The sequence below is a fragment of the Dunckerocampus dactyliophorus genome, chromosome 8 (genome assembly GCF_027744805.1).
Source record: "Dunckerocampus dactyliophorus isolate RoL2022-P2 chromosome 8, RoL_Ddac_1.1, whole genome shotgun sequence".
Classification (NCBI taxonomy): Eukaryota; Metazoa; Chordata; class Actinopteri; order Syngnathiformes; family Syngnathidae; genus Dunckerocampus; species Dunckerocampus dactyliophorus.
The window spans coordinates 711369-825819 of record NC_072826.1 but is presented as its reverse complement, the minus strand read 5'-3'; the positions used below and the strand labels follow the sequence as shown (position 1 = coordinate 825819).

The 114451-nt window shown below is 42.9% G+C and overlaps 4 protein-coding genes across 9 annotated transcripts; 1 reads left to right on the top strand and 3 right to left on the bottom strand.

The window, feature by feature from the left end:
• Positions 1-15416: 15416 nt before the first annotated feature.
• On the bottom strand, positions 15417-22563 carry ppp4r2b (protein phosphatase 4, regulatory subunit 2b). 2 transcript variants are annotated; one of them, XM_054785695.1, is made up of 9 exons: positions 22345-22563; positions 21702-21783; positions 21430-21600; positions 19617-19710; positions 18243-18280; positions 18081-18155; positions 17842-17991; positions 17435-17757; positions 15417-16822 (listed from the first exon to the last, which is right to left on the bottom strand). In XM_054785695.1, the coding sequence occupies exons 1-9, from the start codon at positions 22376-22378 to the stop codon at positions 16440-16442; spliced, it is 1350 nt and encodes a 449-aa protein (XP_054641670.1). In that variant the 5' UTR covers positions 22379-22563; the 3' UTR covers positions 15417-16439. The 2 variants fall into 2 exon arrangements, with proteins under 2 accessions (XP_054641670.1, XP_054641671.1); XM_054785696.1 differs by having other exon boundaries at positions 17450-17757; positions 22345-22549.
• Positions 22564-23059: 496 nt separating this feature from the next.
• On the bottom strand, positions 23060-49203 carry LOC129186507 (glucoside xylosyltransferase 2-like). Of its 2 annotated transcripts, none has more exons than XM_054784833.1 (7): positions 48803-49203; positions 34663-34861; positions 30464-30595; positions 27975-28226; positions 27581-27704; positions 25794-25966; positions 23060-24670 (listed from the first exon to the last, which is right to left on the bottom strand). In XM_054784833.1, the coding sequence occupies exons 1-7, from the start codon at positions 49057-49059 to the stop codon at positions 24494-24496; spliced, it is 1314 nt and encodes a 437-aa protein (XP_054640808.1). In that variant the 5' UTR covers positions 49060-49203; the 3' UTR covers positions 23060-24493. The 2 variants fall into 2 exon arrangements, with proteins under 2 accessions (XP_054640808.1, XP_054640809.1); XM_054784834.1 differs by lacking the exon at positions 48803-49203 and adding an exon at positions 42660-45635.
• An 802-nt stretch (positions 49204-50005) lies between these two features.
• Positions 50006-64880, bottom strand: LOC129186501 (glucoside xylosyltransferase 2-like). Of its 2 annotated transcripts, none has more exons than XM_054784819.1 (7): positions 64848-64880; positions 58787-58964; positions 54426-54557; positions 53621-53869; positions 53244-53367; positions 51294-51466; positions 50006-50804 (listed from the first exon to the last, which is right to left on the bottom strand). In XM_054784819.1, the coding sequence occupies exons 2-7, from the start codon at positions 58925-58927 to the stop codon at positions 50610-50612; spliced, it is 1014 nt and encodes a 337-aa protein (XP_054640794.1). In that variant the 5' UTR covers positions 58928-58964; positions 64848-64880; the 3' UTR covers positions 50006-50609. The 2 variants fall into 2 exon arrangements, with proteins under 2 accessions (XP_054640794.1, XP_054640793.1); XM_054784818.1 differs by lacking the exon at positions 64848-64880 and adding an exon at positions 61454-61630.
• Positions 64881-65553: 673 nt separating this feature from the next.
• Positions 65554-109620, top strand: shq1 (SHQ1, H/ACA ribonucleoprotein assembly factor). 3 transcript variants are annotated; one of them, XM_054784926.1, is made up of 13 exons: positions 65721-65863; positions 66155-66322; positions 66498-66562; positions 69951-70079; positions 70202-70362; positions 70480-70592; positions 70660-70757; positions 78791-78948; positions 82626-82679; positions 86575-86698; positions 94692-94812; positions 108095-108296; positions 108373-109620. In XM_054784926.1, exons 1-13 carry the CDS (start codon positions 65853-65855, stop codon positions 108481-108483), a joined length of 1515 nt encoding a protein of 504 aa, XP_054640901.1. In that variant the 5' UTR covers positions 65721-65852; the 3' UTR covers positions 108484-109620. The 3 variants fall into 3 exon arrangements, with proteins under 3 accessions (XP_054640900.1, XP_054640901.1, XP_054640898.1); XM_054784925.1 differs by lacking the exons at positions 65721-65863; positions 108095-108296; positions 108373-109620 and adding exons at positions 65554-65697; positions 105226-107000; XM_054784923.1 differs by lacking the exons at positions 108095-108296; positions 108373-109620 and adding an exon at positions 105226-107000.
• Positions 109621-114451: the final 4831 nt, after the last annotated feature.

The window sequence follows — 114451 nt, the reverse complement described above, 5'->3', positions numbered from 1 at the left end:
TTCTGTTGTGTGCTGTGTTGGTCTGGACCCCAGATGCAGAGACCTGACGCGACAACCAGTTCTAGTCTCTTCAATGAGTCCCACAAAGTACAACCAAGTCAACAAAGGAGGGCACAGCAGCCACGAGCTGAGATTTGGCTTGAGCTGGCAAAAGCCACCATGAAGGCTTACTGTTGTAAAAGTAAGAAAAGCTGGCCAAGCTGAATGCCAGGGAAACAACTCGGCAAACTACGAGAACCGTGATTCTCAACTGGTGGCTCGCGAAAATAACCCAATGTCCGTGAATGCACCTCACGTTCTTGTGCGTGCTATTGGCTTGCTGCTGCACAATGAGGTGTGTGCCATGTTTATGGGCAACATTGTCAAGCCTGGGCGGGAGGGGATGGAGTGGGGACTTAAAGTCTGTTGCTCAGGAAATGAGGAGAGGGACGCCAAGAGCGTGCTGAATAGAGTGTTACACCGCCGCAGCTCGCGTTGTGTCGCATGGGGTAATTCTGGTATGATGGTAGAGCTGACTGGGAGGCGTTTCATGCCCAATTCGAACTATTGGCCCAGGCAGGAAGGGTGATGGTGGGCCCCGAACCACTGCACTAGAAGACTACTGCATGTTCAAAAAGTACAATGAGCATGTCCTACAAGCATGGAAGAAAGAACCGGCATCTCCCAGCTACAAACAATCGTTTTTTAGTATCCAGACAGCCAATCAGCAGCAGGGATGCCCACTTTTCCCGCCTGATGATCTGATCAAGTCAACTTAGATGTGCACTGTTTGCATTTTCAAAAGCAGTGGCATTTGGAGCCTTGAAGGCTTCAATTTGATGATCAACTGAAAAAATGGAACCTCATTAATAGTAAAGACTGACAAGCCAAGTCTTGTTTAGGGCCACAAAAACCCTAAAGTCACTCTGTGTGATTCCATGCTCTAAATTAGTCAGCTTGCTGAAATAATCTAGTTTCTCCATTTTTCAAACCTCAGCATCACTTCCCTGTTGATCTCCATGTGCCCCCCAAAATGCTAACTGGCGCTCATCCTCATTCAGCGCAGGTAAATGTTTGTCCTGTCCTGTTTGACCTGTTACAGTACGTACGTCACATATAAACAAAGCAGTTCCAGTGTTGCTAGCCTTGTTTTTTTGTAACAATGCTTGCAAATTCCCAAGTTTCTTGTTGTTTTGGGCTTGTGTTTGCAAAGTCGCTCGCAAATTCCCAAGTTCCCTGGTGTTTGACCTGGCAACGGTGTCTCGGTTGCAAATGTGCCTGGGAAGGAATTCTACGAGCTGTATTGCGCTATCAACCATGTCTCCGTTGAAGTGATTAGGCCAAACAATTACCTGCCAGACACAAGTGCTGCCCTCTATTTAATTCAGGACGAGCATTGTGACCTGGATGGCTAGCAATTTCCACAGAAACAATACACGGTGCACTGAAACAACACATGCGATGGCTACTTTAAGCATCACAAGGTACGACCGCTCGGCCAGACCCAGACGCAGACGCAGATATCAGTTTTTCTCCGCATTCATGAGCTACCTGGCAACAATTTCAAGTTACATCCACTGAACATGGACACATACGGTCATCCCTCGTCTATTGGGGTTAATTGGTTCCAGACCTGACTGCGATAAGTGAATTTCAATATTAATACCTTCAGCATAGAAAACCTGTTTATGACTTTGTAAAAACGACTTTGAACATTATTAGAGCCCTGTAGACATGAAATAACAGCCCTTTAATCACCATTGCGCTCGTACTATTCATTGTTTACATCGAATTGCACAACTATTATGCTACAGGCATTCTAGACGACCTAACCGGTTAGTCTCAAATTTATTCCTTGTAAACTTAAAAAAGTGCTTCAAACAGAGTGGGAAAGAGGGACGCAGTAAAAAGCCACAAACATACCACTTCCACACGGAATGGAAGTAGAACCTTTTTTGACTCTGCATCCATGGCTGGCTACATCGAGTGCAAGGTAGGGTAATGTAATAAGGATGTCTCCTCCATGTAACATTACTGCTGCCTAGTGGCCAGAATACTACATACCACTTGTATTTCAATATGTTTTTACTAATAATACACTACAGTCTACCACTAAACAGTGATCATTAATTAATTACTGCGATATTGCGATAATCAAAAGTATTTAGACATTTTTTTAAACAAAAAAAAGGGCAACAAAGAACAATGAGCGTACTAATAATACGCTTTTTCACCTCTATCACAAAGCTGACATGCAGGATTTTTTTTTACCGTAATTTCCGATGTATAAGATGCACCGGTGTTTAAGTCGCACCCACTAAATTTAGAGAGAAAAGCAGATTTGTACATACATAAGCCGCAGTAGACTATAGGCCGCACATGTCCACAAGGCAGCTCTTTATTTGACAGGAGCCAATCATGAGCTTTGAGAAAACTCCCAACGAGCTTGTCATTACTCAAGATAACAGTCTGACTCACGGTGTCATCTTACGAAGAATGCTAAAATCATCACACAGCAACTTAACACTCAAAAGGTAGCAAGTATATACACAAGACAAGTACCAGTACGAGTTTAAAACAGCAAACAACAGATATTAGAACTTCTACCCATAATGCATTACTACCAGCAGTGCAGTTCATTAGCCAATGGCTGCCATGGGTGCTGCCGGGCCACCAGAGGACGCTCTAAAATGTCAAAAAGGTTCCCAGCCCCTGCCCTATATCTTGCCTCACATACGTATTCAATTGTAAAATGTGTAGGTACTCACCACTAACGAATTATCATGAAAGACGATCCTTGGACGGATGGAATCTGTCGGAGTCACGGAGCCTTGAGCGTGGTCTTCACTCGTCACGCCGTCTCCTGTGGTGCCGCCTCAATCTCCCTCTGTCTTATTATTCTGTTCATTGTATGCTATGTGATCACATATTTATACACTATTATCGTTGTAGGTTGAATGAGGTGTTTTTTAATGATTATTGTTGATGTCAGGCCGCAAATGCTGAATGGCGACTAGCTGGGATCCACTCTAACATCTCATCAATAATGAAGTTTATTTTTAGAATATGCCTAGAGCCAAGAAAAAAACAACTGCGGGACGGAAATAAACGTGGAAAGACAAAGGCTCCATCAGATGTTTGGGAAGGAGCAATAAAGAGAAACTACTCCAACACGTTTATGACATTCTGAATTATTCCTGACACATTTTTCGTCTCGCTCTTGGCCGCACCTCCACTCCTACGTCTGCAGGAGGCGTGTGTGACACATTGTCTTGTTAACTTCAAAGATCCCATCGCTTTGCAGAACACTAACTCACAGCAGTGCATCCTCCCACAGCTTGTCACTTGTTTGCGACCGTTCTCACCAAGCAGTTTCCCCGGTTAGATGACACGAGCATCCACTGATTTACCGCTTGACAGCTCGTTAATGCGTTGGAGCGGTTAGCACACATTCCAAGTCACACACGTTGCCAACAGCAAGGAATGGAACAAAAAGAGCATCCGTTCACATGTATTTGAGGACAGTTGTTTTGGTTAATACTAGGGTGGCCAATCGTAAAGGCAGGAATTGTGGGCCCCATGCAAAAAAATCACCATGGGCCCCTGTCAGTCATGGGCCCTTGGATTTGTCCTAACTTTCTCCCCCTTGACAGCGCCCCTGAGTGAAGGTTCTAATCACGATTAATCGCACATCTTCATAGTAAACTCCATGTGCATCTGGAGTGTATTCATAGCCAAAATGGAATAAATGCATTTTTCTCTAAAAATTCTACACACATCACCATAAGGACAACATGAAGAATGTTTTTTAATGTTTATAAATGTATAAAAATGGAAAACTAAGAAATCACACCCTTCACCGTTGTTAGATATGATTATTAGACCATAGATTCACTATAATAGCTTCTTATAGAAGGCATTCTTGACACACACACTCACATAGCACAATCATACTGTACTTGCCATTGTTACATATTATTTTTACACATTTTTTTCAGTCTAAGAGCTCAGCACATTGTCAGTCTAACAGCGTCTCATAGAGGGCCTTCCTGACACACTCTCACGTAGCATAATCAGATTGAAGCAACACTGGGAGACATGATAGTTGTATTGTTCTTACTCACACAAGCTTAACTCTCACTACTACACAAACTTAACTTTTACTTTCTAGAGGAGCGGGGCAACTGCTATTTTGTGTTATTTTGTGTTTAACAAGTTTTCTTGTTAAACTGTATTTTTCCAATGTGCCGCAGGCCACATTTTGGACTTAGAGGATAAATGGACAGTACCTTGACCAAGGATACTTTGACATAATCACGGTAGTACAAAGGATCCAACCAGCAACCACTCGACCACCTGAGCCATGCCACCTCCCTTAGCACATACGGTATTGACTTTAGCAGGTTCAATGTACATGATGTGCCAAAGTGACGACCCCCCCCAAAAAGACCCTCTTTCAATAAAGGAAAAAGTTGCGTAAGTCGCAGCTCCAGCGGAGCCAACTCTTCGGTGCGCCTCTCCGGCGTGGCCTGGCAAGCCATCATCATCATCATCATTATGAAGCATTCAAGCCACCCTCCTCATCAGCTGCAGGATGCACGCATACGATAGCACTCCACAGTGATATCACACATACACACCCAGTTGGGGTAATTGCACCTTTATTAGTCTCAGTTCACACTTTTTACAGCCGGGTGCAAAGACCAGGTCACATCTCTCCTAATGGCCTCTAAATGCATCAGGCGGTTCCAAACAAGCCCCTTCAGTGCCATTAGCCTGAGTGGATGTGGGGAGGCATGCAGGCCCAACGCTGGCAACATGTTGCGTACAGTCAATAATTGCACTTCATTAGAGAAGTGGTAAACCTTCCAGAAGATAAAACACCACCGGGCTCTTTCAGTGGTTGAGCATCTGCAGGAAATCAGATATCACCGTGATGTGATGTCACGTGAATGGCAAAAAAATGCGAATGGACACACGCTGACATTTTTGACACTCTTTGACACACTTTTTCTAACGAGAGCCACATCATGAAAAATGAAAAGGTGCAAGGGCCACTTTGATATATTGATATATGAAGCAACACATGTAGATATGATAACAAGTTATACATCCTGTATCTCAAGAAAAAACTGCACCTCAGCCTTGTGATGTAGCTGAAAAAGTGCATTATTAGTATGAATTTTGATCCCATTTCCCATTTTCGCTTTTTTTAAAATCATTTTTCAAATATTTTAACTTTGTTCTCAAATAATCTTTTTACATTTTCTTTACCTAATATTATGACTTTATGTTCATAATATTTTGACTTTATTCCCATAATATAACTTTTTCCACAACCTAATTTTCCAAAATGTACAACTTTATTTTTTTTCTCTTCTATAATATGAATTAAAAAAGAAAAAGAGATTTTTATTTCATATTTCAACTCCATGCTACTAAAATTACATTTTTTTCCTCATGATATTACAAGTTTATTCTCGGAAAAAAATTCTCCTGAGAATAGACTTTTTTGGCTTAATTTTGTTTACTTTTCTTGCGTAAAATTACAGCTGTTTTTTTTTCATCTCTGCTATTGTTGTTTTAAAAATGTGACTTTATTCCCATAATATTTTGAATTTATTCTCGTAACAATGACATTTTTTTCCGGAGAGCAAAGGCTACAAGACTTGAACCCGATGCGTCCCTCGGCAGACGTTTTATTCCCGAGCGCGATCACCACCACTTTCTGTCATGCTCTCTCTCTGTCATGCTTCTCTCGTGTCCTTGTCTGCTTCAAGCCGAGCTGGAAGAGAAACCGACGGCGCCACAAATAGAGTAGCCTTCCATCACTGTCTCTTGTCTCTTGTCAGACGTGGACGATTCAAACAGCAGCCACTTGAAGTCTGCGCTTGCTGGGAGAGAGAGCGAGAGAGAGAAAGAGAGAGAGAGAGAGAGAGGGAGAGAGAGAGAGGGAGAGAGAGAGAGAGGGAGAGAGAGAGAGAAAGAGAGAGAGAGAGAGAGAGGGAGAGAGAGAGAGGGAGAGAGAGAGAGAGGGAGAGAGAGAGAGAGAGAGAGAGAGAGAGAGAGAGTCGCCTGTGCGTTGAGCTGCCCAGAAATCCATCACTTAAATGCTCTGCAGTCTGGACGCAAAGATAATTGAATTCCTATTCTTTTTTTCAGTAAACATTTCAAAAGAGTACATAGCGTTTCTCACAAGCAGAGCTTCAAAAGTCTGTCATTCTTGGAAAAGAAGTGAACCACTGGACCACGAAAGTAGGACAAATAATGTGCCTCTGCAAAAACACATCATCAGTATGCCAACGACACACCTTGGAAATGATCACAAGACCACAGTCTGGTGCTATTTTTCATCTGACGTGTCCCAAAGTGCAGCCCGGGGGCCATTTGCAGCCCACGTCTGTGTTTTTATTGCCCCACGGCACATCTTAAAGGTACAATTTAACACAAAGCTGAAAAAAATAAAATGTAAAACTCATCTGTAATTTTACATGTCAAAATATTAAGAGAAAAAAGTTGTCATCTAAGGGGAAAAAAACTTAATTTTACAAGAATGACGTCGTTATTGTGAGGAAAAATAACGTCATTTTAGCATAAAGTTGAAAAATGGAAGTCGTAATATGATGAGAAACAAACAAAACAATGAGCAAGGTTGGAAGTTTTTGAAAATCAGGTTGCAGATAAAGTATACTGTTATCAGAAATAAAATAGCTGGACTTTTTCAAATAAACACCCCAAACGGGGCAAAAAAGCAGCTGTCATTTTACGAGAATAGGGTCCAAATACGGTTGCCCCTCGTTTATAGGGGTTGATTAGTTCCAGACCCAACCGTGATCAATGAATTTGCTCAATAAATGGAATATTTTTGTAGTTAAGAGCATAGAAAACATTGTTATGACTTTTTTAAATATGGTTTTTAACATTATTAGAGCTGTGTAGACATGAAATAACCCACCTATGGTCACCTTTACGCTCCTATTATTCATTGTTTACAACACATAGTGCAACTCTTATGACAGCCACTAGCAAGCAAGCTAGTGAGCTCACTTAGCCTCGAATTTGTTTCTTCTCCACTTCAGAAGCCAAAAAAGTACAACTTCCACGCAGAATGGAAGGAGAACATTTTTTCATTCTGTCGTGTCGGACATGCCATGCATCCTTGTGCTGCATTAGAGTGATCTATCGGTGCTCTGTTGCTTGTGTCTGTTACTGTATTTACTACTGCTAGCAGTAGCGGGTGTTGTATACTCGTAAGATTTGAAGACGTGTCCAGACGTGTGCAGCTTGTCTCAGTAAATATACTGTAGAGCCACAAGAGTCCTGATTGGCTGTGTAAACCGTCGTCAATCACTCTCCTTCGCGCAGGACTTCCTGTTTCCTGTTGTATGCTATCTAATTGCTAGCTGCGAGTGGTCATACATGCTGAATGAAGGCAGAAGTTACGTGGCTGTAGGGCGCCTGGAATACTGTAAATGAATCTTGGGTTCATGAAGGACAAGGAGGAGGAATACGTTTTAACAAGGATACCAAAACGCTACAGCCTAACACCGCCAGGACAAGTCACATGAGAGGAGTGAATTATGCGTGAGTCACTTAATTTCTTGTGTCCAAAATTTTTGTATGAAATTTGAACTTTGAGTGTTTAAACAAGAGAGAAATATTAGAAAATGTTATTGCCTGTCTGAGAAAAGTGTAAAGAGTGTGTGGTGAGCCTTAAAACATACAGTATATAATAATTGTGCAAAAATTGACTAGTTGACTACTTGGTGGATTTCACTTATTGTGGGCTATTTTGGGAACCTATCCCCCGCTATAAACGATGGAACATTGTATCCGTTTTTATCATCTTGAATGCCCGATCCCAATACAGTAGTACCTCGCATAACATAAAGCTCCTTTCACGCAAATTCCACTGAACGTAAAGAACTCATGTAAAGTTTTTGCATTACAGAAGAAATTCCATATAACGTAAAGCGTCAAGTCAGTGCAAGGTTGTTGTTTTTTTTCAATCAACTTTATTAATGCCTCAAGTCGGTGCAAGTTCAGACTAACACTTGGTGACGCCTTCTGACGCATCATGCTCTCATTGGCTGATTATCAGGGCACCGCCTACACTCTCATCTCATTGGCTGACTTATCCAGCATGTACGTGAGTTTGTGTGAGAGACAGGCTTCTCCCTTCAACCTCCTTCCTCTTCGTAGTCCCCCTGAAACTAACTTAAACAATTAAGTTAAGTTACAAATTAACATTTTGCACACAGCATTATCGTGTAGTGCGTGTGCGTTTGTCTGTGAGACCAGATGACTCTTAGACTCTTTGAGTCACATTTCGACTCAGGCTAGTCCTCCTCCTCCTTCGGTAGTTCCTCCTTCTGGCTCCACTTGCGCTCCTGATCAAGACATCTCGTGAACGGTAGGATTGTTTTTGTTTTTCAGTTTTATTCATTTACAGTAATCTTATTTATTACCTTATTTTATATTGGAATGTTACTCTACTATGTTTATGCTAACGTTTTCTTATATTTTCCCACCATATTTGGTGGACTTTGAATATTCTGAAGGGCCAAAGGGGTGAGTTTGGGAAGATCTTGGAACGGATTAGGCTATTTACATGTATTTTACGCTTCGTATAACATAAAAACCCTATAACATAAAGGTTCTCAGAACGGATTATTTACATTGTAGGGGCATCTACTGTACCATCTTATACTTCTTACGTTTTTTTGCGCAAGCAATAGGCAAAAAGAGGAGATGACACACCTCTCCATTTCACTTCAGAGCAATTTTAAGCCATAAAAACGGCCACAAGGTGGCAGAAGTGCATTTCATAAGAGCTTGGCAGAGATCATCTGGATGGAAAAAACACACATGACAGGAAGGAGGAAGTGAGAGTGCGTGGAGGAGTGTAGCGAGCAGAAGGTGACGCATTGTTGGGAAATTTTAACGTGCACATGCGTGCACGTGTGAGTTCAGTTCCAAATGTGAAAACTGTAAATAGTTGATGGTGTTACATTTGTCCGTTGTTATTTTGATGTAAAACAAGCCTTTTTGTGTTCTTTACGTTGGTATAGTTGTTTAGATATTTGAGCTGTCACAAAAACAACAAATATTTGTGTCAAAGTGAAAGTTATGCTTGAAATGTATCTTTTCACAAAAAAATGTTTTTCTAAAATATTTAGTTGGGAACTGATATTTTCCTGAAACGTACCTATGTTGCTGATGACTAAAGAACGCAGAAAGGTACAAACAAACTTTTTTTTCTGATGAAAGACGGGGGTCTAATGTTTCTTTGGGTAGGTTCCATGTTCATATAAGCATAGAACACAATATTCTGTGTGCCTTGAAAGATCAGTCAAAATGGTGTAAAATGGCTGCTACTGGAGGGGATGTCTTTTGAAAAATGGCTGGGATTGGATGAGTTACGAGGAAAAAAGCAAGAAAAAAGTCGCCATGTTATGATTTTTCTTTAATATTTAAACTCTATAGTTGAAAAAAATGTTATCTTGCTAAAGTTGTAGTATGAGAATCAAAACAAAACAAAGATGTACATTTTTAATGAGGTTCAGCCATAATATACAAAAAGAAAATGTATGAAGATTATTGCAGAAGAAAGTTTAAATATTCTGATTTTTTTAACTGCAAAAATGAGGGAAAAAGACGGAAGTTCATATTAATGATACACTTCTTCACTTTTTCACTATCACAAAGCTCAGTTGCAGGTTTTTTTTTAAAACAAAACGTCAAAGTGGCCCCTTGCATCTTGTCATTTTTCAGTACGTGGCCCCCGCTGGAAAGCGTAGGAGTAGAACTGATGTTTGTGGCTTCCGGAGAGGAGAGCTGAATGCCACCCCTCCCAAACACAAGCCCACAGTCGCCTCCTCTTCATTGACAGGCTGCGTGCTTTTGAAGGGTTCTCCGTCAGCCTCGCGCAGGAGTGGGCTAGCGGAGGGTTCATCCTGCGGACAGAGCTGGATGAAGCTTAAAAAGGGGGCGCCGTGTCTTGCTTGCGCTTTTTCGGGTCGTACGAAGCATGTTGAACATGTCAGCACTCACACAAGCCGCGCAACAACTCCGTTTGCATTCTGAGGACAGACCAGATCAGCCTTGGAAACTACACAGTGCCCTCTATTGGCGGACACAGACACTGCAACGTCTGACCCCAGTTAGACAACCTTTAAACTTGATTCACCTCATCAGTGATGCGCGCCAAGGAAGGACGTACTCTCTGTTCGGTATTCTGCTATATTACTGCAATTTCCTTGACTTTGTAAAATATTTCCAGTCTTATTTAGAGTTATTCTGATTATTTTGTGCAAATGCAAGTGTGCTGTAGCTTTGACTTTTGGATTATTTGGAACCTTGTTTAGCATGCCTTTCGGTTAATGTTGACAATTTGTGCCAAAGTTTCACCCCGGTTTGCGTACATTTTCCTGTTGGCACACAACACGACGCTCGTCTTGTCTTGTTATTGATACACTGCGTGAGTCCAACTGTTTTCATGATCTATTTTCATCACAAAAAGCATCCTTGTTAGCTTCCTTGGCTTGCTAACAAAATGGCAACCCCGACCGGAAGTCAGCGATGTTGCCCGTCTACGATGTCATCATCGGTTGACTCTCAAAATGTTAACACAAAACATGTTTTTATAGTTTTATAATGATAGTTTTACATGCATAAAACAATTCTAAATGCATATAAATAGTGAATGAAAGCAATAAATGAACATTTAAGGTTACTTTTACCTTCTTTGACGACGCGACTGCTCCCAAAGACACGATGTGGCTCAGCGAGTACACCATCTTCCTCTTGTTCATTCCTGTTCTCCTGTTTAGCTGGCGCTAGAAGCTTTCTTGGCTCTATTTTGGTTTACTGAGTTGAGAAACACTATTGAATTCAAGAAATAACTCATGGCAAAACAGGAAGGTGGTGTGGAAGAGGAAGGTGTTCGCTTTAGGAACAGTCACGTCAAGAATCAAGTCTTCCACGACGGTAAAAGTAACCTTACATGTTCATTTATCCCTTTCATTCATCATTGATATGTTTTTCGAATTAATTTCTGCTTGTCACTCTATCATTGTAAAACTATAAAAACATGTTTCGTGTTAATGTTTTTGGCTTTCTGGAAAGGATTAATTGGATTTACATGATTTCGCCACACGCCTGGACAAACTGGTGAGGAGGACAGGCTCTGTCACTGAGCTGGACAGCCTGACATCCAGTCTGTGGCAGAGCAAAGGACCCAGAGGAGGCCTCTTTCCATCATAGACAGCCAGCATCATCCACTGCACAGCGTCACCTCCCCACAGAAGAGCAGTTCCAGTGGCAGATTACTATCACTGCCCTGCTCCACTGATAGAATGAGCAGATCATTCCTCCCCCATGCCCAACAAAACTTGTCACTGGTTGTATCAAAGTGGCACCGTGCATCCTTCAACTTTTCCGTACGTGACCCCTCGGTGGAAAAAGTTTGGGTAACCCCGTCTGAGTGTGAGTACGCCCTCGGAGAGTGACTCCCAGTATGCTCTTAAACTGAATTCTAAATTCTCTTAATCCTGTCAGTGTGTCCAATGCTCAAGTTCACTCCCGAGACAGTCAGTGTGATTTGTTATGCTCTAATGGGTGTCTGCCAGATACGGTGTTACGTTTTTCTCTTGAGGAAGGTAAAGCGTGAAACATCCACTGGGGGCGCTAAAGGTCAAATGAAGGCGTTTTCATTTCATACTCATTTTATCAACGACTTATTCTGCTCACGCATATTCAGCACCACTTTGAAGTGAAACATGCCGTTTTTAAGATAGAAGTTGATATGCCTGACATATCAAGTGGCATACAGCAGCAACCGCACCAGTCAACTTGGGATTTTTGATGGCACCGCCGCTCTCATCGAGCCGTAACGCTCCTAATATCGGAAGCCTGAGGTTAGATTGAAATAATTTGGTGCCAATATGATCTTTGCATTCTGATTTTCCACAGTCTGGTTTGCGAGACAACTCAAAAGTTGTACTTGGAACCATTAAGCAAATAAGCATCTCCTGGAAACAGACATCAGGTACACTCGGTCCCCAACTTACGAACATCCGACTTGCGAACATTTGGAGATACGAACGCAAGCTGACTTGTCTATATTTTCATGTATTTTGCCTTTTGGAACTGCATGCAGTCAAACCTCTCTTAGCGGCCACCTTTATAGAACGGCCACCTGCCTATAGCAGCCACTGAAAAATCCCCCGCAGCAAATTTACATGTTATAGACCCTGTGTATAGCAGTCACCTGTCCAACGCGGCCAGCAGCCACCCATTTTGTCTCCCTTGGTCAATATCTGACCGCATATAGCGGCCAAATTACCGACTCAAGTAGAAGCTTCATTCACGAAAAAGTTTTGTTTTTCAATTAATGAAGCCGTCGTGTGTAGACTTTAATTACTGAGTCCGAGCTCAGTCACAATCATTCACAAGATCCACACAAACTGTCAGTTGTTCCACATAAAAAAGCTGTCTTCTTTTGAGCTTGTTATTTCCTGGTCAAACATGTAACTTTAAGAGCATTTGCATCAAAACATTACCGCAAAGTAGGCTGGGAACAGGACGTGCTCCCAGCGACGCTACAATAAAAAAAAAAAAAAAACATACGCTAGCATGCATGCGGCAGCGGGAGCAAAACTGAGTTGGGTTGTACTTAATTGAAGTATTTTAGAATGTACTCACGTTATTTTTCATCAATCCTCATCCACAAATCCATCAAAGTCCTCATCTTCTGTATTCGACACAAACAAAGCCGTCTTCTTTTCCGTTCGCTACTAGTCTGTTAACTTGTCAGTGTTATTCAGCTCCGAAGCAAAGAAGGAAACTTCTCCTGTTGCTTCTGCCAACTTTATTTATTGAACGCGGCCACCAGACAGCAGCTCAGAACACACACACATCTCTCAGCATCGTCTCTCCTTCCTGCTTGCCCACAAGGCAAAGGTTAAACAAGCCCCACTACATAGCTGTCCAGCCAATGCCTGTAACAAGTGAGACCGTTTATTTCCTGGTGTGCACTGGTCAATACTGTAATGCCGCTTGTTGTGGGGAAGGAGAGACTCACGTCGCCGATGCACTTTAATGGCTTTATTAACAGCGGAGAACACTGCAGGACTTTACATCCACGCCAACATAAACACACTTCCCAACTCTCTCCAAACTCACAGCCAGCACTGAGCCTAGCTCTCCTGCTCGGGACGCCCACCGTCACTTCCCGTCACTTCCTGATGAACTAAAGCTGTAATGACACTCTGCCGTACAAAAAATTAAATATTAAAAACAAGCGTAAGACATTACTAGCACAGCTTTGTTCTGTGGGTGGTGGATATATTCTATCAGTTATTATTAAGCCTCTAGCTTCCTTTTAGTAAGTAAAAACCTTGGCTATGATTGCACTACATTGTCATGTAGACCTACAAAGTACACTTGGAAGAACAAGAGGTAAATAAATGTATTGCAACTGATGTGAAACTGATGAGGGGTAGGATTAAATAAGCTTTGCTTCTTCCTACTCCTTTTTGGACATGCAAAACTGTGAATTGTACTATGTGATGTGCTACTGTTTGACTCATATGCATGTTCAGGATGAATTCAAACCATGAACCATGAACCATGATAATAACAAGCCTAGTAGCGCTGTACAACTTTTATCCGCAGTCCGCAGTGCCCTCTACTGGTCAACATTATTATTATCATTATTATTTTCCCTTTTTTTTCCTCTACTGGTCAACATTCAAACTGGACGCCAACCTGTCTATAGAGGCCACCTGTCTATAGCGGCCACTTTTGCAGACTCCCTCTAATGGCCGCTATAGACAAGTTTGACTGTATTTATACTGCTACATGCTTGACCAGTAGAGGGCACTGTGACACTGCTAATGGGACCAACAGGTAGAGGAAGCCGGTGGGGAGAGAGTGTAAAGGACAAATGGAAAGCTAAGTTGTAGCTGTATGATACAAGTCGGACAGAGCGTGTGATTAAGGTTTATGAAGAGTTAATAGGCCTGCTTAATTCTACACCACCCACAGAACACTACCTCTTTTAGAAGAGTCTAACCACCACCACCATTTGTCCTTTTTTTCAATAACTCCTCCTCCTCCAACTCCTCCACAACGACGTATGCTCGACCACTCCTCTTCAAAGGTAAATAACATTTATCATTACGTATTATTATATCACTTTTATTATTGTTTTTTTCCACTAATTATCATTTAATATTACTACTGCATCCAAACTCATATTTACATACATAGAGTGTATGCATATATGTATGTATGTATATCAGGGGTCACCAACGTTTTTCCTTGTGAGAGCTACTTTTACAAAATGAAAATGACCAAGAGCTACTCATTTTTGTAACATTTATTTTCAGAGCTTATTTTAAACCCAAACAAAGCGAATATGCTTGTTTTACCAGAACATGAACAAAATGCTGGTGTCCACAACTCACATTTTGTATTTCACAATGCATTTCTTTCTACTGTTCTTTCATTATTAACTGGAAACCTGAATGAAAAGCAGGCTTGCGGGCACCTCATGTGGTCGTGGGGGCTACCTGGTGCCCGCGGGCACCACGTTGGTGACCCCTGGTTTACACTTACATGTAGTACCTATATAATTGGTTTTGTTGGACTTACGAACAAATCGACTTGCGATCGGTCGTCTGGAACCAATTGTGTTCGTAAGTTGGGGACTTAGTGTATTTCTTCTACAAACTATCATCAATAATCCATTTTCTTTAGATCATTTTTTTCATTAAATGTGTATTTCACATTTTAACCACTAGATGGTAGTCAAGTATAGTGCACGGTGTACCTGCGTGGGACATTATCTTGGCACAGAAGTTGCCTGTATGTTTTTGCAATGTAGCCAGCGAGTCTGTGAGCACCATTTTGCTTATATTTGCCGACCAAAGGCCTCAGTAAGCGTAGACTGACGGGACGAAGGCTCTGCTGCCCGAGGCACCTCCGTCGGTCGTTTTTTTTCCCCCAGTTCATAAAACCGCCCGCGATGGTCGCTGGTGTTCATGCGTTCACCGTATTCACTCTGTTTAAAACTGAAATATATTTATATACTGCCTCATGAAGCTAACTGCTAAACCCTGCATATCCACTCACTAGTAGCCCCGCCTCCACAGAGGATGAATGACATGAGGGCCCACTCTCTGCGTTCATTCCACTATAGAACCAATGCACACAGAGATGCAGTGTGAACCCTCCTGTCATCCAGCCTGTATCACACAGACTAGCAGATGAAATAATAATATATAACACGTGCACATGTCCATTTATCCAGGGCGTCATACGGATCCACCTGTTTTAATCGTTTGATGAATGGATTATCGTGATTGGATAGCACAATTATTTCAGGATTTGAAGTGCCTACAAACATAAAGCAAAGGAAATTTTGACACATAAAAACTTGAACATTTATTGCCGTTTCTGAATACCCCATTTGAAAGCAATAGCATTCAGAGTATACACAGAAATGATAATTACATATTGTTTCACAGAGGCAGTGAACACATACTGTATTACAATCTACAAAAATCTACTTTACATAAATTTAAAATCCTAAATATCAAAAAGTACAGCTGCAGAAACGGGTGGAGAGCTGCAACCGAAGACTGCTTGGAAATCAGTCGGTGAAACAAACGTGACATCACAATACATAGAAAGCGGACGTCATCTTTGTACTTACAGCTGGTTTTAGAAAGAACAACCGGCGGACAAAACAAAAAAAAGTTTCAAAATAACCAAGAGATGTGAAATGATCATATAAATTACGGTGGCTTCATGCATCTACAATATGTCGTTTTCCAGAGGACACCTATGCCATGTTAGGGTCAGTGGGAGTGGGGGTGGTCGTGTGTTGATGAACACACTGGAAATCTCTTTCACAGGGGTGGGGAGGTGAACCATTCTCTACATCCCAGTGGACAAACAGGGCAGCTGTGTTGGCAGATGGGCTCAGGTCAATGCACAACTCCAGCACCTTCAAAGGGTGCTTCAGAAAGAAAAACATGGATGGTAAAAGCTCCACTCTGACCCCTGCGGTCTGGTGCTTGTACCCACTCGGCTTCAAGGAGACCCAACAAACCAATCCTGTCGTAAATCATCCAAAAAGTCCCAACTAACACAAAAGACAAAATTCCAGCTGTGAAAGAATGCAGCTGAAACCAACTCCTCCTAAAAAAAAACCCAAAATAAACTTCAAAAGACAAGATAAGATCAATAAGATATTCCAGTTAAAAAGAAAACTAAATTAATTTTTTACTGTTTGCTCACATCAATGCCAGGTAGCTATTCTGGAGGGGCGTCCAAAAGCTCGACGAGGTGTTTGTGTACGAGGTGATGTTATCCTCATTCCCAGCGACAGTCAGGCTGGATTCAAGGACAAGCTGGTTTGTGGTGTCACATGGCTGAGGAGGCGCTTCAGTCTAGTCCTGCTCCATGGGCTCCTCAGTGGTCTCCATGTCTATAATGGCACTTTCCATGGCACTCTCTGTAGGGGGCTCGTTCGTACTGCTGGAAGGGGTGGGAGCAACATTTTCTCGGGCCACGTCGACACTTTCGTCTATGCTACAACTGCTACTACTGCTGCTGCTGCTGCTGCTGCTGCTGCTGCTGACTGGGTCGCTGTTACTCTCCTCACCGTCTCCACTGGTCTCCGGACTTTTGGCCATGCACGCAGGCGCCTGCTGCTCCGTCTGATCCATGTCATTGCCCTCATGCAAGGAGCCACGCGCCACCTCCCGCTCTGTCTTCTCTGTACTCTGGTCTGAGACAGGACAAGCTTCGTGCTGAGTGCTGCTTGTTGGCTCTGAAACACCAGTGGGACAATATCAAGCTGTGTACTGCCTCTAAAGATGGCCAAACATTCAAACTGGCTTTTGCTTACTAGATGGACAATAAAAAAAGCAGGCATCAAGTTTTATACTAACCCTGACAATTTGGACTTGACCAGACTTGTTCTGGTCAGTCAATCCTGAGCCAAACAATGAATGCAGCATGTTCTATTACACTGTCTACTGTGTAGTAAGCACTGAATGTACTTCATCCAAACAAAACAATAAAGGCACCTACGAAACAGGGAATCAAGTATTTCAAGATGGCCTGGAGGATGACTCACTGACCAGGGTTGATTGCAAAACACAGGATAAATATCTGCTTGGGTTCACAGTCAAGATGAGTCTTATATTTATATTTTAGTCCATTTTGCCATTTTTTTGTTTGAAAATGATCAATTTAGGCAAAAATATCTAACTTTTGCTTAAATACGTACAATTGTACTAATAGGCCGTGTTCAACTAAACTTTGTTTTTAAAAAACTGCGATGTGGCGACGATGTGCAACGAACGCGCCTGCTCCCATTTCACAAATAAAAAGCTAGGGGTTTTTTCCCCAGTCGAATCACAACATCACATATGTTCACCTTTAAAACACACACCTTGGTCTTCGACCGCTGTGGCACTGCTGGAGGCTTCCTCGTTCTTGGAACAGTCTCGCTCTTCATCCTCCTGGACCATGGCTTCTGCCTCCTTCGAGAGGCAAGCTGCATTTGCAGGCTTTGTCGTTTCCACTTCCTGCTCGTCCTCCTCATCCTCTTCCTCCTCCTCCTCATCTTCCTCCTCGTCGTCCTCCTTACCGAATTTAAGTCTCTTCACCTCCTGCTGCTCCGATTCCATGTCCTCTTCTATGTCGGAGTGTTTGTTCTTTACTGAGCTCCCCAGTGCATCTCCCGAGGCGGAAACCTCACTGAGGGAAGACAGTCCCGGGGGGGGGTGACGCCTGTGGATTTATTCATTCCAATCAAGTGGAATTGTAAACATTCAGACATACCTTCCGGACACATCCTTAGCACTGTCTTGCTCTGTTCTGTGGTCTTTGTTTTCTGTGCTGTCAGGCAGGCCGTTAGCTGCAAGGGAGTTGCTGGCTAGCGATAACTTGGGTCTGTTGAGCGGCCGCGGAGTTCCTGGACCGTTCACTTTTCTAATAAACGTCAAAATGACAAGACGCCGCCACCCAATTACAAACGGTATGTTAAAACAATGTACATAAGGATGGATGCAAGCATGAACCTCTCTGTAAAGGAAGACGTGTTCCCAGGCAGCATGACTCCGTTCATTCTATTCACAGCACCGCATCCGTTTTTCCTGCAAGCAAAAACGTAATTCTAAATTAGTAACAAAATGAGGTTACTCAACAAACTGGATTCACTTTGTTTAGATGTCAATTCTTACTCTGATGTTGGATGAACACAGCTGACCACCATTACGTTCTAGATTTAAAACAACAAAAGCGCAATTAGTTAGCGCCACTTTACAGATAGCCTCTTAAGCGCAAAATTGCAACAAGCAACACTGCTGAATTAAAAAAGCCATTTGTGCAAATGCGGTGCCTCATGTGGTTAATATTTTATACCAGGAGATGGCGCACATCTGTAACTTCAATCTGAGCCACATCTGTGGGCGTCTCTATGCAAAGTTTGTCAATTTAGACTTTGCCAGACCGTCCACACGCGGCGTACTTGAGCCCATGCTTTGCCAAACGCGGAAATAGCAGCATGTGTGGTACGATCCACGGGACACTCCTCGGCAAAAAACACACTGCTGATGGTAGATGGGCCCAGAGAATACAATGACAATACCGACAGGCGTAATACATAGATACAGTTAGGTAGAACATGCTACATCGCGGTTCACCTTCTGCGGATTCGCAGGTTGTTTTTTTTAACAGCGTACTCTGCTGGGTCTGTCTGTTATTGTATGTACCACTGCTAGTTGAACACGTGTGCCTGGAGTAGAGATGTCCTTCCTCCACCTCCTCAGCGCCACAACAGTTCTGATTGGCTAAGGGAAAACCCGCTCATTGTGTTCTGCGTTCTGATTGGCTGGAGACTATTGTCAGTCAATGACCTTCATGCAGCACTGCCGTGTTTCCTGTTTTCTAGCCGTCACAGTTGTGATCGCTGGGGCAGCATTGTGGAATACTGGAAATGAATCTTCGGTTCATGGAGGACTACGGAAAAGAAGTAAAATACTATAACAGGAGCAACATCTTTTAACTAGGATACAAAAACGCTACAGCCAAAATGGCGCCGGGAGCCGGGACGAGGCATGTCAGAGGAGTGAATATGGTGAGTTCAAGAGGACAGCAATGTGAGAAAAGTGCATCAGGTGTACTGTCAGGGGTTTACAGCCTTAAAGCATACATAATCATTGCCAACAAATAGACTTGCTACTTTGCGGATTTCACTTATTTTGGGAGCCTATGTCCCGCGATAAACGAGGGAACACTGTACTTTACATCCATCTATGTAATAACAGCTGTTGAGGCAGCAGTGGTGCTCAACATCCTGCTGTGAATGACGACGTTGGCTGGGTTTGCTTGAGGGATGGGGGAGAGTATCACAAGTGGATCAGACATGGGCCGGTATCGTGGAGTCGGGGATCTGACAAAGTCTCAGCCTGGTGATGCACATGAGGTCAATACATTTACTCCCATCACAAATTTTGGGCCATACTGGTGATTTTTCTAGTCTCCAACCACTTTCAAGCTAATGTCACAACTGATAAAAGCTCACTAATTGGATAAGATGCCATGCTAGCACTGACCTTCTCCACACCTCGAAGAAATTTATCTGTTCCTGTGTAGTTCCTCTTGGGTTCCGTGAGTAACTCACACAAGCGCTGGATCGTGAAGGGGATTCTGAAATAAGACGGGACACTTGTTGTGTTTTTTTTAATTCTAATATAAAGGGTGCTGTCTAATCAGCATGTGGACATGCCACACGTGTCAGGTGGATGGGTGAGAAATAAAAGAAGCGCTTACTAAAGACATATTTGTGCAAAATGTTTAAGAGAAACAGGCACAAATGTTTGCCATCTTTTAATACAAGCGTTGCGGTTTTGTTGCGGTTGAGGTCGAGCACATATTGTTTTGTAGGGGTGCACTTACTGGTCCGACATGAGGAATTATGATGATAAAACCGCTGACATGAACCCAATCAACACCGAAGACGTATTCATACGTTTTTTTAAAACCCGAACACTCGCTTCCAAGATGTATTGATACGTCTTTTACATTTTTTATTTTGCACGTGAGGCAAAAAGAAGCGATGACGCAAGTGCACAATAAAAAGAGGTCACTTGTCGAGCAGTTTTAGGCAATAAAAACGTCCACAAGGGATCTGAAGTGCTTTTGATAAGATCTCGGCATGGATCTCTTGCATGCAAACGCTCTCGGCAGCGTGGAGGAAGTGAGAGCGTGGAGGAGTGTAGCGTCCAGCAGGTTACGCATTGGAGGGAAACTTTAATGCATGCGCGCACACAGACTTTAGTTCCAGATGTGAAAACTAACTAGTTCACGGTGTCACATGTGGAAATAAATTGTTATTTTGATGTAAAACAACCCTTTTTTGTCCCGTTTTTGTGGTGCAGTTGTTTAGATGCACTACTGGTCAAAAGTTTTCGAACACTCCAATTTCTCCAGAGGGAAAAAAAGCTACATTTTCAAGTGTTAAGACGGTCTGTCTCTCTTCCGTTGTTAATTCCCTGCTTTCTTGCCATTTTTGTAGCAACAAACAACTTTCTCCAGAACAATGCTGTTCAAGTCACGAGGGTACAGTACCACAGTGTGTTTCAAACACTGTTCTCATGCCGCCAGAGGAGCCCATGTTGTGCTCCCTGAAACAGGCAATTTTCTATCATTCTGGAATACACAAGCTAGTCTTTGACTTGAATGTCAAGAAGTAACTGAATAAATTGGGGTGTTCTAAAACATTTGACCGGTAGTGTCTTTGAGCCATTACAAAAGCAAAATATTTGTGTCAAATTGAAGGTTAGGCTTGAAATGTATCTTTTCACATTTTTTTAGTTGGGAACTGATATTTTCCTGAAACTTACCTAAGTTGTACTGCTGATTACTAAAGAACAACAACAACAAAAAAAGGTATAAACAAGCTTTTTTTTTTCTGATGAACGACAAGTGTCATCCTTTTGGCAGGCTGTGTTTATATCGCCATGGAACACAACATCACGTGTGCCTTGAAAAATCAGTCCAAAATCGTCCAACGTTGCCGGTACTGAAGGGGTTGGCTTTTGTAAAATTGCTGGGATTGACGCCCCGCAAACGCTTTGTGACGAGACACAACAAAAAAATCCACCGTCAACACATCAAAACCCCACCAGCCCCACCTGAAATCTCACGAAAATGCCCGCGCCGCCAAAAAGCCTGCCGTAAGCGCGTTCCGTTCTCGTATCGTGACACCCCTAGTAATCTTTAAAGACCGCTACATTCTGCACGTGCAGGGCCCATAGAAGTGGGTGCAGGTCAGAGTTCACACTGGCCAAAGAGCATGGGTTAGGTAGGAGACCGGTTTGAACGGGCTAGCACGAGTACACCCCGGAAGGCTACCCCAGTACCTACCCGTTATATCCTTTTACAATCTTCAGGATTCTGTCTTTCATGTCTTCGAAGGGAACGGACTCCACGTTGGGATTGGCAGGGCCTCTTTGCTCCGGAGCTGAGGCTCTGAAGTCATCCATGACTTTCTCCAATTTGAAAAGAAAGTAGTTCTTAAACTGAGACCACTGGACCCTACAGGACATAACAGCACAAACAGTGTTAGACACAATATATAGGCATGTTGGATTCATGGAAGGGGTGGGGGTGTTTTATCAGGCATGTCATGTTCTTACATGGTCTCTCCCGTCTTGGCGATGTGACATAAAAACTGCTCCAGCAGGGGACATGGCTCCCTTTTTGTTTTCTTATCAAAGTCTGGAGGAAAGACAAGGATTATTGAATAAATAGGCAAGCACGTACGTCACCCAAAAAAGCCAAATGAAAATGTCCTTCAATGACAAAATACCCCAAGCGGTATTCCTTTGTTTAGACAACGTAAGAACCGTTTCTTGTATAAAATGATGGTTATTGTCAAACCGCGGTAGAGCAATGGATTTTATCATTTAAGCTAGCCGACTAGCTGAAGTTGAGTCTTCATTAGCCTCCACCGCGTAACCGGCAAACGGTAACCGTCGACGCTGTTGAGTAACTTCATCTTGGATGTATGTTTCAGCGAACAAGTTGTGGCTTTTTGTGAGGTCAACGACCACGTACACGGTTAAAGAAAGAATGCCAGTTAGCCGTCCTTTTAAGTCGTCAGAGAAGCAACCATTTCCGCGGAACAGCTCGAAATGTTAGCTAGTGACGAGCAGCAGCTAGCCAACGACATTAGCTTATGCGTTCCACTCACAACAATATTAAAAAAAACACACACACGAACGCATGACTAGCACGGTGTCACCGAGTACCGACATCGATTAAATCAACCGAGCTGACCTCCGAGCGCCTCTTGAAGCGAGTCAATTTCCATCACGCTGTTGCCCTCTGTCAATCCAGTGGCTGTGATAAGCAGACTAGCGGCTAATGCTAAGCTAACACCTAGCAGGCAGAAGAGGAGGGAGCATATTAATATGGCGCCGTGAGGTCACCGCCTGTAAACCGCAAACGGAGACACTGGATCCAAACACGGGAATCTTTCATCTTTGAAAACAAATTACAGTACAACGCAGAATGGATATGAAACAGGAGTTATATGTCGTAAAAATACTACTATTAAGTTATTCTAATTATGTAATCACGAGTACGTAATTAGACATCAATACTTAACGATATTACATAACGATATTATCATATTTATGATATAATATTTCCTCTGTATATATTTTTGTTTTGTTTATTGGTTATCTTTTGATTGAGAAGCACACAAGAAAGTGGCAGCCAAACTTAAGATGCTGTGTTATATAATGTGTATCCAGCGTTTCCCACAGGACTGCAATGTATTTGTGGCGGTGGGTTGCGGGGGGGTGGGGGAAAATACATGTATGTGTTCTGGTCAGAATAAAGTTATAAAACAGTTAGCCTTTGTGTGACCGTGTTGGGACACTAAATTTTAGCGTAATTAATGAAATAAATTAGTTACCGCCGTTTACACGCTATTTTGGACAGCGCTAGTTTATGATCATTTAATAAATGAATGCATGGGACCGGAAGCTCATTGAATTGCATTGTTTTATTTCGACACCCATTTTGACTGTGCAGCCATAGTACAGCACACCACAATGAAAACAATGCACGTCCTTTCGACATACACAACAAAACAAAGACAACTCTTAAAAAATGCAAAGATTTGAAGAGTTCATGTTGAAATAGTGAACAAGGCAGACAATATTTACATGGCACATCCTCAATGCTTGCACTTGAAGGTTTGCGAGTGCTGTAACAGCTAATGTGGCGTTATTGTCTCTCAGCCCTCTGCTGAAATGTAACAATGAAAGTGCATTTCTATAACCCACGTGTAACGTCTTCTCTGTGCTGTATTTAATACTGGAAGCAACTCCTTCCCCACAGGCTCACATTTCAAGTTATTTGTCATACCTTTGAACGTTCACATGGCGGACTTGGCCTCACTGAATAGCAGTAAAATCTTCCAAGTCCCAACTTTACTTAATTTAGTGTATAGGTCTCAAATAAAAACGGCAAATAAAAGTCATTATCAGGCCTGTCAATATAATCGATTAATCCAACGATTTAAAAAACAAAACAAATACAAGTCGATAATTATGCCACCCTCAATAAATGGACATGTGCATGCGTGCGTGTGCGTGCATGAGTGCGACCAGCAAGGTAGCAGCAAATTAGCCTCGTGAGAAAGAATACGCTAACATGAATGAAGGCACAGAAGCGATGGTTTCTACAGCGAACGCAGCAGCCCCAGTGTGGGAATATTTCAGTTTTAAACAGAATGAACATATGGCGCATTTATTCGGAAGTAGTGATGAGCAAGAAGGGGAACACAACCATCCTTCTCAGTTTTCCCAACTAGGAAAAAACTACTACCACTGAAAGTGCAGCAGAGCCTCAATCCCGACAGCCAACGCTTACTGAGGCAGAATTGGTCGGCAATGTAAATATAAACAAAATATCGCAAAATGGTGTGCACTCACAGTGTCGCTCGCTACACTGCGAAAGAAATGCAACCATTCAGTACGGTTAGATGGCATACATTTGATGCCATATAATTAATAAAAAAAATTGTCTAAAAAAATGGCATTGATAATGTCGATTATCTATGATAATTTGTGGCACAATTATCGACCAGCACAATTTGTTCTCGTGACAGGCCTAGTGATTATAATGAAAAAGAAAATCAAATTGAATGCAAAAAAAACCACATGTAACAAAAGACATACGTGTTTATAGTAAAACTACTGAGATGAATTGTCATTTGGGCTGTGCATGGTGCGAGTCAATAATTAAGCAAAACTGATTCCACCGGTCACTACATTATTACAATGACCACAACCAGAAAAGCCCATTCCCTTCAAACGTGCCACCAGTTCACTCAAGGTGGGGCTGGCTGGTAAACCACCAGTCCACTACTCCTTGGTTCTTGTCACAGGAAGCAGGAAGTCCACTGCGCCGACAGTCACTTGTGCGGCCTCATATGTCGGATCACGTTGTCCTCAAACACCTTCCTCATAGTTTTTTCTATCTGCTTGAGGAAAACTTGAGGAATCCGACCACACAGGGTGTTGACGGTGTCCAAGAATTTGGTCTGCATGGGATAGAACAGCGACTGGAACATGTTGTCCTCAAACGGGAACTGCAGGAGAGAAAAGACGCCACACTCTGCCTTACTTTGTCAAAGCTGTTTCTTTTCATTAATTCCACAGCCAAAAATGCTATTTACAAATTCCATCAGCATGACGGGCTCGAGGTTCCGTAATTATCCTAATTATGTGCTCACTCGACTTTAAGTGTCTTATCTCAGCGGAGCAGAGAGAAGCAACACTCCAGTCGCTGGAAACAAATGCTAAATTTAAAAACTGACAGATTGTTTTTCATGTGAGTGGAAGAAAATTGTATTAGAGGGTGCATACACTTAACTCAGATCAAAGAAACTTCAATATCTCATTTTGTTCTGCTTGCAGTCGCTACACGAAAGTAACAAGCTGAGTTCAATCTGTTTTATTTCGCCACACGGCAGAGATACAACAGTGTTGAATTGGCCAGGATGCATTGGCATGTAATATGATGGACGCTGTTGGGGAGAGGGGTTACGTTGCAGTGTTAAATCATGTCACCATGCTAGCAATGCTAACATGAAGATAGTCGCCTTTTTAGCCATTTTCATAGCTAGACACTTGTATAAACATTTGCCACTATTATGCTAGGCATTAGCATACTAACTTTAGCATGTTAGCATTGCTACCATGTTAACATTAAATGTAAATATGTAGATAAAATAAATGTAGGACTAATATTTATGTTGGAAATCACAATATGGGGGGAACTATGGTGCTGGTGGAGGTCTGCATTCTCAGAGTGCTTTTCTAGTTAAAGTCTCATGAGACCATAGCCACCAGGAAGTACGCCGTCAACTCTAACGTGTTACTCTCTATCTTAAATGTGTCTAAAATGGCTTACTTTCTGTCTACGACCATATATTGGGTAATAGAAATGCAAAGGTGACTATAGGGGTGTTATTTCATGTCTACAGGGCTGTAATAATGGTGAGAACCATATTTACAAGGTCATAAGCAGGTTTTCTATGCTCTAACTACAAAAATACTCCATTTATTAACATTGGATCCGTTTGCACACACATCCACCGCTAACTTTGCCACTGTAAACCAGTTACAACTCTAAACGACTACAGTACTACCGATGCAATTTTAACATGCTTGCTTTTTAAGCATAAAAACAAACATTCCCAAGATACTTACATCACGTATTGCTTCATAAACTACTTTGAAGGCCGGCTGCTTCTCATCATGATACACTCCACGATTGCCATGGAGGATGGACACACCTTCGTCTTCAGCTCCTTTACAGTTACTCCCATACATGCAGTGATCAGGCCTGTAATTCCACTGGCACGGAAGAACCACGACACACTCTAGAAGAAAACACATGACAGTATTACATGCAATCTACTCAAGAATAGACAACTGACTTGGAATGTGAAATCAAGAAAATGCAATTTAATAACGCAAGTCCCGTAGTGGGCTAGAAATCATCTCATATCAACATCGCTATTTGTTATTTTAATAGTGGAAATAAACATGAAAAACAAGGATAGGATATGAATTGGGAGAGTGAGGAGGCATCATATTTCTGCTCGTTTCCTACTTGTAACAGAACACATGATTCTCGGGGACGGTAATTCTTTGAAACATCTGCACCATTTTATCCCATCTAAACACCACGTCAGAACAATGTTCTAAACCGGCTTGAATACTTTTATGGTACACTTAATTGGTCCGAAAGTGTCTTTGGTTCAACTGATGCATCTGTGTTCATCGATCTCAGTATAGTGACAGGCAGAACAACTAATCCTGCACTTGGTGACAGAAGGTACATAATATTTGCATAATGGGCCATGACGTGTGGACGGGGAAAAACAGAACTTTTTGGTTTGGGTCTTAAGAAATGTGTGACAAAGGCTCTGTCACACATTCTGTTCATAATTGTCATGGCCAGAATCTGTAGGCGCAGCCAAGGCGTGGAGGGAGTCCAGTTCGTGGTCCTGATGGCCTCCTCGGGCTGTGACCTTCAGCATTCACTGGGGCGGTTTGCAGCTGAGTGTGAAGCTTCTGGGATGAGACCACAGAGTATTTTCACCAAAGGTCTTTGGGATCATCAAGACGAGCCGGAATGTTCTTGGTTCTTCAGCAGGGGTTTTTGTTTTGTTACCTTTTTTGCCCGGTGTCTTTCTGATGGTGGAGTCATGAACACTGACCTGAACTGAGGCAAGTGAGGCCTGCAGTTCTTTAGATGTTGTTGTGAGGTCTTTTGTGACCTCTCAGATGAGTCATCGCTGTGCTTATGTGGTCATTTTGGGAAGGTTCACCACTATTCCATGTTTTGGCCATTTGTGGGTAATGGCTCTCACTGTGGTTTGCTGGAGTCCCAAAGCTTTAGAAATGACATTACAACCTTTCCCACACTGATAGATCTCAATCACGTTTTTCACACAGGGCCATGTACTGTAGGTTGGGATTTTTTTTCTCCCTTAATAATAAAAAGTTTCATGTAAAAACTGCATTATGTTAGTGGTTAGCATGTTGGCCACACAGTCAGGAGATCAGGTCGGAATCTCCGTTGGGCATTTCTGTGTGGAGTTTGTATGTTCTCCCTGTGTGTGTGTGGGTTTTCTCCAGGTTCTCCGGTTTCCTCCCACATTCCAAAAACATGCATGTTAGCTTCATTGGAGACTCTAAATCGGGGTGTCAAACTCGTACCCCGCCTCTCGCCCAAAGTCAGCTGGGATAGGCTCCATCATTCCCCCTGCAACTCTAATTAGGACGGGTGGCACAGAAAATGAATGAATGAATGAATAATTTTTGTCTTATTTTTACTTCAATACAGTTGATGGTGGTTACAGTTTGACCCTGTAACAGATTAATTTACATGTTTTCCGATGAGAAAAAATGTTTTCAATATGAAAAAAATTGAGGCTTTTGATGACAGCCAACCGCAGGAGTTCCTCTGTAATGCTGTGAATGCCCACCTGGGTTATAGTGGAAGATGATGTTGAGGAGGTCCTGATCGCCCCATGTGATGTGGTTCTTGTACTTCTGATACAGTGGGTGCAAAAGGTCCTCCCAGGACAGACCACCCGTAATCAGACTGTTCTGAAATATGAACAAGGTTCACTCACACACGGCTTAAAAGCTGCTTTTCAGCAAAAACAAATCAAAAAAAGGAGACATTTGCATTCCAGTTTCCAGTTGCAAATTGGAGAGCGGCTGAATTGATTTCTGATGGACGTCTGTGACGCTTGCACGGTAATCACAAAGCTTCAATCACACCGACTCGTTCAGCTCTCAGCCAACCACTTGAGCTCAGGAGGCAAACGCAAGATTACAGCTCGCTTACAGCACATGACAGCATTTGGGTCTGACCTTGAACATTGTGCGGCGGATCCGTGTCAGATTCATCAGCATGACACCCGAGTTGAGTCCTGAGACGCCGTAGAAAGGATGACGTGCAAAGCGGCCGTACCAGTCAATCTTGGGGATCTCGTGTTCCGGAGCCATTGCTGCCAGCTGGGTGCCGTTGAAGGACTTGAGCAGACCCCAGATGTCATCCATAGGCCGGAGGAACAGCACGTCAGTATCCACGTACAGCAATGAGTCTACGTCCTTTAGGATGCCCTGCAGCATATCTACTGTCAGTCAATCCTGGAACTGAAACGTTTCATGCTAAATGACTTTAAAAGATCAATTTAATTGACTAACGAAACGGTGCAGCAAACACATCCCACATATTCTCATTCACGCTCTAATGGAGAGTTTAGCCTAGCAGGTATCCTATTGATCTATTCTCACAGTGGAAATGGAGCTGGGGAAGCAGCATCACCATTTAAAGGAAAGCTGCACTTCTTTTTGGAACATGCTCACGCATCTGTTTTCTGCGCATTTTAGAGAGAGAAACAGCTAAAACACTGTTAGCATGCACGTGACGGGACACACCTATTTGGACTCAAAGCACAAGCACATGAACAAGTACATATTGGCCCACATTCCATGTTTTGTCCAGCTGGTCTGGGGCGTCTTTGCCAGTTTATTTTGGGTAGGTGGAAAAAAGTTTCTATCCCTGCCGGGTTTGTTAGCGCTAGCAATTCTTCCTTCGTTGTGATGCAGTCTTTTGGAGCACTGTCCTCCTTGCCATATGCACGAAGCCTTTCCATCCATGATAGCACTGTATGCCACTCAGTGCAGCAGAAACACTCCATTTCTGTCTTTTGGCATGGCTGCACAAGCGCCACATTAACACCAACTTTCACGCTCTCTTCGTGAGGGCTCAGCTTCTAAAACCTGTTGCTTATCCTCCGCATATTCAGGCTCAAAAAGATAAGGTTCTGGATCGTCGTTTGTTCAAAGGTAGTCGGCGGTGGTAGCTCTCACAAAGCCTGCCATGATTAGTAGTAGCAAACACACACGCTTGACGCGCTGCTGTTGTTGATGGAAGTAGCGCTAGTTCCCATCTATGGGTTACGTGAAATCAATGTGGCCAGAAAACACGTTCCGGTAGTGTTTAAAATGATGAAAACAAAGTATTACATTTTATCGTGACTGCACCTGTAATTACTGCATGAATGTACAACCGTAAAACGTTGTTGGAGGTTTTTTAGAGGGCTTTATAGTCGAAACAGACGTGTCCCATGACGTGCATTGTTAGCTCCCTCATGCTAACTGTTTTTCTCTCTCTGGGACACACAGAAAAGGCAATTACAGTCAAACCCGGCCACCTGCCTATAGCGGCCACTGAAAAATCCCCCGCAAAAAATTTGCGTGTTATAGACCCTGTGTATAGCAGTCACCTGTCTCTTGCGGCCAACGGCCACCCATTTTGTATCCCTTGGTCAATATCTGACCGCATATAGCGGCCAAATTACCAACTCAAGTAGAAGCTTCATGCACGAAAAAGTTTCGTTTTTTAATCAATGAAGCCGTCGTGTGTAGACTTTAATTACTGAGTCCTAGCTCAGTCACAATCATTCACAAGATCCACACAAACTGTCAGTTGTTCCACATAAAAAAAAGCCGTCTTCTTTGGAGCTTGTTGCAGACAGTGACACCGTTTATTTCCTGGTGTGAGACAATGTGCACTGGTCAATACTGTAATGCCCCTTGTTGTGGGGAAGGAGAGACTCACGTCGCCGATGCACTTTAATGGCTTTATTAACAGGGGTTTATTAACCTAGTAGTTCTTTATAACTTTTATCCGCAGTCCCACAGTGCCCTCTACTGGTCAACATGTAACAGTATAATTATATGTATCTGCAAACACAACAAGCTTCTAATCACAGACATGTTAATATGTGCACGCACAAATTCAAAATGGCCACCAACCTGCCTATAGCGGCCACTTTTGTCGTTTCCCTTTAGTGGCCGCTATAGACAGGTTTGACTGTACATGTGCACCCATGTTTCACATAAGGATTGGGGATGATGGACAACATTTTTTTTTAAGTTCAGTTTTTCTTTAAAGCGAGCTGAGCGTTATATAATTGTCACAAAAGAATACATTCACACAATTATGAAAGAGTCCGTAAAGGTGACGTGAATAATGAGCATAGACTGACTCACAAAAGAAAAACACTCATGGATTTGTCTGTCCTGCAATACATTGGTGATTACATGGTGTTGGGCTTTCAATGAACACCAGCTGACAGACAAAATCAATACGCAGCACAGCTTTGCACTTCATGAAATGACTGGATTGAGTCTCATGAGAAGGTTGACTTGTGAAGTTAATGCTGCAGGCGCAGTGTGAAATCATCAACAAACATATGAAGCACTGGGATCAAATGAAAGAAAAAAAGCAGTTTAGTTACGATCATGGGAATCACGTTACGCACAGAGAATAAGAAGCGCTGCAAACTTACAGGGAGGAAGAGTCTCTGAGCAGCACAGGGCTTGAAGAGCTTTTTCCATTCGTCGGCGTTCCCCACCGAGAAGGTGATGGGGTGCAGGTCGTACAGGAACTTAGCTGTGACGAAGCGAGGCCACCGGCTCAGCTGGAACAGAAGCAACTCCTTTATGGATTTTATGCTCAATTGTTATCAGCAAGTTGATGTGACATCCCAAATGCACGTCTGCGTCAATGAATTAACCCCCATCTAGGCCTGATAAATCAATCAATCGCACGACAAAAAAAAAAAAAAAAAAGTTTGAGTATGATGACGCCATCAATAAATCGAAATTTGCATCATCTGCTCGTCTTTCTTGCTGGATGACAAGACGGTTCACTCTCCATCTGTTTGTGCACGTCGGTTCGATAACGGAATGAACGGAGAGAGTGAACCCTCCTGTCACCCATTCAGCCTTTTTGTGGAGGCAGGGCTACTCGTGAGTGGATATAGAGGGTTAGCAGTTAGCCTCGTGAGACAGCAAACGCTAACATGAATGAAGGAGCAGAAGTGGTGGTTTCTGAGGCCCCAGTGTGGGAATATTTTGGTTTTAAAAAGAATGAACAACGTGAGCGCATGAACACCGACGACCGACTGGGAAAATAAACGATGATAGAGGTGCCTCGGGCAGCGGAGCCTTCGTCCCGACAGTCAACCCTTACCGAGGCGTTTGGTCGGGAATTATAAACAAAACAACCTTTCAATACGGTCATATGGCATAAATGTTAAACAACATACTGTAGATCAGGGGTCACCAACGTGGTGCCCGCAGGCACCAGGTAGCCCCCCCCATGACCACATGAGGCACCCTCAAGCCTGCTTTCCATTCAGCTTTTCAGTAATGTGAGAACACTAAAAAGAAATGCATTTTGAAAAGCAAAATGTGAGGTGTGGATACCAGCATGTTCTTAATGTTCTGGTAAAACAAGCATATTCGGTTTGTTTGGGTTGAAATACGCTATAAAAATAAATGTTACAAAAATTAGTAGCTCTTGGCCATTTTCATTTTGTAAAAGTAGCTCTCACAAGGAAAAACGTTGGTGACCCCTGATGTAGATACAGGCAACGTCTGTCAAGCTAGTGTTGCTCACACAGGTACGCTATACTTGAGCACCATCACATGTGAATGACACCTCATGATAATAATATACTGTATATGACGATAATATCAATTATTGACGATAATTTGTAGCACAATTATCGACCAGCAAAATTTATCATCATGACAGACCCACCCCCATCTGATCTGCATCTCCTAATTGCATGACTGATCCCCAGTGCACAGAACAAGGTCTACAAAGTTGGATGAGGACGGTAATGCTTAAAATGACTTGGATACTGTAAGAATTACCTGTTATCATGAATGTGCTTGCTACTACATTACTGCATGCTGTTTGTTTTTAGAAGGCTTGATAGGCACAATCGGTGAATCTCCATTACCTGCATTGTTAGTGAAAAACTGCCAGCGTGAGGCGGACATCTATAACGCAAAGACGTGCGTTCTTGTCTCACACTGGGATTGCGGATTTGAAAAAAAGTGCATTTTCCTTTAACTCCATGGCTTTATAGACCTTGCTTCACGCACTGGGGCACATGCTGGGGGAAAAAAATCTACCGTGTTTCTCCCAATGTATCTTCCAGCCATGGAACCACATTGTCCAAATTGTCGTATTAGAATTGATTTAGGGCGGGCAACAGGGTCACCCTAACTGTTGATTATTTTTGGATTGATGACCGTGAAGAAAGCTAAGAGAAGTGTGTCCAAAAACATTTGTCCTGATAGAGTGAAAGGTAATGCTAATCCTCTCTGACTCCACTCGAAAGGTGACTTTGAAGAGATGCACAGTGCAGGAGCACAGCAGGGTGTTGGTGATAGATTGCACCCCAGTCCAGAGATAAAGGGATTCTACGTCGTTATGAGAGGACGTGAAGAGCATAGTAACACGTTTCAATTTGAATGGCTCAGATTCCGATTCCTCACTTGGATTCCGGTTCCTAACGATTCTTGATTCCGACGCTTTGAAGAGGCTGGGTCATGAAGGTTTGCGTGGTTTAAATGAGGGCGCTAACCACTTCTTTTTAGTTGAAATGTCTGAACTTCTCCATGATTTTTTTGATGATATGAACTTTTGTTATCAACTTTCCTACTTTAAGAGGCAATTTTTGGGGGCCTTATGGAATCCTTTTAATTTTTTTCCCCAAATTCCATTTTTTTTTCCATTTTAATCTTTTAGAATTCTCTTTTTGAAAAAAAAATGTTTTGATAAAATAAGGTAAAAGGTATTGTATGCTTATTTTGCCAGCATAGTGTCCTTTTGTGAATAATATGTCCTTTAATTCAGTGCTAAAATCCTTACATTCATTGATAAAACAGATGCATTTCTGATGGGACGTCAGTCTCTGCACTCGGGATGTTTTTTGGCTTTCGATTCGATAAGATTTTTTTTTGTAGTCTTGCCGCTTGTATCCGCGATCTCGTTCTTTCGATCACGACCCAACGCTCATGACCATAGGTGAGGGTGGGAACGTAGCTCGCTTTGCCTTCTGGCTCAGCTCTCTCTTCCCCACGACGCTGCACCGATCCACCTATCGACCTCACGCTCCAACCTTCCCTCACTCATGAGCAAGACTCCGAGATACTTGAACTCCTCCATGTGGGGCAGGATCTCATTCCCAACCCGGAGGGTGCAATCCACCCTTTCCCGACTGAAAACCATGGCCTCGAATTTGGAGGTGCTGAGTCTCATCCCAGAAGCTTCACACTCAGATGCAAACCTCCCCAGTAAACGCTGCAGGTCACAGCCCGATGAGGAGATCAGGACCACATCGTCGGCAAATAGCAGAGACCAGATCCTAAGGCCCCCGAACTGGACTCCCTCGACACCTTGGCTGCACCTAGAAATAATTATGTCGATGAAAATGATGAACAGAATCGGTGACAAAGGGCAGCCTTGGCGGAGGCCAACTTCCTGCTGGCAATGCGGACCGGGCTCCTGCTCAGGTTTTACAAGGACCGAAAGGCACGTAGTAGGGCGCCACCAATCCCGTACTCCCGGGATGCCTTTTCCAAGTACACAAAGCACACGTAGACCGGTTGGGCAAACTCCCATGTTCCCTCCAGTACCCTTGCAAGGGGGTAGAGCTGGTCCAGTGTTCCGTGACCGGGACGAAAGCCACATTGCACTCCTGTAGCCGAGGTTTTACTAACGGTGGTACCCTTCTCTCCAGTATGGAATCACAGGAGTGCCAAAATTAAAAGGGAATACGTGTGGAAATACAAAGAGAAGCAATAATAAAAAATATATACAAATGTAGTCATATTCTTTTTCCATTTTGTCATTGTTTTTTTTGTATTGTCTTTGTTTTTTCCACATCGCCGTTGTTTGTCCTGTTTTGTATTTGTCTTTTCCACTTGCGTTTTGTCATTGCATTTAGTAATGACAAAGACAAAAGAATGATTTCTGCATTGTCTTTATTTTTTCCATTTTGACCTCGCTTTTCCTGTTTTATTTTTGTCATTACTAAATGCAATGACAAAACGCAAGTGGAAAAGACAAATACAAAACAGGAAAAACAATGGCAAATTGTAAAAAACAAAGACAATACAGAAAAAACAAAGACAAAATGGAAAAAGAATATGACTACATTTGTATATTTTTTTATATTGATTCTCTTTGTATTTCCACACGTATTCCCTTTTAATTTTGGCACTCCTGTGATTCCATACTCCAGCACTCTGGGATAGACTTCCCCAAGGAGGCTGAGGAGGGTGACCCCCCTATGGGTGGAACACACCCTCCACTCACCCTTCTTGAAAAGGGGGACCACCACCACGGTCTGCCAATCCAGAGGTACTGTTCCCCGGAGCACATTTCCATATTTATAATATTCTTTTTATGCTGTCTGACTATTTTTATGCGTACGCCAACTTTTATGAATGAGACCCCTGATCGAGAGCTCATCTTTTCCAGAGCGGTGGTGAATGTTCAAAATGTGCAGAGATGATTTTTTTTTTTTTTTTAGGTTAGCAGTGGCAAGACAAAATAGCATTTTCCTTTCCCCCCCCCCCCCCCCCCCCAAGGTTTTTGCTCAGCCACATGTGAGCCACAAGGGAAATGATAACATGTTGAACGCTGAATATCTATTTAAGTATCAGCCGCCTGAAGGCATCCTACCTTTTCTTTAAACTGCAGGGTCAAGCCGTCTTCAGCAAAAATGTGAAACTTGATCTTCTTGAGGCTGAACAGGACAGCCGATTTGACCAGAGTTAAAGTCTCCTCCAGACGGTTTCCACATGCCACCACCGCCAAGTGCATTACTTCCTCTGCCCGTTTATGCTTTGTCAGAGCTCCTCCTGGGTTTTTCTGCGATTTACTAAAATACGGGGGGGGGGGGGGGGGGGGGGGGGGGGGGGGGGGGGGGGGGGGCACAGGAATGATAGTTAGGTTATACTGGCAGAGCATCATGGTGCATTTTAGTGTCTTTTTTTTTTTTTACAGCATATGAACACTAGGAAAAGGCTTCTTGAGACGTCATCTGTACTTCTGTGTAGAAGGTGTCGGACGTTTCGCTCCTCATCCGAAGAGCTTCGTCAGCAAACTAATAAGTGCTGGTAGCTTAGGCCTTAAATACAGTAAGAGTGGGCGGAATTGGTGTGCCAACACCCTCCTCCTATTGGTTCGTTACACTAAGCCTGGGCGGAGCAGTGGTATAATCCTATCCTGTTATTCACACCTACGATAAAAGGGAAGTGTCGCTCCCTGAATTGGGTATGAACGACTCTGATACTGGCTTGTTAGAATCTATTGTTCTGGCTCGGCCCTGCCTTCACCTCATTTGCAAGCCTAAGAGCTGTGGGTTTTGGTCTCAGTAACCTGCTGAACACAGGGTCCAAATTGAACCTCAAACCACCATTCCGATTCAATGATGGGTTCTGTTGTTTGACAAAAATAGCTTCCTTTACTCCTCTTTCAAACCATCTGTTTTCTTTGGCCAAAATCTTTACCTCGCTGTCCTGAAAAGAGTGATTGGTAGCTTTCAGGTGTAGATGTACTGCTGATTGAGGACCACTAGCATTGTCCCTGCGATGTTGATAAAGCCTTTTTTGGAGCATTTGCTTAGTTTCCCCAATGTAGTGCTCTTTGCATTCCTCATCTTTACAGTGGATGGAATAGACCACATTGCTCTGTTTCTGGTTTGGAGCCTTGTCTTTAGGATGCACTAATTTTTGTCTCAGGGTATTTACTGGTTTGAAATAGGTAGGAATTTTGTGTTGCCATAAGATCCTCTGGAGTTTTTCGGAGACCCCCGCTACATAAGGGACTACCACTCCTCTCCTTTTTGCTTCTGTGGGCTTTTGGGTTTCTTTCCCTACTCTCTTCTTTTGACATTTGTTAAAAGCCCACCGTGGGTACCCACAGGTTGAGAGCGCTCTCTGGACATGTTGTGTCTCCTTTTTCTTTCCCTCAGCACTAGTTGGTATTTGTTCCGCTCTATGTTGGAGGGTCCTAATAACCCCTAGTTTATGTTGTAGTGGATGGTTTGATTCAAAAAGCAGGTATTGGTCAGTGTGTGTGGCCTTTCTAAAGACCTCTGTAAGTAGCTGTCTGTCCTTTCCTATAATTACCTTGCAGTCTAAGAAGGCTAGTTGGTTTTCTTTAGTGTCCTCGCGAGTAAATTTGATATTGGTGTCCACCGCATTGATGTGATCTGTGAAAGACTGAATTTCTTGTTTTTTGATTATGACAAAGGTGTCATCCACGTATCTAAACCAGTGCCTTGGTTTTGTCCCTGAGAAGGATGTGAGAGCCTGTTTCTCCATCTCTTCCATGTACAGATTCGCCACTATGGGTGAGACTGGTGAGCCCATAGCACAACCATGAATTTGTCTGTAGAATTTCCCTCTAAACTGAAAATATGTGGTGTTAAGGCAAATTTCCAGTAATTGGCAGATGTGGTCAGCACTAAGTTTTGTTCTCCGATGCAGAGTTGAGTCCTCGAGCAGTCTCTTCCTCACCACCGAGACTGCTGCTGAGGTGGGGACAGATGTGAAAAGTGAAGTCACATCATAAGACACCAAAGTTTCCTCTGGCTCCAATCTGAGGTCTTTGATGCTCGCCACAAACCCTTTTGTGTTCTCTATATGATGATCAGTGTTGCCTACCAATGGGGATAAGACTGTTTTTACATATTTCGCTACATTGTACGTGGTAGAGTCAATGCTACAGACAATGGGTCTGAGGGGAAACCCTTCCTTGTGGATTTTTGGAAGGCCATAGATACATGGTGTAGCCTCCCCAGGGTATAACCTATGATACATCTGTCTGTCAATTAGTTCTTCCTTCTCTAACTTTTGGAGACAGTGTATGATTTCTTTCTTATACCTACTGGATGGGTCCCTTTTAAGTTGCTCATATGTGTTGGCATCACTAATTAGACTTGTTATTTTTTCTTCGTAGTCCAATGTGTTGAGAACCACTGTGCATCTGCCCTTATCAGCTGGTAAGATGGTGATGCTCTCATCTTTCTGCAGAGCCGCTAATGCTTTCCTCTCACCTAACGTGATATTGGACGGTGGTGGTTTGGCACTACTGAGAAGGGCCGATATTCTCAGACGAAGGTCCCCTGCCTCTGTTCTAGAAAGGTTATTGTTCCTGATGGCCGATTCAGCTGCTGTGATATAGTCTACTGTGGGTATCGTTTTAGGAGTCACTGAGAAGTTGAGACCCTTGGTTAATACTGCCTTCTCTGTCTCCGAGAGGCTTCTGTCTGACAGATTTTTGATCCAATTTTCTTTAGTATTGGTCTGATTCCCCCCATCCTTAGTGTTTACGACAAGCTGTGGTCGATTTTCCAATAGAAGTTTCTGGAATTTTCCCTTATGCCTTTCTTTGGTTTTGCTATGGTGCTTCATATAACCTGATTTGGTAAATTCACAAACCTCCTGATAGGTTTCGTGCGTAAGCTTGGTTTGCAATCTCTGATAGAAGGTTTCTACTTCAGACTGTTTATTTTTTATCTCTATGTTAAGTCTCCTAATTCTCAAATTCTGTATTTTTCTGATGTAGTTTTGTTGCATTTTCCTTGCCAAGTGTCCTTGCTCAAGGGACGCTTGCCTCATGCATTTGGGGATTAACCTACTCTGCCTGCATCTAAGATTGAATCTGAGGTGGTTCCTTAAATCTGCTAATTTAAGAGTGGCCTTTTCTAAGCTACGTACCAGCAGAAGGATGTCTCTCCCAAAGTTGGTCGCAATGCGTCTGTGTAGGCTCTCAGTCGTACAGGAGTTGTCCATCGAGGAAAAGGCTTCTTGAGACGTCATCTGTACTTCTGTGTAGAAGGTGTCGGACGTTTCGCTCCTCATCCGAAGTAAAAACAGTCTTATCCCCATTGGTAGGCAACACTGATCATCATATAGAGAACACAAAAGGGTTTGTGGCGAGCATCAAAGACCTCAGATTGGAGCCAGAGGAAACTTTGGTGTCTTATGATGTGACTTCACTTTTCACATCTGTCCCCACCTCAGCAGCAGTCTCGGTGGTGAGGAAGAGACTGCTCGAGGACTCAACTCTGCATCGGAGAACAAAACTTAGTGCTGACCACATCTGCCAATTACTGGAAATTTGCCTTAACACCACATATTTTCAGTTTAGAGGGAAATTCTACAGACAAATTCATGGTTGTGCTATGGGCTCACCAGTCTCACCCATAGTGGCGAATCTGTACATGGAAGAGATGGAGAAACAGGCTCTCACATCCTTCTCAGGGACAAAACCAAGGCACTGGTTTAGATACGTGGATGACACCTTTGTCATAATCAAAAAACAAGAAATTCAGTCTTTCACAGATCACATCAATGCGGTGGACACCAATATCAAATTTACTCGCGAGGACACTAAAGAAAACCAACTAGCCTTCTTAGACTGCAAGGTAATTATAGGAAAGGACAGACAGCTACTTACAGAGGTCTTTAGAAAGGCCACACACACTGACCAATACCTGCTTTTTGAATCAAACCATCCACTACAACATAAACTAGGGGTTATTAGGACCCTCCAACATAGAGCGGAACAAATACCAACTAGTGCTGAGGGAAAGAAAAAGGAGACACAACATGTCCAGAGAGCGCTCTCAACCTGTGGGTACCCACGGTGGGCTTTTAACAAATGTCAAAAGAAGAGAGTAGGGAAAGAAACCCAAAAGCCCACAGAAGCAAAAAGGAGAGGAGTGGTAGTCCCTTATGTAGCGGGGGTCTCCGAAAAACTCCAGAGGATCTTATGGCAACACAAAATTCCTACCTATTTCAAACCAGTAAATACCCTGAGACAAAAATTAGTGCATCCTAAAGACAAGGCTCCAAACCAGAAACAGAGCAATGTGGTCTATTCCATCCACTGTAAAGATGAGGAATGCAAAGAGCACTACATTGGGGAAACTAAGCAAATGCTCCAAAAAAGGCTTTATCAACATCGCAGGGACAATGCTAGTGGTCCTCAATCAGCAGTACATCTACACCTGAAAGCTACCAATCACTCTTTTCAGGACAGCGAGGTAAAGATTTTGGCCAAAGAAAACAGATGGTTTGAAAGAGGAGTAAAGGAAGCTATTTTTGTCAAACAACAGAACCCATCATTGAATCGGAATGGTGGTTTGAGGTTCAATTTGGACCCTGTGTTCAGCAGGTTACTGAGACCAAAACCCACAGCTCTTAGGCTTGCAAATGAGGTGAAGGCAGGGCCGAGCCAGAACAATAGATGCTAACAAGCCAGTATCAGAGTCGTTCATACCCAATTCAGGGAGCGACACTTCCCTTTTATCGTAGGTGTGAATAACAGGATAGGATTATACCACTGCTCCGCCCAGGCTTAGTGTAACGAACCAATAGGAGGAGGGTGTTGGCACACCAATTCCGCCCACTCTTACTGTATTTAAGGCCTAAGCTACCAGCACTTATTAGTTTGCTGACGAAGCTCTTCGGATGAGGAGCGAAACGTCCGACACCTTCTACACAGAAGTACAGATGACGTCTCAAGAAGCCTTTTCCTCGATGGACAACTCCTGTACGACTGAGAGCCTACACAGAAGCATATGAACACTGTTACATACGGAGCCTGGAGGGGACATGGAGAAAAAAAATATGATGGGTTTTTTTTAAAGTTCCCTCACAAAACTGACATCATCTATGGCCTTCCAGGACAGCCAATAGATACTCGTCTTACTGAGGAGTTGGCAACACTGATGTCAACCGCAATAATACTGAAGAAGAAGACATTTGTAGACGGTCCCTGCGCTCCGGTCTCGCTGCCGGCTTCTCCTGGAGATCAATAGAAGTCAGACAGATAGATAAGATAGATATGGAGTTCTCTCATCTCTCATCTACTACAATACCAAAACATTTGCAGAGAGGGAGAACCTGCAAGCCTGCATCTTGCCTGCTGAATGTACAGAATGCACATCAACATCAACCAGGGGCGTCCAAAGTGCAACACTCGGCTGCTTTTTTTATTGGCCCACAGTACATTCTAAAAATGTAATTTAACACAAAAATACAGTATTACACCTAAAATCAGGAGGAAAAAGTTGTCAACTGACTAGAAAAAGTTGTAATTTTAACGGAATGGTGTAATATTGTGAGGAAAATAGTGTCATTTTAGTAGCATAAAGTTGAAATAGTAAGGAAAGATGTTATATTTTTTAAATCATAATATTCTGAAAAACAAAGAAAACAACAAAGTTGCAAAATTAGGTTGTGGAAATGGTACCCTCTTATGAGAAAAAGTCCAAATACTATGGGAATAAAGTCATAATTACGAGAAGAAAATGTACAAGAAGAAAGTAGAAATTTTAATTTAAATGTAAAAAAAACAAAAAACAAACAACAGCAGAACTGAAAAATACAAGAGCTTTAATTTTACTAGAATCAAGTCAACCTATTAAGAGAAATAAAGTATTATAATGGGGGAAAAGTCACAATTTGACACAAATAAACTCATAGTAACTTAGTCATTTTTGTAGCACTGAGTTGAAATATTAAAGGAAAATTGTTTTTGTTTTTTTAAGTTGTAATTTGACAAACAAACCAAAATAAAGCTGCAATTTTTGAAAATTCAGGTTGAGGAAAAAGTTTTAATATGGAAATAAAATGAAAATATAGGAATAAGTCATAACATTACAAGAAGAAGCTTTTTAAGAACAATGTTGAAATTAGCAATCGGCTGCCGATCCGCTGTCTTTTCAAGATCGGATAATATTGGCTTCCGTCATGAGATCGGGCCGATCCGGTTGCCGTATCACGTTTGGGCCACATTCCAACACGGTAGGTGCGATAATGTACCTCAAAGCTGGTTGCCACTCGACTCCCGCCACCCGCAAGAAGAAGAAAATGCAACACCACCGTACACACATGTCCGCGGTGTACCCTGGTGAAGTAACATCCACGTTGGACATTGGATATATTCCCCCTCACTGTGTCATGGTGCGGGAAGCTCACACGGGAAGTGCTGCTCTAGCTGCTGGTTGTATACTAGGAACCGTCAATAAATTACTATTGCGCTGAAGAGAGTTTGTCACATATTCTAAATCACACCACAAATTAATCTACAACCATGTCAAATGATTAGTCCTACCCTAAGTTTTTTGCACGCCCATTTTTTTCCAATTTTATCTTTTATTGGATGGACCTTTATTGGACCTTTTATTGGATTAGGGACCTGACTCACAGAGGTTTGTTACAAAAGCCAAACAATATTGTTGGTCATGCTGCATAACAAAAAAGTAAATTCAGCAATACTTTGCTTGCATTATTTGTAATGCTTTGAAGAGCTATTTCCATGACCATATTCAATTCCACAGATTCATGTTTGTAACAAAAGATTGTTATTTAAAAAAAGGATTGGTACCGGATCGGATCGGCAAGACTATAAAAACAATCAGATCGGAAGCCAGAAAATGTGGATCAGGACATCTCTAGCTGAAATATTTGGAAAATTTGGGAAAAAAGACGGGAGTTCATACTCATTATACACTTTTTTACCTATATCCCAAAGCAGAGATGGACTTTTATGCTGTTTATATAAAACATATGAGCATATTAGAAGAGATCAAAGTGGCCCCTGCATCCTTTCATTTTTCAGTTTGTGGCCCTCGGTGGAAAAAGTTTGAACACCCCAGGGACATCAGCCCATACAAGCGTGTAGGATACGGTTACACTAACACACTCAACTGTCATGTGCACACACACACCAAAAAAAAAGCCAGTTAAGCCATTTTTTTCACCCGAAAAAACAGCAGACTTCCCAAACACAAGGATTTTATTATTTTTTTTAAAGGAGCATTTGCCTGAAAAGAGATGATAAGAAGGAAGGTTGCAGGGCAGCCTCTCAGCGTGACACTGTTCTGCACGCCTGAGGGACGATGACGAAGTGGAGATTAGATGAATGTGAAATCTGCCTTCTACACCTCAAAGGATGACGCCTCGTCAAGGTTGTACTTTCCTATTTCCCCGCCCACTATAATGAGAGCCCTATCTTCTTAACTATCTAGAGAAAAAAATGTTGCACTTCGTCATGCGAGAAATGACCTTGAATCTATCTTGGCTTCCAATTGATTACCAAACCAAATATACAACACACACACACAAAAAAAAAATGTTTTTAAGAGTTCTGTCGAGGCTATACACATGATAGGATGGGTTGGTTTGGTGGCATAGTTCCTAACATCTGGAAGCTGTCAAAAAGCCCAGCAGAGGAACAAAAGGATTGAATTCTTTGCCTGCTAGAGAGCAAGCATAAAACAGCAACATAGCCAATGTTTCATATCACGCACAAGAAAAAAGCAGAACCTTAAAGATAGCATCACAGTAAAAAAAACAAATAAACAGAATGTACACTTTATAAAACTATGCCAAAGAATACCAAGTGGAATTCACTTAACAGGATGAAGCTTCAATTGTTTGGGTTTAAAGCAGCGTTAGGCCTGACATGATAATCCATAAATCTATTAACCGAATGATTAAAAAAAACAAAACAGGTCGATAATTACGTGCATGTATGCGCACGTGTTTCATCTGTTAGTCTCTCTGTACCACTCAGGCTGGATGACAGGAGGGTTCACTCTGCATCTGTATGTGCGCATTGGTTCTACAGTGGAATGAACGGAGAGAGTGTACCCTCACCTCATTCAGCCTCTTTGTGGAAGCAGGGCTGCGAGCGAGCAGATACATGGTGCTAGCAGTCAGCCTTGGCCCCCTGGGTCTACGTTCTCCTGGGAAGCAACGGCTCCACCCGCAGCAGGAACTCTGGCACGTCAGGCAGGTAAGAGGGACGCGATTTGTTTGGTCCCCCCGCACTCTTGTTTCGCACAGGCGGCCAAAATGTTCTGGATTTTAAGTAAATCCTGATGATCATACACCAGCAGAGTCGACGGTCCTCACAACAAACGATAAAACAAAGATAAAACCCATCACAGTGAGCTGAGGGAGGCTGCGAGCCAGACACACTGGCTTATATTATGCCATATCATTAATGAAAAAAATGGTCTGAAAAAATGTGGATAATAACGATTATCGCCGATAATTTGTAGCACAATTATCGACCAGCAAAATTTGTTATCGTGACAGGCCGAAGCAGCGTGTAGAAAGCTATCCTGACGTACTGTTAAATGGGCGAGCATGCCATGTATTTGACTTTATGGATGGTTTTCCATATTTCTATTCCTTTCTATCAAGGAAGTCTACCGTCTGAACTGTCCATTCTGGTACCTTCCATGGAGAACAGCAGAACAGCCTATTGAAAGTTTCTTTAAAGGAAAGCTGCATTTTTGGGGGGAATTTTGCCCATCACCCACAATCGAGGCCCTGTATCATAAGGCAGAGCTTCACCTGCTAGGATGGGAAAAAAAAAAGAATAATGATAACCTAATTTGTCCAGTCAACAGTTGACTTTTCTGTAGCATTCCCATCGTTTTTAACATTTTCTTGTGAAAAAGTGCTGAATTTGAACATTCCCTGATCAAATACAGGGCAGAAACCTCAGCTTAGTGCACAAGCACAGCCTACCACATGAGTAAGTGCACTGAGTTGGATCATGGTGCCTGCCAGTTTCTGTTTGTCAACATGTCTCCAATAGTGGAATGTTGGAGAAACATTTACTCTACACCATGGCTTTCTACAGTAATGTCTTTCATGGAAGCGTGGCATCATTATTCCTGATAATCGGACAATAAAATACAGAGAAAGGTCACACGCTGAGGCGCTGCAGTATTCCACCTCATCCGGAAGGGGCGGGGGTGTGCGTGAGCTGGCAGGTGCTTGTCACTGCCATCCTTCCATAGAGAGGAAAAGTCAGCGCTAGGCCTGCCACGATAATCAATAAATCAATTAACCGCACGATAAATAAAAACTAACTCAATAATTTTGCCGGCCTTGAAATATTGACTCCTCTCTCGCTACCAAACAGGCTGCGTGACAAGAGAGTTCACTCTGTGCATCTGTCTCAACACCTGGAGGCGTTGGTTGTAGAGCGCAACGAACAGAGTGAGTGAACCCTCCTGTCAGTCATTCAATCAGTCGCTTTGTCCCAGTGGGGAGAGGCGGGGCACTGGCGAGCGTGCACTCGCTAGCTGCGTGTCTTGTGCTACACGATCGAATGCTTTCTTTGTGCCTTTTTAATCGTTTTTTCATCGTCCAGCAAAATTTGTTATTGAGACAGGCCCAGCCAACGTATTTTTTATATTTTGGCAGCAGTACCACCAGCTGGAGAGCAGCAAGACAGACACATTAAAAACTTCTGTATGCTGTGCTGAATGAACAAATGATTTTGACTGCCAAGATGGAGGATTTCATATCCAAGCTCATCATAAGGCCATCAGAGTTTTACAACAAAGTATCAAAACTTTCCCTGGAGAAGAATAGGGCCCATGTATGGGACCAATAAGTATTTGAAAACAAAATGTTTAGCCAAAGTGAATTTTCTCTTATTTTCTTGTTATCCTCTTAATGAGCAACCTGTATTATCATGAAAAAAACAACAGCCATGAATCTCACTGCATGTCACTGTGTACAAATACAATAATTATAATACATCTGGCAACGCCGGTCCCAACTCAGCATGTCTGTCTTTGTTAAGGCACAATTTAGACAGCCAGTGCATTAAATTGGCTGATGTAGGTCTACCTTATGCTTAACGAGCAAATAACCTCCCCTGATGAAACAAGCAGACAAGCAGAGAGGTTTCAAAGCAGCTCAGTCATTCAAGATGACATTTTTAGATTCATACATAATGCATATTTCAGCAACACCTGCTGTGACAGCGTGGAGGATTTGTTTCAACACAAAGTGTCGAGGCTGATCTAATCCCGAAGATGGAATTACTGGGATTTGGGAAAGTAGATGTAGCCGCTGAATACACATCATAACACATACAGTAGCTCCTGTCAGCCACAATGTAGGTAGAATTCTATTTGATATTTAAGCCTCATGCTAAATATGTAGGGTGTGAATTCATAAATCATGCTGTTTCTTGGTTGAATACAGCCTATTATTTGCAGAAAAAAGCATGCTTAAGCAAATTATATATTATATTTAAGCATTTTTTAGTATGAAAATGGAAAAATGAACAAAAATACAAATATGAGTAAGACACAAGCAAGACACAATAGTATGTAGTACTCTACACTGGTCACTAGGTGTCAGTGATATTACTGTAATGTTTGGTGAGACATACAAGCACCAGACTTGACCGCTGGAACAACAGGCTTTTTTTTTGCAGGTTAAATTATCTCACACCAGGCACAATAACCCCTCATAAAACCAGAAATACCGTTACAGCCGCAACACACAGAAAGCTGAAACTCAAAATCTGAACCCCCAACATCACTCCCTGTCCGTCTCGCCACTCAGTTCCCCTTGGGAACATATTTATAGCACCACATACACCTGTCAGTCACGATAACTGTGTGCTAATTTTGCGTCAATTTATCTTCGATAATCGATGTTATCGACAAAAAAAAATTTCGAAATTGTTTTCATTATTGTCATGAGAGGCATACTTCACATTTGAACCACTAGATCCGGGGTGTCAAACTCGTGCCATGGAGGGCCGAGACACTGCAGGTTTTCTTTCCAGCCAGTCACTAAAGCAGGTGATTTTAATGATCAACACCTTCAGTTTGAGGGAATTAATTAAATCACCTGCTTAAGAAACTGTTTGGAAAAAAAACCTGCAGCATCTCGGCCCTCCAGGGCACGAGTTTGACACATGTGCACTAGATGGTCCTCAAGCATAGTGTAGCTGTGTAAGCCACATTAGCTTGACACAGAAGTTGCCTGTACGTATGTTGTTTAAAATTTATACCTTATAACTGTTGGAATGGTTGCATTTCTTTTGCAACGTAGCGAGTGACACTGTCTGTGAGCGTGCACCATTTTGCACTTTTTCTTTATATTTGCCAACCAAACACCTCAGCAAGTGTTAACTGTCGGGACAAAGGCTTCACTGCCCCAGACAGATTTTTTTTTCCATTTGAAAAAACTGTCCATGTCGGTAGTCCGTCACCATGTTCATTCTGTTAAAAAACGAAATATTGCCACACCGGGGCCATCGGCTGTGGCATTCGCCACAGGAACCATCCCTTCTGTGCCTTCATTCATGTTAGCGTATGCTGCCTCACAAAGCTAACTGCTTTGTATCCACTCACTAGTAGCCCCGCCTCCACAAAGAGGGTTAATGAGATGATCGAGGGCTCACTCTCTCTGTTCGTTCCACTATAGAACCAATGCACACAGACAGATACAGGGTGAACCCTCTTGTCATCCAGCCTGTGTGGCACAGAGACGAGCAGATGAAACACAGGTACATACATGCACATGTCAATTTATCCAGGGCGTCATAATTATCCACCTGTTTTTTTAATTTTTTAAATCATTTGATTAATCGATTATCGTTACAGGCCTAGCAACACACGCGTTTACTCTTATTATGTCAAGTATAATAGGTAATACAAGCGTAAAAGTGACTATAGGCATGTTACTTGATGTCCAGAGGGCTCTAATTATGTTAAAACCCATATTTAGAAGGTCATACACAAGTTATCTAGGCTCTAATTATGAAAATATTCAAGGTATAAGTACGGAATCCTACTTTGTGATAATCCACTTATGCAGTCAGGTCTGGAACCAATGAACTATGGTGCGTTCAAGGACCGCTGAACAAAGCTATTGTACTATATCACTATTTTCTGACCAAAAATCAGTGAATTTGCAGGGCTGTGGATGCTGAATGGCGAATGTGCTGGGAGCCACTGTATACGTTTGTCTGTATTTTTGGCCACAGGAAGTACTGTGATGTGTCAAGAGGAAATGATAGGACTTGCAAAAACAGGGATGTTTGTCTATCGAGCATGCTGCCAGGAAGCTGGCCTGCTCACATTTTTACAGAAGACATGTAAATCAGCTTGAGAGACAAATGTAATATTCATGGTATAAGCGCATCCCTGTTGACCCAGCATGATGCATTCATACGCACATCGGTGCTTCATCTTGCCACAATAATCCTTTTCAACTGGGACTTGATAAAGTCAGACTATAATGAAAAAAATAAAGTTTTCAAAGCTTGTGCCAAGTGCTCTGTGTGTCTTTCCCCGAACCACAGCAGTCATTCTTGCGTGTTTTTCCCAACCTGTTTTCTTCACAGCGACTGATGACACCTCCTCCAGCCCATTTCCCTTATCAGTTGCGCGCACACATGCAGGAGTGTGGCTTCTGGGTGGACACAAAGGGCCTATCTCACTAGCAGTGTCTCCAACCTGCAGTCTGGCGTAGGAGGATAATACATATTGCCTGCTGGCACCGGGGGAGTCTGCAGAAGGCTTTTAGGAGCATATGGCTGCTGCACACAGTATGAGGGAACCAAAGGTAATCACATAAAGGGATTCCACCTTTAAACTGCTACATTTGAGAGGGTGCGGTTGGATGGTGATTCCACTCATCTTTTATTTTAACCCAGTCAGAGACCCAGTATAATCCTTCAAAATACATAAACTGGACAAAATATTAGGTACACCTGTACTATGTATGTGATGATATACTGTAGCATCCTTTCCAAATATAAATCAGGGCCACCCCTCGCCAAACTGGGGCCCTCAGCAGATTTTTATTTAGGGGCCAAAATAATGTGATTAAAAGGTAGCAGCTGTACCATTACACCACCAACTCTCAGGTGGGCTGAGTCCACCTTGAGTCCCTTGATAGAGTTACGACAACAGAGATTACGCCGCCATGTTGGAGCCAATTCAAGCGTGCACAGTACGACAATGCATGTAAAAAGTGGTATAAAGAATATTAAGCTATTCAATGTAATATCCATAAAATAACTGCAGTTTAGATTAAGTGCACGAAATGAGGTTCCCCGACCATACAGATCAAAATAAATCTAAAATTCGGGCCAGATTTTATACAGTATAATACGATATATATATATCATTATTGGACTTCACATCTAACATTGCGAATTCCTTCTACAGTTTTGAAGCATTTTAAATGAAACTTAGGGTAAATGAGGACATTGACATGAAGATGTGCAAGACATGTTTTTTTGGGTTTGTTTGTCGGACAAAGCGTTGCCATAGTAAGTTTGCTCGAGATAATGGATTACTTTATTTGCAACCAAGAGGTGATTTACACAAGGATCATTCACATTAAACAGAAATTCACAACACCATATACAACACATGGGACCGAACACTCAATTGACCTACCTCGCACAGCTTTGAAGACGAGTTCGGCTTCCAGCCCAAACGGTTGATTTTATTCTCCCAAATTGTCCGTCTGTTGGTATCTGAAGGGAATCTGTACAGCTTGAAACCCTTGTCGTGTCTATTTGTGCATCCAAATGCACAACAACCCGGCATTTTTGATGAATAAACAACAATACAGCCAAGAATACTGTTGTATTCTGTTGTATAAAGGCGAACGCAAACGCGAATTTGGCCCCAAGATGGTTCCACGAGTCACGTGACCGTATTTTTTCGACTCGTCATGTCGTAACTCTCTCTATCAAGGGACAGGTGGACCTGTTTAGTCTTGGACTGCGGTCACACTTGATCAAAGCGACCATACTAGAGTGCATTTTAACTGGAGCCAAAATGACAAGTGTGAACTCAACTCAAGTAACTGTTTCTATCACATCTGTTTAGGCTCGTTAAAGGTTTGGAAACACGTCCACTTTCTAACCATTCTTTCTCTAACATTTTGTAAGCAGGCATGTGTGAGAAGGCCACAGCTGGAGAGAACAACTTTGCGGAAAGAAAATCAGCTCTCACCTCTTTGCGTTCAAGCTGGCCCCTCCATTTATCACTTTAGAGTTTTTTTGTCTCTTTGGTGTGTCGTCCACACCCACCGGGAGCACTGAGGGAGATTTCCTCACCAACTTTACGCCGACATTGACATCGACATTAATCGACGACGGAGAATAGTTACTGTCCTGCTCTTTCTCTTCCGCGCCGTTGCCTCCCCAAAAGTACAAAAGTAAGAAAAGACCCAAAGATATGGCGATCGCTACTTTGCAGTGGATCCGCATGGTGAGAGCGACTTTTTGCGGGGGGAAGAGGCACACAGGGCTCGGCTCATGTCTGCGGCTGAGGAAGAGATGCCGGAGTTGACATTTTGTTGCCTCTCCCCGCTCGCAGTCTGATGATGGAGAGCTGAGAGGAGCTTCTCCTCGCAGCCCCGAGACGATTGCACAGATGGGGCGTGGCCTCTCCAGCCCTACCGTAAATAATCGAATACGAACACACTAAAAACAGTTGCTACTTCGGTCCCAACCTTTACTAAACCAATCACGTTTCACGTTAGAAAAATCTCATATTTGATGCGACTATTAACCGTAAGAGCTGCGTAGTTTACATTTTATGATGTGTCTTCTGTCATTTAGTGGAAGAACATTTCATTTTTCTATTTTTTTATGCATCGAGGGCATAGACAGATGAACAAAGATACTTTATCTGTGGTAAGTGCATCAAATTCTTGGATCAATGAAGTGAAATTGGCACACTAATGTGCCGCGGCACCTAGGCTGGGAATCACTGCTTCAGTCCCTGTAATGCAGGGGTGGGTAAACTATGGCCCCGGGGCCACATCCGGCCAGCTAGGTGTGTGAATCAGGCTCACCAGTTGCTTCCAGCATGTTTAATTTAAACTTTCAACATACAAGCTGGCAACATGACTTGCAAGTAGTCAGTCAGTCAATCTGAGACAACCTTTTGATGGTTTCAGTCACTTCTCACATGCAGCGATCCAGACAGCTACCTCACCCGTGGTGCTAAACAAACACAAGTCGACAAATATGTGACACACAACTTAACCGACCCACCGCCCTGTCTGGGAAGTAGCAACAGGAGGGACGTCCACATACTCTTTAATAGTCAATGTTTTATCATTCATAGTTGATATTGTATATCACACATCCTTTATTTGTGTACGTTCTAGGTGTCTTATTCAGTAAAAAAAAAAAAAAACCTGTAAAACTCAATTTTGTTATTTGATGTGGTCTGATGTTTAAAGTGCTCCTGAAAAAACAGGCACAAGCACGCATAGCAGATTGTATACTTTTACAGATAAAATAAGACAACACAATTCAGGTGGACTGTTCTGCAGCAGGACAATGATCCAAGTCCACCCTTGAATGGCTGAAGAAAAACAAAATGAAGACTTTGGAGTGGCCTAGTACAAGTCCTGACCTGAATGCTATTGAGATGCTCTGGCATGACCTGAAAAAGGAAACCTCTCCAATGTGGCTGAATGACAACAATTCTGCAAAGATGAGGGGGCCAAAGTTCCTCAAGTGTTTGTTGTGTTGTTCCTAATACTAATGCTAATTTGTTAATTTGCAAACCTACATGGTTGTGTGGGAAAAAGTGATTGCCCCTTAAACCTATTAACTGGTTGGGCCCCCCTTAGCAGCAACAACTGCAATCAAGCGCTTGCGTTGACTTGCAAAGAGTCTCTTACAGCGCTTGGAGGAACTGTGGTGTACGCTGAGGTTCCACAGTGCAGTAGAGCCTGTTCCTTTCAACCGTGCCACCAGTTCATTCAAGGGTGGGGGGGCTGGGTGGCATAACACACAGTCCACTACAGCAGTCTTTTGTCCTTGTGGTGCGGCCTCATACATCGGATCCTGTACACCTGCAACACCTTCCTTGTGCGTTTTTCTATCTGCTTGAGAAAGACTTGAGGAGTCCGACCACACTTGGTTTTGGCGGTTCTCAACAATTTGGTCTTCATGTGACAGAACAGTGACTGGACCGTCTTGTCCCAAATAGGGAACTGCAGGACAAAAAATGAAAATAAAAAAAATCACACTTTACCTTCCATGTCATTGCCAAAGCTGTTTCTTTTAATACAACAACAAAAATTGTTCTACAAATTCCATCAGCATGACGGGTTTGGGGTTCTGTAATGATCCTAATTATGGGCTCACCAGGCTTTAAGTTTCTTATCTCAGCGGAGCAGAGAGAAGCAACACTCCCAACAAATTGTAAATTTAAAAAACAGATTTTTTTTTCATGTGAGCGTAAGAAAATTGCATTCCGGGGTGCTTACACTTAGCTCCGATCAAATCAACCTCAATAATTCATCTTGTTTTCCATGCAGACGTTACACGAAAGTAACAAGCCAAGTTAAACCTTTTTTAAAGTATGAATACAAGTGTTTAACTAGCCATGGTGCGTTTGCATGTAATGGAGAGAAGGACAACAAAGACAAAAAGAGAAAATGCTTCTTAAGCACAAAAACAAGCATTCCCAGGATACTTACATCACGCATTGCTTCATAGACTACTCGGAAGGCCGGCTTCATGCTACTATGAAACACATGACGGTTGCCATGGAGGATGGACACACCTTCCTCTTCGGCTCCTTGACAGAAATTGCCATTCGAGCAGTGATCTGACCTGTAATTCCACTGGCAAGGAAGAAGAAATAGACGCTCTAGAACAAAACAAAATACAGTATTATATGCAATATATTCAAGAATAGACAACTGACTTGGAATGTGAAATCAAGAAAATTAGATATGACCAGTCCTGTCATGGGTGAGAAATCATCTCATACATCTTCGTTAGTTCTTTTAAAAGTGAAGAAAAACAAGGATGGAGAGTGAGGAGGCGCCATCTTTTTAGTGGCTGCCAACTTTGCTCACTTCCTATTTACACTCCTGGTCAAAATGTTAAGACCAGTTAACAGAGTGCAAGAATTGACATTTTGCACTGTTGGATCTGAATGAGGTTCTAAAATGGGAGCAAACAACCATTGTCTTGAAATACGCTGATCATCAGCTGATTACAAGTTTAAGACTACAGCCTTTAAAAGCCAAAGTCTTGGCAAAAATGTGGATTCACTGTGGTTTTCTATCAGGTATTCACACCGCCCACCCCTTGAAGGCCCAGACACACAAGTCACAGATGTTACCGTATTTTAAACCTTGCAGAGTACGTGGAAGCAGGAATCTGATGACCCCAGAGCACGTACCAGTAAAGACGTAGACATTTATTGTTAGTAAGTTATTTTATATTAAGTTATTTCCGCACTTTATGACCAATACATTGACCGGAAAGTGACTGAAAATTCAGAGGAAGTACCCCAGCACTTCTCCACCCGGGTTCAACATGGATGACACACACAAGGACCAGCGTTTGGCGTTTGACATACCGAAGTAACCAAGTGGATTCATGACCGAAAAATCTTCAGGTATGATGCATTAATGAAAGATTTATTCATTGATTATTTAAAGATGTATTTATTCATTTCATGTCCCATTTGGTCCTCCATAACCACGAGTCACACTGTTAATATATATTGAGTAATGACTTCCTGCCGTTTCCAATGGGTTGACGAGCTCGTTGGGAGTTTTCTCATCGCTCCCGATTGGCTCCTGTCAAATAAATAGCTACCTGGTCCTCATGGACTCGTGTGCGCCACAATAAGCCATTTTATCACGTGGACGTGTGGCTTACAGACAGGTGCGGCTTATATCATTTTTGTGCAAATCTGTTTTTCTCTCAAAATTGAGTAGGCGCGGCTTAAACACTGGAAATGACGTGCATGCACAGTCAGTTGGATCAGTCCCAAGTGTGTGGTGGTCGGCTAGCTCAATAGCGTTGTCCGGTATTCGGCTGTTTAGTCATGTCTCTCTCTTACTGCGGGTTATGTAGAGTTGTAAATCGTCTATTTTATTCACTAAAGACCGCACATTAACAAGGAAAATGCTCGGTAAGGAGAATCTGTGCGGTGTTAGACTGAGCTTAGCTCGTATTCCTCCACACCTTCCTTGCCTCTGTTTACTTCCACTTGGCTGGGTGGGGTGGGGCGACTACAGTACTCAGGGAGGAGTTGAGGATCGGTAATAAAAACATTGGAGCTGCGAAACCCAATATCCAAAAGCTCTTGTCGGGTCTAAGATTTTAAACCAAGCAAAATAAATCTACAAAACTGCAAATCTGGAAGAGGCGCTGGGCTTCGCTGTGTGTACGCACCGCCATCTTGCCTAAGTCTCGGCCTTCTGTTAAACAGACACGTCATTTCCAGTTCTTTATTAAACACAAACGACCAGCAGCTTGGGGCACCTCCATGTAGTCAGCATGGTACAATCTTGATTACAGGACATTTTCACATGATTTGACTGTTGAATCAGGTTAGGGTTAGTTAGGGTTATTTAGGGTTTGAATCAGACTCCTCCAACCTTAGAAGTAATGCTGTGAATGCCTACCTGGGTTATAGTGGAAGATAATGTTGAGGAGGTCCTGATCTCCCCATTGGATGTACTTTTTGTACTTCTGATAGAGTGGCTGGAGAATGTCCTCCCAGGACAGACTATCGGCACTCAGATCGTTCTGAAATACGAACAACGTTCACTCACACAAGCTGCTTTTCTGCCAAAACAAATCAAAAGACAGATACTTTTGCATTCCAGCTTCCAGGTGCAAACTGGGGAGCGGCTGAATCGATTTCTGAGGGAAGACGTCGGTGATGCTCGCAGGGTAATCACAAAGCTTCAATCAGACCTCCTCATTCTGCTCTCAGCTCTCAGAATGCAAACGCAAGATCACAGCTCACTCCCAACAGATGACAGCATTTGGGTCTAACCTTGAACATTGTGCGGCGGATCCGTGTCAGATTCATCAGCATGACACCAGAGTTGAGTCCTGAGACGCCGTAGAAAGGATGACGTGCTTTGTTCCTGTACCAGCCAAGGAGGTAGTCGGGCTCCGTTCCCATTGCTGCCAGCTGGGTGCCGTTGAAGGACTTGAGCAGACCCCAGATGTCATCCACAGGCCGGAGGAACAGCACGTCAGTGTCCACGTACAGCAATGAGTCTACGTCCTTTAGGATGCCCTGCAGCATATCTACTGTCAGTCAATCCTGATACTGAAACTTTTCTACAAAATGACTTTAAATGAAACGGTGCAGCAAACGCATCCCACATATTCTCATTTACGTGCTAATGGAGAGTTTAGCCTAGCAGGTATCCTACGCTATTGAGCAAATGTCACAGTGTAAACTGAGCTGCATTTGTTCTCTATGCAATCACAGGGAAGCAGCGTCACCACTTCAAGTGAGCTGAACATTATAAATTGTCACAAAATTAGAGAGTTAAAGAGTTCATAAAGATCCCAACCAGGTTACGGAAATAATGATCTTATTGATTGACTCACTTGCAGCCAAGACAAACACTCATGGATTTTTCTGTTATTACATGGTGTTGTGATTTCAATGAACACCAGCGGACAGACAAAACCAAGACGCAGCACAGCTTTGCACTTGATTGAGAAGATTCATTAGTTAAGTTAATGCTGCAGACAAGGTGGGAAACCATCAATAAACTTATGAAGCACTGGGATAAACGATTACGCACAAACACTATGAACACTATGAAGCGCTGCAGCCTTACAGGGAAGAAGAGTCTCTGAGCGGCACATGGCTTGAACAGCTTTTTCCATTCGTCGGTGCTCCCCACTGAGAAGGTGATGGGGTGGAGGTCGTACAGGAACTTAGCTGTGACGAAGCGAGGCCACCGGCTCAGCTGAAAGAGAAGCAACTTCTTCAATTGTGTGAACGCGTGGAGCATTGTTATTATTATTATTATTATTATTATTATTATTATTATTATTGTTATTACGCGTTTTTGGTCTTCTGACGACTCGATTTTTCAACCGATTCAAACCATTCATCGTTCAGCTCATTCAGGAATACAAAAAAATTCCAGATTTTCCAAAATCCCACCAAATTTTCCCCACTGAAAATGAATGGGCCATTTTTCAAATTTCCACAACTCGCACAATTTTCAACCTGACTGAAACCATGAAAACATTCCACACATCCAGAGCTTCAAACTAACTAAAACTAAAAATTGCAGCTTTTCTCGACATTCCCACTTTTCCTTTCATCTTACTCAACTACTTCAACATTTTTCAACCAATGCTAACAATTCCAACATCAAATCATTCAGCACAATCCAGATATCAAGGTTACCTATTTTTTGTATTTCAAAAAATTCAAAATCCCCAAATTCCCACTTTTCCAGAAAACAAACTCTTAAGGAATGCTGCTACTTCTACATTTGTCAACCCGTTCAGCTCATTCCAACATCAGCTCACTCAACCAAGTCAGGACATTCGTGCTATTATCCACAGTACAAAAAATTCCCACTTTTCCCGATATGCCCATTTTTCCAGACTGCTGAATGCCTTTGATCTAATCCAACCGTTCCAACACCAAACCATTCAATAATTCAGGACATTTGCGCTATTGTCCACATCACGGAAATTCCCACTTTTTACAAAATGCTGAATGCAACTACTTCCACATTTCTCAACAGATTCCAACCATTCCAACAATGACATGGACACCTTCCTGCTCACTTTTATTTTTTCCCCCCTTCATCAGGCTCACTGATATGCCATTGATATGACATCCCAAATGCACCTCTGCATCAATTAATTAAGCCCCATCTGATTTATCTCTCCTGACCCAATTGTGTTTACTTTAATACAAATTGTGCACAGATCAGAAGTTTCAAACTCGTGACCCGCGGCCATATTTGTAATTCATATTTCATATTGCATTTTATTCCTGCTGCTCGTGTGAGCGTATCTAGCATATTCCCTCATCTGAAAATCTATCTCGCTTATAGATGGATAATATCAGGGAATGCTCTTTTTTTTCCATTTTTTTTCTCTGTGTCCCCTTGGGAACCTCGTAGGTTCTCAATAAATGGTGATGTCATCCCCCTGAAGTAGTTAACCAGTGAAAAAGTGTCACTTTCATAGCTGATTTTAAGCCAAAGGCCTGGACATTACCTGGTCCCGACCAGGTTATGAGGAAATTATTATAACTTCCATTTAGCAAGAGTAGTTGCTAAATGGGTCAAGAAATGGGTAAAGAGGGAAGCGTTCTCCTTGATGGCATTTGTGAAAGTAAATGATAAACCTCTTAGAAAGCAGCCTGCATAGTCACATAGCTTACTTATAGATGATTAACTCCGTAGCAGAGAGGGTCTAATAACTGCCTAGCTTAGTTTAAAAAGTCAGTTGCAGGTCAGACTGTACAGTTGTACAGTTTCTCCCAACAGAAGAACGACACCTGTTGCCGGGTTTGTGCTTGGGTCCAGAATGGATGGATTAGTGCTGGGCCTGGAAAAGATGGGTCAGTTTTGGAGCCTGGAACAGCAGGGCTGGTAGAACTGGGTCCATATAGGGGCGATCTGAGGCATAAGATGGTTCAGGGCTGGTAGAACTGGGTCCTGATAGGGGCGATCTGAGGCATAAGATGGTTCTGGGCTGGTAGAACTGGGTCCTGATAGGAGCGATCTGAGGCATAAGATGATTCAGGGCTGGTAGAACTGGATCCTGATAGGGGCGATCTGAGGCATAAGATGGTTCTGGGCTGGTAGAACTGGGTCCTGATAGGGGCGATCTGAGGCATAAGATGGTGCAGGGCTGGTAGAACTGGGTCCTGATAGGGGCGATCTGAGGCATAAGATGGTGCAGGGCTGGTAGAACTGCGTCCTGATAGGGGCAATCTGAGGAATAAGATGGTTCAGGGCTGGTAGAACTTGGCCCTGATAGGAGCGATCTGAGGCATAAGATTGTGCAGGGCTGGTAGAACTGGGTCCTGATAGGGGCGATCTGAGGCATAAGATGGTTCAGGGCTGGTAGAACTGGGTCCTGATAGGAGCGATCTGAGGCATAAGATGGTTCAGGGCTGGTAGAACTGGGTCCTGATAGGAGCGATCTGAGGCATAAGATGGTTCAGGGCTGGTAGAACTGGGTCCTGATAGGGGCGATCTGAGGAATAAGATGGTTCAGGGCTGGTAGAACTGGGTCCTGATAGGGGCAATTTGAGGCATAAGATGGTGCAGGGCTGGTAGAACTGGGTCCTGATAGGGGCGATCTGAGGCATAAGATGGTTCAGGGCTGGTAGAACTGGGTCCTGATAGGGGCGATCTGAGGAATAAGATGGTTCAGGGCTGGTAGAACTGGGTCCTGATAGGAGCGATCTGAGGAATAAGATGGTTTAGGGCTGGTAGAACTGGGTCCTGATAGGAGCGATCTGAGGCATAAGATGGTTCAGGGCTGGTAGAACTGGGTCCTGATAGTGGCGATCTGAGGCATAAGATGGTGCAGGGCTGGTAGAACTGGGTCCTGATAGGGGCGATCTGAGAACACTCTGTTGTAAAGTTGAAAGCCGGTCATACCTGGGTTGTTCCTCATCCATGAATCAGAGACAGTTTACATGCTTTTTTGGGGGCCCATAAACACTTCTGTACAAAGGCTGCAGCCTGTGTGAGCAGTGGGGAGGAAAGGAAAACATAAAAATGACGTTTTCTTTGGTAAAATTCAGCCCATGAATAGAAAGATGTGAGGAGTGGTTATCCAGAAGGAGTAAACAGGGCTTCTCCTTTGAGCACTTGGCATGTTCCACAAAACGCTTGAGGAAATCAACAAAGTGTGGTTGTTTCATCCAACCTGTGGGATTTGCTCCTCCTTAGCTGCCGGGTGGCCCGTTGTTGATGAAGTGATCACGAAAGTGAACCCGAAGCAATGTGACGTGGGGGGATACTGTTTCCTGTGGCTGAAACTGCACAAGCAAGCGTCAACAGGGTACCCCTTTCAGCAGATGTCAGCGAACCCACCAGCTTGAACCCACGTCTGGCGACCAATCGGTCTGGTTTCTGAACTGTTGTCACACCAGTTTCATCCATGTTCCAGATATCTCCTGGTTCCAGGGAATTTCTGTTAAAAAAAGACTTGACATTCTCCTTGTTAAAGACACGAGATGTGGCGAGGATAGTAGCCTCTGGTTTTTCTGAGAGAGAGAGCGATGGGTGCCGCTTTAGGAAGCCTGGAAACCAGTCACATCTGGCTTTTGCCTTGTCAGACCAAGCTTGTGGAAATTGAGGCCGGGCTGAGCGGTGAGTGGGTGGATCATGAGGGTACAATCTGGCAAAGGTGGATTCCTGCTGCCATGACATGACACATGATTATGTAAAGCAGGGCAGTCCTCGGCACGGTCTAAAAATACGATTAAACAATAAAATAAAATTTTAAAAAACAGCAAAAATGGAGAAAAATCAGTAATTTTACAAGAATAAAAGACAAAATATTAAGGGAGTAAAGTCATTATATTAACAGAAAAAACAGCACAAAGTTGAAATATTACAGCGAAAAATGTGTAATAAAGGAAACAAACCAAACAAAGAATGAAGGTGAAATTGTAGGAAAACTACATTGGGTGAACGTGATAATGTTATGACAATAAAGTGAAAATATTATGAGAATAAGTCATCTAGTATGAGAAAAAAAGTGTACAAGAAGAACAAAAAAATGTAAAAGCGCCCCGCATCTTTAGATTTTTCAGGATGCAGCCCACTTTTTAGTTGCGCCCTCTGATGGACAAGATACTTGCAATGTGACAACCAGTCCCGGTGACCCCTACATATCGGATTTATATCTACATACAAACCACGCCAGAGTCGCATTTGAAAAAAAAAGTCAGAATTGTATTGTTCACACTGAAAAAAAAAATCCGATACGGGTCAAATTTGAGCAAAAATGGACCTGCACTGTGAACATAGTGGTGGTAAATGTTCAAAATGTGCACAGATGAATGAATTGTTTGCTTTTTAGTGTAAGCTCCCATCAAGGTTTGGAGTGGGAAGGTAAAATAACATTTTCCCTTTTGTTCCCTTAAGGTTTTTGCTCATGGACACTGAATATGTAAGTATCAGCCGCCTTTTTGAAAGCATCCTACCGTTTTGCTAAACTGCGGGGTCAATCGGTCCTCAGCAAATATGTGAAACTTAATCTTCTTGAGGCTGAACAGGACAGCCGATTTGATGACAGTTAAAGCCTCCTCCAAACGATCGCCACATGCCACCACTGCCACATGCATGACTTCCTCTGCTCCTCCTGTATGGATCTGCAAATGACTAAGACACACGGGGGGCGGCGGGGAAGACAGAAATGATATTATTTCCATAATATTTTGACTTTATTGCCATAATATTCTAACTTTTGTTTCTCATAACATTGCAACTTTAAAACATTTCTTAATATTTCAAACCTAGGCTATTAAAATGACATTTGTTTTCTCATAATACAAGTTTGCTCTTTTAAAATTGCAACTTTCTCCCGTTCGAATACGACTTTTCTTTTATTTTCATAGAATTCCTGCTGCTGTTTTTTTTTTGTTTTTGGCTTTATTCCCACAATATTCTAACTTATTCTCCCACCACAAATTTTGAGCCTTTTTGTGTCTTACATTACTGTCATGATCTGTGTTGTTGCTCTGCTGCCGCCCGTCTGCTTCTGGCCATCGTGTTGCTCACCTGCAGAGGCGGTGCTGTCGGCACACACCTGCAGCCAATTTACTCCTGCCAACCTGTCTCCCAGTTACCTTTTGCTTTTTGCATTAAACCTTTTTTGTTATATTGGCCGTTGTGTTCCTCTCTGCATCTTGGGGTCCGATAGCTTTACCACACCAGAGCGTGACAGAACAATCTGGCCACGATGGACCCCGCAGAGTTGGAACAATTCCGGTCTGCTCTCTCTCACCAAGGCCAGATAGTCGGCTAGTGTCCCATGGACCAATTTTACCCCCCCCCCCCCCCCCCCCCCTAAAATCTTTGCCTGTTTATTTATTCAATCATTTACTTTTTTAAAAGGAGTCAGGGTAATTTGGCGTGCCTGTATTAGGAATGTAATATACTTTGATACTTTTACCGTCACCTCCGTCAATTGCTGCACCTCCTTCTCTCTCTCATGACCTGTGCGTCCTTGATCATCATTTCCCTCTCTTTGGTCACGCAGGGCACACGTAGGCAAACATTCACACTCACATTCATACCTATGGACAATTTAGAGTCGCCAATGAAGCTAACATGGAATGTGGGAGGAAACTGCAGTAAAACGGGGAGAACATGCAAACTCCACACAGAGATGCCCAACAGAGATTCGAACCCAGGTTTTCCCCGTCTCATGACTGTGTGGCCAACATGCTCACCACTAGGCCACTTTAAAAAGAAAAGCTTAGTTAATGTTCAGATGGTAACAGCCCAATTAAAAATGACAAGTGCCGTGAGAGCAGAATTTAAGGAAATAGATTCAGGTATTTCCCAAAGCTTGTCAAGACATGAAGTCGCTCTCCCCTTCTCTGCCACTGTCACCCGCTGCGTGCTCCCCAGCCGCCCTGCTGCAGCAGGAGTCAGGACTGGCATGTAAGGTCACTTGAAGGAGTGTCTGTCATCACCATGGTTACCATTCTGACCAGAGCAGAAACTCCACTGCATTTAAAATGTAGCAATGCCTGGTTAAATGTAGCTTCTGTGTAGGCTATCGCGTTATTTGACCAGTAAAATCGCTTCACTGCTGAAAAGACATCTGATGTGGAAAACAGCGACATTACGATCACTCAACCGAGAAATGTAGTTAAACTAGTAACGCCGCTACCCAACATTGTGTAAACACTGTGTGTTGGAGCAAAGTCAGCAGTGGCATTGCCCTGACACAGTACATCCCTGACACCCTCTGGCTTCACCCCACAGGACACTGGCAATCCAACAACTAACTTGCGACACGGAGTACGTTTACATGCAGTCAGATAACCCTATCATAACCGGAATATTACTGCTGCTTAAATGACTATCGCCCTATAGCACTCACTCCTATTGTTATGAAGTGCTTTGAAAGAATAGTCATGACCCACATCAAAAAGAGCATCCCGGCCACTGTGGACCCGCTACAGTTTGCATATCGCCAGAACCGGTCCACGGATGATGCAGTCAACACTGCCATCCACACAGCCCTTTCTCACCTACAGGGCCAGGACACATACGTCAGAATGCTATTTATAGACTATAGCTCTGCTTTTAATACAGTCAGCCCCCACAAACTCACAAATAAGCTCCTCACACTTGGCCTGAGTTTGAAGTCCAGGACCACAAGGCTGGCAAACAGCTTTTACCCACAGGCCATCAGGCTTCTCAACGAAGCACTCACACACGCCGCACGCAACACACACACACACTCATAGCACTTTATTACTTTATTGGTATTCATGCCTCTTCTGTTTTTTGTTGCTTAATTTATTGGTATTAATGTTTCTGATGTTCTCATTCATTTTCTTGTGTTTTCTTTCTTTTTTTGGGAGAATGAACAGAACAAGAATTTCATTGTAGCATAACTACCTGATTTACTGTGCATATGACAATAAAACTCTTCAATCTTGAAGTGTCAACATGTCGAAGTTATGTTGTGAAGGAATTATCAGTAAGACATGGAGAAGGGTTTAGGATGATATCAAATCTTTTTACACCTATTTAGACATGCTGAATTGTGCAAATGTAACCACGCAACGTCCCGAATATAACTTGTTTAATAAGCATCTCTGAAACAAATAACAATATAATTCAGTTCTCACCTCTTTGCATTCGTCTCGTCCACACGCACCAGGAGCTTATCAAAAATGCTATCGATTGCAATTTTGCCTCCCCACAAGCACACAGCTAAGAAATATCCTAAAACTATGGTGACCACTACTTTCATGTGGAACTGCATGGTGAGAGCGACTTTGCCTTATTCTGGACGTCAATCTTCTAGTGATAAAATTGTCTGGAAGATGTCAACAGCTGGTCCTCTGCCCTCAAAGTAGGATGCAGGAAGTCCCGACACTAGGATGTGGCTATTCTGATATGCTATCTTTGAGTCCTGCCCACGCAGGTGCATTACTCCTTCCTGGTTGTTCAGTATGTGATTATGTGTTAGCATTCAACTGGTTCCACCTTGTGGCAATCAAGGGTGTGTGGGTGTGTTCTAGTGTGCAAGCTGGCGGCTGGCTTGCTAGGCAACCTAACCTGTCTGTCCAAAATTCAGGTAAAGAACAGTGCAATCATTGTTTAAGTCTACAGTACTTCTACTGTATAATTCTCCTCAACTCTAACAATACAATCGTTGCTGATAAATCACCCATGGCCTCGTTCCTCAATTAACATTTGGTTCATTCATCACAAGCGTTTCCAATGCTGCTCCGTTACCAACCACTCCTCCACCCAGTGATGCTGGCTTCTTCAATCATCTTGTTTCTGCCTCAGAGGTTTTGGAAGAACTCTGTCAGTCTGGATTGAAATAAATCTGGTGGCTGTGATGGGTTTGAGCCCACATTTTTAAAAGGTAGCTGCTAATATTCTTGTTGCCCCAATTACATATTTGTTCAACCTGTCTATTCGTCTGTGTGCTTTACCTTCTGACTGGAAATCTGCCACGATCCTCCCTCTTTTCAAAGGTGGCTCTGCCTCAGACCCCAACTACTACAGACCTATAGATTTGTCAGATTTTCTCAAAAATGACTAGCGATAAATCTAGTGACTTTTTTTCTGCCGTCGTTGGGGAGTTTTTTGGTATTTGGTGACTCAAAAGTGAAAGCGCTTATTCTGCAGTTGGTGTTCTCACTGAGCAACAGCGGGTGCTGTTGACAGGCCCGCCCTGCCCAAAGGCAGTCACAAGCCGGCAGTATACAGTCAGCTTCCAAACCGCGGGGGTGGAGCTCGCCCCGTTTTACATAGCGAGGTCTAAAACGCAAATATTTCTTCATTTTCAGTAAGCCTGGATAAAAGAGGAGGTGTGTTTATATTTTATTGTTAGTCTATTGCTACTCTTTATTAGTAAAATGAAGTGGATTATCTTACAATTCCTCAGGTAAATGTCATATTAACAGAATAAACACAGCATAATCTGTTATTTGCTGTTCTACTGTGCTAATTTAAAAAAGTTTTGAACTGCCAACGTGTTATGGGAGAACTTTGAGAGGCGCTGGCCAAGATAAAAAATATTAAAATTAGTTTATTTTGATGAAATGATGGCCAATTTTAAATGAACAAATCAATAATCAAGTTTATTTGTACTTCTAAAAGGTAATTAAGGTGTTTTTACTCACTTTTTTTTAATCTCTCCTACGGGATTTTGTTTTTTTTCTACAGCATTTCTACAGCGACTTCTAGCTACTTTTCTTACGGAAAAGTTGGCAACAGTGGGAGGGGCTACTAGTGAGTGGAGACGCAGATTGCTAGCAGCAAGAAGTGTTGCCAACTTGGCAACTTTGGTGCTAAACCTGGCAACATTTCAAACCCCCTTGAGAGACTAGCGACAAATCTAGCTACTTTTTCTGGCATCATTGGAGAGTTTTCTGGTAGTTGGGGGCTTAAAAATGAAAGCACGTATTGATCTGCCGTTTGTGTTCTTACTGAGCAGCAGAGAGTGGTCTTGAGAGGTGCGCCCCACCCCAAAACAGTCACAAGCCAACAGTTAGCCGTCATCTAGCGACTTCTAGGACAGCCAATAGCTACTTTTCTGACTGAGGAGTTGGCAACAGCGGCAGCAAGTTAGACTTGTGAGAAAGCATACGCTAACATGAATGAAGGCACAAAAGCAATGGATTCCACGGCGAATGCCACAACCCCAGTGTGGGAATATTTTGGTTTTGAACAGAATGAACAAGGTGAGTGCATGAACACCGACGAACCGATATTTCCCCTTCGTTTGAAAGTAGTGGCGAGGAAGAAGGGGAACACGACCAACTTATATGCACACGTCAAATACAACCATCCTTTCCAGGGTGGGGGGTTACGATTGTTTTTGGTTATGATTGTGATTTTTTAAGTTTTTTAAGTTTTTATTTAAAACAGACAGTCCATTTTATTTTCATTGAGTATTTTTTTGTCTTTTTTTGGTTTGTTTAATTTATTATGTTGCTTATTTTTTTTTAAATGTTAAATACTCTTGAGAAATTGAAGTTTGTTGCTTTTGATACGACGTTTTTATGCCATATAATTAATGAAAAATGATCTCAAAAAATGTTAGTTGATAAAAAAAAAACAATATTATTGACAATAACTTGCAGTACAATTGTCTTCCAGCAAAATTTGCTGTCGCGGCGGGCCACGGCGCATGCAATGCAACTACTATTAGTCACAGAATTGGTAGCCCATCCAACCATGTGGAGCCAGGCGCTGCCAACTGGTGTGTGACTTTCTTTAGCTATTTTGTAGACGGCAGGGAATTTTGGAGTGGGTAAGATACATAAATATTGTGGAAGAGTTTCAAGCATCACGATTTAACTTTGAACCATTGGAGTGGAGAGAACACCCGTCACACAGGGTGCTTCAAGGTGACCACGGTAAGGGTAACCACTATAAGAGGCCGGTTTGGGCCAGTTGCAAATATCAGGAGCAATGCAATGGGAGCCGAAACATGTTTGTATGCGTCCGCAGTTGAAGTTGTGGGAAGGAAGTCACAAATATTCAGATCAAAACATCTCTCGTCCGGTGCTAAAACTGTAAGGTAGTCGGTAGTCAGCGCGCATGGGTGCACGTGTAATTGTCAGTGAGAATGTATGAAAGGTGAGGGACCGCCTCCTACCACCCAGCATGCCCCGCCCCACACAGCCGGGACAGGCCCCCACAACCAGAGAGCCAACGGGCCCCACGGGGGCAGGCAGAACCGAGAAGCAACCACCTGCCGTGGCCGAGAAAGGGCGTGCTTTCTCTCTCGGCCAGTTCAGTAATGTAGATTCCCCTCGCTAGCGAGCGATTTTAAAATACAATTTACAATTAACAGGCTAATGTGGTCGCCATCTAATCATTTCTGAAATGCATTAGATTGAAGTGATGTCAGATGTCGGTGTTCGCCGGCTAGTTAGAGCTAGCCAAAACCAACAATTCAAAACATGGCCAATATTTACGTGGATTAGCACATGATTGAATAGCTAATGAAACATGAGTGACGTTACTGAAAATCAATAATTATGCGTAATTACTCACATTTATATGCTTCTTTCGTCCCGTGTAGCTCCGCCTACCACTTTGTTTTAAGTCCACACTAGGTTACAAGCGCTGGACACCACTGAGGACTTACCCCTTGATTTAAGGAGAATTGGGACGCCACTTAATTCTCGTGAGGGACCCCAGGGTGATACGTTTAGAAGTATGATCATTGTTCTATGTCATTGTATTGTTAGAACAATTAGGGGCGCCATATAGCCATATAGCCATGTGCCCATGTATTATAGCGTTAGCGTTGAAATGTTGATGTTTTGAATTATTATGAGTCTTATTATTTTTTGCATATTATGGGTAATTTACTACCAGTTTGCCTGTCACTTTAAGATGCCACACAGGTGCTGAATTAAGTAAATTGGCTTGTTGAGCACGATGGTGTGGAGTCTCACCTCAAAATGAACTACTAATGTAAAAGAAATACATGATAAATCGTTTTTTATTAGAAAAACTAATGGAAGTGTTGTCGCCGAGGATATTAATCCTACTATGCAGTAAGATCTCCGACCTCACTTTGCAGGTCTTGTGCGGCTGCCCAGATAGAATTACAGAGTTGGGGCGTGGCCTCTCCAGCGTTACCGTAAATATTGTAATACGACCGCAACAAGATTGTTGACGCTTTTGTCTCTCAACCTTTACAGCCAATCACATATTTGACATTGCAAAAATCTCATATTTTTATGCGACTATTAACCATAACAGCTGTGTTTATTGCGGACGTATAATAATGATGGGTCTTTGCCATTTTTTTATTTTGTTGCGTACCATTTAAACTGTGCATTACAGTAACAACATGGCCGCTTCCTCTCAGGTCTGCTTGTGAAGCTCGTTTCTGGTAAGTGCCAAAACCCTGCGTTTAACTGAACTTTATGGAATTGACAGGCCGAGACTGGACGACATTTCTTGATAGTCGATGTGTGGAATGAAACGGGAACAATGTTACAAGTGTAATCCGGGTGCTGACTGTGGTGTGTTTAGCGAACGTCATCAATGTGGCCAGGGTAAACAAAACTTATATTGGAAAATTATCAATTCAGGTTCGCCAAGCAAACAAACAGCAAATGCGTACACCTGATAACACATCTCTACGGTTATGGCATATTTAGGGGTCTTTTATTGAATTCGGCGTGCACGTATATTCATAAAATGACGTAATTGCACAAAACATCCTGAACTTGTTTTATTTGAGTCAACCACACGGGCGCACTGTAGTCTGCAGGGGTAATATTGTTCATTGGCGCACCTGAACAAAGGCTTTATTTTTAGTATTTTTCCTCTCATTTATTTTGCAGGCGGACATCACAAAACACAGTCAGAATGATAACTCCGATGTTTGACCTGAGCCAGGATCCTGTGTACCTGATCCTCTCCATCCGGGTTCCCTACACCAGAACATCAGAGTTTGATCTCTATATAGATGGAACAGATGTGAAATTCTTTGCCAAACCATACTTTCTTAGGTGAGTTCATCAACATTCAGTTAAAATGTACAGTATGACAATGCTCCTCCGCTGAAAGTTGGTTTGTATAGCAGAGGGTAGCGGAATTAGGAGGCATGTAATGATGGTTTGCAGGATTGGCAGTGTGAGTGGAATTATAAGATAAACATCTGTGTCTGTCTCTTTTTATTTTCAGGTTAACACTTCCAGGGAGGGTCGTGGAAGATGGAAGAGAAAATGCCACGTTTGACATTGATAAAGGTATGTAATAGAGCTTTAGATTTACTGAATAATACATGTAAGTTTTATTTGAGCGTTTACACAAGCTGCATTCGCAGCCTTCCCTGGTGCACTATAAAAGATTATAAAAAGCATTAACTGGAGGATGTGAGATGACCGCGTTGGACAGATGTGATGTCAGTTCAATTACATTTAAAACAGCTGTATGCCACAAACACTTTTAGCTCATCAATATGTGGAATAAAATTCCGGAACCGACTGAGAGCTTATGCAATGCACTGGCATCCTAATTTAAGAAACAGTACAAGTACAATGATGTGAAAACTGGCTTGCCCACTTCCTCATTTCTTATTTTTTGCATGTTTGTCACACGTAAATGTTTCAGATCATCAAACAAATGTAATTGAGGTCACCAACAGATGGCTGGACATTCTCTTTCAGCAGAACTCATGCTTCCATTTATCACAGCAAGTCTTCCAGGTCCCGAAGCAGCAAAACAGTCCCAAACCATCACACTACCACCACCATATTTTACTGTTGGAATGAGGTTCTTTTTCTGAAATGCGGCTTTACTTTTACGCCAGATGCAATGGGACGTACCGTATATTCACGACCATAAGGCGCACTTAAAAGTCTTAAATTTTGTCCAAAATGGGCAGGGCGCCTTATAATGCGGAGCGCCGTATGTGTGTACCGAGTTCCAAAATCTGTAAGTGTTGCTGTGTGACTTTTAGGAGCGCTCCGCTCGACTGACTGGGAGTGTCTCCTGCCGACATGCTGCTTGTATAGAGAAAAGGTGGACGTGACTGAGGACGCTAAAGGCACGCCCTAGTAGTTGGTAGTATATACAGGTTGAGATGGCATTTCCTGCTGGGCATTTTGCCTGTCGCACCTCCTCCAGTGCACTTTGGGTCAGATGCAGTATATTATATAAATATATTTTATGAAACGGCGCCATCTATCCATCCGGGCAAGGACTACCATGGCGCAGCAACATCCAGCGGATTACAAGGAAAGCTGGCCATCTTCTGCTCCTACTGCAGTAAAAACATTGCAGACAAACACATCCAGCCCAACTACATCACCAACATGGACAACGTGCCGCTCACTTTCCACATCCTGGTGAAACACACTGGAGTGAAGGGGACCAGCACGGTAGATACACACAACGGGGCACGAGAAGTCGGCTTTTACTGTTGTGCTTGTTTTCCATGGTAATGGACAGAAACTGCCACCTGTGGTGATTTTTAAGAGGAAGACACTACCTAAAGAAAAGTTTCCAGCCGGACCAATCAAAGGGGCTGGAAGGACGAGGAGAAAATGGCTGAGTGACGTGTACAGAAAGAGACCGGATGTTTTTTTCCCCACTCGACACCACAGCCGCTGTGAAAAACCGAGTTCAGCAAATTAACATCATTCCGGGAGGCTTGACGAAGGAACTTCAATTGCTCGACATCGGTGTAAACACGGCGTTGTATTGTATTGTATTGTATGTACTTTATTTATCCCACAGCGGGGAAATTTACTTGTTACAGCAGCAAGACAAGTAAAGAGAACAGTGTAAAGAAAGCATAGTGTCTACAACATGGTTCAGGTGGTGCAGGTGTTGTAGAGCCTGACAGCGGTCGGTATGAAGGACCTGCGGAACCTCTCCTTCTTACACCGTGGGTGTAACAGTCTGGTGCTGAAGGAGCTGCTCAGGGAAACAACAGTGTCATGTAGCGGGTGAGAGGTGTTGTTCATGATGGATGTCAGCTTAGCCAGTCCAGTTTGTTGTTAAGGTGAACACCCAGGAATTTGTAGCTGTCTACCAACTCTATGTCCGCTCCCTGGATGTTCACCGGTGTAAAGTGAGATGTTTTCCTCTGGAAGTTAATGATCATCTCCTTTGTCTTGCTGGTGTTGAGCTGCAGCTGGTTAAGCTCACTCCAGCTGACAAAGTCCCTGATGACCGTCCTGTATTCCAGATCATTCCCCTCTGAAACACAACCAACGATGGCTGTGTCGTCGGAGAACTTCTGGATGTGACACTGTGTGGAGTTGTGTGTGAAGTCCGAGGTGTAGAGGGTGAAGAGGAAAGGGGAGAGCACCGTACCCTGAGGGGCACCTGTGCTGCAGAGTACCATGTCAGACACACAGTGACGGAGCCGTTTAAAGTAAAGTTGCGAGCAGCGTGGGAGCAATGCATGACAACTAGCAAACACAGGTTCACTAACATTGGGGGGCAGCGGCGGATGAGTTACGCCACAATTTGTGAACGGATGTCAACACGGTGTTTAAAGTGAAGTTGCGAGCAGTGTGGGAGCGATCTATGACAGCAAGCAAACACAGCGTCACTAAGACTGGCAGGCAGCGCCGCTCGAGTTACGCCACAATTTGGGATACAGAAGATGAGGACTTTGATGGATTTGTGGATGAGGATTGATAAAAAAATAATGTGAGTACATTGTTAAATACTTCAATAAAGTACGACCCAACTCACTTTTGCTCTCGCTGGCTTTTTAAAAACATACAATAGCATGCATGCTAGCATATTGTAGTGTCGCTGGGAGCACTTCCTGTTCCCCAGCGTGCTTTGCAGTAGTGTTTTGGTGCAAATGCTCTTAAAGTTACATGTTTGAGCTACATAGTTGTTAGTTATTGTACTGCAAAAGTAGCGGTCGTGTCTTGTCTGTTTTTGCGTTGCTGTGTGATGTTTTTAGTTGTGCACCATGACTGAGACTGTTGTGTTGAGTGATGACCATCCTGATTTCAAGTGGGTTTGATAAATTGAATGAGTTCTGTTCTTAATCTGCCCAAAGTAATACAGCACTGTCGCTTCCTCATGGACTTCTGAGCGACACGGTATGTTTTAGCGTGCATACCTGCGCCCAATAAGACTGTGCACCTTGTGTATGCGTTAAATACAGAAAAAACACCGGGAATTGAGACTGCGCCTTAATACGGTGCGCTTTATGGTCGTGAAAATAGGTATCACTTTTTCACACAGGGCCATGTAGGTTTGGATTTTTTTGGTCCCTTTTAATAAGTTTTATTTAAAAACTGCATTTTGTGTTCAGTTGTGTTGCAATTGACTAATATTTAAATTTGTTTGATGATCTGAAATATTTCAATGTGACAAACATGCAAAAAAAAAAATCAGGTAGGGGGCAAACACTATATCACACCGCTGTATGTCCGTGATTCTGATAGTGTTTAGGCCAGCAGAGAAGGCTTTGTTGGCCCTGACTGCACACCACTGGTAATTTCACACTTGAAAGTTGGGCAGTCACAACAAAGGCATGAACATGTCTCAAAGTAATTGCAAAAAATGGTTTTCCATAACATATCCTTTTTAATGTACTCTTTGGCAAGTATGCACAATGTCTGTTCTATTTATTGAAGCACTGTATGCGCTATCCTTCCGCAGGTCTATTCACCGTGCAGATCCCTAAAGAAACAGCTGGTGAGCACTTTGAAGGCCTCCAAATGTTGACGAGTCTCCTTGCTCCCAAAGGGTCCCGCTCAGCAAAACCTCTGTTTGAGGACATGAGCGCAGGTATGTAATGCGTGAACTCGTTTATGCACAGATTAACCACTCTTCTTTTTTTTTTTTTCTAAAGAGATGATCAAATATAGCTCAAAGCTATGAATGTGTGTTTGATTTATTATTTTTTTAAGGCGGCAGTGAAAGTGTGGGCAATAATGAAGGGGAAGATGAAGAAGACTTTGACTGGCAGGTTGAGCAGGAGGTTTACGTTGAGAGCTCTGAAGAGGAGCTAAGAGGCCTTCACAAATATGGCTTTGGCAATCAGAGGTCTGGAGTGTTTGCCAGATTACAGGTGAGAGCCAAGAATCAAGACACCCTTGCACAGTCACCGTCAGAGCTAAACAGAGCAATGCAGGTAAGTTCAATAGCGATGCCATCAAAAGGTGGTTGTGACCATTGCTTTTGACAGGAAGAACTCAGTGATGTGATAGATGTCAAGAACCCAGATGGTTTGACGGTAGCCAAGAGGAGGCAAGAGCGGCTGATCGCGGAGGCCTCGGCCTTCTCCCCCGATCACTACCTGTGAGTTTATTTGATTCATCTTTTTTTCTTCCTTTGCTGTCTGCTGACCCTCCATGTATCCTTGCAGAGCTGATCTGTTTGAAGATGATGAGATAAAGAGACTGCTCAAATTCCAACCATGGTGGACAAAACATAGCCCTTCACCTGAGCATGAAGGAGAGGCTGGTATGTATGTCATGAGTTATCAATAATCTTAAAAAGGTGATGCATCTGTGGCATTAGATTGTGTCTTATGGTGATTGCAGCCGTCAGTCAACACATGATATACAAACTGATGACACCACGTGTCAACATCAAAGTTCTCAACAGAACAGTAACACTGCTGTGGTAATCATACAGTAGTCTAGTATCTGCACGGTGGCCCGTTTGTCACAATACACACAAAAGGAGCAGAACTAGTGTCTTGCTTTGTAGCAGCGGTGTCACGAGTTATATATTATGTTATATAATATTACATAATATTGTATTAATATTATGTTATATATTAAACCCTAACGAGATTTCTCATTTGGGGAAAAGCGACGTGTGGATGCGTCTTCCATCGTAGTTAAACAGCTGCCGTGCGTGATTATGTCCAAGCAGAAGCTCTCGTAATTCTACATTTGATCAAAGTTGCTAGATTTATCGGATCAAAACACGTATATGTCGGGACTTCTCTTCATTGTTACCATAATCACCATCAACGTTGGCACTGGCAACAATGGCAGCACCAGGTCTACTAGGAGCAGGTGTCAGACTACAGTGCACTGAGACGGACACCGCAGGTCAGGTGGCTCCCTCTGCTCAGTAGTCTGGTTCTCCTGGCCTCTGAGGCCACCCGGCGCATGTGTCCGCCATGAAGGCGTAATGTGGCAACTAAGCACACTTTACAACATAGCAACTCCAGACGTGCACCAGGGGAGGGGGAAAAGGAGGGTGGAGGTGTTTCAGCGAAGGCCGACAGCCAGCCATTCGTCGCAGCCACAAGCGGGTACCGTGGACCCCGCCTGTCAGCACTGGGGGGAATGATAGTTTATTATTATGTAGTATCATAAGTGTTTTATTTGGTCTAAACATAGACAACAATATCGTTTAGCATCAATTTTTGTGGGGCAATAAACATTTCAGAACCCCCGTGCATGCTTTTGTGACTCGGTTAAATAAAAAATGTGTTTGTCCAGCCCTGTTTTTTCATTGTCTTCAAATTAATGTTGAAATCCGGTCGTGTCTCGTTCTCTTGGACCCGACCTCGTGTATCGTCTCGTCTCGTGAGTTGGGCTTCTCGTGACACCCCTACTCTGTAGTCTGCAGGTTTGGATGGCACTCAACATAGCAGGAAGACAGCACAACGACGACCAATGAATAAAAGAATGCTATTAACAATGATGTGATGCTGTCAATCAAAAGTGAGCTTTATTCATCTTTGTCAAGTCAGAAATTTGGCTGCAGCTTTTATTGGATTAGATCTCTCCAAATTAGAGTGTGCTGGTCCCATCTTGTGGTAGGTCAGAACACACACACAGCTTGAACAAGTTGCAATTTATTTGCAGTAGGATAGCAAACCAGGATAGCGATGGCGTTTATTACATTATTATAATTTCATATTCATGGTCACATACTACAATGTATTCATGCAGACTGCCATGGCAGGGCAGAAGCTCTACAGTATTTTCAGCTTCTACATTCATTATGTCTGACACAGAAGATAAGCTGTATCATGTGTACGCAGTGTATTAACATGACAAGACACGCGCCATATCGTACGCTAAACGGAGAATGCGCGCAAACCATGGCAGAATTGGGGCGTCAATTTTTTATGTTGACTAAAAAACACGCGGACCGGGGCGGACATTAACCGAGGTTCCACTGTGTGAACGTCTGCAAAGTAGTTTCTATAGTAAAATGATAGGCAGTAAGAGGCCATTAAGTTGGAATAAATATAAAATGCCAAAAACACTTCAGTTGTTGATGGGTTGACCATAACTGTGATTTTTATTGTGGCTCCTTAAGTCATTGAAGGTTTTTTCCTTCCTAATTAATCTGTAAATACTTGAGGGTGAAGGTGATGTGTTTTTAATGACCCGATCAACTGTTGTAAATCTGAAGGCTGCCAGAAGGTGGCATGGAGTAGCAGATACCTGAGAGGGCTTTCATGTTCATGCATTGCTTGATTGTCTGTCAGCCAAATTAAGTGCTGCTCTCTTTTTTTTTTTTTTTTCAACACTGAAATAGGGCTGTCGGTTTGGTGACACCGGTGGGGGTTTGTTTCAGTAGAGTGCTGACATTGTTCTCATGCCAAAGGATACATCAGTCTTTTTGCGGTCTTCCTCTTGAGGAGGGTCAAAGCTCAGCTTGTCTGCTATAAAGCTACATTGCCCAAGGGCACTTTAGCAGCAGTGACACTTGCCTTTTATGAGAGATTGAACTTGGACCTCATTCAATCACTGGTTCACTCTGTTGCCTTCTGGCATGTTTAAAGAAACACATCTCCCCAGTTTTGCTGCGACAGTGCCAAAAGGGATTATAGATTTTCCGTATCCTGCCTTTATTCAAAAGTTAGAAGTGCTTTTATGGTCGCCTCCCATCCATCTAAAAATCAATTGCTCATTAACAAAGACAGATATGAGCTCCGTGCTAGCTAGAGCATCCCGGCTGCATTTCTTTCCTCCAGCGTTTTACACAGGAGCGATGGCTTGTGAATGCCTCAGCAAGAGCCAAGAGCGTCTTTAATTTTACCACCCAGGTTGTTTCACAGCCTGCTAATTCCACTATTGTTTAAGCAGGGGTGTGACTCGCAGTTACAGTTTAGATGTAGTGATGAGAGAGGATTTAGATGAAGCAGATTATCAAAGGATGTAGCCATACCGGATGTGTCAGAGGTCCCCGATTCCTCTATGGTGAACAGAACCCCAGTCAGCAATGAAAAAAGCCATCATCTGCAGTCTTGAGTTTAGCTCAGATGAACATTACAGTCCCCTGTAGCCCTGTGAGCGCTAGAGGCCCATTCCGCATTCTGGACCGAGGAGCTCCATTTAGTAACCCAGGTGGAGATAAATGAGCCAGATTAAATTTAATTGCTTGATTGGCAGTTTGAATAGCAAGAGGCTCAGCTGAGTCTGAAGAACATCTGACTGACTAATGGCTTGTCATCAGATTTTGAAAGCATATTTGTGACTTAAGTGCTCATCATACACTCTGAAAAAACATTGCATTTACTTAAAAATGTTATGTCAAGTGGTTTCAGGCAACCGTGTTAAGTTGGTATCGGTAAACCAATTTGCTTATACAAGTTTATTGTACAAAAGTGAATTAAGTATCTTAAACTTAGCTAAGTTACTTCGTGTTTCTGTATTTACTAGGGATGCCCGATAATTTCGGTAGATATCGGTATCAGGTTTTTCCCTATAATAAAAAACGCTAATAAAAAAACTGCTGGAGGCCTATGGGCTCCCGTACTTGCCGTCATGGAGGCACCCGGCGGCACCAATACATGGAAATACTTGGTCACATCCTGTGTTATTCCTTGCAGTCGGAAGTGGGCTTCCGATATGTTGAAACCACGGGTGTGGGTGTGCCGCAGATAGCACCGACGTCAGCTAACCCATTGGCTCGTCGTCTCTGCTGTCAGTTGACATTTTTACCCATGTCGAGGGTCGCCAGATGACAGGAGTCGAAGTAGGTGGCACCAGTCAGTTTACTCTCCACTCAACTCAACAACAAGCAACAATTCTTTAGCAATAGCTAAGTGGCTACGGCAACCTCATGACCTGGAAACGGAAGTACATCTGGTAGATATACACTTTATTCATCTCCATGAGAAATGTCTAAAACAGTATTGCGGGTCGCCACAATGTTTTAATTCCATGACATGATATGTGATGTTACACATATCGGTATCTGTATTGCTTGATATTGAAATCGAAAATTCAGAGTTGGACAATATCAGCATATCAGTTATCGGCAAAAAAGACGGACCACTAGAAATTATTAATGACGTCTGAACAAATATGGAAATAAGATATCAAGTAAAAGCAAGATGATATGATTAAGTAAGTCCAAAGTAAAATATTCAATATTTAGCATAAAAATATAAAACCTCCAACTATAGTTTCAGTCAATCAACAAAGAAAATGATTTATCAAAATAATCAAATGAGATTAAATGTTCTGTGTTTGGTGTAGAATTAAGCAGACCTATTAACTCTTCATAAACTTTAATCACACGCTCTGTCTGGGTTGTATCATAAGACTCTTAGCCTTCCTCTCTCCTCTTCCTCGTCTTCCTGTATCTGTTGGTCCCATTAGCAGTGTCACATTGCCCTCTGCTGGTCAAGCATGTAGCAGTATAAATATGGACTTACAAGGCAAAACACATGAAATAATAGACCAGTCGGCTTGTGTTCGTATCTCCGAATGTTCTCATGTCGGATGTTCGTTAGTAGGGGACTTGGTGTATTTCCAAAATACACCGCTGCAATAACATACACACTGTAATATCTGAAAAATATATGTATACATGTATACCAGTACATAATAGCAAATACACAGGCAATATGTAAAATAGAAATTTAGAAAATTGTGAAATAATATAACATTAAATGTATAGCCAGCGAGTTAACAAGCTAGTGAGCTAGAGCGCTAACCAGTTAACCTCAAATTTATTTCTTCTGAACTTAAGAAGCTAAAAACTTACCACTTCCACACTGAATGGGAGGAGAATTTTTTTCATATTATTTTTTTGCACGTTTGTCACGCTTAAATGTTTCAGATCATCCAACAAATGTAAATATTAGTCAATGACAACACAACTGAACACAAAATGCAGTTTTTAAATGAAGCTCTTTATTATTAAGGGAGAAAAAAACATGGCCCTGTGTGGAAAAAGTGATTGCCCCCTTGCCGCATTTCGGAAAAGAAAACATAACAGTAAAATATGGTGGTGGTAGTGTGATGGTCTGGGGCAGTTTTGCTGCTTCAGGACCTGGAAGACTTGCTGTGATCAATGGAAGCATGAATTCTGCTGATGTAGAATGTCCGGCCATCTGCTGGTGACCTCAGCTTGGGTTCTGCAGCAGGCAATGATCCAAAACACACCAACAAGTCCACCTCTGAATGGCTGAAGACTTTGGAGTGGTCTAGTCCAAGTCCTGACCTGAATCCTATTGAGATGCTGTAGCATGACCTTAAAAAGGCGCTTCATGCTGGAAAAGCCTCCAATGTGGCTGAATGACAACAATTCTGTAAAGATGAGTGGGCTAAAATTCCTTGTTTGATGATCTGAAACAGAAACAAGTGTGACAAATGTGCAAAAAAAAAAAACCCAAAAAGAAATCAGGAAGGAAGCAAACACATTTTCACACCACTGTACATTTTCTGCAAGATTGACAAATTTAAGTTCAGCGTATTTCTGATGGAAGAAAATTACTGCTTAGACAACAATTCCTTCAAGCTTTTTAAAGCCCCAACATCCCCGTTTCACGTGTGCTATGCCTGATATATATGTCACGTGACATATGTATACAGACACAAGTGCTAATTAAGTAGAAAGTGGCCCTTTGTGTTGTTCAGTGTCAGGACCAGCACACTGACAGGCCCCAGCTGTCCTCTCATTCATAGACTCCTCCAGACTAAATGGACCTGACAGCTTGGCCTCTCACTACCCGTTGAAGCTTATGACTGGATTTAGATGCCACTTTGAAAACACTGACCTTTTAACCACATTTAGGCAACCCTTACACAATCCATTTTTTTAACATTGTCATCTGTGCCATGTTAAAGTTGACATGGCCTCATTTACATTTGCCATACTTACCTTTACAAGGTCATATTTTGGCCCTGATTTATTAAAGTACAGCAATATTTTCAAAGCATATTTACTGTATACTATCAGGCCATCTGGACCTGTGGAGAGCAGTGACGAGGCAGACTGCCTCTCCAACTGGACGAATTAGTTGGAAAATTAATTTTCCAATCAGCTGAAGCCCTTCCACAGCATGCTGTGAATTCATGGCCATTTAGAATGGATGGGCTCCATATCAGAGGCAAATGACACAGTATCAACAATTTCTCACGTAGCAGCATTTTTGCTTCATTCTTCTGCCGTTCATATACACTCAACAAAAATAGAAATGCAACCCTTATGTTTTTGCTCCCATTTTTCGTGAGCTGAACTCAAAAATCGACAATGTTTTCTATGTACACAAAAAGCATATTGCTCTCAAATATTGCTCACAAATCTGTCTCAGTCTGTGTTGGCGAGCGTTCATAAATCATATTTTATCCACCTGTCATATCAAGATGCTGATTGGGCAGCGTGATTGTTGCACAGGTGTGCCTTAGGTTGGCCACAATAAAAGACCACTTCAAAATGTATTGGAGGACAGAGGGGTCAGTATCTAGTGAGACCACCATTGGCCACAAATATCATGTACAGTAATCCCTCGTTTTGGTTTCAGACCCGACTGTGATAAGTGAATTTCTACAAAGTAGGAGTCCTTATTCATGAATGGAATATTGTCATGGTTAAAGCACAGAAAACTTGTTTACCACCTTCTAAATATGGTTTTTAACATTAGAGCTTGGCCTGTCACGATAATCAATAAATCAATTAACTGCGCAATAAAGTTGTGAGATAATGCAAACCTGCAATAAAAGCCTGTTGGTCCAGTGATCAAGTCTGTTGTTTCTGTGTCTCACTGAACATTACAGTAACATTACTGACACCTAGTGACTAGTGTAGAATACCACATATCATTAACGTGTCTTTGAATGCCGTATATTTGTGTCTTAGTTCATTTAGCCATTTTTGTGCTTGAAAACGCTTAATTGTGGCAAGCATGATTTTATTAATTTACTTGAACCACAAAGTGGTGAGCGACGACTGTACGCCGATCAGAGCATCCCAAACATGCTCAGTGGATGACATGTCCAGTGAGTATGATGGCCATGCAAGAACTGGGATGTTTTCAGTTTCCAGGAATTGTCCTTGCAACATGGGGCCTTGCATTATCATTGTGCATGAATGGCACAACAGTGATTCTCAGGATCTCATCACGGCATCTCTGGCCACAATAAAATGCACCTCATGTTGCAGCATGATAATGCACAGCCCCGTGTTGCAAGGAGTTTAAGTTGCTTGTGGGGGATTCCGATTCTCTATATCTTAAACTCTAATGTTCTAATGCCAATGTCAAAACTTGACATGAATATAAAAGAAGATGAATCCATTGTTTTTATGATTTCGTCGTAGTACATCCAGACAGTTGGAGAGAATGAGAGCTATTGAGAACCTCCATCTTTTCTCTTTGATTACATTTGCTGTGAACACTCCCATCTTAGGGTTGACGGTTTGTTTACCTGTAATGTGTTTACAGTTATTGCTGGCTTGTAGTTTCACACATGAATTATTTTGAAATCACTGCTGCGGTAATCCTACATTTGTTTTGTCTTCTAGCTGTCACCCATATCCAGTACACTATTTTTAGTGTTCTTTTGCATATCCATTTTTGAAGTTACTGGCTCAGAGTGGACAGACGGTTTAAAAGGAGAGGGAATTTAGTTGTTAGCGAGGAGCTCTGTAGCAAATACTGTGGTCTCGTCTAAAAAATGTGTGTGGAATTCTGACTAAAAGCCTGCGGATGCGAGAAACCCAAAATGTGCCTGCGGACAAATTCAGAGTTCTAAAAAGTGGCGTTCGGACACACAACGTCATTGCAGCGCCCCAATGAATGCATTGCTCAAACGCAATGCCTAATGGGAAAACTTTAACATTTTGTTCCATTTTAATCCCGTAGCGGTACATGTTTGTATGTTTTCTGAGGTATACTTTTGGAATGTTAACTTGTTGTGTGAAGAGTTTAGTGTTGTTCTCAGTAAGGTGACACCGTGAGTCACACTGTCATGTTGTTATACTGTTGTAAATAATGACCACCTGCGATTTCCAAAGGGTTGACAATCTCATTGTGAGTGCACTGATAGGTCGTGATTGGCTCCTGCCTAAGAAAGCACGACCCTTTCCTCACTGACTTGCGAGCAGCACAGTATTTAAACCATTAGTAGTATTTCTGAAATAAAGGATATGTCACAAGATCAGCATTTTTTTGTATAAGCCGCATGTATAACAACCCTCGGGATGTCATACACCTTCATGCCCAAAATCCCAACTATCCCTTGAACAAAAGTCATTTTTCTGTTTTAACTGTCTCCAATGTTCTCGTGCAGCCATATTGTTCAGTGACGAAGAGAAGGAGCAGCTGAGAAAATTCACCAACCGATCGTACCTGCTCGACAAGACTTCCCGTTACCAAGTGTGGCTCAGCCTGGTGGACATCCTCCTGGCTTACTCCTATGAAGTGCGCTCTACAGAGGGAGACTACAATGTAAGTGACAGCTCCTCCTGAGAAGCACTTGGCTTTGGATGGCAGAGTGCTCTCTTCCTGAATGCTTTACACCCTGATTCAATGTCATTCATGGCTTTTAGAGATTACCAGCGTATCCAAGAGCTCAGTCAAGGCCTCTTTATGTGTCACTCATTTAAGGCCGAGTGGTCAGATGAAACCAAAATTGAGCTCTTTCGGGTTAACTTAACTAATTGCGTTTGGAGGCAGAGAAATGCTGATTATGACCCCGACAAGTCATATATGGAGGTGGAAACATTTTGCTTTGGGGCTAACATCCCTTTTGAGACGTGTGCCATTACGTCACGGGGGTGATACCGCCGATCAGAAAACAACAAAAGGGAGATCACCGTCAGCCATGCATTTAGCGTGGAACCTTGGTTAGCGTCATTAATCCGTTCCAGAAGGTCTGACTCTAACTGAAGCGGACGCTGCCCGAGTCAGTTTTTCCCGTAAGAAATAAGGTATATCCCAGCCAAAAATGTGAACACAAAACACGGTTTTAATTTACAGTTACAGTTTGACATGGAGAAAACAATTCAAAATGAATATAAATAATGGACAGGATACTTTACTTTTACCTTCATTGAAGACGTGATTCTTGACTGTTCCCAAAGACACCGTGTGGCAGCTGGATCAACCACCACCACCACCTTCCTGTTTTGATGAGTCCTTTTGTGAATTCAGTGGTGTCTCACCTCAACACTGTAACCCAAAATGGAGCCACAGAAAGTTGCAAGAGGAACCATTTTGATAAAGAAGGTGAGAAACACTATTAGATTCAGGAAATAACTCTTGACAAAACAGAAAGACTGTGTCCATGTGGTGTCTCGCTGCGACGTGGTGTCTTCACTGCAAGTAAAAGTAACCTTTTTTTTTTTTTTTTTTTTTTTTTTTTTTTTTTTCTCCCTTGACGGGGAAGGACGTGTATGGCAGGAGCTCTGTTGATGAAACTGGAAATTTTAACTATTTTGGTGCTTTCCTGACAACACTTCATGAACACAAGATCAGTGCTGCTTGCTGAATCCCCCAACTTTAACTTGGATAGTCGAGAGGTACAGATACAAGTATTGATACTGCTAGCAAGTCTAGCTAACTAGCTAACTGCTGAAGTTCAAAGAGGTTGCTTAGCAACAATGTCAAACACAAAGGAAAATGATTCTGGCTCTGAACTTGCAGAGGAAAATGATTCTGGCTCTGAATTCAAAGTGGACATGGAAATAAAAACATTGGCAGAATACCTAGCTAGTCCAAGATACCAAGAGTTGCAAAATGCTGTCAAGAGCTGCAGAGAAACCTTTGATAGAAGCTTCGAGAGTAGAGAGATCACTCTACCACAAATAATGCGAACAATTGAGAAGCTGCATTCAACTGTAGAGATACAGTCTGAAGAAAATAGAGCACAGAGTAAGTCTATCAAAAAACTAAGAAAAGAAGTCAAGAAGTTGCAAGATGAAACTGCAGACCTGAGCGCTGCTCTTAAGGAGGTTAAATACCCTTTGGTAGATATCAAGGCTTGGCAGGACGACATTAAGGTACTGCTGAATGACAATGCTGCCTTGCGCTCTGCTCTTCAGGAAGCGATAAACCGTAAAGAAAATACAGCATTTTGCAAGGATGTTAGGGTTCAGCAGGATGATATCAGGGCATTATTGGAAGATAGTGCTGCCTTGCGCACTGTTCTCAAGGAGGCTATAAACCTTATGGAAGCCATCGGATGTACTGATCTTAAGGACGCTAAAGACCCCAGGGAAGAAAATAGAGCACTATGCAATGATATCAACATTCTACAGGATGATATCAAGGCACTATTGAAGGACAATGCTGACTTTCGCACCACCCTTGAGGAAGAGAAAGAAGCAAAGGAGAATATCAAGGAGCAAATTAAAAACTTCATTGATGAGATGGATCAGATGGCACAAATGAATGATGTGGTCCTCACAGGGCTCCAAATCACATCCAAGTCAAGAGATGTTCCTTCAATAAAGCAACAGATTGCTAACTTCCTACACTTGAAGGAGGTGGATGTCGATGTCAACAGTATTGACACTCGCGTCCCACTCCATGGCAGGAACAACACCACACCTGTCATCATTAAGTTCACCAACAGGGAATCCAAAGCAGCACTGCTGAAACAGGGAAAGAAGCTAAGAGGCACCAACGTCTACATGAATGAGCATCTGACAAAACGCAATTCCGACATCGCCAAGAAAGCACGAGACCTGAGGAAGCAAGGAAAGATTCAAAACACTTGGAGCACTAACGGGAAAATCTACATCTATGACAATAATAATAAATCTATACTATGACAATAAGCATAATTGCAATAACCTTGACATAGTTAATAAAAGGAAGTCTTGTATACAAACTCAGTGTCATTAGCAGTGCAAAACCAAAGAAGATGTGGATATCAACAGGAGAGGAAGGACAGGATAAACAGATAAACAGAAGGAAAGGAAAAGGAGGAAATTTTTTTTTTTTTTTTTTTTTTTTTAGCATTTGTGTACCTGTATACTGTATGTGTATATATGTGCGTACTTGTGTAGGTGCAGATGTAAGTGTGTGTATATATATGTATGTGCGTGTTTGTATGTGTATGTACACACATGTATGTATTAGCAATTGATGTGCTACAAAAAGGGGATAGGATTAAATAAGATCTGCTTCTTCCTACTCCTTTTCGGACATATGCATGTTCGAAATAAATTAAACCAATCAAAAAACCTTAAATGTTCATTTAGCCCATTCATTCGTCATTTATATGCATTTAGAATTGTATTATGCCTGTAACACTATAATTATAAACCTGTAAAAACGTGTTTTTGAGAGACAACCACTGATGACATCATAGACGGGCGACGCTACCTAATAGGATGTTAACATATTCATTAAGGAAAACCAACAACATTAAAAATACAGATGGACTCACGCAGTGTATTCAAAACAGTACAAGATGCGCGACATATTGTACGCTAGCACACAAACCGAGGCAAAATTGGGGTATAAACAAAAAACACACTAACCGAGGTTCCAATGTAATTCATGTATTTATTTGGTCAAATGTCCGGATGAAAAGCAATGAGTTTCTTAAGGTGCAGTTTACACTACAGCTTTTATTTTGAAGATTTTGGCAAACTGCCGGCCAATCAATAAAAAGGAAATATAAACACTTACGCAGCTGCTATTGTGTGTGTGTGTGTTATTCAAATAAAGATATATGTTATGTAACATTACGTAACATGTTCTTGAATGTTACCATAAAGTAGCAACCAGACAAGCGGCAACATAACTAAACTAAGTCTTTACAGATGAAAGTGTCGGCTCGCGCTGTGCCATACATGTCTTCATCACTGTACAGCAAAGTCACAGCACAGCATCACAAATATCATCAATCTAATAATTACAGCATCCAAAATCAGAGAAGTCTATCTCAAGCGAGTAGGTGGGTTTGGAGGGGGAGGCGCGAGCCTGTGTAGCGCCTTGACGCAGAAGCATTAACCCAGACTACATTTTTATGGGCATCTCTAAAATGTGCTATTCGAGGGTGGTCTTGAATCGTAACCCCCATGAATATCGAGGATCTACAGTGTTGGATATTATTTTATGTACTGTGTTTTGAAATGTACTGTCCTCCTTACTGTTGTCTGTCATTTATACAGGTGGAGGCACCGTGGACAATTCGAAAACTTAGCGGCACGCTATGTTGGCTGGAGGTGAGTTCTGCCTGAAAAGAAGATGAATGTCCCTGAATAGAAAAGACATATTTATTATTGTGGTTATTGTGTGATTGCCGAAAGCCAAGCCTTCACAGTAATCCCATCCTCAGCAATAAAGCACATTGCCATTGTTAAGTTGCTAGGAACTCCTTGGAAGCCTTTTGTATGCATTCAGTCATTGCTCTGATTTCACATGCTGTTATTCAGAGAAACTGCTGGAACTACTATTTATTAATCATTATAGTCATTCTTTTTCTGTACTGCTTGTCGTCATTGGGGCCAGTTTCACCGTGTTTTTGGTTTGAGCCTTTTGGCTCAGTGATGACTTTTCTTACCAATTATATGTATTTTAAAGAGTACAAGTTGGCCATCGCCACTGTGCGGTTCTAATTTTGCGGCTTTGCTCTACTATGGGTTTTCAAAATTGTGTTCATTAAAAAATCATGCTGTTTTGTGGTTGTATCCAGCCTATTATTAGTCAAAACATATACATATCTAATAGGGGTGTAACGACTTGTTTTAATAATGATTAGATTCGTGTCACGATTTGTGGTTGCAGACACGATTCAGGGACGATATTGGTTCATTTGAACCGAAATGATTCAGTAACTTGAAATCGATTCGGTAACATTTTAGCCAAAAATTCAACCAGTCTGACTGTGAAATAAATACCTGGATACTGGACAGAGCAAGTGAAGTTTCCTGGATTCCCGTTGTTTTTTTTGTAAGGGGATCAGGTGTAAATATGTGGTGTAATTATGGATATAAACAAACAAATAAACAACAGTTACTGGCAAATGCATTCACATTTTATTTGAATGAAGTGCATTGAATGAAATAAGGAAGTAATGAATGAATGAATGAACACATTGAATTAAATCAAGTCTGTGATGAATTATCTCCCCTGGGCATTTCTGTGTGGAGTAGTTTGCATGTTCTCCCCGTGTGTGCGTGGGTTTTCTCTGGGTACTCCGGTTTCCTCCCACATTCCAAAAACATGCAGGTGAGGTTAATTGACGACTCTAAATTGTCCATAGGTATGAATGTGAGTGTGAATGGTTGTTTGTCTATATGTGCCCTGTGATTGGCTGGCGACCAGTCCAGGGTGTACCCCGCCTGTCGCCCGAAGTCAGCTGGGATAGGCTCCAGCATGCCCCCGCGACCCTAATGAGGAAGAAGCGGTATAGAAAATGGATGGATGGAAATGCCTAAATTAAATTCAAATACAAGGCATTCAAAAGACGCATTCAGAGGCGTAATGATATGTTGTATTCTACACTGGTCACAAGTGTCAGTAATGTTACTGTAATGTTCGGTGAGACACACAAGCACCAGACTTGATCACGGGATTAACAGACTTTTATTGCAGGTTTGAATTATCAGGCACATTAATTCCTAATAAAAACATGGGCTACTAACCCACGGCAAGCTGAAACTCAACTCTGAACCCCCCGACGTCACTTGATGTTCGCCACTCACTCGAGCACAAGGCTTACTTGTGTATTAAATGCCTTATTTTCTTTGAATAAATCTACTATATTGGGTAATACAAGAGTAAAGGTGACTATAGGGGTGGCTCTAATAATGTTAAAACCCGTATTAAGAAGGTCATAAACAGGTTTTGTATGCTGTAACTATAGCAATATTCTATTTGTATATAAGGAATCCTACTTTTGCAGAAATTTGCTTATCATGGTTGAGCTCTAGAACAAATTAACCGCGATAAACGTGGGTTTACCGTACTGCGGTTCCTAGGTGAGAATACAATGAATGCACTTGATGTCTAGTTAATGGGTACTTACTCTAAAGGGTCTCACTAACTCTACTCAGACTGTTTAATTTGTTTGTCTTTATCTGTTGTCGATTGCTTCACCCTCTTATTTAAAATGTGAACTACTGCTATGGAAATATCCATACTAATCTCCACAGGGGTCATCATCGTTTACAAGCTCATTACACATTTAGGATCGCTGACAAGGAAGAAAAACAAAAGAGCACTACCTCTAACACCTAAAAAGATGAGATCATAATAATATAAAAATCAAATTGTTTCCAATGAGGAAGCAGTGTCTGGGGACTGCGCGGTGGGCTCTCCGATCTCTGGAGCTGAGGTTGCTGAGGTGGTCAAAAAACTCCTCGGTGGTAGGGCCTGGGGGTGGATGACATCTGCCCAAAGTTCCTTAAGGCCCTGGATTCTGTGGCCGTGTCTTGGTTGACACGACTCTGCAGCATCGCGTGGACGGGGTCGGGGGCGGTGCCTCTGAATTGGCATACCGGGGTGGTGGTCCCCCTTTTTAAGAAGCAGGACTAGAGGGTGTGTTCCAAATATCGTGGGATCACACCTCTCAGCCTTCCCGATAAGGGGTTCTGGAGAGGAGGATCCCCCAGATAGTCAAATCTCGGATTCAGGAGGAGCAGTGTGGTTTTCGTCCTGGTCGTGGAACTGTGGACTAGCTCTACACTCTTGGCAGGGTCCTTGAGGGTGCGTGGGAGTTTGCCCAACCAGTCTACATGTATTTTGTGGACTTGGAGAAGGAATCCGACACTGTTCCTCGAGGAATTCTTTGGGGAGTGCTCCGGGACCGGACCAGCTAATTCAGGCGGTTCATTCCGTGTATGACCGGTGTCAGAGTTTAGTTCGCATTGCCGGTAATAAGTCGGAACCGTTTCTCGTGAGGGTTAGACTCCGCCAGGGCTGCCCTTTGTCACCGATTCTGTTAGTTACTTTTATGGACAGAATTTCTGGGCGCAGCCATGGTGTTGAGGACTTCCGGTTTGGTGGCTACAAGATTGGGTCTCTTTTTGCAGATGATGTGGTCCTGTTGGCTTCATCCAGCCGTGACCTTCAACTCTGACTGGATCGGTTCGCGGTCGAGTGTGAAGCGGCTGGGATGTGAATCAGCACCTCGATGTCCAAGTCCATGGCTCTCACTCAAAAAGGGTGGAGATCCTGCTCCAAGTGGTAGCGGTTTAAGTACCTCGGGGTCTTGTTCACAAGTGAGGGAAAGATGGAACGCAAGATTGACAGGCGAATTGGTGCGCCATCTGCAGTGATGCGAATTCTGCTTCGGTCCATTGTGGTGAAGAGAGCTGAACTGATGTCCTATGTGTTTGACGAGACTTGACAAGATGGGGCACACTTGGGAGGTTTTTTTTCATAGACTACGGAGCGAGCCAGTACTGTTGCCACGGCAGACTGAGAGCCTGCAACTGTTTGGATGATCACCTGTCAGTCACATTTTCCTAATCTCTGACTGCCGTCCTGTGTGCCTCAAAGTCCATACCCAGCTCCACTTAAAACCCATTTCTCCCCGTGTGATGTTTATATGCACATGTGTTCTCTTCTCCCCCACACCACATTTTGCTCTTCCCCTCCGACTTTTTGTCTCACAGCCCCTCCTCTCTACTTGTCCTCAGTCGACTGTGCTGGTGAGTTCCTTGCCTGAAGCATCCAACCTTATTTGCACTCCTGCTAATCAAACTAGGGGGAGAGTTTGATCTGTGGTTCTCTCCAAGTGCAAGCTCGCAGTGTGCCCTTATAAGACTGTGAAAGAGTGATACGGGGGATACAATAATCCCCTGGCTCTGCAACTGTTACTAGAGCAGTCTAAGTATGGATGCGGTGGTTAAAGTCAAACAGCAATTAGCAGTCCAGTGTAAAAGCAGTGCGCTTTTGAAGCACCTATTTTGTAAGCTCTATAAATGGGGCGGTTGTTAAAAGTAATTGGCACACCGCTGACTAGGATGCACACCAATAGGAGCCAAGGTAAGAAGACAACCATGCAGCTGCAGTGTGCTGTAGTGGTTAAGTCAGTGTTTACTGATCTTTGCATCTTGATGTGATTTTTGTGCATACCACCTGTTGTGAGACTGTCTCTCCTCTGTCCCTCAGACTTACAGCTCCTTACAGGAGGTCCTGGTGTCATTTGGAAGAAGGGTTTTATGCTATCCGCTCTACCGGCACTTTGCCATGGTCTCGGCTGCCATTCGTGATACAGCTTTGATGCTGCAGTCAGGTGAGTCTTCCCTGAAGCCACTTTCCACCAAATGCCAAATCAACTTTTAGTTTCTGGTAACTGTAGCTCCTGGAACCAATTTTGATTACTCGGACTTGACAGTATCATCCAAGACTTGCAATGCGACTTTGTCATCAGTGACTTGGGACTTGACTTGGACATTCAGTCTAATGACTTGAAAATACAATTTTCTTGGTAAACGGTGTTTATGACTTATAAGTTAGGATGTCCGATAATATCGGTGGGCCGATATTATCTTTTTAAAGAGCTGATTTCAATTTCTTATAATACAGTACAATACAATACAGTACCGTACCACACTGCACCGCACCTTACCGTATCGTACCGCACTGTACGGCACCATATTATGAATATTAAGATATTCTGTTAATTAATCACTAGATATTACACAAATATGCTTTGTCTGTCACGGTATGGTGTGGTGCGATGACCCCAGCATGCAGAGACGGGAAGCCAGTGCAGGTAAAAGTCTTTTATTTTACTCAAAGCAGAGCAGAAAAAAGGGAGACGTGCAGAGCTCGTAGCAAGAACACACAACGACGGCACGAGACGTAGACAAACATGCAACAATGCTCCAACAAAGGAAGACTCCACCAGCTGAACTAAAATTAGAGCGAGGTGCGCGAAAACATGAAAGTAAAAGCGACAAAAAAAATTGTCGGAACAAAACAGGAAGTACTCCAAAATAAGAGCAAAAGAACCGGAACTGAGAAATAAACACAAGCTGACAAGCAGGGCGTGACATTGTCACCTGAATTTGTGTACAATACACCTCTTGTGTTTCTCCTGGTATTTTTGCATTCGTCACATGTAGGGTCGGGCATCGAGCATCGGTGGGATGTACAAAGTGCCCTGTTGTTGACGCGCTATGCCAGACTTCTTCCGACCATTCAAAAAAGTAAAACAATATATTCCGTTCATCTTATGCAAACATTGACACAGCAAACAAATGTATACTACTACTTTATACTTTAAATACGATTGCCAACTCAAATATCCAGCTAACGTACGGCCGTGTACTTTTTCATAGACAAACGACCTGACGTTAACGCAAGCTTTAGCCAGGAATTTGACCAGACCCCACGTTAAGTCTTACTCCTCACCGTACTTGTTTGATATTCTGCACGCAGGTTAGTAGGAACTCTGTAAGATGGTTAAGTTACACTTTGTCTATTCTGCATCACAAGACACTCTCCAACACAAAAACAACAGGATGTGTGTCATTGTTTTTTCATGAGGTTTTCAAAAATAAATTAATTTGGGAACGTGTACCCTTATGTAAAGAGACTTGAAAACATATACAGTCAAACCTGTCTTAGCGGCCACCTGTATATAACGGCCACCTGCCTATAGCGGCCACTGAAAAAATCCCCCACAGAAAATTTACGTGTTATGGACCCTGTGTATAGCGGTCACCTGTCTCATGCGGCCAGCGGCCACCCATTTTGTCTCCCTTGGTCAATATCTGACCGCATATAGCGGCCAAAAATATTGCTTTATTAACAGCGGTTTATTAACCTAGTAGTTCTTTACAACTTTTATCCGCAGTCCCCTCTACTGGTCAACATGTAACAGTATAATTATATGTACCTATCTGCAAACACAACAAGCTTCTAATCACAGACATGTTAATATGTGCGCGCACAAATTCAAAATGGCCACCAACCTGTCTATAACGGCCACCTGCCAATAGCGGCCACTTTTGCCGTTTCCCTTTAGTGGCCGCTATAGACAGGTTTGACTGTATGTCCAAGTTCAATGCGTTGATATTTTGATAGTGCTTGAAAATAGTCTTGTGAGAAATGCATAGTAAAGTAATTCATAAAAAGTTCAAATCTTTTCAAGAAATCATGGAGACATTCAGACATTTCATCCAAGAGCTTTGGTCATCGCCCTCATTTAAACCATGCAAACGTTTATGCTTCTACCTCTGAAAAGAACCTGAATCGATAATCGTTACGAACCGGAATCAAAACGAGGAATCTGAATTGGAACTGGAATTGCTCAAATTCAAACGATGCCCAACCCTAGTCATATGTAAGTGTTGTGCAGCACTGATTGTGCTAAGATTGTGTGTGTGTGTATTGTGAAGTCCTCAGTGAGACGCAAATAAACTGACAATGCGCTGAACTGTTAGACTAACTCTAACAGTGTAGTAATACTATAACGGATACATGGCCGTCTGTTGGAGCAGTCTGTCTTGACCAGCTGGGTTAGGCATCACATACTGTATGGATGGCCATGAGAAACCAGTTCACCTAGCAATAGCTGTATCGATAGGAGTAACAGTGTATCAGGATAAACAACTGAGGTGTACTCATTGACTGTTGCTGACTAATAACTCCTACTAAGATATGTAGCAGCAGAATTGGTGTCAACCACTGAAGTACTTCCAATTCTTCTTGGCATGTGACTGCATTTTTTCACAATGATTGTTTTCCTGTTCATTTCTGTTCCAAAAAGTAATCCATTTCAGAGCAGCGCTGTGAACTGTGCAAATAAACTACACCATACAGCTTGGTGAATATGAATGCATTATACATTATATTCACCCAGCTAAGCAGGACAGTAGCCCGCTTTTATTTCCTGGAGGCGGGGGTGCAGGCAGGGGCTCAAAATGTGGATTAGCCAATAATGGATTGTTGGCTTTAATACCGCAAAGATCACCTTAATCTTTAATCTCTAGTCAGATGGAACAAAAGTGTAAACATACGCTGGCTAAGATTATTCGGTCTATGGTGATGTTAATGCGGGTAAATGACAGCAAATTAAAGGCCTTTTAAACCCCTGATTAACATTTCTGCGCCTCATTAGGTAGGAATGGAGGTTGCTCAGGAAAGGCAGTGGAACAGCAGCTGGTCTCACTTTTACTCTTACCTAGAACGCACGCTCACTGCCATGACAAGCTTTGTTCACACTCAGCCAGTAAATTGCAGTACTGCCTTAAACCCTTTCCTACATTATCATACTTAGCATCTATTTAGCCGCAAATAAATACACAGATAATTAAAATATCGCTTGCATGAGTGGCAGCCTAGGCAGGTTTTCTTTTATTAAAAACAAAAAAATATATAATGTATTATATAATAATAAAAATATATATACAGACCCATTCCAAAAAATTAGAATGTCATGGAAAAGTTGTTTAATTTCCATAATTCCATTCAAAAAGTTCAACTTTCATAGATTATAGATTCAGAGCCCACAATTTAAACGATTTCAAGTGTTTATTTGTTTATTTTTATGTAATTTGGGCTTCCAGCTCATAAAACCCACGAAAACAGGAATTCAAAAAATTAGAATACTGTGAAGAAATCACCATTTACTTCTCAGTTTTTGCAGGAAAAAAAAAGAAAGAAATTAGGATCACATCAAATCAATCAAAATATGGTACTTTCAAAACGATATGTCAATCTTCAATACTTGGTTGGGAATCCCTTTGCCTTAATCACTGCCTCGATGCCACGTGGCATTGAAGCAATCAGCCTGTGGCATTGCCTGGGAGTTATGGAAGCCCAGATTTCCTTGATGCTTGCTGTCAGCTCTTCTTTGTTGTTGGGTCTGGTGCCCCTCATTTTCCTCTTGAGAATACCCCATAGATTCTCAATGGGGTTTAGGTCCGGTGAGTTGGCTGGCCAGTCAAGCACTGTGATGGCATGGGCATCAAACCAGGTTTTGGTGCTTCTGGCGGTATGGGCAGGGGCCAGGTCCTGCTGAAAGATGAAATCTGCATCTCCACACAGCTCCTCAGCAGAAGGAATCATGAAGTCCTCTAAAACATTCTGGTAGACTGTTGCGGTGACCTTGGATTTAAGAAAGCAGAGTTTACCAACACCTGCACCGGACATTGCACCCCAAATCATGACGGACTGTGGATATTTCACACTGGACCTCAGGCAGCTTGGGTTCTGTTCCTCACCCGTCTTCCTCCAAACCCTTGGACCGTGACTCCAAATGAAAGGCACACTTTACTTTCATCAGAAAAGAGGACCTTGGACTACTGGCCAACAGTCCAGTCCTTCTTCTCCTTGGCCCAGTGGAGACGCTTCCTACGTTGGCTCAGGTTCACAAGTGGCTTGACCCGAGGAACCCGACAGTTGTAGCCCATCTCCCGGATGCGTCTGAATGTGGTGGTTTTTGAAGCTGTGACTCCCGCCTCATTCCACTCTTTCTGGATCTCTGCCAGATTCTTGAATCTTCCCTGTTTGATAATCCGCTGAAGCCCACGGTCATCTCTTTTGCTGGTGCATCTTCTCCTGCCACATTTTGCCCTTCCTCTAGACTTTCCATTGATATGCTTGGACACAGCACTCTGTGAACAACCAGCCTCCTTAGCTATGAACTTTTGTGGCTTACCCATCCTATGGAGGGTATCAATGATGGTCTTCTGGCCAGTTGTCATGTCTGCAGTCTTCCCCATATTGAACCCAACTGAGACAATTGAACCAAACTGAAGCAATTTAATGACACCTGGGGAAGCCTGTGCAGGTGATTTGAGTTTAGTAGATGATTAGTGTGTGGCACTCAGTTTAAAACATTCATGCCCTGCAAAATTTGAGCTGATTTCTTCACAGTACTCTAATTTTTTGAATTCCTGTTTTTGTGGGTTTTATGAGCTGGAAGCCCAAATTATGTAAAAATAAACAAATAAATACTTGAAATCGTTTAAATTGTGGGCCCTGAATCTATAATCTATGAAAGTTTAACTCTTTAAATGGAATAATGGAAATTAAACAACTTTTCCATGACATTCTAATTTTTTGGAAAGGGTCTGTATATATATGAAGTATTGGAACCGTGAGGTCACTTCCTTTACAGTGTTACCTAGTTTATTGCGGGGGATAAGTGAAATCCTCGAAGTAGCCAACGCTATTTTTTTACAATTATCATATATATTTTAAGGCTGTAAAACTCATCACCATACACTGTACACATTTTTTTCAGACGGGCATTAACATTTTCTCACATTTTTCTCTTGTTTAAACGCTCTCAAAGTTAAAATTTTGTTTGAATTTTAAAGATCAACCTACTAGGTTGGACACAAGAAATTAAGTGACCCACACGTATTTCACTCCTCTGACCACGCTTCTCCATCCTGCCACCGTTCCGCTGTAGCGTTTGTGTCCTTGTTAAAACATATTACTCCTGTCGTCGTATTTTCGTCCTCCTCTAACTGTAATGGCTGCCTACAGCCGCACCGTCTACCTTCCTTCAACATGTCCAGAAGTCAAACTTTTTGTGCGATGGTTAGCATCTTCCTCTGGCTTTTGGGTGCAGAACATTTCGTCGACATTGTGGGTTTTGTTGGGGAGAAAACTTGCAAACATAGAGCGTTCAGAGTCACACAGTTAGCTTCTTCTTCTACTGTTTATTGGTGGTCGACAAGCAGCTCTCACGGTTAGCTAGTTTGCTATGACCACAACAGGAGACGGCAAGAAGGAGTGATTGACAACGGTCTACAGCCAATCAAGATGCAGAAGACAATGGCGGTGCAGAGAGAAGAGAGACACAGCCACCTCGTGCTAAAGCACAGAACTACAACAGTCAACTTCCTACAATGCAGTTCTTCTTAAAGTGCCAGGCTCGGCCTGTAACAGCAGCGTTCATACACTGTAACCCCCCCCCCCCAAAAAAAAAACATTTAAAAAACGAGTTAATCCCGGTGAAAAAGAAGTACAATCCAGGATGTAAGTGTTTTTTGTTTTTTTTGCTTCACACAATCCTAGATGAGGGCAGAGTTCCCTGCATATGAGCCCATGCTTAAATGAGAACCAAATGTTTGTTTAAGGTTTTCCTCACTGCGAGTGCACTGTTTATTTTTTTTGGGCCGGGAATGTCTTGGACAATGCCGCCCCGCTCTGCAGAGATGGAGAAGGGCATTTTCTCTTTCCCTCAGCAGATTGTTGGTTGTGTTAGAAATCTATTTATATGCATGACTGAAAGGAAGCTTGGTCTGGTAGTTTGACCTCTGAATTGAAGCAAAAATCTGTTAGAATCATATCTGAACGACAGAAGTTTGATGGACAAGTCCTCTAAAATCATTCGTTATTTCAGGTGGTGGAAATGAAAGACTTTTCAACAGAATTTCTCACCTTAGTTTTGTTAGATATTATCACACCTATAGATTCAGTGTAATAGCTCAGTGCATTTTCAGTCTAATAGCTTCTCATAGAAGGCCTTGTTGACACCACTCACATAGCACAACTAGAGTTGCACAACACACAGATTACTAGGGGTGTCACGAGACACTCTGTTCACAAGACGGGACGACACACGAGATTGCGTCTACGGGAAAGAGACGAGATGAGATTTGAACATGACTTTTAAGAAAAGTGCAGTGAAAAAAATCTAAAAAATATATTGCATTTTACTCATTTAATTTCCACTACATTACCTTGCATTGCTCCTCACTAGGCTACACTGTTCTGCATTCTGTGTGTATGCTGGCAGCCCCGTTCTGCAGTAGGACAATGGTCCAAAACACACCAGCAAGTCCACCTCTGAATGGATGAAGACTTTGGAGTGGTCTAGTCCAAGTCCTGACCTGAATCCTATTGAGATGCTGTGGCATGACCTTAACAAGGAAAAGCCTCCAATGTGGCTGAATGACAACAATTCTGCTAAATTCCTCCCCAGCGCTGGAAAAGACTCATTGCAAGTTATGGCAAACGCTTGATTGCAGTTGTTGCTATTGCAGTTACACTAAGTCCCCAACTAACAAACACAATTGGTTCCAGACGACCGTTCTTATGTTGAATTGTTCTTAAGTAGGGGAAAAGGTAATATTAGCAATGATATAGGTACTACATGTACGTGTATACATATACAGTATATGTGTATGTATGTAAATATGAGTTTGGATGCAGTAGTAATATTAAACCAGGATAATTAATGAAAAAACAATAATAAAAATGATATAATAATACGTAATGATAAATGTTATTTACCTTTGAAGAGGAGTGGTCGAGCATACGTCGTTGTGGTGGAGTTGGAGGAGGAGTTATTGAAAAAAAGGACAAATGGTCGTCGTTAGACTCTTCTAAAAGAGGTAGTGTTCTGTGTTTGGTGTAGAATTAAGCAGGCCTATTAACTCGTCATAAACTTTAATCACACGCTCTGTCTGGGTTGTATCATACAACTCTTAGCCTTCCTCTCTCCTCTTCCTCGTCTTCCTGTATCTGTTGGTCTCATTAGCAGTGTCACAGTGCCCTCTGCTGGTCAAGCATGTAGCAGTATAAATATGGACTTACAAGGCAAAACAAAATGAATGAAATGATAGACCAGTCGGCTTTTGTTCGTATCTCTGAATGTTCTCATGTCGGATGTTCGTTAGTAGGGGACTTAGTGTATTAGGTTTAGGGGGCAATCACTTTTCCACACAGGGCCATGTAGGTGTGGATTTTTTTCTCGTTAATAATAAAAAGTTTCATTTAGAAACTGCATTTTGTGTTGATTTGTGTTGTCATTGACTAATATTTACATGTGTTGGATGATCTGAAACAGTGAAGTGTGACAAGCATGCAAAAAAAATAAGAAATCAGGAAGGGGGTAAACACTTTTTCGCACCACTGCGTGTTGCTCTTATCTTCTAATACAATTTGAAAACCTTTTAAAATAGTGTGATTGTCGACTACTTCGCCGATAGCAACATGGCCCAAAGAACCAGGAAGTAAGGCTAAAGAGAAGCTATATCCTTTACTGCTGCAATTAAAATGACAGATTGGATTCCAAAAGCTCTTTGCTTTTGTCTTTTCTTCTTTACACGTCTTTTTCCTCACATATAATCAATTTGTTGACCAAAACTTGTCAAATGGCATGTATTAAATGACTCACTGGATTAATGGGATTTTGCTGTGATGCTGCTCTCTTGTCTTTGACGTATACAAGACAGGCTAAAGGCCTGTTGATCTGTGTTGTCAGCAGCTGGAGTGTGCTGTCACGAATAACGATGTTCCTATTTGCATGTCTATAGGGAAAGCCTGCGTCCTCAAATGCCTGCTTGATATTCACAAAGTCTTCAGACAGAACGACCCAGCGTACATACTCAACGATCTGTACACTACAGACTATTGCATCTGGATCCAGAGGATCAAGTAAGTTCGCAGTCACTCAGTCAACACACACACACACACACACACACACACACACACCCCCGAGATCTTCATCTTCCGAGAATTACCTTGGGCGCCAAGGGAAGTGTCTCTCAGTTCTTGTCAAGCATTAACACTCTATAGGAGATAAGACAATCCACTCGTGAGATTAAGGCCAATTGAATGCCAAACCAGCCAGTCTCACGTGACGTAGTACCATCAGTGAATCTTAATGGAGGAAGATGCTTTAGGCGATGCACTCTGTTCAATACTTTTGAGTATGTCCACATGTGCCTCATATCCTCCAGTGCTGTAACCTTCTTCAAGCACCACTGGCCAAAAACTACAAAATCAACACTTTCTCCCTGAAGGATATGGATTTCCACATTTTTTCAAACTGCGTACGCATTTCACATTTGAGCCTACGAGCGCATTATTCAGTAATGAGCACAGTTTTACTTTTGGTCGGAGTTCAGCCAAGTGGTGTGCTTGTCTGTAAAAAAAGAAAAAACTGTTGAAAAATGTGTGTGTAATGTAGGCTTAATGCCCAGAAGCAGACACTAAAATGAGGTCTGCTAGGTTTGTAGCGGTCGCCCCCCCCCCCCCCCCCCCCCCCACCCCCCCTTCACATTTTCATCTGGAATTCTACTCTTACAAGTCAGTGGATCGGTTCATTGGTGATAGGATTCCTTTCTCCCCAAGATGGAAGAGCATCAAAAAGACAGCAGAACGTTTTAAAAGTGTTGCATCTTATTCTGTCAGCTCGCTGAAAAAGCGTATCTGTCTCTTAGCTCAGGGGAACCAGAGGAACATTCAGTCACTCGCTGCTCCTCCTCCACTCTTCTCTGCTGCTTGAAAGACAAAACAAATGTCAGCTTGACCTTACACGCTGAGTCTTACTACACCTAGCATTGATCATGAGATAAGCACATGTTCTTGTAGCATTGACCTGTGGTTCAGTTGTCCTGCGACTATCCGTCATATGTGCAGCAGAAACAGTGGTTACACCATTTTCTACTAAAAATGACTCGCTTCAGCATGCCGTGGGCATGCTGTACATTCTCTATATAAAGTTTGAGACCCAAAGTGGTAATTTCTATGAAAAATAAGTCTATGTCAACATGTGCTGTCATATTCATTATCGCTAGCAAAAGCCCATTTGTGGTTAAGTCAAAATGGAACTGACAGTTACCTTCAAAGATTTGTCATCGGAACTACGGCCATTTCCTTAGACTTCTTTCGTAGACTTCTCAGCTGTTCTTTCATCCCCCTTTCCGTAACTGCAAATTCTGTAATTCTGTAACAAAAACACCCATTTTAAAATGCATTTTAAAAATTGTTAGCCACCAGAAGAAAGATTTGCACATGTTCTAGGTATGTGAATCTTAGAGCATCTCACGAGTCAATTTGATTCAGAGTAGAGTCGTCCCTCGCAATATCGCGTTTCGATTATCACTCCCTTGCTATATCGCAGGTTTTCAGAAATTAATTGTCATTAATTAATTAATGACACCTTAACACTGCATGAAGTCATGAAGTCAGCCGTGGCATGTCTGACATAAAGAGTGGGGAAAAAAAAGTTCTCCAATTCCGTGTGGAAGTGGTAAGTTTTTTTGGCTTCTTACGTTTTAGAAGAAGTAAATTCGAGGCTGACTGGTTAGCTTGCTAGCTAGCGGCCATCTCGAGTCCCTGCATCATAGGAGTTGCAAGAAACCACTGAAAAAGCTGTTATGCGCAGATCTGGCTTGAAAAATGTCTTTTTAAATACCGATTTCTAAACATTTTTAATGCAAATGTTGACGTGAGTCAGCCAATACGAGGGAAGCCTCTTTCAAATTTTATTACAGTAAATTATCGTTAAAGTGAAACACTACACATTTTAAACACAAAATGAAACGCATAAAATCAATACTGACTCCAGAGAGAAGACGACGACAATGCGGTTTGATGTGAGTGTGAGTGATGGTCGCAACATGCTTTTATCGTCCAGCGGCAAATATCCGGTCTCATACAAGTACTGTATTTTCCAGCCTGGAGTATAAGTCGCATGAGTCGAAAAATGCATCATTAAGAGGGAAAAAATGTATAAATGGCACTGGGCAACAAGTTGCATTTATTTAAAAATATATTTCATACAATTCTAGACCAAGAAAAGACATTTAATCTGGAAAGGCAGCTAACAACTTTCAACTAAACAATAGCACACAGAACAACAGTCTGAACTGGTGTCGGCTATGTTATTGTCACATATTAACAGTTATTCAGCTACACAACAGCATGAAGAACATACCTGGGAGGCTGTATAGGCTAAATTAACATAACAAGCCAGCGAGTCCAACGAGCAAGTTACCCATAAGCAAGTTCACCAAGTTCCCGATCTCATCCCACATGACTGAATCCTTTTAACCTTAATCCACAATGACGGAACAACACACCTTGGAGAGACTATGTCTCTCAACTGGCTTGGGAACGCCTCGGGATCTGCCAGGAGGATCTGGATGAAGTAGCCGGGGAGAGAGAAGTCTGGGCTTCCCTGGTTAGACAGCTGCCCCCGTCATTCGACCATGGATAAGTGGAAGAAGATGGATGAATGGAAAATAAATGTATGTATGTGTGTGTGTATCTGTTGACGTGGACTGGTGCCGGGCCGCAACCCGATGGTTGGGGACCACTGGTTTACAGGTTGTTACTGTCGCTACTGCATATTTATGATTGACACAAATATTTTAACAGTTTTTGTCAGCTGGGAAGTTTGTAACAGTTGCAGGCACTTTTACAGCATTTGCTGTAAAATGCAGTTTGTTTGCAGCCCTTTTGTGCAGCTTGACAGGTTTGATGACATATTGCACAAGCCATTGTTTTCTTCTCTGCGAGATATTCCCCCGTGCGGGATTTGTCATGTTTCTGCTAAGTAAGTCATCTTTTTGGAGTGCAGCGCAAAGATGAGATGTAATCTTATACCCTCGTTGCCATCCGTGTATCTTGTCAGTCCTGGCAGTCGAGGCAAAACGCGATCAGTTGCGAATGATGGGGCACAGCGATCAGTGGTTATTTGCAGGCCTGAGGGGAGTTGATTTATTTAATCTTCCTCTTCGTCCCACATGCATTTCTTCTCATAAAGCCCCCGTGACCACAGGGACATCAGTCTCAGATTTACAACCTCGTAAAGACTTCAGTGTGATTTAAGCCAAAGGGCAGGCACTCCCTCTTACTGTCACACACTTACGCACGCAGACAAAACAAAGATGCAGCACCGCGTGTTTCTAGAGTGCGCACTTAAAGCAAATTGCTGTTCATAGAATGTACATATTGTGAAACTTTTGAAGCCCTTGTATGTAGCATAAATATTAGAATGCACCATGTGTATTGCTTTTGTTTCCCAAAGCTCTGCAGGGCCTCCCAGCACACACTCACAAAAACCAGGCAGCAGACAGTCAGTCTGTCAGTTAGATGAGGCACATGAGGTAATATGCATGTTTAAATGGTTTTAACAGGAAACACCAATGTTGTGTTTCTCTTCCTCTGTTTTTGTTATGAAGAGAGACTGGTAAACAGGACACTTAAGCATTGGAAAATGGTCAAGAATTGGCTTTGAGAAAGTTACGCACCATCATGGCAAGAATGAATAGAAAGTGTGAAGTGAGCGGACCAAAGAAAAAAAAAACAGTAAAGCATTGGAGAACATCCTTTTTGTTTTGTTTTTTTCCACCTCAGCTTCCTCAAACTCGCACATCATTGCAATCATGCCAAAAAAAACATAAAAGACGTACAGATATGTCTTTGGGAGCGAGTGTTCGGGTTTTAAAAAAACGTATAAATATGTCTTTGGTATTGATAGTTAATCGCAGACAAGTTTTTATCTAATAAAATATCATTTTTAAGTTTTTAATACACCTATCAACATAAAACTGGATAATGTGTGTACGTTTTTGTTCATTAAACATTGTGTTTTTTTTTTAAATAGCTCAACAAAAAATGTACTTCCAATGTATAAAAAAACCCAAACACGGTGTACAGCAAGTGGACATCAGTAAGGTAAACTGTCCATCACTCACATATCATCCACTTCAAGCAAATGCAATTGCAACTAACGTTACAAATAGAAGGTTTGCAAAAACAACCAACAACTAAGTGAAATAAAAACAGGACGTTCGAAAAAGAAATACAGTATTTACAACATCCAAAAAAGTGCTCAAGAACAGTCAGTGGTTTACAGAACCAGAACTGCGGCCATATACTGTCGTGCAGTCACGCTATAGCTTATACTTGACTTCCAAACGCTTATTTACCTCATGTTTACCTCAGCACCGGAGGGGAGCCGAGAAGCCCAGCGGCTTCGAACAAAGACACAGGATCTCCAAGCTAACACTGATAAGTAGTACAGATTTCCTCTCTGCTTGGTGCCACTTGAGCATTTTAGTCTTTAATAAGGACTTACTCACTGTTTGCATAATTACTCACTCCATTTATTTCAATCCATGTTATTGCATAATTTGAGTAGTCTTAGCCGTAGTCGCTCAAATACCCCGCACGCAATCTTCTTTTGTTTTTCCATCAGAAACCCAAAACAACAAATTATGTGGAGTAAACTTTTTTTTTTTTCCCCACATCAATTATCGTGGCTAATTGGTTCCAGACCCAACTGTGATAAGTGAATTCCTGCAAAGTAGGATTCCTTATAAATAGAAAATAGAAAAACAGTTTACGACCTTTTAAGTATGGTTTGTAACATCATCATAGAGTCCTCTAGATATGAAATAACACCCCAACAGTCACTTTTACACTCATGTCACCCAATATTAGGGATTATTGTGACTGTTTGAGATAATTCAAACCTGCAATAAAAGCCTGTTGGTCCAGCACTCAAGTCTGGTGCTTGTGTGTCTCGCCAAACATTACAGTAACATTACTGACATATAGTAACCTGTGTAGAATACTACAGTACATATTAGGGTTGATGGAGAAATAGCTTTTTGTGAAAAAATGCATTTCAAGCATAACTTTCACTTTGACACATATTTTTTGCTTTTGTGACAGCTCAAATATCTAAACAACTGTACCAACATAACACAAAAAAGGGGTTGTTTTACATCAAAATAACAATTGATTTACAAATATAACACCATGAACTATTTACAATTTTAACATTTGTGTGCCTCTGCATGCGGTATAATGTCCCTACGGTGTGTAACCTTCTGCACACTACACTCCTCTACCGAGGAAAAGGCTTCTTGAGACGTCATCTGTACTTCTGTGAAGAATGTGTCGGACGTTTCGCTCCTCATCCGAAGAGCTTCGTCAGCGAACTAATAAGTGCTGGTAGCCTAGGCCTTAAATACAGTAAGAGTGGGCGGAATTGGTGTGCCAACACCCTCCTCCTATTGGTTCGTTACACTAAGCCTGGGCGGAGTAGTGGTATAATCCTATCCTGTTATTAACACCTCCGATAAAAGGGAAGTGTCGCTCCCTGAATAGGGTATGAACGACTCTGATACTGGCTTGTTAGCATCTATTGTTCTGGCTCGGCCCTGCCTTCACCTCATTTGCAAGACTAAGAGCTGTGGGTTTTGGTCTCAGTAACCTGCTGAACACAGGGTCCAAATTAAACCTCAAACCACCATTCCGATTCAATGATGGGTTCTGTTGTTTGACAAAAATAGCTTCCTTTACTCCTCTTTCAAACCATCTGTTTTCTTTGGCCAAAATCTTTACCTCGCTGTCCTGAAAAGAGTGATTGGTAGCTTTCAGGTGTAGATGTACTGCTGATTGAGGACCACTAGCATTGTCCCTGCGATGTTGATAAAGCCTTTTTTGGAGCATTTGCTTAGTTTCCCCAATGTAGTGCTCTTTGCATTCCTCATCTTTACAGTGGATGGAATAGACCACATTGCTCTGTTTCTGGTTTGGAGCCTTGTCTTTAGGATGCACTAATTTTTGTCTCAGGGTATTTACTGGTTTGAAATAGGTAGGAATTTTCTCAATCAGCAGTACATCTACACCTGAAAGCTACCAATCACTCTTTTCAGGACAGCGAGGTAAAGATTTTGGCCAAAGAAAACAGATGGTTTGAAAGAGGAGTAAAGGAAGCTATTTTTGTCAAACAACAGAACCCATCATTGAATCGGAATGGTGGTTTGAGGTTTAATTTGGACCCTGTGTTCAGCAGGTTACTGAGACCAAAACCCACAGCTCTTAGTCTTGCAAATGAGGTGAAGGCAGGGCCGAGCCAGAACAATAGATGCTAACAAGCCAGTATCAGAGTCGTTCATACCCTATTCAGGGAGCGACACTTCCCTTTTATCGGAGGTGTTAATAACAGGATAGGATTATACCACTGCTCCGCCCAGACTTAGTGTAACGAACCAATAGGAGGAGGGTGTTGGCACACCAATTCCGCCCACTCTTACTGTATTTAAGGCCTAGGCTACCAGCACTTATTAGTTCGCTGACGAAGCTCTTCGGATGAGGAGCGAAACGTCCGACACATTCTTCACAGAAGTACAGATGACGTCTCAAGAAGCCTTTTCCTCGATGGACAACTCCTGTACGACTGAGAGCCTACACAGATACACTCCTCTACGTTCTCTCACTTCCTCCTCCTTGTCATGTGTGATTTGTCCGTTAACACTATCCCTGCCGAGCTCTTATCAAAAGCACTTCTGCCCCCTTGTGGCCGTTTTTAGTGCTCTGAAATGTTAATGCATTAGTACAGAGTTGCATCATTGCCTCTTTTGGCAGTATACGAAAACTGGGGTAAAATTGTGCTGGAAAATTTTCCATAAAAAGGCGCATGAAAGACCAAGGCATACTACACTATATCTAAAACACTGCGTCATTGGATGTTAAATAGCTGTGCAACGATTCCTGGAATAACTCAAGTACCTAGATTACGAAAAATAATTATTCTATGCCTCTAGGAATCGCTTACATCACCCACGCAGAGGACGAAGAAGGAAGAAGATGGCGCGGGTAGGTTGAAGAGGTGAGAGTGCGACAAGGCAACGAAAGGAATGAAGGGAAACAAAGAATAAAGTTGCAATTTTGTCACCAAACAAAATATAAAAAACAGACAGAAAATGTGGCTAAACAGCAAGTTGAAGACCGTGAGGCGTATCCGTTGGGACGCAGCATTTACGTACAACAGTAAGATCCGAGACGCGGTTAAATTAACGTAGCGCAAATCGGTGAGATTAAGGTTAATGTGCCTTACTAACGTAACGTTTGCCGTGTGGGGGGCTCGTTTCGCTTCATTATGACTACTGTCGGAATGGCACTTTATTGCAATGGTAACGTGACCTCACACAGGGTTTATTTCATCTGCAAAACACAGCGCTGTGATGGGAAATAAAAACATTTTAGCTCACTAAACAGTAGCTGCTCAGTGTTGCCAACTTGCCGATTTTACCGCTAGATCTGGCGACATTCCAACCCCCCTTCACGACATATTTTCTCAAAAGCGACCAATCTAGCGACTTTTTCTGGCATCGTTGGGGACCTTTCTGATATGGTGAAAGCATGTATTGTTCTGCGTGTTTGTGTTCTCACTGAGCAGCGGCGGGTGCTGTTGACAGGTCCGCCCCACCCCAAAGGCAGTCACAAGCCATGATGTGATGCTCGAAATATGAAATATGCTGACTCGAAGAGTGTCCTCCTCACAAGTCATTTAATGTGAGCCATAGAATAAACACAGCAAAATCTGTTATTTGCTGTTCAGTTGCGCTCATTTAATCGCCAGCGAGTGATGGCTGAGATCAAATATTAGTTATTTTATTTTGATGAAGTGATGGACAATTTATATTAACAACCCAACATATTTGTAGTTCTAAATGTAATTAAGGTGTTTCTAATCACATTTTTTGTCTCTCCTACGAGGTTATGCTTATTTTCTACAGCATTTTACAACATATATGCAAATTCATCTTGGATGTAATGTTGTGACTTCTAGGACAGCCAATCGATTGGCGACAGTGGCTGCTCATCTCTAGCAGACGATACTGTGTAATGGAACAAGGAAGTGTGTGTCTCACTCACTTGGTTGAGAGCAATGTGTTCCACTCGGGGTGTCTTCATTTTACTTTGAACAATGCACAAACTCCACATCTCATAAAGAATATTTGTCTTGTTTGTAGTCAGCCTGTCTAAGGTTAGGATTTATGAATGCTCAGCCGTCAACAATAACGTAATATTTCAGTTAGTCTTAGAAATGTATTATTATTTTTGCCCTTTTCCAGTAAATAGTAAATAGCGCCATCATGTAGTCAAGAAAATAGTTTGTTCCTATGTACCATGTGAATGGAAGAAATAAAACACTTGATTATCTAAAAAATCCATTATTTAGCCACTTTAAGCAAAAAATGTTTTTTCCGATCACTCGATTAATCAAAAAAACATTTCAGCCGAATGCTCGATTACTAAAATATTGTACTGCTGCAGCCCTAATGTTTAACGAAGTTGAGTGTGCTGTGGTCAGTAACGATTGAATGTGCCTTTTTGGAATCCAGCTAATGTCCCTGTCAAGCTTAGAATTTGGCCGTGATCCACGTGGCCGCCGTGTTCGTTGAGGTTTCTTGTCAGTTGGCCGCCATTCTTCTAACGAGGCTTGAAGCACAACTATAAAAAAGGAATCCACTGTGCACGCGACACACACGTCTGCATGGTGCTGCTAAGAATATGAGAGACATTTATGGCATTGCTGTACATGAGTTACGCATGGTTTGGGTGCTGTAAATGGCCACGCAAGTCATTCTCGTTAGTAACCTTTTCCCTCCATAGTTCAAATCTGTGTCAGACCTCTCCAATAGTGAGTTTGCACAGTCCCTTTTTTCTGTGCAGAAAACGGGCTTTCAGAAAGAGGACTTGTGTTTTCCCCTCATAGATGGAGAATCCAGTGGACTTCCAGTCAATCTGACCGTTCCCGTTTTCAGTCAGAGTTGTGGCTTTTATTTCCCAGGGAGTGAAAGATGCATTTATTGGTTTCGCTCCGGAAATGTGGTGCTCAAATGACATGGATTCATACGTCTGAAGACGCGCTTTATCTGACTGACATGCACAATGTGATTTCTTTCAATGGGCGCAGTAACGATGAAAGGAATGTTGCACTGCCCCCCACCCCCACCCCCGCCACACACACACACCCTCTCGACCCGTTTTCATTTAAACACTTTGGCAGATGGAGGCGTCTTTGTCTTCCTAGAAGTTTTCCAAGCTGGAAAGAGCCAGCCCTTCTCAGTTTAATGACGGGCTCGTCACAACAGCGGCGTAGTAATGATTGGATTGTGGATAACGTTATCCCTCCCCCTCTTGGACAGGGCCTTTGTATTCACCACAGGCCAAGCTTCTCCCACCGCAGAGCAAGGGAGGGGAGGGAAAACAAGCTTGCCCCTCCAATGCTAACTCAATAATGACTTCCCACGGGGGTAAGAGAATACAGCCGTGTTTGAAGTGGCTGTTCTGCTGCAGCCTCTCTTGCCGGAGTCGCACTGTTGGATTCTCCCAACAAGCCTCATTCAGACTTGATGCAACCTTCATCAAACAAGGCTGCTCCATCCTTTCTGCTTGGACTTTATCAGCCTTTTTCAGTTAGTCAAGTCTTTTCTTTACTTCTTTTTTGGACTCCCACACAAAAGAGCTGAATGCACCATTTGTCAGCACGCTGACAACCATCGACTCGTACCAAATTGCAGGACTTCATTTTACTGCTTCCACATCAAGTAAAACCGACTAGTTTCAAGTAAAACATACTTAACACTGTACTTATACGCCGTATACAAAGTATTTATCTACTTTGCTTAAATATGTTCTCTATAGTTTCTTATTATGTTCTACGTTGTTTGTTTTTTGAAAGCGAACGCTGCCGTCCTTGAAAGGGGGCGTTTCCAGAAGTGACGTTGGCAAAGGCGCGGCGCTCAGCTTAAGCAGAGTAAACAACCGAGACAGATGATGTTTACAGTGATTGTAGCAAAGATTTGAGCCAGGTGTCAGTAGTTTTGGAGGAGGAAGGAACATGTGGGGATGGAATAGAGCGGTGGCACAACAAGGGATTAAGCTGCATTTATTGAACCACGATGAAACCAGCGTGTCTGATGCGGAGGTGTCCAATGACCAAGACACGCACGGCTTCTAGCATGAAATGGTAAGTGGAAATGACCTCGGGGTTGCTTATCCTTCAATTACTGTTTTAAATCGCCTTCTTTGTGAGCGCCTTCGGAGCCTTTTTCAATGTGTATTTCGTCACAATCATTCTATTCAAGCAAATCATTCTTATGCTTTGTCAGCCTCTGCCAATTGTCATCAATGAATGATATTGGGATTGCAAGGAATAGGATTGTGTTCATGGGCGGTAACGTTCGTATGGCCAGGCTGTGTCTTCCAGCACATCAGGCCACGGGGATAGTAAAGTATCCGTGTGTCTCACAGGTCCCAAAAGTTGCCAGCCTTGGCCGCTACTCTACAAAAAGCCTCCTTAGAGAAAAAAGACTTGGATCTGGAGATTGAAGAGCTGGAAGAGGCGGCCACAATGGTGGTTGGGGACGAGGAGGACGGAGCCTCCGAGAGTGCTTCAGGGAGTGACAGCAGCTCTTGTGAAGAAGACAAGTCTGAAACCACGAAAGGAGGGGGAGGAGAGTCATCTCAGGACAGCCTTCTCCAGCCCCAACACACTTCCCCCGCCCTCGCCATCCCGCAGGAGCACGCAGTCACGCTCCTGTCAGCGGACGGCCGAATCGACGTCCTCCCACGAGCCTCCCGCGGCGCCAGACCGCTGATCCAGGAGCTGGGGGAGCTGAGAATCGCTCAAGACGTCTGCAGCAGTCCTGAAGCGGAGACGAAATGTTTGCGGCCAAGCGGCGCGGCAGCGAAGGCGAGCGCAGCAACAGAAGGTAGCAGCAGTGGGTCTTTATTGTTAGAGCCCAGTCGAAGGAGAAAGCCTCTGCTCGTCATTGAAACGCAGGATGATCTTCACACGGCGGACTTGATCTCATGATGTGCTTGTAGAAAGCTGCCATGAAATGTAACCTTGAGGGAAGTCATCAATTACCTTTCATGAAGCTTCTTGTAGCTGCATTGGATTTATAGTACAGGCCTTCTTCATGAATGTTTCATACGTCATGTTTAGTTCCCTTGCATCAAAGTGAGTGTTTTCCAGCTCATTACTAAGACTAGCAGGGACAAGTGCTTTTCCTGCCATGTTTATTTCACTGCTTGGTGTAGAAACACTGCCAGGGTCTTGGGATGCCTCCCGCTTTACTTTATCACTTGTTGCCAGTTATGCATTCAAAAGTCCTTTGTTTCGTTTCTAAGCAAATGCAACCCTTTGCTTCCATGTGTTCACTTGATTTCTTTTAAACGCTGGCTTGTTGAGAAAGCAGAGTGCTTCCTCTTTTAAATCTATGACTTCTTGTCTTGTAAATTTACGAGAATAAAAGTCGTAAATGTAAGAGAATAAAGTTGCAATATTATGTGAATTTAGGAGTTATTTGCAAGAATAGAGGGGGGGCTAATGTGACCTTTGGCCTTGGGCAAAGGTACTATGGCGGCCTTATTCTCGTAAATAAGTAAGTCGTAAATTTACGACTTTAACTTGCAAATTTACGACTCATTTGCGAGAATAAAGTTGTAAATTTATGAGAAAAAAGTCATCAGTTTATTAGAATAAAGTTGCAATATTTCTTAGATTTACAACTTATTTCAGAGAATAAAGGGGGGGACTAATGTGACCTTTGGCCTTGGGCAAAGCTCACATTGCAACTTTATTCTCGTAAATTTACGACTCCTAATTTACAAGAAAAAGTAGTAAATGTACGACATTTATGAGAATAAAGTCGCAATGTTAGGTAAATTTACAACTTATTTCCGAGAATAAAGGGGGGCTTATGACCTTTGGCCTTGGGCAAAGGTCATAATGCGACTTTACTTTTTTTCTCAAAGTTACAACTTTATTCTCCTAATTTATGACGTAAATTTACGATTTATTTACGAGAATAAAGTTGTAAATTTACGGGGAAAAAGTGGTACATTTAGGAGAATAAAGTTGCGATATTATGTAAATGTGAATAAAGTCGTAAATGTATGATTGATTTCATGTCAGATTATTTACTTATTTTTTCCAGTGTGGCCCAAATACTCCGTCATATCCTCGTACTGAGTACCCTACCCTGTATTGACATAAAAAAAACCTCCAAAGGAGTCTGTGCCTCACTAGCGATGAACCTCACCGCACGTGACGGATGTTTCCCAAAGCAAAATGTGCTTTACGATAAAGCAGCACCTCGGAGAAACCAATCTTTTGCAAATGTAAGAAGAGCTCCCTTCCCTGCCGAGAGATTGACTGGAGTAGAAAAGCGTGGCGGCACTAAGCGTGCAGGAGTGATTGATTCATCCGGCATGAATGGAGGAGCTCGGTCGACACGGCTCAATATCGTCGGCTTTGTGTGCAGAGAGAAAACAAACATGGAAGCGCATGTCAGCCAGATAGATGGGTCGGGGCTGCTGCATGGGAGCTGTTTGCTTGAGCGATAAGAGCGCCCGAGTGCAGAGACAAACTGACATGGGAGCAATGCGGCCGGCACACGCATACGCTTGAAAGAAACTCCTGATGCCGAAAGTGTACAGTAGAGTTTAATGAAGTCAGCAGAGATGAGTTCCCGAGAAGCATTGTGGATGTCGACGCTCGTGACCTCGCAAGTTGTGACACCCCCCCGTGCGGCACCTCCCCAGGGAGCAGGCAGCATCACTGCTGTGGCTCAGATGAGTTATGCAGTGAAAGTCAGCCCGTTTAAAAGCCGCTTCGTTCAGAGGACAGCGCTTCGCTCTCCCGACGAGGGTTTCACATTGATGAAGTGACACCAGCGCGCATTGTCGTTTTTCATCTTAAAAGCAGCCTCCTCCTCCTCTAGATCCTGACGATACAATCTGCAGCCGGGCGTCACATTTCATTGGGTTTCCTCTGCAGTTAATAGCCCTCCCGTTTCTCGGATGTCTGCGGTTTGAAGTAAGTAGCAGATAAATTCTAAGAGACACTAATGAATACGATGTCTTCTGTTACGTCTTGGATTGGCGTTCATCAATCAGCTGTTTACTTGTGTGCTGAATGTGTCCACGTATTGTAAGTACATCATCACAACCACCCATGCAGTGGATCTGGACGGGCAGTAGATGGCCAAGGTAAGATCTCCAAGATCACCCACGGATGCCAGGAAAAACCTCAAATAATGGATGCACCCAATAAAAAGCTCTTAAAATCGCTATTGTTGATCGTCCATCCAACCTTCCTCTTCCACTTACTCAGGTCGGCTTGCAGCCAAAGACGAGAAGCCCAGACGTCCCTCTCGCCGGCTGCTTCGTCCGGCTCCTCTGGGTTGAACCTGAGGCGTTCCCAGGCTACTTGTGAGACAGGCGTCCTAACCAGAAACCCGAGCCACCTCATCTGGCTCCTCTCAATGCAGAAGAGCCCAGCCACCCTAAGGAGGAAACTCATTTCGGCCACACAGGTATTAGGTGCATTTTAAATCCTGTTTTACACATTCAGGTCAGGACTTTTACTTTTGAGTTTTTGTTTTTCTTCAGCCATTCAGAGGTGGACTTGCTGGTGTGTTTTGGATCATTGTCCTGCTGCAGAACCCAAGTTGCTTTCAGCTTGAGGTCACCAACAGATGGCCGGACATTCTCCTTCAGTAGAATTCATGCTTCCATTTATCACAGCAAGTCTTCCAGGTCCTGAAGCAGCAAAACAGCCCCAGACCATCACACTACCACCACCACATTTTACTGTTGCTATGATGTTCTTTTTCTGAAATGCGGTGTTACTTTTATGCCAGATGTAATGGGACACACACTTTCTAAAAAATGCAATTTTTGTCTCGTCAGACCAAAGTATTTTCCCAAAGGTCTTGGGGATCATCAAGATGTTTTCTGGCAAAATGGAGACGAGCCTTAATGTTGTTTTTGTTCAGCAGTGGTTTTGGTCTTGGAACTCTGCCATGCAGGCCGTTTTGGCCCAGTGTCTTTCTTATGGTGGAGTCATGAACACTGACCTTAACTGAGGCAAGTGAGACCTGCAGTTCTTTGGATGTTGTTGTGGGGTCTTTTGTGACCTCTCAGATGAGTCGTCGCTGCGCTCCTGGGAAGGTTCACCACTGTTCCATCTTTTCGCCATTTGTGGATAATGGCTCTCACTGTGGTTTGCTGGAGTGCCAAAGCTTTACAAATGGCTTTATAACCTTTTTTCCAGACTGATAGATCTCAGTTACTTTCTTTCTCGCTTGTTCCTGAATTTCTTTACGTCTCGGCTTGATGTCTGGCTTTTCAGGATCTTTTGGTCTACTTCACTCTGCCAAGCAGGTCTTATGTAAGTGATTTCTTGATTGAGAACAGGTGTGGCAGCAATCAGGCCTGGGTGTGGCTCCATAAATTCAACTGAGGTGTGATAAACCACAGTTATGTTTTAATGGGGGGCGGAGCCATGTAGGTTTGGATTTGTTTCTCCTTTAATAATAAAAATGTTCATTTAAAAACTCCATTTTGTGTGTAATATTTAAATGATGATGATCTGAAACATTGAAGTGTGACCGAAATAAGAAATGAGGACACACAAACACCACTTGTGTATGAAACACGAGTGCTAGCTTGTGACCTTGACTTGTCTCGCTCCACGGTAAATAGAAGTGTATTCTTTAACGCACGCATTTTATTTGATGTGGGCAATGCAGCAGCAAGGACGGTGTGGTCAGCCTCAGGTTGATTGGAATAGAAAAGTCAATCTCCTCTCCCGTTCCTGAGAGGCAAAGTGATTCTGGTGCTTGAAAAGATGAATAGCCCTCAAGAAGAAATGAATCAGGTGCTCTCCGGGGCCTGACTCTCCCCGTGGGTGTGCATGTTTTTTTTTGTGCACGCTCCCCCTCACACGGCTGTGTGGCCCGGTGCTGCTTGGCGCTCCCGTTTGGGGCAGTGGGACCATGTCATGTGGCTCCAGGCCGGGCAGCCAAGAGACAAGTGAGGCGCAGGTGGCTCTTTCCCTTCAGCTCTTCACCCCGGACGTGACTCAGATGATCAGCGCATTATTCCAGCTGACTACCTTTAGGATCTTTCCTCCAGCATGTGTGAGCATGAGTGAGTGGCTGCTTGTTGGCACGGCCGCCATCCACTTGTCTGCTTCGCTGGCTCCCTCTAATTGGTGAGAGCAATGCCTGTTAAACCACCGCATAACTCTCAGCGGACGCGCGTTATCAGGCAGCCTAATGTAGCAAATTGCCTCTGCTCTAGCCGTGCACGTGTGCGTGTGAAAGCTTGAAACCCTTGACCTGCTGACATGAGAATGTACATTTCAAATTCTATTAGCATAATGTGAGCTTGGGGATACGATGCTCGGATAGAGAACAGCTTGCACGATACCAAGGCTGATGGACAAAGAATGTCCACACAGTTTGTCCTTATATGAACCATTTAGCGGTTTCGCTAACCCTGCTTGAATGTGCGTCCTTTAAAAAACACGGGACGTTGGAAGCACGCACTCAACGCTGAGCAAAGACTATCTTGTTCTGCCTGCAGAGCAGTTAGTAACAGAAAAGTATGTTGTTTTTCTCATCAAATTACACACCGATTCACAAAAATGTTATGGGAAACTTGCAGTTTTAACAAAAGCAAGGACATTTTACCCCCACCCCTTCATTAAATGTCGCAGAAATTGGTAATACACTCCTGATCATCAGTTGCAACAATTGACATCTTGCACTCTTGGAGCTTAAAGGGATGGTTCGCATTTCCGGGTAGTCGCTGGCGTTTCACAAGAAAGGAGGTTGGCTTCCAAAACAATATGCGTTGAAAAGAGGAATACATTTGCAGCACAGAAATGCCACCTCGGAAAAAAATCAGACCCCACAAATTTCTCCCGCCGTTTCCCTGCCCACTGTCGCATGTCCGTTCTCGTGTACGTGACGAAGACGCTTGCATCTTCTGAAAAAATCCAAACTATCCCTTTAAGGAGGTTGGAACAGAGTAGAGTAGCAAATAGGAGCAACACAAAAACAAAAAACATGTTGAGTGAGCAAATGATTGCAAACAAGCGTTAAAGTGATCAGAAGTTTAAGACCGCAGCCTTTAAAAGGCAAAATCTTGGCAAAAATGTGGATCCAGTGTCATTTTCTGTCAGGTATTCACCCTGTCATGACCTCGTGATGGCAAAGACTAATCCATGGCAAATACAGTTGAGAACTTTTGGGACTGGATGGCAAATTGATGTCAGTTCCAGACAGTGGATGCCCTCCGTGAAGTCATCAAACATTCCCACTAGCCTCCTGGAAACACTGGCATCAAGCATGGCATCAAGCATGGCATCAGTTACGCTATGTCACCACAAACACAGGTGTTTTGGAAAACACTCATTACCACGCTCTGGGATTTAAAAACATCTCCATCCACACAAGTGGAAAAAAAAATGTCTGTCCGCATAAAAACACGTTCAGCGGCTCTCATGTGCATTTTGGCCAGTGGGTGGGCAGTGATACACAGGGTTGGATGTACAGTGGGTGGGCAGTGATCCACAGGGTTGGATGTACAGTGGGTGGGCAGTGATACACAGGGTTGGATGTACAGTGGGTGGGCAGTGATACACAGGGTTGGATGTACTGTACAGTGGGTGGGCTCAAGGAGAAGCACATTAAGAATACTGGAGTCTCCGGAATTGAATCCCATAGAAAATGTGTGTAAGGAGCTGAAACTTCAAGTTGCCAAGCAACAGCTTTGGAACCTTCAGGTTTGGAGAGTGCCTGTCAAGAGGAGGGGACCAAAGTTCCTCCTGAGATGTGTGCAGCCCTGATGTTTCTCCGCCAGATACTAAGTCATGTTTTGCTTGGGGATGAAATTCTTACGTCACTCTGGAATAACGCTACCAAAAAGTGCTTATTGCTTAGTAAGGGGGTAAAGGGGGTAAAGCGGCGGGGGCGTATGGTGAGCTGTTTTTAATGACCACGACTTGATCACAACTCCCAGGTTCTGGTCACATTTGCTAGCCCGGTGTCTTATGTGTGTTACCCTCGTGGCTCAGCGCAGGCTCATCCTCCATCTAATGATGCCTCGCGGATGTCAGAGCGTTGCTACCAGACGTGGAACAAAGGTTTCTACTCCCCCATCCTTCACCAGACAAGCTCCCTTGATACCCCCACCACAGGAACTTGACACAGATAAAAGCCTCTGGATTCACGTAAACACAGAAACACTCGCCGTAGCGTCAGTCCTGATGCGCCTGTTGACACGTGCGAAGCAAACACCCCGGCAGCCGCTCTTCAAGCGAGGCACACCATGATCCCTCCTTCCTGAACAGCTGCTCGACCGCAGACCTGAAAAGACGAGCAAAGAGTTCTGAATAAAGCAACCAAGTTGGTATCAAAGTGATCGTGTACTGCCGGCTCTTTCTCAACCCAACCGACTCCACAACGACTTTCTCATCTGTTGGAGGTTTCTTGCTCGGGAGGGGGTTTCCCTTGCCTTCGTCACCAGGTCCTTGTGAACGTCGAATCACTTGTTCTTGTATGGCGTGTTTGTAGACCTGCTGCACGTGTAAAGTTCACTCAGATAACTTTTGTTCTGAATTCAATACAATAAATTGACTTGCTGAACTTGTGGGCCGGCGACGGGAAAGTCCAAGTTCTTATGAGTCACACACTGAAGGTAATCCATTCACTCAAGTCACGTAGTCACTCGGCACAAAGCGTATGCACAGAAAGTCACGCGTGCTCAACAAGTGGCACCTGTGTCAGTGGAACTCCAGCCTTTGACGAGCACCTGTGAGTCACTGAAACTCAAGTCGACTACCAGGGAGTCAGTGAAACTCGAGTCTTCGTCGACTACCCGTGAGTCTGTGACACTTGAGTTTTTGTTGACTACTGGCGAGTCTGTGAAACTCGAGTCTTTGTCGACGGCCCGTGAGCCAGTGAAAAAGGTACAAAAACAATGTTTCATTCCCGTTGAGTCACTTCAAGGAGTGGTATGGTACCCACCATATCTGTCAAGCCCCCCCTTTTTTACCTGGCCTTTCTTTCATGGCACCTTCCCATTTAATAGTTTCCTGCACAGCTTCCGGTCCACTTGGTAACACTTGGGCGTAATAACGCATCCTGTAGCCGGGCACGTCAATGAAAGCAGCATGTCAGTAAAATAACACGCTTGCACCACAGTAGCTAGTCGGGTCTTTACACCAGCACCTCCCACCCTCGTCCCAAAACAAATGTGCTGCTGGAAATGGCCCAAAGCTGTTTATTGTATTCTATTCTATTCTATTCTATTCTATTCTATTCTATTCTATTCTATTCTTGTATTTATTGCTTGTATTGGTTTTAGTTGTTCCAAATATTCGACTGTTCTAAGTGTCTGTTTTTATTTGAACTTTTCTTTTGTACTTTTGCTCATTCTTTATGCTTTGCTCATCTGTGGACTGGAAAAACACAACATTAGAATTTATTGGCAAGTCCGACTGTGTTTGCAGAGCAATTGCAGCAATCACCTTGCCTCCACAACGGAAAGACGAGCCAGGTGAGGGTTTACCGTCCAAAGTGGGCTCTGATGAGCTCAGCTGGGTTGTCCAACACGGTTTATTTCACGCGTTCTCTTATCTCCACCTGGCTTTAATCCGATCCACATCTCCCGCTTGAAGAGCCGATACGGCATCTCTCCTTTTCACGCCTTCTCACATCGCAAGAATTGACCCCCTGCCGGTTTACCCCCTCCCCCCTCCCGGGATGTGTTCCCTGGAAGCAGATACAGTATGCACACGTGTCGCTTTGCCGGTTTGTCGGCACGTCTCGGCTGAGATTGAATCGCTGTTGTACAGACGGAGGTGTGGATTACATCTGCTGCTGCATCGTGCCTCCCAGCAGACACGCAGCATCAGCAGAGAGAGTAAAAAAAGGTGGGGGGGTGGGGATTCAGGGTAATCGGAGAGACGGGAGTACATGAAGGGGGAGAAGAAGGAGAAAAGTGCTTTCAGTGAAGGTTGTGCACTTGGAGACACCTCTGTGGCTCCGCATCAAAGATGACGCATGAAGCCAATCAAACATTTCAGCAAGCATGTTTCAAATGACTCCAGTTGGCCCGCAGAAGGCCGGGCCCCCCGGCTCCTTGCAGTCGCCATGGCGTGATTGGCAGCTGGGTGAATTTTCCTGCCACCAGAGTGATAGAATACGCTCCACGAGTGTGTTGTTAGTCGATGCTGCGTGTGGCCGTTACGTCACGCTGTGGGAACCGTGTCAGGTCGTATATAAGAAATGCTTATGTGTCATAAAATGATCTGCAGGCGGGCTGGCAGCTGCATGACTCTGCAGTGCGAGGGAGGGAGGGAGGGAGGGAGGAACTTGCTGATAAGCGTGTTTGAACAAAGAGAGGCTGAGTTGTGAACCATTCAGGTTCAAATGTCACATGATTATAAAATGGCTGCATTCCAGGACACTGGTCCACCTCGACTTCTGTTGCTATTTCGGATGGTATAGTCAAACCGTGGTTTTCGAAAGCCCTAGGTTTTGTATGATTCTGTTTTCGCCAAAATTTTGCCCCGGTTTTCGTACATTTTCTCGATTTTCGCACACAGTAGTAATCACGACTACACTTGCACGTATCATTCCACGGAAACGATTCCCAAACAAAGCATCCCATGCGT

Bases quoted from the DNA above. Each gene is read 5' to 3' on its own strand.
- ppp4r2b (XM_054785695.1), bottom strand. From the start codon at position 22,378: ATGGAAATTGACTCGCTTCAAGAGGCGCTCGGAG. The intron at 21,601-21,701 runs GTAAGAACATGA...TATGTCCTGTAG, and splicing joins GCCAAGACGGGAGAGACCAT to GGTCCAGTGGTCTCAGTTTA. The intron at 17,758-17,841 runs GTATGTCTGAAT...GTCTTCCCTCAG, and splicing joins GCTAAGGATGTGTCCGGAAG to TGAGGTTTCCGCCTCGGGAG.
- LOC129186507 (XM_054784833.1), bottom strand. From the start codon at position 49,059: ATGCGGATCCACTGCAAAGTAGCGATCGCCATATCTTTGGGTCTTTTC. The intron at 30,596-34,662 runs GTAGGATGCCTT...CTTCTGTTCCAG, and splicing joins CCCTGCAGTTTAAAGAAAAG to CTGAGCCGGTGGCCTCGCTT. The intron at 28,227-30,463 runs GTAAGTTTGCAG...GATATGCTGCAG, and splicing joins CTCAGAGACTCTTCCTCCCT to GGCATCCTAAAGGACGTAGA.
- LOC129186501 (XM_054784818.1), bottom strand. From the start codon at position 61,590: ATGCAGTTCCACATGAAAGTAGTGGTCACCATAGTTTTAGGATATTTC. The intron at 53,870-54,425 runs GTAAGGCTGCAG...GATATGCTGCAG, and splicing joins CTCAGAGACTCTTCTTCCCT to GGCATCCTAAAGGACGTAGA. The intron at 51,467-53,243 runs GTAGGCATTCAC...GTTTTGTTCTAG, and splicing joins TATCTTCCACTATAACCCAG to AGCGTCTATTTCTTCTTCCT.
- shq1 (XM_054784923.1), top strand. The intron at 70,593-70,659 runs GTGAGTTTATTT...GTATCCTTGCAG, and splicing joins TTCTCCCCCGATCACTACCT to AGCTGATCTGTTTGAAGATG. The intron at 78,949-82,625 runs GTAAGTGACAGC...TCATTTATACAG, and splicing joins CTACAGAGGGAGACTACAAT to GTGGAGGCACCGTGGACAAT.